Raw genomic sequence first — 144,179 nt, 5'->3', positions numbered from 1 at the left:
TCAGCCAGAGACTGATCACCCCAAAGTGTTCCACAGAGCGCCACAGGAGATCCTTTCTTCCAACGGCCATAAAAGTTTACAACTCTTCTCTGTAACTCATACACACATGTACGTGGACTTTCACTGACTGTTTCAAAACAGGACATTAATACTTATCCGTATTAATAATATGATAAGTGCAATACTACTTCCCAATAAAATATGTAATACAATATTACATACATATACTAGATTACTGTGCAATACTTACGAATGTTCCTGGGTCATATTTTTTTGGTACTTACTTACTTACTGTTTTAAGACCTTTTTTTGTGCTTATTATTATTATTATTATTATTATTATTATTTATTACCTTTATTACCTTTCCTTAAATAACAACTGTGAGCAACTATAACCTTGCATAGGCAGTTTCCCTCTGGGATTAATAAAGTTCTTTGAATCTTGAATCTTGAATTGAATCTTGAAATAAGAATGGACAGATCAAAACGTGTTTACTCTTCCTGTGCGAAATTTAAAACCAATCTCATATGTTTTGAAATCATGTTGTCAATAAAAAGCAGTGATGTAAAGCACCACTATGAGATTAACCATAGGTTGTTTAAGCAAACGTAAGGGCTTGTAAAATACTCAAACTGAGAGCCAGAATGGCAGACTACCACCATGTCGTGCAAATAGATAATCATTAAAGATCAATTCAAGATTTTTTTGTATTCCATACAAATACAAGAAATATATAAGGCCATTAAAGTTCTAACTTTCCACGTGTTTGACATTGTTAATTTGCAATAAATATTTTTCAAATACAAAAGAAAATTTTTAAATAGCTTATTTTTATAGACTTATAATGACTGCAATTATAAAGCTCTGAATTCAAACACAAACATGAAATTTAGACCTTAACTCGAATCATTCTTTTAACAGATCTTCTTAAATTTTAATTCAGTTTTCATCTGCCTGATTTATGCACACCTTTATTATACACCAAAAGAGATTAGGCGCAGTATAATTCTGGTAAAGGTCTGGAGAGAATCACTGTTACTGTGTTCAAACTTGCTGTTACGGGTGAGGTATGGAGAGTCGTACCACGAGTTGTTTTTAATGATAAGAGCCCTGATACAGGGCTTTTAAGGTGGTCAGTGAAATAGGAGTTTTGAGCTTACCCACTAAACATTGGACGTCGGATAGACGTGCAAATCACGTCTATATTGGGTCCGTCAGTCCATGACCAATTCTGGACAGCTATTCGACGTCCAACCTAGGTCCACTATTTGGACGTCCAACCATGACCCAACTTGGACGTCATTTTGACGCTCAACATTTGACCTAATCTGACTTATTTTTTTGGACGTCATTTGGACGTCTATGGCAGTGGCAGTAAATGTGTTTTACAAAGTATCAACATACAATTATACATATGAATACAGATTATTTATAAACAAACAAGATTTATTATCTGTATGACTATTTATTTATTTGGTAGACCATATGTTTTTTTTTTTTTTTACATTTTAACATTTTCCTGTTTCCCTAACAGTTTTTATTTTATTTAAAGTAGCTTATAATCAAGTTATTTAAATTGTTTTTTTATACTGTATTGTGGCGTAGGCGGGGCGGCGGCTGACGACCATCATGCATTGCGGGTGGGTTTCTGTGTGTTCACCATGTTGGGGAAGTTTGTTTGGGCTTGTGGCTTCAGCCAGGGTTGCGTATTAGTGGGTGTGTGTGTGATCTGTAAATATGCACAAGTTCGTGCTAAGGCTGAATTGGGTGTTGATCCCGGGTGAATGTGTTGCTCATGCTATGCAGTGTTGTGAGTTAATTAAACACTCCCAGCCATTTGCATTAAACAGCGAACGAACTGACTTGTTCTCCGATATTTTTCCAGTGGTAAATTGCTGCAGTATTAAAAAAATAATAATAACAAAATATGTAAGTTATATTTTAAACGTCCAAATATAATATGGAAAAGACGTCACTACGACGTCACACTGCACAGTGGATATGATACGAACGGGAAGACCTTTCTGTTTGGAGATAGCGTGGGATTATTAAGAGAACAAAAGGAAACATGTAAACTAAAAACACAAAAAAAACAGATCTCTGCCGTCTACGCGAAAACGGACGGGGCTTTGGAAACTAAAACAAAAACAAATATCCTCGGGCGTTCGCCCTTATCGCCACTTTCGTGCACTTTAACCTGAGAGCACAAGATAAACTGATGCTTGTCGCTCTCCTCGCTTTCACTATCGCTGGCGTTTTATGACAGACATAGGATGGAACTTTGCCTCCGTCTTTGAACAGTTTGTCTGTCTGTCTGTCTGTCTTTCTTTCTTTCTTTCTTTCTTTGCCTTTGCCCTGATACCTTCACCGGTGCTACCTAATGATCACACGAAGTGCCGAGGTATCAGGGCCCTCTATATAAACACGCTGCCACGTGCGGCTCGTTCAGGCTGATTGCCTGACGGCGGCGTTGCCTGGCAACTGCGTGTAATAATGGCCGCGCCGTTGCCTGTTCAGAACTCCTCGTGGTAGCGGATCTGCCCGTTCTGAACAGTTTATGCGCGGCTCCGCCCCTCGCGCGAGCCGCATCGTTACACCTGCCTTAAAGAGTATCTTTTTAAGGAAAGGTGGTCCCTACACTTCAGCATGGAGCTTGAAGATAAGCATTTAAGGGCGTCTCCTTTGCCCCCAGTAGAAGGTATGAACTCCATACAAGGGGTAGCTCAGGGGTTAAGGCTTTGGACTAAAGATCAGAAGGTCCCAGTTTTAAACCCCAGCACCACAAAGTTGCCACTGTAGGGTCCTTGAGCAAGGCCCTTTTCCCTCAACTCCTCAGGTGTAAGATAAGATAAAAATGTAAAAAGCAAAAAATTAAATGCACAAATGTTTGTGCAATATCATGACCAGTATGTACATAGACCAGTCTGCATGAATTGCAAGTTATTTAATGATGGTAACAAAAACAGTTACTTCAATGGTGATTGTGCAATTGGGAAACTGGGAACAGGGAAATGCTTTTTGACACTAGATAGCACTTTAGCCAGTGTCATACATTACACATATACTCTAAACTATGTGTATTGACTAGCGTGGCAGTTGACCATGACAGGACAGTTAACACAGTTCAATCTAATTTACAAGATTAACAAGATAGCTAATTTTCAACTACCACAACTGTTGGATAATTAGCTATTTTTTAGCCATCGGCCTAAAAACCCAAAGGAAAACAGGAAATAGCACTGAAAGAACTTTTATTTGTGTGTTTAATATAGTTTAATAATCGAAATATTTAGTACTTGTAATTTTTAAGAATCCTCTCACTTGTCTTCACCTTTTTACTGTAAGTCACCACCCCAAGTACCCTCATAAACTTCACTCTAATTTGTCACATTTAAGAACTGATTTGACTAGACCCACAGTTGCACTTGGATTTAAATATATCTGAGCTTTGTAGAGTCAGGGGTGGGTTTATAATGAAGCTCTGGTAAGTACATTAAAAGAAAAACACCTTGTGAAAGCACAACATGCTAACATGTATTTAACTCTATGCATTATTTATGCATTTAAGTGTAGAGCTTTGAATGTTTTTTGATGTCGGTGTTTAAGTAGTTTTGCTATGATTGCTAGTACAATCACTACATAATTGACCTGAGCTTTCTAATGGTGTGCAAGTAATTGCAATTAAACCTCTCTGTCAAGGTTTTTTTTTTCAGTCATTTCCAAAGATACACACTCCCACACACCAAACTCTTTTGTGACATAATTACCATAATAAAACTCTAACGGAAGTTAAAAGAGGTCAGCAGCACTGGCCTTTAGCTAATGAGAGCTGGAGTACCTGGGGACCGAGTGCAGGTGGAGATCAGCCACAGTCCCACAAATATAGCACACGCACACACAGGGTTCTGCAGAGTTCAGCCCTAAGCACATGTATAATTCATATAGTGCTGCCTTTAACTTTGATTGACAGGTCCCAGTACCACTAACCAAGCCCATACTCCCACACCCCATACCCCTCATAATTTTTAAATGATTGGTAATAATCTATAGAATAGAACTAGTCTTGTTAAAGGTAGCTGACAGTTCTTTGTTTTTATATCCATATAACAATGGTTGCAAAAGCAATTTAAAATAGAAATTACAGTCAGTATATTCGTTTGCATGATCATTTAAATGAAAGTTGGTCATCTATCCCAGTCAACTCACACACTATGACATGCAAGTCCTGTTGATATAAGCTGCCACTCTGTCATTCAGTTTCATCCATGAATACATAAGAAATTAAAAATTGCAACAGAAAGAAATTTAGAGCCAAGAGGATTAAAAGGTTTGGGATGAGTAGTTGTGTGTTTGTGTATGTTTTTTTCCTTGTGTGTGGGTGTGCATGTGTGTGTGTGTGTGTGCACGCACGCTAAGGGACATGCAGCTGAGACCACAGTGACTGTTTAAGAGGCCACAGGCTAGATTTATATTTAAATTCAGCACCTCATATACACACATAGACACCAGCTGCACTTGGCTGAAACTATCCTTCAACAATTAATAGAGAAAATTTCGCTTAGGGTTTCTTTGAGTCACAAGGGTGTTAAAAGGTACAAAGAATTATCAAAATTGTTTTGTGCATGGTGGTTTAATACTTGCACCTCCAGATTCTGGGCTCGATTACCGCCTCGATTTTCTGTGCACAGAGTTTGCATGTTCTCCCCGTGGTTGTTGTTTTGGACATATCACTGTGATCTTATATCATTTTAAATACTTTAAATAAAAAAGAATGTAATCACAATTTGCAGTGAAACCCATATGTGTGATATGTACACAATTACATGAAATACAAACTACAATAATCATCTTAGTGCCACGGTGGCTTATCTTTGTCGCCTTGCACCATCAAAGTCTGGGTTTGATTCTCACCTCAGGGTCTGTGTGCATGGGGTAGCATGTTCTTTCTGTTCTTGGTGGGATTTCTTTGGGTACCACTTAACACCACCCAGGGTGTACTCCACCTTGTGCCTGAGGTCTCCTGGCAAAGGCTCCAGGCCCCCTGCGATATACAGAATACAGCTGTATAGAGAGTGAGTAAGTGAGTGAACCCTCATCTTACATACTTAGAAATCTATTATCTTAAATAAAATACCAAACATTGCTTAATGCAGTATTAAGCTCTTAAAACCAGAATGACCTTATATAAGGACATGACATTTTCTACCAACTACATTCTCCATACAATACAATTTTCATATGAGGGTTGTTAGATATAATTCTGTTTCTAAACATCTTCCTGTTTAAAGAGACTAAGTTTATAGTTATCAGGCACTAACTTAAGTAAAACAGTGAATAAATTTTCTATGTACACAACTGTAAAGTCTGGGTCCCAGAAGATTAAACTATCGAATACTATCACTCACTAAAAAAAAAATTCTTTATGTCAGTTATACTATTACAGAATACTGTACATTCCCACAGGGTATTACAGCTCTTTGTGTCTGTGTTTATTATTATTATTATTATTATTATTATTTATTTATTTATTTATTTTTATTTTTTCTGTATATTAAAACGTGTACAAGAAGCATTGTAGATTTTGGAGAATTTGGTGTCAGAGCTGACCCCGTGGCAGGAAGTACAGTTTTACAGAATTTCACTTCTCAGTCAAATCATTTTACTTTCATTGTTCATTAGGGAAGAAAAATGCATTTAACTGAACATGGTATATGATTTACTACTGTGGGGAGCAGTATGGAAGGTGGTGAATTGTGGATCTCAATAATGATGTGTCAGGATGATAAGAAACTATCCACACATGGATCATAGTATAAAGGTATACACACACACACACACACACACACACACAGATCCATGTGTGAATTCCAGCACAGGCCTTGGGGCTCAGCAGCTCTTGATGATGGATATTTCATAACTCCATAATGGCCTATTATGTAAAAGACTCATGAATAGAGATGCGACGGGCAGTGAAGAAGCAGGACGGAGGGATGGAGGGAGAAAGAAACTAAGGGAGCTAGGGAGAGTAGGTGAGGGCCAGCGATTTCTGTGCTCATTCAGTCTTTCTGATTTACTTTCTCATTATCAGCCATAATTTAGTCACCATGACGACTGACCGCAGACTGGACTGGTTTAACGTCGACGATACAATTCAAAAGTCACACAAATCACATATGTTAGGGATTTAGTCCTACTGACCACACAGCATTTCATGCAGAGGTGACATCGCTGAGATGGCTGCTCCTCTGAAAACTCATCTATGGATTTTAAGGAAGGTGTGGCCTCTCTACATTGGCGACCAGAGGCAGGGGTGGGATAAATAAGGTGAAATTGTAAAAGGTTGGCTTCATTAAAGTTGGGGGCCCAGTATATTAGATTTTCAAGGTGGCGCTGACCATGGGGACTATATGACTGTCCATGCTCCAGGAATTTACTTCACAGTCTGTACAGGAAGAAAATCCAGATTTGGCAAAATGCATAATAATAATAATAATAATAATAATTATTATTATTATTATTATTATTATTATTATTATTATTATTATATTTTGCATAAAATGCAAAATGCAGAATAATAATATTATGCTCAAAATTTAATGCTGATAATAGGCAGTACTGTAACACCCCTGGGATGTTTAACTATATTTATCACTCCAAGTACCAGGTATTCTAATAACTATTAAATACACAAAATGTTGGTCAGAGCATGGGTGAAAGTAGGTTGGCACGATCCACCAGACTGAGGAGAGAGATCAACTGCCTGACGAAAAACATTAAAAAAACAGTCATAGAAGTACATCGTATAATGTTATTTATCACATGAATAACACCTGAACCATCTGTTTTCTTTTATTTATGGCTAAAAACCTCTTAACACAAGGTTAAATTCAAAATTGCTCTCCAACCCCTGATCAAGAACACTACTTGTTGTGTATGGATTATACACCCTAGAGCACCAGCTTTCCTTTTATTTGTCACATATACAGTCATACATATCCAGTGAAATGCTTATACGACTGCTAATGACATAAAAATTATGAAATAAAAGTAAAAGTATAAAAGTTTAAAAATATACATTATGTACAGATAATAAATTAAAACACAATAAAATAAAATAAAAAATAATAAAAAATAAAATGGAGTAGCAACGAAATTGGAATATAGAAACCATATCCAGTCATGATCAAGACAGTGTGCAATGTGCAGAATATGCAGGATAATGTGCAGTCCAGTGCAATTGGACTAAGTGGAAATATAGAGAGAAACTTACCTGACTGTTCAAAAACCTACATATTTTATTCTTCTCACCCTTTTACTACATAGTACCAGTAAGAATTAAAAATTACTTACAATCTTGTTAATTACACTAACTCTCAGTCTAATTGTCAGTTACCATTGTCACTCTGGCACTTACGCAGAAGCATACTGTATGTGTTGGTGGAGCAAAATAACTGGGTAAATAAGGAAATAAATTACCATCTGTTCATAATAAATGATGTGATGTGGAACTGTTGTATAAAACTTGAGGTCATGCTGTTTTGCTGAATGTCAGCATGACTGTGATGCTACCACTGCATCATATCCATGCTGATTTTTACCCTGATGGCACTCCCTCTCATGTGATATTGCTTAACTATCTGCAGCATAGATCTATAAACTATGAACCTTTACGTTCTCATCATCATGTTACACATTTCTTTTTGTCATAGTATCCTTACAGTATATTTATGAAACTTTCAAATGTTTTTAATTTTAGAGTATTTATATTGCGGGAGACAATGTGGTGTTTTTATACTGAACCACTGGTAGTCAATTTTTCTCAAAAAGTGTTAGCAAAACACATTATTCTAATCAACTTCACTTATTAAGTCAACAAAGACTAGAAACCCAAAAACATTATAATACCCTACCCATCAAATGATTTTCTTATACTCTACCATCCCTTACATAAACATGTTACCTCAAGTTTTGTTATAAGCCTTTCATAAATAATCCATTATACATTTATAAGAGTTATGTGTTCTGTGTTTATAAAAAAAAAAATTTATTGTCCAGTGCAAGCACGACAATGACTGGTAACCAGAATGTTCCTTTGTCAAAGCGGAAAGATTTTATTTATTTTTTTTGATTACTCAGCTGCTCCTGACCTATTACACAAAATGCATATAAGGGAAATGGAAAAATTGTGAAATTATGAAACTTCTGGCTATTTATTTTTGGTAAACAATACAGTCTGGTAAAATAAAAAACCCTTTCAGAACATATGCTTGATAGTAGGCTTCCTTAATAAAAATTAATGGAAAGTAATTTCAAGTCTTATTTACCTTTCATATTTGAACTTTGTTAATGGTCTGAACCTTCGAAAAAGAAAGGAGGGATATACTGAGCACATGCACATCCTAAACAGTAAAGGTACCTAAATACATCTAAATACAGTCTGTGTGTGGGACTGACCTCCTCAATGTACTGTTTATAATCCCTCATATTACAATCCCACAGATTACATTCTTACCAACAGACCAGCAATAGTTCAAAAATACATACAAACATCTCCAGCAATTATATGTCACCAGGTACAACATAAAAACTGTTCACTTTATACCCACAATAATGTTAAGATCATCATGGCATGTGAACATGAAGTGATAAACTGGAGATTGATGAGGCATGCCTGGCATGTGATTCAGTGAAATATGGGTGAGGAACAAGCCCAAACCTCCAAACTCACCTCCTAAATTCACTAATCCTGGGTAATGTACAACTCTTATGTCCATACAGTTACTTTCATAGTCTTTGTAATTAGAAGTGGTTAGATAACCGGGACTGTGTATTTTCACCTTTAACAATTATGTGGTTCATGTTTACCTGCTTAAAAAGTTTTTTTTTTTTTTTTCAAACAAAAATTGTCGGAACTGTTTTTTGCAGTTTGGTTTAACTGACGTCTGTTTAAAGCACTTCTGAATGAAATATTCCCCATATTTTGGCAAATTAAAATTAAGAGCCGGACAAGTTTAGGCCTAGACAATTTATTCATTGCCAACTTGTATCAGTTTTTCATTTTTGTTTGGTACAAATCTGTACGAATCAGTTGTGCTATTTGACAGTTGTGCCCAATGAATGATCAGTATTCAACCCTAATATGAGGCAGCAAATACATGGTGCCTGTTGCCTGAAGTGAAAGAGATAACAGGCGGACGTCTCAAGCTCCGGACGTATGGTTGCCTGTAGCTCTGACCATACAGTAAGCCTCATCATAAGCTGTTAAGCAGACAGCTCCTTATTGAGTACAAGCGCTCTAAAGAATGTTATATATGTTTGTCATTAAGCAATACCTCAGTCTTAACAAACAATACATCAATTATACACCTTTTTCAACAATGGCATTAAATTTGCACACATTAACAGCAATAACAGCATAATTACTTCCATAAATATGTAACAAGTCCTGATTATGACTGATGTTTTAAACAAAGCTGCGTTTAGGTGATAAACAGTATTGAACAGCTCTTTAGTTCAGTTAAAGAGTTGCCCTTGATATCTTCTTGTCCAGCAGAGAAATAATGATGAACTAAAGTAACAGTGACACTTATGACTTATGTAATGGATAAATTGTAATCAGTGGTGGTTCTAACAGATGATTCTCATGGGGAGTGATAAATGTGTTATCCAAGGAGTGGGAAAAATGTGTAAATAACATGGTTGTACACCAGCTGTCCAATTTTACACTATCCAAAAGACTCCCGCACTATCCCAAAAAACTCTTTAACATGTATGCATGCCCATTAACAGTATGTATATTTTGTCTGGTATTTCTCTCTCTCTCTCTCTCTCTCTCTCCCCTTAAGTGATTTTGAATGTTTGGTTATTTTTGCCAGATCAACTGTATTTTTACCTCCCAACCATCTCTAGGGTTTAGCGAGAACTAGCGTTGGTAACACATGACGGGAAAAGAGTTTGAGTAATAGTTAAAAGTTTAAAGCTAAAAAAAAGCTGATCAGTTTTAATGTAATCAGTGCTTTTATTATTTCAGGTTGAAGCACACATGCATGTACACAGCAGAACTCTCCGACTAACTTATTAATACAAAGAAATATATATTTTTTTATTTTTTACAGTTGGGAATCTTGTGCCTTCTTTAAGCTAAGTTGTACTTCTTTCATTGTCAGCTAAATACACTTCCTGTTGGGTAATTGGAGAGTGAATCACAGATAAGAAATTGAAAAAGTAGAGTTGAGTAAATATTAAGTTTTGTCTTGACTCTAACGTGTTAAAAATGCGCTATTATGGCAGCAGTAAAAAATATTAACTTATCCTAGTAAAAATATTCTGTTTAGCTATTCTAATTAATATCTATTGGTGCAGGTGTTTGTTTACATTGAACAGTTAGCTTATTAGTAGTTTTAATTTAGATTAATAAATCTAGCACATAACTGTTCATAACATCAATTTTACTCAACATTTTTGTTTTTGATGTCTCAGTTCAGGTACAGTATTTTACATACCTTCACCTCAAACTGCTGCCAATATATTTACTCTAACAAGCCGTATTTTAACTCATAGTGGAGCTTCACATTACTGTTTGTTATTAGAGCCACATATTGGAACATATGACACAAACTGGTTTTAAAATTCCTCAAGGGAAAATAAACATACATTGATCTGTTCATTCATCTTTGAAGGTTCAGTTTTCATAGTCTACAATTTTTTGGAGTAAGCTGTGTCACGTGTTCATTTCTAGGTCAAATTCAAATTTAAATTTTATTTGTCACACACACAGTCATATACAGTATAATATGCAGTGAAATGCTTAAATGACTGCCCGTGACTTTAAAATAAAAGACTATTAATAGGAAATAAATATGAAAAAGAAAATAGAAGGTAAGTTTAACTAAGAAATAATAAAAATAAACGCACAGTATAAAATATACAATATAAGAAAAATATATAAAAATGTAGAAAAATAAGAAAAAACAGCTGTACAATACAGAAATATAGAATTCATGGAATCTTTTGTGTGGGAATGAGCTACTATAGTGAATGTAAACAGAAATTTCCAGGGGGTGTGCAAATATGCCTAAAAGTGACATATTTAAAGTGACTTGTGTTAGAGTAAGTAACTAATGTCCACGAATGTGCAGGTGTGCAAAGGCCACTAGTGTCGATGAATGTCCGGAATGTCCAGAGTGAGTGCAAGAACCATATGTGTGGATGTGCAAGATGGATCAGTACTGTGTGGTGTACTGATTAAGAGACCGTATCGCCTGTGGGAAAAAGCTCCTCCTCAGTCTCACTGAGTTGGTCTTCAGGGAGCGGAATCGCTTTTCTGATATCAACAGAGAGGAACTGTTGGGTGGCTGAGGTGCAATCCACATGAGATTTTTAGTACTTTTATACTTTTTCCTTTAACATTTACTGGAATATTTACCTAGGTAAAATAGATATCCCTGTTGTTAACAAACAATTAAGCTAAGTAAGAAAATTTTATTTTTGTACTATTGACCAACAGTTGGATATTACAATAACAGGATGATATTTTGAGAAGGAACTAATCACTGGTTTTAAGTAAAATGCATGCTATATTTATCTCCTAATAAATGTTTGATTTAGAAGCACACCCATTAAAGAGAGCTTTATTTAACATTCTGTCAGTTCTTTCACTCAGTGGGGGTCAGAGGTCAGTCTCTCTGCTACAGTAGAAGAATGATCAATGATTGTTAGCCAAATTGGTGCTAAGCCAAGGCTCATTGTGTTGGAAGCCTGACAGCTGAACCAGCCAACATCTAGCGCGCGCGCACACACACACACACACACACACAGACAGACAGACAGACGTACACACACTTGCTCTTATACACTTCTACAAAGACATCATAAAGGTTGAGATGGTGTTTCCCAGTCTTCCTTTACTGATTTACTGAAATGTACATAAACACATTATTTGGTAATGTCACTTTTTTACCATACACAGACAGCATATGTTACATTTAAAGGATATGTGGTTAAGTCTTGATGTGGTCAACATTATTCATGACACAGGTGTGAATGACATTTAATACATACAAAGAAACCAGTTATACAAAACATAATTTATTGAAATACCTAAATAAAATATTAACAGTGCAGTATATAAATTGTGCTACAGCACAAAAACATAATACATGACTAGTAATTCATCAACATCCAAGACATACACTAATAATTCAGATACTGTCCGCATAATCTTTATTTGACATATATTGTCCTCATAATCTTTATTTGACATATAGTTCAAATACATGTTTGATACACACAAGATACAGTCAAACAGGTTACACCACAAAAAGCCCAGTGCTGAACAAAAATCTTCCCAATTACAGAGCATAGAAAGTGTGCCCTTGAGTCCTTATATTGGATTATAAATTAATTTATGAGTCCAGAAAAGCTCCGAGTAGGTATGCTTTAATGGTAATCAGTGAAAAGTTTGCCGTGTATTTGCATTCAGATGTGGATAGACAGTCAGGGTAGAATTTTTGAGAGAATCATATAAATGTTTATAATCTTTACATTTACCACTAGCTGTAGGGATATCACTGGTTCCTGACACAATAAAAGAGAACAATCCAAGACACTCAGGTAAAATAAAAAAATATATAAAATGCATTTATTATTAGGACAATATCATTAAAACTACAACGACCTGATACAATGGCTGAAAAGTGTAGGTGCTTGTATTTTTAATAATTTTGCCATGATACTGAACATGTTTTACATTACATATTTTTTCTTCACCTGAAGGCCTTGGAGTTTTCTCTTTTATTGTGTCAGAAACTGCTTTTGACTGTTGGGTGCCTGCTAGGAAAAGAAAAGAGAATGTAACTCATATTTTAAATTCATACATGAGTTCAATTGACGGCTTTTTAACCCAACACTGTAAATAATTTTAGCAAGTTCTACAATAAAGCTGTATTCAAAACAGAATGGCACTTTAAATGTGCTTTAGAGTTTAAAACTCGATCAAGAAATTATTTTCGGGACTGGTACTTTATAATGTGTTAAATAACCTATTGTATACAGACTATAACTCTGCTGTGGCTATAGGTAATTTGTAAAACATACATTCGTCTCATTAAATCCAATATTAAACTAGCCATCAATAGCAATTGCCAGAAACAGTAAAATAACCTTATCTGGCAGTTTTTTCAGTTGTGATTTGTAAAAAAAAAAAAAAAAGACAAAGGTTAAGTTATTTTAGGGAAGTAACACAAATTAACTAGAGGTAGAGCTATAGGCCACATAGTAGTCCTGTAGTCCTGTAGTGTCCATGTCAGTGACCTATTAATTGTGTCACATTTGACGTCTTATTTTATTCGCAGTGTACTTAAAGACACTCTTCACATTTTGCTATTTTTACACTATTATCTTATCTATCCTTATTCTTCTAGTGTTTTTTGTCTCATACGAACTTGCACAAAAGCTTAAGGTGTTAATTATACACTGGGAATTTTGTTGTGTGCAAAAAAAGATCAACATTAACTCCTTACTTGTATTGTATACTTTATGGTTCAGACTGTAAATAAAATAACATATTCCCACAGATACACAGAAATAAAGCACTAGATTGCACAGGGCTTCAACCTGTGTTTGTCAACTTGGTAAATGATCATTCACTTCAATGTCTATTGTTGTGCTGCAGGTCAGTCTGGGTACAGTATAAAGCCAGAAAAAGTGCTGTATTTGTTGTTGTTTCCACCATGTGCTTTCCCACCATCCAGTTTCACATATATCTCATCCCCTGAGTCCAGATGCAGCACTACACTGTTGCTTGCGTAGTCATAGTTTTGATCTGCATCCTGGGCGATGGCACTCGCTCGGACCTGTGCTCCAACAAAATGTCAAGAGAGATTAGACATATGTATGTATGTATGTAGGCCTATGTATGTAAACGTGCATACATGTATAAGTATATGGTTTATTAATAAAATTAGTAAACCCAAGACCATAGAGAATTGATATGTAAGCCTAGTTGTTAAATTACATTTTGTGACCAGTTGCATGTCAGCAACATACATTTTTACATTAGGTTTAGTTGTATTTTCATTGAAGATACATGTATAGGCTTGGTTTTAAGTTTAATTTTAAATGTTTAGACTCTTGTAATGATAATAATGAATTTGTTAGCTTTTACAGCTTACACAATGAAGTCATTCATTCCTTCATTTTCTAAACCACTGGTACCTCATGGCAAAAGGCTGGGGACACCTCGTATAAGGTGCCAACACAATTCAGGACAGAGAAATTTTTTTATTTCAAAAAAAGTTTACAGGAATAAATGACATTATTTTAGAGATGTATTATAAACATCTACAAAAATCAATGACGTTCAGTAGCCTATATATACTTCTAAGTATGATCGCTGTGTGATTTATGCTGGAGTTTAGTTGTAAGTTTCTTACAATTTAACGCTTCTGATCACTTCTAATAAAAACAGCTTCACCTCCGAACTGGCACGGCTGTGATGCGCGCTTGTGTTTGTTTCATGCATATCTAAAGTATCTGAATATCACTTCCCCAAAATTACTTACCTGAATGAAAATGTATATGCTATTAAAATTAGAGTTTAACAGAAAGTCATTTACCTGTCCGTTTTTACAAAGGTCTGCCCACATGCTGGTCCCGTCTCCTCCGCGCATCAGGACATGATAAGTGAAAAAGTAAATTCCAGACACCTGGCATGTGAACTTGCCAGTAGACGGGTCGTAGTGATTGCCCAGATTAGTTACCACATCATCAAAACGGAGCACCTCATAACCCTCATGTGGGTTTTTAAGACCGACGTAAAACGCGATCTTGACACTCCCAAACGCCGAGCCAATTTCCCCCGTTTCAGTCCGAGCTGTTCCCTGTGCACTCCCGGTCAAGCCGATTTTCCCCGAATCTCCACGCTCACCAGGTGGCCCTCTCGGTCCGGGGGGACCAGGTTCACCTGGAGGACCTCTTGGTCCAGGCTTCCCGGGGCGGCCGGGTTCCCCCTTGTTCCCACGGGAGAAAGACGGGGGAGGCGGCGGAGGGATGGCGCCAAGGTCCTGCATGACTTCCAGCGCCGTTGCGCTCGCTTTCGGGCTGTACGGGTCACAGATCATGCGACAGGTGCCCATCATCTCGTAGTGCGCGGAAATAGTGAAGGTCTGAACCAGTAGAGGAATCGCAACAAGCAGCACCAGGACCATGACGACGAAAACCAGCACTGCACCGACCAGCCGCTTCCTCCGCAGCGCCAGGGACCCTCGCGTTAAAACGCTGTCGTGGGTTTTGGGGGCAATGGTGGACCGCTGCAGCTGCGCAGACAACGTGCACTAAAGGGGAAAAGGAACAGGTGGATGTGGTAGCTATCACTCTTGCTCGGATTGTAAAAAGTGCATGGATGTGTCGTAACCTTTTAGCTCAGATAACCGGAGGCGGATTTTGCGTGGTGCCACTCTCGCTTATACTTCACGGAGTTGACAGACAAACTCTCCGCACTGGCACGGCTGTGATGCGCGCTGCGAGCTCCAGACCGAGCAGAGGAGAGACCAAAGACGCGCTGACGTAACCAACGCAGAGCAAATTGCCCGCTGCCTTTTGGATTAGTGGAGCGGTGATCATATTTACCAGCCTAACGCATGAATAACAGTTGTCACCTGTTCCGGAGATTACACAGATCAAGGAGAATTAAGGACGCGCACGGGTGCTTATTAATACGCAGACAGTAATCCTAAATCTGCACCTTTATCTCCACTTTGTCTAAAAATTTGGCACCCTAAGGCTGATAAGTCTCGTCAGCTCAGAGCTCGATACCCCGAGGATCTGCGTTAAAATCTGCAGATTCATGTTCATGCTGAGCACAAGCTGGAACTGTTCGTTCAAAACCTCCACGTGGCATGAGTGACGACGAAGACCAAAACTCAAACTGTGCAAAGAAAGTACAGGACCCAGCGTGGCTTAGAGCAGCCTCGACATTAGAGTGTCGAAAAAGAATTTAGTCCTGGGTGATACAGACTGAATAAATTGGAGGACATGCCCTTGGTGGTGGGAGTTATAGCCTGGGGATAGGTGCTGTGGGATGCTGCAGGCTCCTCCTGTTTAGTCTTAGAAGCAGATGGACAGACAGACAGACATACTGACTGACAGAAGGCCGATAGATAGATAGATAGATAGATAGATAGATAGATAGATAGATAGATGGATGGATGGATGGATAGATAGATATTTGTCCATCACATTTATAGAGAGGTTCTCATGCAGTAAATGTTCTCCACTTCTCTCATAAAATGTTAAGCATTATCATTATTATTCACCTCCTCTGTGCCCTGTCTGATCCTGGATTTAGGTTTCTCTCTGCACTTTTAATAAACCTATAATAGTGAGAACTATGGTTACTACTGTGAGACATGGTGCAAATTTTTGTCACTGCCTGGCACCAAACATAAAGACATTAATAAAGTCCACGTCATAACAACATGTTCACTCTTTTGCAAAACATGCAATTACATGATTATTATCCCAAATAAACATTTTAACACATTTATAGTGTTACAAGATGAGAAAAGAAAATTAACCTAATTATTATTATATAACTTTGATATATACTGAACATATACAGTGGGGCAACAAAAGTGTTTAGTTAGCCACCAATTGTGCAAGTTCTCCCACTTAAAAAAATGGGAGAGGCCTGTGATTTTCATCATAGGTATACCTGAACTATAGAGACTAAATAAGACCCCCCCCCCCCCCTGCATATACCCTTCGTTAGCATTGACAGAGGTCACATATTTTCTGTAAGTCTTCACAAGGTTTTCACACTTTATTTTTGGTATTTTGGCCAATTCCTTCATGCTGATCTTCTCTAGAGCAGTGATGTTATGGGGCTGTTGCTGGGCAACATGGACATTCAACTCCCTCCAAAGATTTTTGTATAGGGTTAAGATCTGGAGACTGGCTAGGTCACTCCAGAACTTTGAAATGCTTCTTACAAAGCCACTCCTTCATTGCCCGGGCGGTGTTTGGAATCAGTGTCATGCTGAAAGACCCAGCCACATTTCATCTTCAATGCCCTTGCTGATGGAAGGAGGTTTTCATGGCCCCATTCATTCTTTCCTTTACACGGATTAGTCATCCTGGTCCCAGAAAAACAGCCCCAAAGCATGATGTTTCCACCCCCATGCTTCATAGTAGGTAAGGTGTTTTTTGGATGCAACTCAGCATTCTTTCTCCTCCAAACATGACAAGTTAAGTTTGTTTCATCTGACCATATGACATCTTCCCAAACCAAGCTGCTTACCTATTGCAGATTCAGGCTTCCCAGCCTGGTGCAGGTCTACAATAATTTTTTTCTGGTGTTCTTTGACAGCTCTTTGGCCATAGTGGAGTTTGGAGTGTGACTGTATAAGGGTGGGGATAGGTGTCCTTTATACTGATAACAAGTTAAAAAAGATGCCATTAATACAGGTAATGAGTGAAGGACAGAGTAGCCTCTTAAAGAAGAAGTTACAGGTCTTTGAAAGCCAGAAATCATGCTTGTTTGTAGTTGACTAAATACTTATTTTACCGAGGGCTTTACCAATTAATTCATAAAAAATCCTACAATGTAATATTTTTTTTTTTTAATTTTTTTCTTATTTTTTCTCTCATAGTTGAGGTATACCTATAATAAAATTCACAGGCCTCTCTCAAGAACAGAGAGAACAAGCAAACTCTATGCACACATACCTGAGGCCTGAGACATGGCTCATTCCCTCTGTGTTAACCACTACACCACTGTGCTTTCACAGAAAATTTAATAAAAGCCCACAGGTTGTGTGTGAAGGTAAAGTATTCCATTAGTGAAAACCACTAACATAATTTTCGGCCAACTAGCCATCAAAAATAATAGAATCGCTTTAGCAGTTAAAGTGTCACCTGGTCTTAATAGAAAGTTTAGTTACATAATATCCCAGACTCTAGACTCACAAATGGTTCTTTGACTGATCACTGATTTTGGACATATTAAAAGTCAGATCTCTTCACTTTGGTTTTGAAGTTGGACCTGTCAGACAGTCTTCTCCCTTTTTTGATCTAACACCTTTTTCTATTCAAGCTGTTCATTTTCTTTTCACTTTTATTAATTAGTTTGTTACTAATGTTTTTGTATGTTCCTTTCTCTTAAATGTATACTTATCTTAATATCCTTAGAATTTTTAGAAAGTTCTGTACACAGTATGGTCAGTGATAGCTGTTTTTAAATGTGCAAGATAAATACAATTTATTTGATTATTGCCCTTTTTTTAATCGTTGATGTTTAGACAGCTTCCCTGCAGTGGTGCTAAAATTCTTAATATTTGTGGTCTCCAACAGAAACAGTACAAGGTCGACCAACAGGATTGATTTGTTTTGTATAGAATATACAGTACACTTAATGATGACATCATTCAAACCAGCAGCACACACATCATCATAATAAAAGCTAAATTAAAAAGATCTTTGTGAATCGTGGTGCCCTTTAGTAACTACTACTGCTACAAATATGAGTGAACATAAAGAACACTGCCTGACAAAAGAAAATGTTGCTTTTGTCATAGACAGTGTTCTCCTTTTGGCATGGAAAGACAAATTTCATTGTCTTTGACACAAAATGTTAAGGATCTTACAGATATGAGCAGTCACAGCAGTCTTTTCTTTAATTCACATTCAGATTGATTTATATTCACATATTTGCAGATTTTGCAGATGCCTCTTTTGCTGTTAGGAGGACATCAGACAGACAAGGGCATACATGTGTTCTCTCTCCGTCTGTCACCCTTTTCAAATGCATGCATACAAACATACGCAAGCATATTGCATTATACTGAGATAATTTTGTGTGCGTGTGTTTGTGGGTGCGCCTGTAAATGTCAGTTTGCTTCTGGCAGTACCTGGTCCTGGTCCTATGCCACTTCTGCATACATTTACACTCTTGGAGGTCGAGCAAGGTAAACAGCTATCATATAAGGAATGAATTAAAGATTCCAGGCAAATTATAATGAAACAAACTGGTTGAAAAGGCTGGGCTATTTAAAAGTTCAGGCTCTAGCCTTACATTTTGGTAGCAGTGATTATTGCTCTTTTAAAATGGAAGCAGTTCACATTTCTCAGGGACTCCAAAAGTGCTATACAATTTTCTGCATGCTGTTTTGCCACTGTCTGAATATAAATAAAAAAATACAATAAATACTTCTGCAATGTTTAACAATGTCCTATAATGTCCTTAAAGTAGAATAGAATAGAAATAAAAAAATTTCCCCTACTTAAAATATTGTGTCTGTGCATTAGTGTATGGTAACTGTTTAATAGTGTAGAAGCTGAAGAATCAAAGTGTTTTAGTCCAGGTCAGCATGTAGCCTTAAAATAATACTGCTCCCAAAACTATCTACTTCACCACCAGTTCCAATCCCTCTACAGTTTATATGTACAGTATGTATTTATTTTCATAAGTCTGTGCAAACTACAGTGTAGTTGGGTTGAGGCAGCCTGATGCTTGTTTGCTCTTCAAAATATATCAGATGACTTGGCCTTTATTACAATGTGCAGAAATTTGGAAATGTTGGAGTGCTTAGCATATAAAAACACTTATTAGCTTTAATACTAAGCAAGCACTTAATATCTGGGATCCTTCAGCTTCTACAATAATAATCAGTTACCATACCCTAATACACAGACACATTATTAAAAAAAAAAAAAAAAAAAAGACGGGAAATTATTCGATTTCTATTATACCATTTCTCCGTTTCTAATTTAGGAAATTCATTATAAAAGAAAAAAGAAAAAGTCTTAAGTCTAAAACTGAAGTGCTGGTATTTGGACCCAGTAGAGCCTGTGTTGACCCTTTCATAGACACGTAGTCTCTTAAATCATATGTGAAACCAACTGCTAGAAACAAATTAACATTGCTATTAAAGTTAGCTTTTTTCAGCTTAGGCTATTGTCCAGACTCAAGCTATTTTTAGCAAAATGTAAGCAGGAATGCATAACTCCTGTACTGGCATCTCACACTACTGTAGTTCTCTGTGCAGGTCAAGTTTAAGTTCAAGATCTTGTTAATAGCCTACAAAGCCTTAAATAATCTGGCACCATCATATATTGCTGAACTTTTGAAGCCATACAGTCCAGCACGGTCTCTTAGGTCTGGTAGTTAACTTTTTCTTTCAGTTCTGAATTCTAGGTTGGAGATTTGGGATGATTGTGTCTTTTCAGTTGCAGCCCCTAAACTCAGGAATGAGCTGCAGGCACGCCCAAACTCTTCCTATTTTAAAATCTAACCTTAAAGAGTTTTTGGAAATACACCGTGGACATATTCTTTTTCCAGGGTTTTTCTTTTATTCTTTATTTATTTGTTGTTTTTCTGATTCATTCACTTATTTTATGCAATAACGGTAGACTTCTTATTGTTGTTTATTGTATTACTTAGATTTTTTTGCATTTATAATTTTCTTATTTTTGATTGTTTTTATACTCTGTGTCTATGTCTGCAGCTATTTTTGGATTGTACAGCACTTTGGTCAACTGCTTAACGTCCTTGAAAAATTAACAAAAGTCCCACCCTAACCATAACCTTTTAAATTTTTCATTCCCACAATACAAACTAAATTGTGCAAAACCATCAACCATGCAAAAACCATCTGCAAAATATGCTAATTAATAGGACAGCTTACAGAGAACACCGAAAAGATACAGTACATGCATCTCTTCAGCTGTGTAAGGTCACGTGGGCCCAGATCCTATTTCAGGGAACTCAGGCACAAGCATGCAGACTTACATATAAATTTCAGAAGTTTGATAGATGCCCATGTTCAAAGCAACTTAGAGTCTGTATTAATGCATACACCATGATACTGGTTCACTAAGTTACTGGATAAGAGTACCATACCTGTTGGGAAGCTTTCACATAGCTAATCATACATCAATTGGCCATCAATTGGCCAAATGGCAATCATTTTTCATGTCTTTGCACAGAGTGAATAACCTGGAGCAGCCTAATTTGAATGCTAATTTTACTGAGTTAATGCTTAACTGGCATCCAGATTTTACTTTTGGCTTATGTGCCTATTTGCCTGACCTAAGTACCACTGAAATCATTATACCATATCCACTTAAGCAGCTACCTCTGACCTTCTAAACAAAACATTTAAAACTACTCCTGACCAGTCATTGGTCTAGTAAATTCTCATGAAAAACACAGTACTCGAAAACCAGCCACCAGTTCTCACTCTAGAACGTAGAAGTTAGCTCAACTTTTTCAGCTCAAAATGAAGATGAACAGTATAGCTGCTTCACTGCTTATTATGGGATTCTATGGACTGACTTATTGTGTTGTGAGGGAACACTTCTATGTGAACAAATTACTGACTTGGGTAAATGCTCAACAGTTCTGCAGAACGCTATCTTGTGATCTGTCGACTGTAGTGAGCCGTGAGGAGATAAACTCTCTTCCATTTTTTCCAGCTTTGTCTTGTCCCAACAACACAAACTACTATTCAGTATGCCAGTATTGGAAGTGGATTGGAATATATACAGACAGTAATAATCAAACAGAGTGGTCAGGAGGTGACCATGAATCATTTTGCTCATCTTCTGTTCAGACAGCAACATATTCTCCAGAAATGTGCGGTATAGTATGGAATCTATGGGGTCTTTGTCTTCCTGTTCCATGCTCATGGAATCTCAGCTTTTACTGCATGATGAGATTTGATGTGATTCTAGTGAATCTAAGCATGACCTGGAGAGAGGCTGTTGGCTACTGCAGGAATAACTACATCGACTTGGTTGGTCTGACATCCCAGGTGTGGATGAACGAAGCTGTAAAAGTTGGTCAGGCAGCAAATTCAGCATATGTGTGGACTGGACTGCGATTTCTCAATGGACAATGGTTTTGGAGTACTCAAAGTGGCCTGAGTTACCAGGCCTGGTCTAGTCAGAATCAACCCCAATGCCCTGCACCAAACCTGCGATGTGGAGCGTTAGCACAAAATGAAGGGGTTTGGGAAATGAGAGACTGTGAGGAGAAACTGAACTTTCTCTGCTACCGTAAGTCACCCGTCAAACCGTACTAACTATGATATCATTTTTATCAATGGAAATGATGCTCTTCTCCTGCTTTCTGCTCTTCCTCATCCCCTCATCATCCTCCTCCTCATCATCACTACCTTCAAAAATGCATTTACAGACATATTATGAATTCCACTTACCAGACACTATTATTTTTGTTGTGTCTATAATCTATCTATCTTTTTATTTGTTTGTTAAACAATCTGTCATATGTATAAAAAATGTTGGAGAATATTTATTCTACGATTTATGTATGATATTTACTTTTAGTATTTCTGTACAATTTACTTCTGGGTTTTACTAAAGCTTTCACTCTCAAAATAATAAAGCTGTAACATTATTTCTGGTAAACTAAAATATTTAAGCAGTTTGCACATGTCATATAAATTTAAATTTCTGAAATCTGTTACTGTATCTGTAAAACTGAATGTAAAAATTAAACACATTTCATTAATACATTATTAACCAACCAAATAGGTAAATTATTTGTTAAATGTCTCTACCATTCTGCATCTACTTACTGTATAGTACATATTTATTTACTGAACATAATTAGATTAATAAAAAGGCAGGTTTCTAAAACTCACCCAAATATTTTGCATATTTTTCCAAATCCATACAGCTATTTATTCCTTCTTTCTTTATTGTTAACTTCACTAACATTGTCCAGCAATGAAACAGAAGTTGAAGTTGGCTGTAAATGTTAATAAAAATTTAATTTAAAGATTTTGGTTTATCTTTTTAGTAAATATTAATGTTAGAATTTTTATAGACAAAAGTATAAAATTGTATATTATAAATAAAATAACTGCTTTTAAAATTCAAAGTAAAGAATAAAAATGTAACCAAACAGAATTAATTAGTATAACTGAATCATGTAAATTGCTGTTCAGTAGCTGGGGAAATAACCTGTCGCTGAGATCTGTAATGTACAGTAACACATTTTCGCATGGTTTAATTTTACTGCACATATCTTCTTTCAAGATTTTCTTTCTTCTGTTTTACACCATATATTTTTTGTAGCTATGCACTGCTGCGAGGAAAACATGACTTCACGTCAATTTTGTTCCATACAAAATGAATGTAGCAATGCAATGCAACAAATAAAAAACAATTACAGTAGTGGCTGCAAAAAAAAGCATCTTAATTTTAATCGTAAACGATCAAATCATGGATGAAACATTCACCTGCATTCTTCAGCCTGCATCTACACACAGTCAGACCATGGTTCCCAGTACGGCATGGCCCACAATCATGGTTCTTGTTTCATCATGGTCACATCTCATAACTCTGTTTGGCTGTCTTTCTTTATTACCAAAACACATTCTAAGTTTTCATATTATTTCAATTACAATCAGTTGTCAGTGTTTGTGTTTCAATTAACATTAGCAGGTTCCTCCATATTTATGACAATAATTACCACATTCAGCATTATGCATTATACATTTGGAGATATATCTGTGTATCGTTTGGGAAAGCAACTAATCATTTTGTTTAATGTAACACATAAAAAAATTTTCTCTAAAAGGCCAGCACACCTGAAATTGTATACTAATTTAGTGATTATGCAATTAAATCATTTAAGTAATGTCTGAATGTATCAGCATTTGTACAAAACCAATGGTAACTGACATTATAGTATTACTATTTGTAATAAAATTTAGATTATCCTTACAACTGAGGCACTTTTATTGCAACACATGTAAATAATATTTCACTAAGCAATACTCTACAAGACAGAACTCATGGGTCAGCATGAAGATAAGCTTGAATAATTAAAGAGAAAAAAAAAATACTCCTTATTTATTTATTTATTTATTTATACCTATACCAAGAGCCATGTCAACTCATTACAGTCGATGAGCATCTCATGCTATACAATGTAATTAACACAATACTAAACTGTGTTCGTTTTACTTTGGATAAGCCTCTGGACGGCAGGAATGAATTAAAAAATTTTAAGAATATACCAGTTTTCATTGCTAATGCTAGGTTAAACTAGCGTTTAATTCAGTAATTAACATAAACAGGCCTGTACACTTCCAATTTTATTTGAAAGAGATTTTAACTTTTTATCTATACTTTAAGCATAGCTTCTCAGAAACATTTGCACACCTACTCACATCCTGTCTTGTTGGTATTATTTGAATACAGTATTATTTGAATACACCTAGGGCCATATTTGTTTTATTTTCAGACGTCTGTATTTAAGGCAATTTTTTTTTGTCATCCTATGCCTTATTTACTGTGTATTGATTGTTTGTTTGTGTATTGATGATTCCTCACCTATAATTTACCTGCATAGATACAACCCCCACTGTATCTGTAAGAAAGCGCTGGGTTGACCCAGAGGTGCTGAAAGCAGTGTTACCATCTTATAGTTCCAGGGTTCAAGATGTAAGCCTATCAGTTCTATTTATTGTATGACACCCAGTTAGTGTCTATGGTGGCATGTTTCCTCCTTGTCTGTGTAGACTTCCACCACATTCCTACTGATGTTTATACCTTGATTTTAGATGAATTAAAAACTACGATTATTAGAGGTTTTCATCTGCTTTGCTATATATTGAAAGGCTCCCCAAAATGTACATTACCTATTTTTGCAAATGGTGATATTTTTGCCACCCTTTTAGTCAGTGGCGACAAAATAAAGAGCCACTCACTATAAGGCATGGTTGTTGATCCTCACCTCAAATTTAATGCTTTCAGTGCATGTTTCTTACAGATATTGCATTTTTTAATGACAAAAATTTTATTAAAATAGATATTTCTGTAACTATGCATCAAAATAAGATTTTTTTTAATGTTATGTAAGAATAAATAAACTAGCAATGCAATAAAAATAAACAAAAAACATGTAATACTGTATGTATGTAAGACAACACATGCATTCTCCCTCCTAAATGTTGGACTATGGATTTAACCTTGGATTGTCTTATATTTGGCTGCAATCATCATCCTGTTTCTTCCACAGTAAGCCAATGATTTCCAGTCTGCATGGTCCATAATCATGGCTCACACTTTGATACCCGTTTGATTTTCTTTCTCTCATACCACCACACAGTTTTCTTTTATTGACAAGTAGATTGCATTATACTGTAGGGTGCTCCAATTCTAACCCAAATTTCTTGAAACTGGCTCTCATGAAGGCCATCCCAAAGGGGCGAGACCAAAATTCCTCTCATTTAGAGTTATCAGCCTGAAAAATAACCAATTAACAGCACCTCAGATTAGAGGCGTTATGAAGTCTTTACAGAGCATAAGTAGCAGACACATCTTACCATTAACTGTTCAAAAAAGATTAATGTAATTTTTGGACGCCTTCAGCATTCCTTTACAATGTAGAAATAAATAAAAATCAGAAATGATCAGATGGAGTTAGAAAGTGACCCCAAACTTTTGAACGGTAGTGTATGTAGTTTACATTTATTTATTGTTTAGCTTAAGGTGCTTTTTACAAATTCAAAAATTATCCAAACTTTGGCTGCAAAATGTAACTTTTAGAAAAGAAAAAAATATATATATATTTGACACAATCTCCTTGTGTTTCAACACACTTTCCCATCTGTCCATCTGTCAAGTGAATCTTCTTGTAGGGCTGCTTGTAGGGTCACAAACAAGTAAAAGTCTAATGGAGCACGATCTGGAATATAGGGAGTATGCTTTAACACCTCAAAACGCTTGTAGAGTATAAACAGAGTGGGCAGAAGTGTGCGGAGGTTATTGTCATGCAATATCTCAACACCCTTGGATAGCAATCCTCTGTTTTTAATCTTAAGTATGGGCTTCAGCTTTTTAATAAGCGTCTCACTGTAACAAGCACTGTGGATCCTGATAATGTTCCAATACAGGCCCTTAACAATCCCAGAAAACGGTAGGCATCAATTTTCCAGCTAAAGGTTGACTTTGGAACCATTTTTTGGTGCCATTTTCGGTGATTGAGGATGTTTTCACCATTTTCGGTGATTGAGGATGTTTTCATTCCTTACTCTGCCATTTACTCCCAGGCTCATAGTGATGAATTCATGTCTTGTCACCATTAATGATTCTCTTTAAGAAACTTTTATTTTTTAGATTAACACCAAACACTTTATCCATACTGTGCATTAAGTCTTAATTGTTAATGCATAACAGCACCAGGGACATCCTTACATCCACTTTCAACCTTACACACACACACACACACACACACACACACTGAGCCATTAGTCTAATCTGCATGTGTTTGGACTGTGGAAGAAAACTGGAGTACTGTGCTGGAAACTCACTAAGCAAGGGAAGAATATGCAAACTCCACAGACAAACCCAAGGCCGGAATCAAACCATACAACTTATGGTTATGGTAATTAAATATATACAATGTAATTATTAGTGATAAAAAATTAACTGACAGAAATTGCCACTTGCTTCATCTGTATGTTGAGGTAAGTTTACATAATTTTCTATGATTAACTATTTTTATAATGCTATGATGTATCTACTGTATATTTAACTAAATTAACCTGTTTTCATTGCTAATGTCAAGTTATACTAGCATTCGTTCCAGTAGGTAACATAACAGGCCTGGACACTTCCAATTAAATCTGAATGAGATTTTGACATTTTATCTATACTTTTATTTAAGCATAACTTCTCAGGACCTTTTGCACAGCTACTGGGATCCTATTCTGTTGGGTTTTCCCACTATTATTTGAATACACCTGGCCCGTATTTTGTTTATTTTCAGACAGGATTTAAGGCACTTTGTTTTTCAGTCATCCTGTGCCTCATTTACTACGCATTGTGCATGCTCACCCTTAATTGACCCACACAGCTAAAACGCCTTCTGTCTCAGCAAAAAGGAGTAAACGACTTTTTCACGTCTACAATCCTGTCCATATATAATAACTTACACTATTTTTTGTTGTTTTACAAATTTTACATATTGATTTTTTAATTTGAAATTTCATGTTAGAAGTTTTAAATTCCATGTGACTCTAAAAATTAAAAGTGATACTAGTAATAGTCACAATAGAATGTATGTCTTTTAATTAATTTTTTCAGTACATACTGATACTACCAGTTCTACTGACAAAAATAGACAGATTCATAAAAATGCATTTAAAATATACAAACATGTATATGCTTTAAACTTAACAACAACCATCTGTGATCTAGATTTTTTTATGTTGTGTAAGTATCATTGTTTGACCTTCAATTGCCTGTCTTTAAAAACCCTATTGAAAAGACAACGAACAACAATAAAATAAAAATATCAAAATAATTGGATAATTGTGTAGTTTACATTATTTGAAAATGTATGTTTGTGTTATCTTTTAAGCCATCCTTTAGCTTAAGATGGCTCACACAATGATTAAGACCTATATAATTAAGAGTTAACTTACAAATAATGGTGACTAAATGGCCAAAATGCCAGTCTGACATCTTTCCGTGTGCTGGGGTTTCTCAACCACTTAGCCATGGATTACAGATAGGGCAGATAGGCTGTCAATGCCCTCTAGTGGTCAGTAGATCTACATCAGAAGTGGGTAGCTCTAGCCCGAGCAGTGACAGCACGTTGTATCATACTGCTTTTTCACATTGCTCTTGGGTAACTTTATACCACTCTTTTTGAAAAAAAGCAAACAGCTTAGCTTTGCTTTATGGCTTGTGACCATCCATGTTCCTCTAGAAGTTTATTGTAAATTAAGAGTAAATTGCAGTAGTCTCTTATTTTTTTTCCAGACCTGTAAATACATATTATACAAATGTAAGTGGAAAAGTTTTTTAGAACAGAAATATTAATTTAGATGTCATGCGATCACTTTTTCAAGTTTGTGGCTGACAAATAAGTAAAATGCCTGCTGCAGATACTTAGCTAAAGAGGAAAATCTTGTTAAATAAAAGATGAGAGAACTGAAACATGGTGGATAATAATAAACAATCATTTACACACTGTGTGGTAACACCATTCACTGCTTTATTTGGTCAGTACTAGTATTTTATAATCATGCATTTCCAACAAGCGTAAAGTAGTTAAACCATATGATCCCTATATATCTCTAGGGATATATAGGATTCTGTCACATGAAGCTACACCTGAAGCCCATGAGATTGAAATCAATATAGTTTTAAAAATACAGCAATGTGTCAATAAAACATTGTATTTTATAAGTATCACTAGTCATTTTGTCAGTAGTTGAGTTTATGGCTCAAGTTTATTGCTCTAAAAACAGAGACTAGCTTTATTTCAATCTGTAAAATTAGTCCTCAAGACCATTAGTTCAAGATAAATCTTAGCCGATATCAATGATCCATAAGCTGGGACTGTAGAACTTGAGAGATTTCGCTTCTCAAGTCTTCCGTAGGTAACTAAACACAATGAAAGGGCATTATTGGGTCTAGCATGAGAAAGAGTGACATTTATAAGTCCAGTTTAAGTCTTGTGGAGGTGTATTGTGTGCATAAGCGGTCACTAGTGGATTCGGTGAAGCTTGGTGATGAGGATAGACCGCTCCCTTTAAAAAGATAGAGAAAAAAAACACAAAAACAAGAACACTTTATACATTTTTTTTGTCTGTGGGAGAGCAACATCATTGACTGGGACATATCCAGTAACACAGGCATTTCACAATAAAAGTTTCATCACACCTCTCTAATAAAACTTATCTGTACAGTACAATACAATTACAAATACTAATTTAGAACTATTTATACCCTGGTCAAGTACCTGTACAGGTTTTTCTATTACATGTCTTGTCTGTGCAAGTTTCTCTAGCACACCATCCAAGAAGCATGCCTGCCATCCACTATTTTCAGAATAGGCCATGGAGTTTTTGCAATCCTGACCAGGATAAAATAAATTAAATAAATTCAGTTGCTGAAAATAAATAAATTAATCTTTATGAAACTGATGTTTGGGTGTTACACAGTGCTTCTTATAAGACTAAAACAGAGTTTGTTGGCCTGCAATGATCATATCCAAACACAGAAATATGAGTCAAACCTTCTTTGTGGTAGTATCTTAAATGGAATACTGTGTGGAATATATATAGTGTGGAATATAGTACTTTTGAGGGTTATGTTCTTTTTGGCATTATTGATACCTGACAAAAAAGATATAACCAAATGTAGCACAAGTACTTGATTTACAGTATGATTCACCTGCCAACGAAAACAATACATTTTGGGGATATAATTCAGAATTTCATAATTCACTATTCTGTACCACAAGGTCTGATGATAAAGTGCTACAGTAGTAAAGCATCACCAACATTTCATAATTACATTGCTTTCAGCAAAGAGCTAGACACGGTCACTTTGTGTGTTGGTATGTATTCCCTGTTGGTTTCTCCATTTGATCAAATAACTTATTATGAATATTACAATTGAATATTAAAATTGAGTTAAAAACACTGATCATAGTTTCCTGTTTACTTTCAAGCATGCTTTGTAGAGTTTAATTTAGCATTAAGATTATATTTGCATGGTGAAATGACAGGGGGAGAAGCCAAATACATAAAGTTGTAACTTACCTCTCATGAGACTGTACATGTTCAGGTAGTTGCTTCCTGAATCTAATATGGTGTACCAGCTACGCGATGTAGAGTAACCCTGAAGAGTATTTTACAGACATAATTATTTCTGCTGAATTAAGGATAATACAGAATTACTTCTGTTGCATATACACACCTGAATCTTACAGCTGTCAGTGCTTGTGCTGCTGAAGTTGAATATGATGTCATCGATGAGCCTCATTACAGGAGTGGTGCGAATGGCTATGATATCATCACCGATTACAGACACCAGCTACCACGAAAATATGGAATATGTTATTAGTCGAGTGAATTAAGTTTAAACACACTTGACTTGGCTACAACCTGATGAGTCTCTCTCTCTCTCTCTCTCTCACTCGCTCTATCTTGAATAAATACTTACAGAAAACAGACATTTTTGGCTTTTTGGGGGGCAGCTCTCTGTTGTCCACTCTTTTATCTGGTTGACCAGAAGGGAGGAGGCATCAAAGCATGGAATGTCTACACTCCTGTGAATATCAGGATCACATGACATTACATATTTATTTATTAATGAACAGATAATATAATGGCACATATGAGTTTACATAGCTCACAAGAACAAAGCTTCACGTACATACATAGTATAATTTATTTTAATATATTATCCCTGTTCTTGGAGTCCATGTACATATAATAATAATAATAATAATAATAATAATAATAATAAAACAATAATAATATAACAATATTAATAATAATAATAATAATAGTCAGAAGTCATAGTAGTAGTAGTTTCTATTTCTTCCTGTTGGTTGACGAGCAGATGGTTTCAGTAGCTTGTTGTGCAGCAGGTTAGCAGGTTATGAGCTCGTACCTACCACGTGACTGAGCATTGTGCGTGCAGTGGTCCTGCTGCCAGAACGGAGAGCAGCCCTCCAACACCAAGCACTAGCAGTGCCATAACGGACACACACCCTGCCCTGTGCTCAGGCCCTGCTACTGCTGAACCGGCGCTGTCTCCAGCCGTCTCGTCGCATAACAAGTGTTTACATGGACTCCTCATGTCCATCGCCCTTCGCATTCCATCCGCTCCCCTACAGTCTCCTCCTTCTTCTTCTCCTCCAGTACCGCTCATATGGAACGCCACACGGGTCAATTTCCCTGAGAAAAAATAAAATAAAACGCTTTAAGGCGTACCGGAGTACTGAGTTAAAATATAAGAATGTCCGGTCAAAACCGAATTTCCGAATTTCATATTTGCATTAGGATTCAGATCTCTATATATGCAGTCATTGTAAGTATATGAAAAATAACCAATTTAAATTTCCATAGCGTTTCAATAATATTTATTGTCAAAGTTCAGTAACAATGTTAGGATACTTTTAACCGTGTATAGTTTCTTGTGTTTGTGTGAAATTCAAACAACAATTTCTAACCAGTAAATCTTCATTTCCTGTGCAGTACATTAATGTGAAAGGACTCTGGTTGTTTGGAGCTCAGCCCTCACCTTGCATTGATTTGTAAATGTTTGCTCTAATGATGTTACTGTATATGTCATAGTAACTCACATTACTGCTTTTTATAGCACCAAGTTTTGTGAACATATAAGACGAACTAGTTTTAAACTTCCCACAGGAAGATAAACATACACTGATCTGTCCATTCAGCTTTGGACGTTCAGTTTTCATAATCTACTTTCTTTTTCTTGGAGTAAGACATGCTGTTTTGCAAGAGTGTTTCTGTTTCTTCTGCACACTGTCCATACAGTAAACTACGCTAAGTGGCTCTGTTGAGTGACACATAAAACCAAACCCACCTTGAGGGAGAAACAGTAGATTCCTCGTCAATTCATTATTCTCCTTTATCAAAATAGAATAGTCACTCGGTCCGGATCTGGACCATGGTCCGCCATGCTGTAAGGTATAAATAGAGTGTAGTAGTAGTAGTAATATAACTAATTACTTTTGTGAATATTCAACATTTGTAGGCTATTTATTGATTTTTTTTTATAGATTTCTCAGACTGGTTTGGACATTGATGTGTACCAAACCTTTTATTTCCAACTAGTTAACACACAACTTTTGTGGTTGTATACTGCACTAGTGTAGTACTATTTGTTCTATTGCAGTTTATTTAAAAATTATTAAAAACATTTTCTTTGCCACCAAAACAGCTATGACCCATCAAGGCATGGAAGGATTGCTGTATTATCTGGGGCCAAGACATTAGCGGATCATGTATATCCTGCAAGTTATAAAGTGAGGTATCCATGGATTGAAATTGTTTGGCCACCACACATAAGTGCATAAGTGCACATGAACACCTCTTTGTCATTTTTACTTCCCATTCTTAAACAATATTTTAGGGCATATCATAGCCAAAACCACAGCCTTGAAGGGGTGCATTTGGCAACATTATTTAGGTAGGACATGTTAAAGTAACATTTACATAAAGGCATAAAATGCCTTGGGCGCCCATGACCCTGTGACTGGTTCACTGGTTGTCCATCTTTGATTTGATATTTGGGGATAAAATAAAAATGTTATTCCTGTAGTATGACTACTTAACTGACTAATGTAACTATTGGGTCAAAGCGTTAGAATCTTTCATAAGAGGTAATAAAATGGTCACAAATGTAAACATTGACTCCACTCTCTACATAACAGCATGGTCAGAAATACATCAGATATTTTTTTTCTTTTATTAATCAAAATACTTAATTCACAAAACTTGATTTCCTAAGGTCCACAATAAAAGAAGTATGATTTGGTGACAATTTACATAAACTAATGTATCTGTTTTGCAACTTAACCCTTCATTTTGCCAGAAGTTTTGTTTTACTTGCTGAGCCTGATGTTATCTGATAAAGGCTGTTTAGCTTGTTTTATATCACACATGCACAGATGGGCAATGGGGTGGAACTTGGGTTATATAGTATGCACACACCCATTTTCTCTCACTCTCTCTCTCTCTCTCTCTCTCACTCTCACACACACACACACACAGAGTACAGAGGGCAGAGACACGCTGGGGAGCTGCTCAGGACACAAGTGAGTGAAAGAATGCATAACTTCTAATTCTACTCAATCTAGTAAATCAGATGAACTTTCTTCATGTTAATGAATACCATGTTGCAATTTCTGCATCCAGATCTGTCTTTAAACAATTGTACATGCTTGACAAGTGCATTGAATTCTATTCTCATGTTACATGAGAAATGACACTTTACCATATAGGATTTTATTTAATTATTCAAATTCTGTCTAAGAAAATGTTGTGAGGTTCTGGTCATTCTGTTGTGTTGACAAAAATATGTAAATTCATGAAAAAAGGATCAAAGTTAGACACAGTGTTAGGTCATTTGTGCCTTTAATACTTTTGTTTTACTGTGAACAGTGAACATAGTGTCATTAATTTCTAAATTAATAAAGTCACTGACACTAGGGGGCACTTACTGTATGTATCTTGAAGGCATAATGCTAAAATATAATTAAATGTAACATACTGTACATGCACCTTTACAGAAGATTCACCCTTAACCCCAGCAGCTAGTTTATTATATAAATTTTCTGAGAGTCAGTTCTCAAGAGCAATTGTACATTTTTGTACATGATCATAGATTTCTATTTTAATATCCATTTTATATGCAAGCTCATGCTTTTGCTACTAGTGAGCTACAGTATATGCTCAATGGTGAAGCCCGTTTATTTAGTACCAAATTTTTTTTTTAATCTAGAACCTTAGTTTTTCTGGGAGAAATCGTAAAACTTATATATATATATTCAAAGGTATATCCAACAAAATTCTTAACTATCCAGAGCTTAGAGGACTCCCATATGCCTAAGAGTGTCTAAGAATTTCAGTAGCTGATAGCATTTACTGTGGCATGGTATTATATTTTTATGGAACACGTCTTTCAGTAACAGAAAAATATTTTACCTACCAGTTTAAATGCAGGAAATTCTGCTTGTATTTCATACACAGGTACAGTAGTTATGTCGAATGAGATGGCAGCCCCTCTTATCTTGGATGAAGAGGACACAAATGATAATGTGCATATGACTAGTCCTTCCACTGTGGCCATTCTGGGATCTGGTGACTTCTCGCGGTCCTTGGCTATGCGTCTGGTAGCATGTGGGTTTGGTGTGGTGGTGGGGAGTCGTTGTATCAAGCGCATCTCTCCTGGTCTCTTTGTGGATGCAGTGGAGCTGAACAGTCAGGAGGCAGCAGTAGCAAAATCCAAGAGGCTGGTCTTCATGGCCTTGTTCCCTGAATACTATCCATCCCTGCTGGGCCTCAGAAGTGCACTGGCTGGAAAGATTCTCGTGGATGTGAGTAATGCTGTGGCGATGAACAGCAAGGGGCCATCTAATGCAGAGCAGCTTGCTGAGATGTTCCCAGACAGTGTGGTCGTTAAAGGCTTTAACACAATTTCTGCCTGGACTCTACAGACTGGTGCGCATGATGGCAGCCGACAGGTCAGAGATGTTTAAGACATGCGATCCCTAAAATTAGAGAAATATTACAATTTAAAATTTTAATGACATAACAATGGCAGTCAGTATTGAAATATTTAAGGATGTTATAATAGGAGGCGGTATCAAAAAGTTTTGGGACTAGTTTTGTAACACACCAACAGATGGCAGCACAAGGCTGCACACACAGTCACAGAGAGCACTGACCTTCATAAGTCAGTATCCCAAAAGACATCTTGCTGCATACATTGGGAGCTGTACAACTGGTGCTAATCTGACAATGTGCATTGCCAACAGCAAGTTAGGAAAAAGACAGAATGTGAAATTCGACCAAGTACATGCTTATCATCTTTTCAACATTAACTGCATTAAGATTAAGAATTTGTATGAGTTTGTCCACTGGGGTCAGACCTCCCATAGAAAATTCTACCACCAGGTCTTAAGGCATCTGAGCAAGAACATATGGAAAAAGCAACCAGTTCTGTTATGCACAAATCCAAAACTTTTTGTTACCTCTCGTACAACAGTAAAAAAACAAGTAGAAATGCTTTGATTCTGTAGTATCTACATAACAACTACCAATGTATTATTCTTTATTAATGTAACCAGTTTAGTTTCTTTGGATGGAACATTTAAAAATAAAAAATCTGTGATGGCTCTAATTAAAAAAGGTCACACAGTCAAATATTTCTTTTAACAATGTGATGGACAGTGCATATGTGAAAAGTATTCTCTTGCACAATTTAAATCTTGAAATAGGCCTGTGCCATATGAAAAAGAAATAAATAGATTGGCTAACCTGGTCATTCAGTACATTCTGGTAGTGAGCTAACATCATTGTATTGCTACATAAGGTTGCTAAGCCCCGGCCTGTCAAACTGAAGCAACCCCAGAACTTAACACCACTTTCATTCTCATATACATAAGTCACTATGCATGATGTGCGCATAGCTTTATGAGCTTCCCTTCTTACCGCCTCTGACATGCCTACTGGAATAGGGTCATTCTGGACTCATTGGACTGTATGAACTTTTTGCATTGCTCCAAAGTCCAACCTTTATGATCCCTTGCAAAGTAAAGCCTTTTTTTCTGATTATTTTCACTAACAAGTGGTTTTCTTGTGGCCACACAGCTGTTTGTCTTAATTGTGTGAGTTCTCATCAAATTTTGAATGAAGAAATTATTTGACTTTCACTATTAAACATAGCTGTGATTATAACTGATTATAACTGTTTGTCACGATGCAACTTCATCATCTCTAATCACAATAAAATTTTATGTTTTTGCTGCCTGCATTACTTCTTCAAAGTTGACACCTCAGCATTATTTGAGATATTTAGATGTTTGGCTACTTTAGACAACTCAAGAACAAACTCAGGTACAGGATAAGCTAGTTTAAATGAGTTAAGATGTTACTTAAGATCTGATGCAATTTATTGTAGTACATTGTGTTATTGTCCAAAAAGCCTTTGCATGCTATCAATAGTAAAACTATTCTTATGTCCTATAAATTCTCTGACTTTTGACCTAACTCTACTCTAGGTGCTGCTGTGCAGTGACAGTGCAGAAGCAAAACATGAGGTGGCCCAGCTCGCCCGGTGCATGGGCTTCTACCCAGTAGATGTTGGCAGTCTGTGTTTTGCACAGAATCTCGAAAAAAAGCCCTTATACCTCTTCCCCTCCTGGCGTGGCCCTGTATTAGCCACCTTCCTGCTTTTCTTATTCTTTTATTGCTATGGATTTATCCGTGACATTCTTTTGCCATACTTAGCTCATGGACAAAACTCCTTTTACCGCCTAGTCTTTGATCTAGTGAATGAAAGCTTGCCGTGCGTAGCGCTGGTCAGCCTGTCACTGGTGTACTTGCCAGGGCTGTTTGCGGCATGGCTGCAGCTGTGGAGAGGCACCAAGTACCAGCGTTTTCCCTGCTGGTTAGATACCTGGCTTTTATGGAGGAAACAGCTTGGCCTGCTGAGCTTTATGTGTGCTGCTCTGCATGGAGTGTATTGCCTCTGCTTTCAACTCCGTACCATCACACAACGCAGGCTAATCAACACTGCTTACTCACAGGTACTGATTTTTATATTTGGATCTTCTTAAAAAATAGCTTTAACTTTCTTAAATATGATCATGGTCATGTTCAATATATTGCCATTAACCAATATAGCCACCTAGGTTTTGGATTCTCTTTGTGCTACTTAGTGGCTCTGGCCCCATCGGGCATGATTCGTCATGATCTCTGGGGGTGTACTGTAGTGCCTGGCTCCATGACATTGGCAGCGGATCCTTTGGATTTTGTGTGTTGAAGAGTGAGGGCTCTATAAATTGGACTTGTTTGTCCGGAACATCCTATTGGTGATCAATCAGATTGCAGTCTGGGGAATTTGGAGGCCAGGCCAGCCCTGGGCACTTTGCCTGCTGGCCCCTGTGAACAGGCCCTGGCAGGCTGTGGTGCACAGGGTGTACAGGCACCTTTCTATAATGGCCATCATTCTGTCACCAGTTTACTGATATATAATTGATAATCATAGTCAATGCTATGGCTGGTCAATGTAGATTTTCCACTGGCCTGATGCATCTCTTTTCAGACAAGTACTTACTGTACATCTTAAAGAAAGTTTAAAAAAAAAACAGATAAAGCAATTACCTCACAATAATCTTTAGATCTAAAGGGCAACAATTTTTAATGTTTATACTGAATATACTGTGGCTTATTATTTTTGTTTACATTACCTGCCTTTCATTAATCACAAAGCCTCTAATAGACTGGGTCCTGGGAAAGTAAGGCCAGTTTTTGGTGTATAGTAGAGGTAGGTGCTGATATATAATAGACAAAAATGAGAATTGGACTAAAAACTAAAAACATCTATTAGTACTTTTATAGGTATATTTGTAGTTTTCTTGTACTTTCTCAGTATCACGATAAGAATTTTCTTTGCCGAATGAAATGACAATTACAGTTGTAATGATGTATGTGATTAAAAAGTTACCTCATAAATACAACTATAAAATATTAAAACAAAATGATGTTCATTCATTTATTGCTTTAAAAAAAAAATCTATTCATTAGCAAATTCCCATAAAATGGTAAGAATAAACCAAAATGAGCCATGCTGTTTGATGTTTTTGTGTGCATTTCTCAGGTGAACTCAGGTGTGGAGATGCCATGGGATGAACAGAAGGTATGGCGAACTGACCTCTATTTGTCCAGTGGAGTGTTAGGCCTAGGCATTCTCTCCCTGTTGGCCATCACATCTCTTCCCTCAGTGGGCAACATCCTCACATGGAGGGAGTTCACCTTTATTCAGGTAGGAAATACAAATCCTTGTAAGTAGCAAACACTGGTACTTCAAGACTTTAAAGACCTCTTATCTGTTCTTATTTTCTTTTACCAGTCTGGACTTGGTTATGCTGCTTTGACTCTCTCTCTCATGCACACGCTGGTGATCGGCTGGAACTTTGCCTTCTCCTCCAAGGCCTATGCATTCTACATGCCACCAAGTTACATGTTAGCTGTGGCTCTGCCATGTGCCGTCCTGGTGTGCCGCTGTATCCTGCTGCTGCCATGTTTCTCTGCCAGGTTGGCACGCATACGCAGAGGCTGGGAAAGCATGCGCAAATGTCCTGTGTCACACAACAACCGAGTGCGGATAAACAGGACAGATCCAGATGTTTAACTGGCACTTCCATGGATATCACCATGGACATTTTCAAACTGCAACCAGATAGTGGTATTACTTTTTTCCACCTGTTTATAACAGTTAATGGGGAAGAGAAGAACCTGCAATGGCCTTTTTTTCATGATTTTAGAGACCAAGCACACTTGCATTACAAACCTTTACAACCTATTATTGAGCTTTGAACCAGCATTTGTGCGATATGCCAGTACAACCACAAGCAATCATTTGTGTAAGGTACACTATTTCCATACCAGGTTATGACCGTATAATTAACAAACAAGCAGACAAAAACCCTCCAGACATTCATGCATTAATCTTGCCTAGTAAAGGCATTTAAAACTTCCTCAACAATTCAGGAATTTCACTGCCACAAGTATTGCTTTATGAAATTATATTTCCTTGGAAATTGACACGTTGTAAACTAATAGAGATTGCTGTTATTTGTTATATCTTTACATCCACATCAACAGTCAATGTCAGCCATTTTTCAATCCAATATCCTGTCACTAAAAGCTTACCTCTGCTGACCCACAGGAAACATTTTATCAGTAAAGTTATACCATAATCAGTGCTTGTTAATGACTTCCTACAATGTCCATGCTAAGCCTTATTACAGCAATTAAAAAGTATCTAGTGATAGTTAACGATGGTTATATGAGAGGAAATGTCTTGTATATAGCCCCTTAAACTAGCACAGTTCCAACCTGTAGTCATGCTTACATAGGCTGTAAGTACTCATTCTGCCACTAAATTATATTGATCTATTATCAAATTACACCATTTCATAAGGAAAATTCAATTAAAAACACAAGCTTGATATATGCATTTTTTAACTAGTATTGGAATTTGATGGTCACGGTTTTAAATAGTTGATGGTCTGGCATTTTCACTTATATTGAGGTACATAGTTATCTTAAACAACTTGCCTACATATACTAATCATGCTTTCACGTGTGAAGAAATGAAAAAGTCGATTTGAATCTGGCATAATTAAGGACCAAGATATTAAAGCCCAAGCATATATATATATATGCTTATATTGAATACTTGCTGGTGTGTGTTAATGGGGAGGCTTCAAACTTCAAATTGTGTATTTGGTTTTTTGAATATGTCAGGTTGAACAAAAGTTATCATTACTTTAATCATTACCAGAATATGGGAACAATATCACAAAAATGTAGAACTCTCAAAATAAGCACATTATGTTTTTATAATTTTTTAATCATAGACACAACCATAAAACACAAGATCATTTATATATTTGCTATTTTATTGCCTACTGTATGTGACCCAGTTTTATATTTTTTTTAATATATTGGTTAATATGAACTAAAATTCAGTTCATCATATTGCCTTACTTGTGCTGAAAAAAAAAGCAATATTACATTCTACACTACTCAAGCCAGAGCGATATATATTATTATAAATGAATAAAAAAATAACAAAACAAATTATGGATGACATGCTCTGAGCTTTAATGGCTACATGAGATTTGTCCCCTTTACATGATATACACTTCGGTATGGGAGATTTTTGGAGTGATTGTTCCTACTATGGTAAAACAGACGAAATATAATTTTAATGAGATTTATTAAATTAACACAATTTTAATCACATGCACTACTCACAGATAAGTAATTAAAATAAAACAGCTGGTACTACAAATTGACACATTTTGATGCATGTAATCTATTTATTTTTATACTGTTAAATAACGTTAATGCATTTGTCATATGTCCTTTATTAAATTTGTCCAACTTATGAAACCTCAAATTATTATCTGTCTTATTTATTTGTCTAAAATAAACACTGCTGTGTATCCATCTAAAATGAAGGCTGCTGTGTTTTTTTCCCCCAACTTATAAAACCTCTGCTATTCAGAATGTTGCATTGCTTCTTCTAAATAAAACACACCAGGATTCCCTCACAAATGTCATTTTCCTGTGTCTTACCACACGGTCTGGGGATTGTCCTTGAACTTTTCATAGTTACTCATCTTGAAGAGGGCCAGGTCTGTTTTATTGGCTAGAAGAAGAACAGAGACAGAGCAAGCACAATTACATTTTTAACCTTTTAATTACATTTACATTTGTCAGACGCACTTATCTAGAGCGACTTACCTTTTTTAATCTCATTTTTACCTATGAGCAGTTGAGGGTTAAGGGCCTTGTTTAATGGCCTAATATTAGCAACTTAGTGGTGATGAGGTTTAAACCTGGAACCTTCCGAACATAAGTACAAAACCTTAACCACTGAGCTACCTCCTGCCCTATGAGATCAAACTAGATATAAATCTATATTTTTTTACTTTTCACAAACATGGCCAAAAAACTGTAGAACTAATTGCAAATTTACAGTACTGATCATTAATGATATTCACATCATGACCACATTTTATGACATTGTGAAGTGGGGTTTGCATAAATTGAAATTGCATTCCATAAGTGCATGTGACACCTTTAATAACAACTCTTTGTCATGTTTCTTAGACCATTTTTGAACAATTCTTTTACTGTATGTCAGGGCACATTATCCTATTGAAAGAAACTCACTTCAATGGAGCGGTGTAGTTGGCCTGCAACATTGTTTAAGTAGGTAGAACATGTCAAAGTAACATTTACATAGGCACACATGACCCTGTCACTGGTTTACTGGTTGTCTATCTTTGGACAACTTCTGCTGGGGATTTCTAATAATAACATAAACATTTTGTTCCTTAAGTGTGACTTATTAACTGAAAAATGTAACTAATGAGTCAAAGCGTTAAAATATTTCATAAGAGTTTAAAAAACAAAAATTCTGTCACAAATGTTAACACCCACTCTCCCCATAACACTTTATTCAGCAATACATCATTCTATAAAAGTTATATTTACTTTTGGGCCATTTGCAAAAACAGATAAATGCCATTATTCCTACAAGCAAACTGTCCACTGTATGTAATTCTTTATACATGCCACATACTGAACCTTAAATCAGATGAGTTATTTTTACATAATCCAAACAACCACTCACTAATTTGTTTGATATTTCCAGAGGTGCATAAAACAAATTATGATTTGTGACAATTTATAAATGTTTCCAAACAAACCCTTCATTTAAGTTTTGACAGAAGTTTTGTTTTACTTGCTGAGCCTGCAAAAATCTGATAAAGGCCGTTTAGCTGATTAATGTCATGAATGCACAGATGGGCAATGTAGCGGAACTTGGGTAACAGTACACTCACGTCCATTTTCTCTCTCTCTCTCTCTCTCTCTCTCTCTCTCTCTCTCACACACACACACACACACACACACACACACACATATATACATGTGGTACAGAGGGCAGAGACACAGTGGGAGCTGGTCAACACCCAAGTGAGTAAAAGAATGCAGAACTTCTTTTATATTTCTATTCAATTTATGAAATGAGATTGATGTTTTTATATTTATGAATGACAGAAGATACAGATCTGTCTTTCTTTATTTTATGAATGCACTGATCTATATTCTCCAGTTTGTTTTTTTACCTTCAATAGGTTCATTTAACACTGAACTGTAAATAGTGTCACTTTTTAAATGATTAAAGTAACTTTCTATCAGGACCACTGATGTACCTTAAAAGGATTACTCTTAAAATTTAATTAAAGTTAACCTACATGCACCTTCCCACGTAAAAGGTACATAGGAAAGGTATAGAAGATACATACCTGATTGTAACACCCAAGCAAAAACAACAACCAAAAAGAGTTAGTCATTTATTTTTCTGACAGTATGTTCTCACTAGCAGATTTACATTTTTCTACCTGATCATGGAATTTTATTTCAATATCTATTTTGCATGCAAACTCAAGTTTTTGCTGATAGTAAGCGAATATATATGTTTTATGGTGAATATAGTTTTTTTAGAAGCTAATTTGTGTAAATCTAAATCTTTTTCCTTCTGGGGGAAACCTTAAAACTTTGAATATATTCAAATGTATAGCCACCAAAATTCTTAACTATCCTAAGCTTTGAGGACCCGATATATATAAGAATATACCTGATAAATTGAAAGCATTTACTGTGGTATGGTATTATACTTTTATGTGACATTTCTTTCAGTAACAGAAAAAGATTTTAGTTACCAGTCAAAATGCAGCAAAATGTTGTATGTATTTACTTCTATAGCATTTTCTCATACATAGGTAGAGTAGCTATGGCCTATGAGATGGATGCCCCCTTACCTATGGATGAAAAGGACACAATTGATGCTGCACATATGACTACTTCTTCCACTGTGGCCATTCTGGGATCTGGTGACCTCTCGCGGTCCTTGGCTATGCGTCTGGTAGCATGTGGGTTTGGTGTGGTGGTGGGGAGTCGTTGTGTCAAGCGCATCTCTCCTGGTCTCTTTGTGGATGCAGTGGAGCTGAGCAGTCAGGAGGCAGCAGTAGCAAAAGCCAACAGGCTGGTCTTTATGGCCTTGTTCCCTGAGCACTATCCATCCCTGCTGGGCCTCAGGAGTGCACTGGCTGGAAAGATTCTTGTGGATGTGAGTAATGCTGTAGCGATGAACAGCAAGAGGCAATCTAATGCAGAGCAGCTTGCTGAGATGTTCCCAGACAGTGTGGTCGTTAAAGGCTTTAACACAATTTCTGCCTGGGCTCTACAGACTGGTGCGCATGATGGCAGCCGACAGGTCAGTGTTGTTTAAGACATGCGATCCTTAAAATGAGACACTCAATAATATTTTAGTAGTTTTAGGTTAAGATAATCACATGCTAATGGCAAATAGTATTGAAATACTTTGAGATGTTATAAAACAACAATATGATATGTTGTGACTCTGAAGTGTCTATATAAGAAGTATTGATGTCATATCAAAAAATAGCGTAACTGGTTCTGTTTCTGTGGATGGAACACTTAAGAATAAAATATCTTTAATAAAAAAAATACTGATAATAAATCACTTGATCAAATATTTCATTCAGTACCATTCTTCTTTAATTACGGAGTGCAATGTAATGGCCAACTCAAGTGTAAATGATTCCTCATGCCTGTGCCATCAGGAAAGAAAAATGCATAGATGGAATAACCAGGTCATTTAGTACATTGGCTGACTTCATTTTATTGCTACATAAAGTTGCTGAGTGTAGACCTGCCCAACAGAAGCAACCCCAAATCATAACACTGCATTCCGAGGCCTTTTACTATGGGCACTATGCATGCTGAGTGCATCTCTTCATGCACTTTCCTTTTTACTTTGACATGCCTACCTCTTGTATCTCCTGTCTATAAGTTTTATGAATTATACCATAATAAAAGTTATGTGTTCTAAGATTATAAGGTGAATGGAGGATTTTTTTTTTTTTTTACAATGAAAGAGATGTCTAGGCAGCCTTTTTTTTTTTTTTAGATTTTGACTACTTAAGACAACTTAAACTCAGGTAAAAAATAAGCTATTTAAAATGAGTTAAGATGTAGCCTAACTAAAGATTTGTTAGATACAGCTATAACATGTGATTTAACCTACAGATAAAATTTTGTAAATGTTATTAAAACAGGTTATTTCTTTTTAAAGCAGCAGATTATTGGTATTGTGCCTATAATAAATCACATCATAATGTAATATACTTATTTGTCAAAAAGGCTTTGAATGCCAGACTAATAAAACTATAATATGTCTATTCTCATGCCCTTTAAATTCTCTGACCTAACTCTACTACAGGTGCTGCTGTGCAGTGACAGTGCAGGAGCAAAACATGAGGTGGCCCAGCTCGCCCGGCGCATGGGCTTCTACCCAGTAGATGTTGGCAGTCTGTGTTTTGCACAGGATCTTGAAAGAAAGCCCTTACATCTCTTCCCATCCTGGCGTGGCCCTGTATTAGCCACCTTTCTGCTCTTCTTATTTTTCTACTGCTATGGATTTATCCGTGACATTCTTCTGCCATACTTAGTTCATGGAAAAAACTCCTTTTACCGCCTGGTCCTTTCCCTACTGAATGAAAGCTTGCCGTGCGTAGCGCTGGTCAGCCTGTCACTGGTGTACTTGCCAGGGCTGTTTGCGGCATGGCTGCAGCTGTGGAGAGGCACCAAGTACCAGCGTTTTCCCAGCTGGTTAGATACCTGGATGTTGCGAAGGAAACAGCTTGGCTTGCTGAGCTTCCTGTGTGCTGCTCTGCATGGAGTGTATTGCCTCTGCTTTCAACTCCGTGCCATCACACAACGCAGGCTGGTCAACACTGCTTACTCACAGGTACTGATTTTTATATTTGGATACTATTTAAAATATATTCAAATAAATAAGTAAATAAATAAAAAAATAATGACTTAACAAAAATCATGGTCATGATCACTACTACCATTATAACATTATCATAAACAATCATATTGGGCTAGAGAATTTGGAGGACAGGTCAGCAGCCTTTGGCACTAAGTGGTTAAAAGCACTTGCAATCTTTGTTGCTCATGGTAACATGGTGGCACAGACATTTTTTCTACAATTTGTGCTGCATTGGCTTTATGTCTTTGGGATCAGATCAGACAGACTGGCCTTTGGTCTGTGCTGGCATGGTTGAGGCTTGGGTTCCCATGATCCTCTCACCAGTTTATAAGTAAATAATTGATAATAAATGTTAATGTGTTAATGTTATATTAATGACTGATCAGCGTAAATGTCCCATTGGCCTGATCAGTCATTATTATATAATATTATATTCCCATCTCCTCTCAGGCATTAATTATTTTATTGTTAGTCTTCCTTTTGTGAGGTGAAAGTATAAATATGAAAATGTGACAACCGAAATTACCATTTAGTACTTTTATAGGCATAGGTTTAGAACATCCCATTAATATTTATTTAAAGAGTACCAGGTGTCAGCACTTTGTAACAATCACGACTTTTTTTCAGTACAAAAGTCTCTAAGACAGCCGACTTTGCATTTCCTGGTTTCTCTGTATTACAAGCTGCATGATTTTGTTTATTTAAATAACGTCTGAGGGAATGAAATTTACAGCTGAAATAATGTATGTGATAACAGGAAGTAACTTGCTTCATGTATGCAACTATAAACCAGCATGTTTATTCAAATGAATTTTTTTTTTCATTTAAATGTATTTATTGGCAAATTTCTGTAAAATGAGAGCAATAAACCCTATTGGGCCCTATTGTTTTATTTTTTGTGTGTGTACTTCAGGTGAACTTAGGTGTGGAGATGCCGTGGGATGAAGAGAGGGTATGGCGCACTGAACTCTACGTGTCCACTGGAGTGTTAGGTCTGGGCATCCTCTCACTGATGTCTGTCACATCTCTTCCCTCAGTAGGCAACATCCTCACATGGAGGGAGTTCACCTTTGTTCAGGTAGAAAATACAAATCCTATACTGGTAGACTAAAAAAGCAAAGACTTCAAACTATATAACAATCATTCTTATAAAATTATATAATATACAATTAGAGATTAACGCAATCAGACAACAGCACTTTTAAGAAAGTAAAGTACAAATATAGAGGATAGGTACTTGAAATCTTATCTTTTCTTATTTTCTTTCAGTCTGGACTTGGTTATGCTGCTTTGACTCTCTCTGTCATGCACACGCTGGTGATCGGCTGGAATTTTGCCTTCTCCTCCAAAGCCTATGCATTCTACATGCCACCAAGTTACATGCTAGCTGTGGCTCTGCCATGTGCTGTACTGGTGTGCCGCTGTATCCTGCTGCTGCCATGTTTTTCTGCCAGGTTGACACGCATACGCCGAGGCTGGGAAAGCACACGCAAATGTCCTGTGTCACACCACAACCAACTGCAGTATTTACAAACCAGGCTTTGACTATATAATTAAAAACCCTCTGGACCATTATGCATTTATCCTACCCAGTCTAGGTATTAAAAACAAAACATAAGAAAACCTTTCCTCAACAATTCAAGAATTGCACCATGACTAAAGTGTTGCTTTATGAAATTACATCCACTTCAAAATTCGCATGTTGTAAACTGATAGAGATTGCTGTTCTTTTTTTTATATTTTTACATCCATCTCAACAGCCAATGTCAGCCATTCTCCAATCCAATATCCTGTCACTAAAAGCTTACCTCTGCTGACCACAGTAAACATTTTATCAGTAAGGTTATACCATAATCAGTGCTTGTTAAAGACTTCCTACAATGCCCATGCTAAGCCTTATTACAGCAATTAAAAAGTATCTAGTGATAGTTTACAATGGTTATATGAGAGGAAATGTGTTGTACAGTATATAGCCCCTTAAATGATAGTAACATAGTTCCAACCTTTCATCATGCTTACTAAGGCTGTAAGTATTTGTTCTGCTACTTAATTTGAATTATATCAAATTATACCCATTTATAAAGGAAATGCAATTACAAACATGCAATTGATATTTGCATTTGCTACATAGCTTAGGAATTAATGCTTTGAAAATGCTGCATTATTAGCAGGTCACAGCTTAAAATCTTAAATGATCTGGAATTTCTACTTAAAAAAGAACTCACCTACATATACTAATAATGCTTTCACATGTGTAGAAATAAGTTGAAATTCCAAATAAAATGCCAAAACTGGCATACATCAATTTATATTTGTTTTGTTAAGCAAATAATAAGGACAAAGATATTAAGTAAGACTTATCCTCTCTACATACAAGCAAATACACTGTACACACAAAAACAATATGATATACACTTAGGTACATGAATTTTTTTTTTTAAACGAGTGATTGTTCCTGTTATGGTAACACAGACAAAATTTGATTTTAGTGAGATTTATTTAATAAACACAATTCAATCACATGCACCACTCACAGATGGGTAATAAAAATAAAACAGCTGGTTTAAAATTGACACATTTTGATGCATGTACTGTAACTGTTAAATAATGTTAATGTATTTGTCCATTCTCATCTATTAAATTTTTCAACTTATGAAACCTCAAACTATTACCTGTCTTATCTGTCTAAAATAAATGCTACTGATAATGTGAACTTGATAAACTGACTTGAAGAAACTAGAATAAAATTAAAACAGCATTTCTGGTCTGGTTGAGCCTTGAAAATATAAACACAGGTAGACATGAAACCATTCAGGATGTCGCACTGCTTCCTCTGAATAAAACACACCAGGATTCCCTCATAAATGTCAGTTTCCTCTCACCACACAGTCTGGGGATTGGCCTTAAAGTTTTCATAGTCACTCAACTTGAAGAAGGCCAGCTCTGTTTCATTGGCTAGAAGAAACAAAGAGCAAAACAAGATTAAATTGGATATAAAAAAAAACCCTCCACAAAACAATGGGCAAAAAAAGTAATGTGTAAATAATGATATACAACGAGGTCACATGATGATCTTACTTCAATACACTATAGTGACATGATGGTCCAAGGTTGCTGTTTTATATAAAGTGATCAACATTTTGCAAGATGAGTGACAATAAACTATAGTGTCCGATCCAGGTTAAAAAATACTGTAAGAAAGCGGTATACTAATAACAATATATGGGATTATACTGCTAGATACTATGATTTGTCCTAAAACATGTTTAAATAAACTGCTGGTTCTGATGTGTCACACATTAAATAATTAATGTGACACATTAAATAATTATGTTTATATCAGTACATCAGTATGACAGAGCCCAGCAGTTTAAAAGAAGCATAATAAATATATTTTTTCTATATTTTAGATTTCAGTAAAGATATGACAGGAGTATGGGATAAAACAGCATTTACCTATACCACATGCTCGTAAATCGAGGCCATTGTGCAAAATCAGGTTTTCATCATCCTCCAAACTCATCACCAGTTCATTAGTCTGAAATGACAAAAGCCATATTATATGTTTCAGCATATTTAAAAACAGACTATACTAGTAATATTTTTAGCATGTACTTTTGTGGAAGTTTATGTTCAAGAAACTGTGACCACTTTGGATCTTGTACAAGGGGCTTTTAAGTCAGACATAGACAGTAACTGTGCAGAATAACAAAACAGTTATTGCTCTATATAATCCCTTGCTTCCCTAATGTACTTATCCCAGTGTTTTACTAATGCTTGGATACCATCATCTCAAAAAGTTTTCTCAGTATGCCAGAGCCATGATCAGACTGCTTGCTTTGTGTTTGAAACACTGACCTCCCAGGAACCCCTCTAAAGGCCCAAACCTGTTGAAATAGCTTAGAGCGAGGTCATGCACTACCTGGGATGTGGCAATAACTCCCAGTTGAATTCCTGTATGATTGTATGTACAGTTCCCACCGACAGAGGCAATTGTCAAGATTCAGATGCTTAACTCTCATACGACATCATCCTTATCATCTGGTGTGTTGTTAACTAGCCAAGCCGAGTCTCTGCTGTATCTCTCTTAAGTGGTTTATGTGATTGAGGCCATTGTTACATTACTTTTAGGCATTTGGCAGATGCTCTTATCCAAGATGACTTTCAAAAGTACTTTCCGTCATTTGGATAGGTTTTAGTCATTGTTTAAAGATCGCCAGTGACACCTAGAGGAAGTTCATTCCACCACCTAGGAGCCAGGGTAGAAAACAGTCCAGAAGCATGTCTTTTAAATCCATGAAGAATGGTGGGACCAGTCTAGCAGTGCTGAAAGATTGGGGTGAATGTGTTGATTAGAGGTGAGCGATAGTTGGGGCTGGGCCATTTTTAGCTTTGTAGGCAAGCCTCGGTGTTGGTAGCTACAGGAAGCGATTGGAGGAAGCAGAGAAATGGGTGGTCAGGGAAATTTTTCTGGGAAAAAATAGTAAGAAAAGAAGACTTTTTGGGGGGGAGGGGGAATTCAATACTGCAGTAGCTTTTTTGTGTCTGACATCAACATAACTTCTTACAGGAATATAAAAATGAATGCAGCAAATGAGCACAAGACTTACAAAGAACATTGCACATATTTCATTGTAAACTAACTGAATTTGTTTCATGGTGGATTTGTGATCTGAGTCAATCCCAAACCTTTGCTCCATGTGCTTGATGAATGATCTTCATAGTATCTGTAAACATGAGAGGGGGATGTTAGTGTTATAAACATCTCTCCTGAACAGAATGCATTTCACACATGGAACTGGGTAAAGTTAACTTACCATAGCCATATTTCTTAAAAGGTGGGGGCAAACCACCTCTGATGGAAACATCTAAATGAGAAAGACATAAAAGATGTGTAAATTCAGCATGCTAAAGTTATATAATAGCCTGCTGGTTGGTAAGTCACCATCACTTTATCAAGTTTGTAAAAACATGCATTTACCTTTTTTCACAAAAGCAATAAACTCCTCGACTTTCTGATCTAAATCCACACCTCGGAACACTACTGGTCTGAAGTTGCGATGTTCGAAAGAGCGAACCAGGCGCACAGTGAGAACAGTTTCCGATGACATGACTGTCAAAATTAGCGCTCAAACTAAACCGCTAACGAAGCTAATTAAGCTACGATGCTACCCTTTACTAAAGTTTACTCACTCTCGGCTTCTGTCTTTCCTCAGAGATTCGACTCTTCGATTAAGTCACAATACAATGTGGTTATGAATTACGCATTACCATGCACATTTTGTTTCTTTGAGTTTGGGTCATTTCAGACTAAAGTAGCTGCACCCACGAGAAAAAGACTGATGCAGTAGTCTAAAGCAATCGAACACAAGCACACTCGATGCACTAAAGTGGCTAGGCGAATAAATAGCGACGAAAAAAGGTCCTTCAACAGAAGAATGAAGCACATATTATATTGTAATATTAATATATTGTATTGTATTCATTGAGCAAGTTCTTGTTCAACATAGTGCCATTAATCCATTCATCCATCTAGGAACCTCTGTAGTCCAACTAGAGACTGGGAACCCAGTGGTGATCACTACTGTATGTTTTCCTATACAGACAGGAATTCCAGACCCTGGAGGTGCAAGGTGATAGTGCTAATCACTAAGCCACTAAGCTATTAATGATCTCCAAGTCTAATCTAAATCATTTTAAACTACAAGAAATAAGTCTAAAATAAGTATTGCCAATGCAATGTAATACTAATGGCATTATATTGGTAAAAAATAATTTAGAATATGGTTATACATGCAAACAGGATTCCATAAATCCTAGAGCATAAAACGTATGATTTCTGATAATACTGTAGAAAATGCATTTTATACCCCAGTGCTGTTTAATTCTTAAATCTGATTGGTCAGAGGGTCTTGATTAATTTTCTATAACGGTTAAGTTAAGCCTTCAATTGCCATAGTCTTAGGCACATCATATGTAGTACAAAGCTTGTTATTTATGTTTAACTGTCATGTCTGCATTAATATGCACAAAATCATTTACTAGAAATGTTTAGAAATGTTTTACAAAGTCATATTTTATTATGGCATTTTTTTAATGTTCCCAAGACATTTACAACCTACTGCGAAACCCAGGAGCCTACATTATATTTTTTTCCCACTTGAAAACTGGCCTGTCATGTAATATGTTGCCTTCTTTACAGCCATGTAAATATTCTTCTGAAATGTTATGTTTTATTTCTTGATTTTAAAGGTATATTTGGATATGGTGTACTATTTGTACTATAGATAAGATAATCCAATGCCTATGACTAGCACAGTACTGTACATTACTGCACACTGAAGTTCATTTTTCACATATCCCAGTTTGGGGGCTGGGGTCAAAGCAGAGGGTCAGCTATGATACAGTGCCCCTTCAGCAGACAGGGTTAAGAGATTTGTGTAGGAGCCCAACAGTAGCAGCTTGGTGGAGCTGGCACTTGAACTGCCTACCATCTGACCCATCTCAGACTTAACCTGATGAACTACTACTGCCTCCGAACATCATACAGCTGTTTCACAACATTCAAATATATGAAGTCAAGTTTTAAATTTACAGTAAGTATAGGTTTTTCTTAAAAAAAAAAAAAAATATTAGCAAAACTTTGCTTCACACCATCCCACAACCCATACATCCGTCATTAACAACTTCTCCTATCCAAAGTTAGGTAGTGGCGGTAGCAGATCCAGCGGAGAACCCCAAACTTCCCTCTTACCCCACCACTTCAACAAACTCTGTTGGGGGATCCAAGGCGTTCCCAGGCCAGTGTAATTTCTCTTCCTAGTCTTCGGTCTGCTTCGTGGCCTCCTCCCAGCTGGATGTGCCAAAAACATCATCCTAGGGAGGCACCATAACAGGTGCACGAACCACCTCAGGTGACTTAGGTGCAGTCTTTGTTTATTTTTTCATAAGTCAATGTCAAAAGTCAAAGTCTTTTTATTCAAAGACAAGTTTATTGTCGATTCTGCTACGTGTACAGTACATACTGTACATATAGAGAATTTAAATTACGTTACTTTTAGTCCTTTACAAACATTTCAATGTAAAAGAACAAAAAATAAATAAATAAAAAATTGCAAGCTCTGTCATGTAATAACTGCAAGCTCTGTCATGTTTTATTTCTTATTTCCCATTCAGGTGCATAATGATGTTACATCATATAATACTTTCTCATTTTGACATAATCCAGGCTTAGATTCTTCTTCTTATTATTATTATTATTATTATTATATATTCACGTGGTGGTCACTTAAAATGTATCCAATGTTGTGTCAGGCTAAATGTGTTAGTGTTGCCTACTGCAACATTAGACACTAATGTAACACTGACTTGTGCTTATGTTTTTATAGTTAATAAACATGTTGAAGTTAAGTCTTTAGACTAAGTGGGTCTGAGTGCCCTCTGCCCTAGTTAGCAGACTTCCAACATGTGGTGAGCTAACGCCACTTGTGTCTTCACACAGGTCATTGTTAAACTGGACAAACCTGATTGGTCATATATGATCATACATGCTAAACAGCCAATGGAATGAAAGTGGGCGGGGCATACAGTACCCACTGAAGCGTGCTTGTGAACTTGTCTAAGACACGACTGCGGTGTGCATTGTGACCGGTGTGGGTAACAGATACAGCCATCATGACCGAGGTTAGTGCTGTGACTGACTGCTATAGTTATGTTTTTTTCTTTCCCTCGAACACTTTGAATAGGTCACTTAAGAGACAGCTAGCCAGCTGCAGACAGAAAGCTCTGGCCTCAGGTCATGGTCTATTGAAATATTTTCAAAAATTTTTGTAACAATGAATAGCCACGGCGCTATCTAATGATTCAGTCAAACCAAATATTATGAATAGGTTGTTTAATTTTGCGTGTAAGACGTTTATAAGGCGTGAAATTGGATTTAGGACATAGCTAAAGTTGCTAGCAAGCTAGCTGACTAACGGCACTGAAATGGCACGTGCTAATTCACGGTATAATATAAGTAAACAGCATATTTATGCGAAAGCTTGCGTTTTGCAAATCTACACAGACTTCTTTATTTACAGATTTAAGAGTACAAATTATTAGTTAAAGAAACAGATAGGTATAGAACCGGGGCGTGGCTTCCTGTCTTATTGTAGTTTTTTTTTGTGCAATCGAAAAATAAAAAAATAATCAATGCATTGTTGGAAATTTCGGGTATTTGGGGCATTAATCAGGGTATAACCTGCTCTGGACAGGTACGGCCTGAGCACCAGGTTTGGTTTATGGTGGATATGAGTAAGATAATAGTCCGGTGATTTGATCGTGGAGTCCAATGTTCAGACGTGGTGTATATTGATAAGGAGGAAGGTTTCTCAACGCATGAAAGGATAACAGACTGCCCTGACTGACCGGGTCATACATAGAGTGTCAGCGTGAAATCGTGCAACAGGTACTACTGTACTCCATCAACTCCCTATTGTATTGTCTTGATTTATTTTAATTTGGTTTAACACAGTTTTTAAGTCCCAGAAATGTTAACATTATACCCCTGCTTGTGTAAGAACATGTGTGTGTTTGCACCATTTTGCGCAATTCCTTTGTTGCACACAGCCTTCCCCAAAGCCTACGTCTTACTAAGCTAATACTGTGTAATTCTTGTGTGCAAGTTCAGCTCTGTTTTAAAGCTCTGTTTTAGAAGTTATTGCTAGCGTATTCTTTAACTAGGTGTTGCCTCTCCCATCCTATTGTGGATGCTTGATTTTTAGCCGGACAGCTGCAGAAAACACACTGCTGTTATATGCGCTATGCGGGTCTGGGGGTGGTAGAATGAAATAAATAGATTATACACGTGATAAATAATTTGGTGAAAAGTTGATGTAGTTTGGCATTTATTTACAGTATTTATATGAAAATCTGTCAGGATAATAAGCAGCATTCAGAATTTATCCAGAACAATGGATGAAGAATCTAGTGCTCCAGTAGCTTGCAGTGTTAAAGGCTGACCTAAACCTCATTTGTGCTTCCACTGAAACAGACTTAGTTGGGATAAATATACTTTTTAAAAATAAATTCTTATTTATAATACAGTGTAATTACATATTTAAATATATTGCATATTCAATTTTATAGCATAATGTGGGGCAATTTGGCGGAAAGTTGTACAAGTATAATGCTTTCATTTAAATGACTTTAATTTAAATGACTTTATTTTTCACAATCATGGAAATTAAAAAAATTAGAAATAATCAAAAAAAGAAAATTTTACGCAGTTAAAATCTTAAATAATTACTAGCAATATGGGTTAATCAATTCGCTGTAATCTAGGCAGTAGTGAAAAAATGACTATAACTTAAGATAATTGTTAACTTTACAAACAGTATTATGAATATTTGCAGATATATACTCTGCCTAAAAAGGGTGTAAAGGTATCTCTTCTCTTCACACAGGAGGCGTTTAAAAAGGCAGCGGAGGAGGTAAAACAGCTGAAGTCAAAACCAGCTGATGCAGAGATGCTGGAGATTTACAGTCTGTTCAAACAGGCCACTGTAGGAGACGTCAACACCGGTGTGCCTATACACTGTTTTATTCCATAATTCTGTAATACAAAGTGTTGCTAAAAATTATTTGCACCAAGTTTTAAAACATAATACAGATGTATTTCTGTTACAATGCCATATAGTTCAGATATTTATAAAAACTTTTTTTGTTTTGGAAGAAAAATTCACTGATTGTTATATAAATGGTTATGAACATGAATACTGCATATACAGTATAGAAATGTTCATCATGACTGTATTGAATCTCAGTGATAAGTTAAACTTGCCTTTTTCCAGCTCGGCCTGGCATGTTAGACTTTACTGGTAAAGCCAAGTGGGATGCCTGGGATGCAAAGAAAGGTTAGTTCTTTTTGCTTGTCGCTATATGGTAATAAAGACAAGGTTTTTTTTAATAAAGCTAAAATTATTCATTATGCATTTGTCGAACTCTGAACCCACAGGGAGTCAGTTAGAAGTTGAGCAGTGACCCCTTTTTTGACAATATTCATTTATTGTGGGTCCCAGTACATTTACTTCTGTTTTTATTTATTGGTATAGTAAATAACATGCAACTTGACTGGACTGTCAAATTTTTATAAACTTAATCTGATGGTTTAAAATTGACTCCTAAACTTTCTGACCATTATATTATTGTTATAATATAATAATGATATATTATATTATAATCTAATTGGATGAGAGGCCTTCCATGTGTAATGATAACAGATATTTTACTGTATGTAACTTTCCCCATCCCAGGTGTTCTAATAAGTACAGTCCATAGTACTGCGGACAGAGCAGCTACCTGCCAAAATCCACATTCAAAGCCGGACATGGAAGCACTTTCAACAAGAAAACGCAGAAAGTTGTCATCTTAAACAACACTGTGTCCCCTTCATAATTGCTTCTAAGTCATTCTAAATGGCCTTTATGTTTTTCAAAGCTAACTAGCTTCTGACACAAAGCTGAATACCAAATCACTCTCTAACTCCTAATCAAGGGCACCACTTGGTGTGATTGCACATTGTAGAACATTACATTTCCCTTTAAATCTATTTGGGATTTTACCCCAGAACCTGGGAGTAAACTTAGCTGAAATTTTAAAGCAGAATAAGTGAAAATATAAAGAGAAGATTGAGATTTACATGTCACCTCCATGGTTTATTCTCCTTACTCTTTGGCTTCATAGTACTAGTAAGAATTTAAAACTACTTTCACCTCTGTTAATTTACACCAAATGTTGGTTATCAGCTCTTCCAGTCGTGCTTGGTTAGTTCGGCTAGTCACAAAAGGATACGTTTTGGAGCAGAAAAATAACTGGTTAAATAAAGAAACAAATCACAAGTTGTTAATAATAAATGGTGTTTATAGAACTGTTGTATAACAGCAATGTCACATTGAGGTTGTGCTGGATATAAGGATGGCTGTGATGCCTTCACCGCGCAAGCTATGTCCTGCCGCATCACTGCCATGCTGATATTCAGCACAACAGCACTTATTTGTGTGATATTGCTTAATTATAGAATATTTACAAAAATAACACTCAATTTAGCGACACACTCACGGAATTAGTGCTGTGTAGTAAAAATAAAACAAATTAATCTGCACGTTACCTTTGAAAAAAAATCATGACAGAGCAGTGTTCCTGTGTAGAGCAAAGAGAAAGAGTATGTGTCTGTGTCTGTGAAGGCGAAAGTAGGAGGGGTCCGTGTGTATGTTTGTTTGTGTATGTGTGTCCAATGATGCACGCACACAGATACAAAGAGCAGGCTGATACAGAGAGAGAAAATGGAACTTTACCCTCTCTAATGAGACTTGCTTTTGCTTTTCACGCGCGTTGTACACACACGCATACAGACACAAAATAAAATATGTTTTACCAACACACACATGGTCACAGTATTATGGTAAACAGTACACGCATGCACAGATGTTGATTATACCAGTAAGAGACATGCACTAAGACCCAACAGTGGAGACAATTGCCCACAATTCTACATCGCAAAAGAGAGAAAAAACGTTGGCTCAGTTGTGATCACAAAACAAGAAGCGTATGCGTGATGCATGATACACGGTACTCATAAAACAAGAGTTGTTTGTTTTTCAAGTCAAAAAACAAACAATAGAAAATTTATTTATTTTTTAATAAATCTTTGCTCATCTTGCGGAATGCTCGCAAACCGCGTTACTCGCAATGCAAGGTTTCACTGTATTGAAATTAAATTCACACACAGCTGACATTTATTAAAGGTGTCACTGTTTTTTCACTTTTCCAGATCATTATTTCTCTATATATGTTTTGTTAAATATATAACTGGCAAATGCATTTAAATGCATTGCATAAAACTAAATGTGAATTCTTTTGCAATGGTTTTAATATTTTCTCTTTCATTCTAGGCATGAGTAAAGAAGATGCAATGAAGGCTTATATCAGCAAGGTGGAAGAGCTGAAAGAAAAATATGGAATCTAAAAGTGTACCTGTGTGACTCACTAATTACTCCTTATGACATGTCTGTCAACACCACCGGTCCTGTGTAAAGCCTTATGCATCCTGGTATCTCCATGTTTGTGTGTAACATCTCAGTCACATAAAGAAAGAATACAAAGCACAAATTGATGTTGGGATTACAGATACCTTTCAATAGAAGTTGTGTAGTCTGAATTTTGTACATGTTTCTAAGGCCATAAAGTCTGTCTTTTTCTGAATCTTTGTGTGGCTCTTGTTTTTATTTATTTTTTTGTTGAGACGTTAATAGCTGCTTGGCAGTCAATATTGCACAGGATTTTAAACAGCTTGCAGTGCTTTTGAGCTGCATAAAATAATACAAATGCTTTTTTCAGACCATTGATTTGAATAGATGTATTAAAAATAAATGAATAAAGCATAATTAAATAGAGAAAAGAAAATAGAGAAAAAGCATTTGACATCTTTTCAGAATCTCTCGTGTGTTTTGTACCACCAGTATGTGTAATATTGCCTAACCACCTCAAAGCTCTTATACATAAGTAGAGGATATCAGTAGAGCTTAATGCTATCAAAACTCACTTTGTAATTAACTTGAGAACAGCTTAAAGAGGGGCAAGCTATAACTTATACCTATAAGTCTTGATCTCTATTAAGTCTTAAAAAGTTGGAAGCGTTTACTGTAAATCTCATTCTTTACAGAGAGTATTGGTGAATTTCAGTAGAGTTTTTCCTATTCTTTTTTCATCAGTTACATCCAGGATGCAGAAGAAATATAATGCATACCTGTTGTGTCGGCATCAAGTTTAAATATATTTTGCATTACATCCTGAGTTTTGTATCAAGTAGCTTTCATTTCAGCTCTTGTTTGTAAACTGGTACTGGACTTTATTCTATATTTTTGTTTTCAAAGAGCAAGTGGTATAATTAATAACCATTTAATATAATATTGAATTAAGTTGCATTAAAGGGTCAGCCTACTACACTTTGCTAATCTTTGTTTTATGTCTTTCTGCTGTTGCTGAAAAGTAAGGAGATTAGGAGTTTAACCACACAATGCCTCCTCACTGACTGTGGTTGGATAATTAACAGTGAACTGCTGATTCTTGTCCGTGACAGTTAATGTTATAGACAGAAATTACACTTAGACCGTTGCACTTTCGACTGGTGTCACAGGTAGTGTGTGGGTGTGTGTGTGAGAGATACCTTTAAGACTGGGCAAAGTTTGGAGTTGATCACAGTGACAGCGCTAGGAGTTATGGTATGGTATCTTTTTTCCTTTTTCTACGTTTCTAAAATGTTAGTTTTGACTAAAGAAGTTTATGGAGATGTATGTGAATAACATTAACTGCTTTTAGAAATTCATAAGAGCATTACTTTCTAGTGATATTTAACAATAGCATAGTGCACTGTTTATAACTGGTCAACATGAGCACTATTAATAAATGGTGAAGAGTGTATGTGGAAAGCAAAGTGCATTCTGAAATCACCTGAACACCTGGCCTAGGCAAACACTTACTGTTGTTGACACTTGTAGATGTTGCTTTTAAAAAAACGATATACTGTATTTTAAATGAGTCTTTTCTCTTTATACAATATTTAAATTTTCCAAACAATTCTGGATGGATTTTATTTTAATGCACGATGTTTGTTAAAACCAAAAACATCTGCACTTCTTACTTTTGACCACCAGATGTCACTAGCTAGTCACTGTACTTTCATGCATCTTCTATACCACTTATACTTTACAAGGGTTGTAGGGGGTCGGGGCCTATTCTAGGAGACTTTGGGATGGACAGGGTGATTCAACTAACAAAATGTGCATCTCATTGGTCTGTGGGAGGAAACCATGGTACCCAGAGAAAATCCACCAAGCAAGGGGAGAACATGCAAACCCCATACATAGACATGAGGCAGGAATCGAACCCTTAACTGTGTAGGTGCAAGGCCACAGTGCTAAACATTACTCCAATTTGCCGCCACCTTTTAAGTATTAACATAAGTAATTAGTAAATAGTAGTCTTCTCTACTTCATAGATAAATTTCATAGATACATATACATGTACAAGCTTACTTTCTATTTAGATGCACAATTATCTTGTAGCTATCAAAACCAACTAGGAGGGTGTATATGTACTATATATACTGTATATATATATATATATATATATATATATATATAGCTATATTAATATGAACTGTACTATATCAAAACCATCAAGGAGAATATACAGTATATAATTATATCCTCCTCTACCTCCTTTATCAGTAACAAAGGGACCACCTTTGATCAGATATGTGTTGGGTGTTTATTGTTTTAATTTTTTTATCAGGATGGCATCTAGGGTATTTTTGTACTATGAAAAATGAAAAACCTGTATCTCCTTTACTGTGTCTTTCCCTAACAACATCATTCACAGGCTATGGCTCCTGCTACTCAGGAGAAGTCTCGTCCTTGTTTCCTGGAAGTACTGTGTAGCACTCTTATCATCTTGTGTGTGGCTCTTTCTATCGTCCTGTCCTCCATTGCAGTCTGTGATGGACTCTGGCTGCTAAAGGAGCACCGCAGGTTTGGCCTTTGGTTCTTCTGTGAAGTGGACACAGAGAACTCTGGTGCACCCCCTATTTGCAGTAGGCATATTGCAGAGGAAGTAGGACAGCTCCTGGATCACGGAATTGGACTGTGTCGCTGCCTTGTCTGTCTGGCTGTAGTGAGTGCCATCTTTGGCCTGGAGCTGCTGGTATTATCACAGGTGACCGAGGGACGGTCATCTCGACGGCGGTGGCATCTAGGGGCGTGGCTTGTGCTGCTGGCATCAGGATTGGCTGCTGCAGGGGTCATGGCCTTTCTGTTTTTATTATGGGATTATGCTACACCTCTAAGGCTCACACTCACTTTCTGGTGCCAGATCACTGCAACATTCCTCTTTTTCCTCAATGGCATGGCAGCACGCCAAATCCAAAATATGGCCTATTTTCTGCCCTCCAGTGGAGTTGTGGGGAAACTGAATGAGCCATTGTTGACTAACCACTGCTGAGTTATGAGCAATGTTTAAATTTATAAAACAATTTATTGAAGTTAATAAACTTAACAGTTTATCTGTAAAAATATCTTTGCAGGTAAACAGAATGTTTTAAAATTGCACTTATAAATTTAAGTTGGTTTTATTGGCTTTTTTAAAAACTCAATAAAGATTTTTCATAACCTCACAAATTTTACATCATGTATATAAAAAAAAACAAAGCATGTGTGTCTCACACCATACACAAATTTCGACTTTAATCATGTTTATAATCTATTGTACTAACCAGCAGCAAAAAATACTACACCATTGGCCTTTAGCAAGTAACAACAAACATCTTCAGTGCTTTATTATGTGCATGTAGACAACACAACAAGCTGAACGGTATTGAAACTGGAGAATATGGGCTTAATTTTCCCAGGATAAGTGCTTTGAGAAAATGATTTTCTGCAAACGAGCCCTTGGCTATGAATATATCATTTAAACTATAGTAAACAAAGACAGTGGAACATAATCCAAGATCATTCAAACAATATATTATTTGGAGTGTTTGGTTTAGTCTTAAAGTATTTGATTCAGTTTGCAAAAATGTCGAAAATTTATAACATCACATAAAACAAACATAAAAATGACTAAGCTACTGCTTATTTAGACAGTTAGGCAGTTTGTGGCCTTAAAGCCACTATATGGTATCATATCAATACAACATGAAACCTTGTTCTTATACTGCAGTGTTTTAAATAGCTTGACAAAATGATTTTTAGTAAACTCAGATTCTATTAACAGCAGAATAATGCGCCTAAATCCTGGCAACTGAGACTTTGCATGTCTGTATGCGTGTGCGTATGTGTGCGTGTGTGTGTGTGTGTGTGTGTGTCACTGTTAAGGTTTATAATTTGTAAATAGTAAAAGCTAATGTTTTTTTCTATAGTTGATTGTGTGTATAATATTTTATTGAGTTTGACTGTGTTATAGTCTGCTGTGTGTTTGTTAGGACATATTATTATGTCTGCCTAAGAGAGAGATCTGTGTGAGTGGTAGGCCACTTTGGCTGAGGGAACCATTGTGCAATCTGGTGTCGCCATGGACACTCTGCTTGAGGCGCCACCGTCGCCAGCGGCGTGTAATCTCATGCTGAACCTGTCAGAGGTCAGAGGTTAGAAAGAATTGTTAAGGTTTATATACAAGAAAGGTCCATGTCAGTATGGGCTCAAAAATGGAAAAGAGCAAAGGCAGCAAAATGCAATATTCCTAAATACTGTTATTACACAGCTAAAAATATGTAAAAATACATTTGTTGTTATTTAAAGTATAATGTTTTAATGCTAAGTTGCTGAGTTTGCGTCCTTAATTTATCCACTTAATTATTTTTGCTAGGAGACCTCCAATATTTCTCTAAGTTCAACTTCCAGATAAAAATCTGTAATGAGTGAAGTAAGCATGAGTAAGAATGAGTCACAGACATTTACCTCTCCATTCAGGAAGCAGTATAGAAGTGCAACTGTAAAGCCCTGTACAACAGACAAGACACACACAAGGTTTAGTGCAAGGTGTATAACAAAAAAATGACATAAAAATTATGATAAAGGTAATAGTGAGGCATGCTTATATAGGAAAATAAACAATGATGTGATGCCCAGTCGAATTTAAGAATATACTGTAAAAGCAGTGTGGTATTAACATATTTAATTACCTTTTTGTTGTAAATTTCTACTGCATGTGTTAGCAAGACTGCATTGTTGAATTCACATTTCTAATTTGCTAATTAAAAAATGCTCTGACAGTCATGTCAGCATCAAAGAAAATGACATGTTGATGTTAATGTGTTGATTTAATATATAATTATTAAATTATATTTATATTAATAAATCATTCAAAGAACCATTACATAAGTAACATTAACTGTATATTATAAAGCAAAGGAAATAAATGTGTAGTCAGTGCTATGGTGAAGATTTCAGTAAAATTGTATTTATTTATTTATTTATTTATTTATTTGTTAGCTTGCTTGTATGCTCATTTATGGATGAAACATTTGTGGTTGCCAGTGCTTTGTAACAATTAGCTGCAAAAGCACTTTTCTGCCATGGGAAGGTTTGTGCCATCAGGTTGTAGGATGTTGCACTTTCTGGTAATATGATAAGCTCCATTTCTACTTATTCAAGGCAGAATAGCTGTTTTTATCTGCTATAACAATCACTCACAAAGCACTTTATTAAAAACACATGTACACCTACTCAATCCTGTATTTAACTAATTAATCCATCATGTCGCAGCAATGCAATGCAAAACTCATGCAGATCGGACCAGCAGATTTTGATCATGTTTCCATCAACCATAAGAGTCTGGAAAAATGCGATCTTAGTTATTTTGGCTGTGGCATGAATGTTGCTGCCAGAAAGGCTGAGTTTCAGAAACTGCTGATCTTATGGGATTTACACAGACACACAGACAACAGCCTATGCATATTTCTCAGAAAAAGAAAAAGTGTCTTTAATATAAATAAAATAAACAACTTCCTCTGTTTACCAGTTCTGTGGATGTAAATGCCATGTTGATGAGAGAAGTCAACAGAGATTGACCAGACTGGCCACTCAGATAACCACATCACAATCGTGGTAAGCAGAAAAGCATCTCAGAATGCACAACATGTCTTATCCTGAGGTTCATGTGCTACAAAATATCAAGATATCATGAAGTTACACAGCCAAAAACATAATGCTGAGTCTGCAACAGGCACAGATTTACCAAAACTGGACATTTAAAGACTGTAAAAATTCAGCTTGGTCTAATGATTTTGGATTTCTGCTGAGACACACAGATGGCAGTGTCATAATTTGGGGCCAATAGCATAAATCTATCGACCCAAACTACATTATGTCAACAGTCCAGGCTGGTGGAGATGTGGTGATGGTGTGGGGAATATTTTTTTTGGCACACATCTATAATATAAGTACAGTTACTGACCCCATGCATCCCTTCAGGCCACAATTTACCTAAGCCTAAGATGGCTACCATACATTGATTGCTATTGTAAAATAATTTCGGGATAGTGGCTTTGCTTTATGTCAGGCCACATTACAGCACCACATTGATGATTATTTTCCTATAACAGCACACCTACTGTAGTTTATAGCTCACGTATAACTGTAAGCATCACCTGTGTGGAGGCCAGGGCGAGCTCAATGGCATTGCAGATCTGGAAAGTGAGGAGGTTGACTCCATCGGGAAAGAAGGTGAAGAGGCCATACTGCACACCAAACAGTGACACTAGCAGCAGTGTGGACTTGGCCAGCTTCCTTTATACAACACAGCAAACGAACAGCATCACATAAGTAGGTTACAATAAAACACAGAATTGTTCCATCTGTTTTGTGTCTCTACACGCTTTCCTGTTCCAACATCCTGGAACATCACATTTTTGTGTAGTGCTAAGCGTTGACTGTTTTGACTTTTACTTACTTGTGCTGTTTAAACTCATTTCCAATCATGTCCGGACCTCTCATCTTGCTTACTATTGTTTGCATGATTCTCAGGAAAAACAGGAGGTTCACCTGAAGATGAATGTGAAATCACATTTGTAAGTTAAGTTAAGATGAATGTGAAATTACATAGGAAAAATCAGATATAAATCTGATTATATAATAATAATAATAATAATAATAATAATATGCTATAAATATCAAATATAAATTTTATTTAATTATGATGTGCCATTATCATAATAGATAGTATATACTGCATAAAATGTTACAGATGAGAGATAACTGCTTTCTGATGACAGATAAATGTCTTCTGACTTTAGAAAAATGTGTCTGTATTTTGGCGGCACACTGTCGCCTTGCACCTCCAGAGTTCGGGTTCGATTCCTGGCCAAGCATGATTCCTGTCTCTCTGTGCATGGAGTTTGCATGTTCTCCCCGTGCTTGGTGGGTTTTCTCCGGGTACTCCGGCTTCCTCCCACAGTCCAAAGATATGCAGGTTAGGCTAATTGGTGTTCGCAAATTGCCTGTGGTGTGTGTGTGTGTGTGTGTGCGCTGCGATGGATAGACACCCTGTCCAGTGTGTACCCTGCCTCGTGCCCTAAGGCTCCAGGCCCCTTCGTGAACCTGAATACAGGATAAAGCGGTCTACAAGATGAGTGAGTGAGTGAGTGTCTGTATTTTGCTTACGGTAATGAACAGGATTACAGGAACTCTCAGAATCCACCAGATCCAGCCTCTGCTTCTTGTCTCCCAACACCTGCACACACCCAAATAAACATGTAACCAAATATCACTAAGATGAGTTCATTAAATTTTATTAAACATTTATTTTTGAGGTTTAGAGGAAGGTCAAGTGAAGGGTATTTGAATTTACAGCATGTGCATCTGCTTTATGTTCATATCAGTCATTAGTTCTAATTGCAAACAATGGAACAAATTTTGTTCTGTGTGAACACACCCCTCATCCTCCTGCAGATATTTGGCAACACTCCACGCAATGATGATGAGCATAGGAGCGCCTGAGTAAAAGAAACAGAGCCAATGCTTAATTCAGCAGTACAAGTTGGAACTTTTACCATTTCATCATTCACAAGTGTATAAGATATCACAGCATGTTGATAATAGGAATATGAGAGACATTTTTGTTAGAAAAACGTTTACATATCTAGGCATACATAACTGTGTATGTATTTAAGAGATATTAATGTGTGTTAGTATGATTGAGAAAAATGTGTTGGAAAAAAGAGATTCTGGAGTCCACTGTGAATTATTGTACTTCTTAAAAATGAACAAAAATGTAATAATATTAATTTGAGCATAACTCTAATGGGTTAGTTTTATTTATTTTTAATACAAAATGAAATATAAAAAAACTGTGCAACCTCATATTTGGCATTATGGTGCATGTAGCATTGCTATCTCACTGTGGTCGGTTTTCTCAGTTTGTATTATTGTCTGGCTCAAGTTTGGCACATTCTTGCTGTTTTTGTGTGAAATTCTTTTGGGTTGTCTAATTTGTTTTTGGGTATGGTAGGAAATCAGACTCCATTATAGGTGGATTACCTACTCCTTATTGACTTTCGATGCGTTTATGTGTGCATGGTAAAATGTGATGGACTGTCATCTAATCCAGTGTGTATTTCTGTTTCATACCCAGTGTTAACAGGCTGGGTCCTACATGCACTATGACTAGCATAAAGCAGATGAATTAATAAAGAGTAAATGAACATCATTGTCTTGAAGAGTGTCAATAATTCTGGTGTTAGCTAATGTTATGTGTGTGTGTGTGTGTGTGTGTGTGTGTGTGAGAGAGAGAGAGAGAGATCAAGAGAGAGCGAGAGATGGAGGGAAAGAGAGAGAGAGAGAGACATACCCCACCCAAAGCTGATGTACCAGTGGAAGCGTTTTCTTGGGGAACGTAGAGACAGATGAATGAGGCTGTGCAGGTAATGACCCTCGACCAGCAGCCAGCTGTAGTTGGCCAATATTCCATAGTTAGAAAAAATCAGTGCCACTTTACATCCAATCTAAAGAAAATACAAAGACATATTTTACACAGAGAATAAATAGGTATTTATGTAAACTATTAAGAGAGATTATATTTAACTAATACTATCTGCATATTACTAATGAACGTGTGCAAAAAGGACAAGTGTGTGTGAGTACCGGGTGAGAGTCACAGTGGTAATAATCCTGTGAGTCGTGTAACACTGCATCTCTGATGAAAATTAAAACAGCCCGCAAAATGAAGGACAAAAAGAGCTGCATGTGGATGAAATTCCGAGTGCAATGGAGCTTTCTGACAAAAGAGAACAATTAACAATGTATTTATTTTAAAGACAGAATCATTAGGTTTAAATAAAAGAATTGTATACATACTGCAAAGGCTGTACCTGAATACACACAGCAGCATGAAAGCAATGGTGAGAGAGATGAGGGAGATGCTGTAACCCACTGAGTACATGATCTTTACCCACAGAAAGTACTCATGTGACACCAGTGTCTATACACACACACACACACACACACACACACACACACACACACACAGATCCCATGAAATCACAAGATTTTTACAGTAACTGTACCGCAAAGCAAGACTAAATCAAGCTTAGGATTATCCCTAAAATGAAGGAATACTTCAACATTTTTCAACCTGACGTGTATCACATCTTAAGCAAACCATGATTACTATGCATGTTTTTTTTTCCTTTTCTTACTCTTTATTTTAACTCTTTTAGATAGGTAGCAACCACAGATTGCGAGACTGTACATTATTAAGAAGATTACAATTTACAATTTATCCTAAACATCACGGTTGAAAATTTAATGAAGGTAGATGGGAGCTGGTGTTTTAGCTGTTTAAGCAAGTCTGCCACTTAAGGAAGAATACAAATGTTTATAATGTATGTCTTCTAACTAAAATATTTAAAATGAAATTCATGTGAGAAGGTGTTTCCCAAAACGTGGATCTCAACATATCATAAGATGGCCAGAAACAGATGGTTGATTAAATGTGTGAAACATCTGCCAACATCTTATTGGAACAATGACATCAACTAGTGTTTTGGAATAATATATTTCTGACACTACCCATATGGGTCTCCAGAAAATACCACTGACACCAAAACTGGAGTAAAGTGCTCCGTTTGTTTACTTGTTTCTGACACGATCCAGACAAGCCAGTGCTCTATAACTAAGTCAAGTAAGCACAGAATTGCAGTAGTCTGGACATGAGGACAAATATTGTACATGAATGATCCTTTTTATATTGGGAAATGATCAAATATCAAAGCAACATTCGCAGCAAACAAGTATGAACACTTTTTTTCTTAAAACCAGTTTAAACGGAAGTCTTAGAGCAGTTTTAAGTTTTATCATTTAGTTTAATTTGTCTTACAATTTCATTTATTTCATATTATTGAAAACCTTATGTAGGATTATCCATGTACTGTAGCTTTCTAACATTTGAACGATGCAGGTACAGTTATTTAAGTTCTCTCTACATTTTTGCATTATCTAAATACCATCAGATCCACATCCTTATCCTACATAAGTGACAATACATACAGTAAGCAATACATCTGTCTTTATGAAAAATGATTCCTCTGAATTATATCTCTGAAATGATTCATACAGGATCAATTTGCCTAGAGAATTAATGAAAGTATCTTGCATTTTCAGAAATAATTGAATGTGTGTATGCGTGGTGACACTCTGACAAGGATATAGGGGTTCCAGAAGATTTATAACAAATGTGGCTTATTGGTGGACTTTATTGGTGAAAAAAATACACCTTAGACTTCCCATTATTTTTTATTTTCTTTTAGTAAAGAAATGATGGAATATTCCTTCAAACCATTATGTTTAAGGTTGTGCTAATCATACCATATCTGAGGGAGGGTTCACCATGACATTCGAGTATCTGCAGGCCAGCACATACGGTGGGAACGGATCTGACCACCCATTCTCTGTACAGTTTCTCCTTACAATTCCTATTCAGATGCATAAATTCATACCATATCTGTTATACTATAAAAAGGCTGTGCTGAAAGACTAGTTTAAAGCCATGACCAAACCAACCTTTGACCATGAGGAACGTTGGGCACTGTTGAGAGATCACATCTCCAACTTCTGCAGGAGGCCAACAGTTCACATCATCCCATAATCCACTGCATCCTGCAGGGGTTATATAAAGTGAAATGATGTTGGCATTAGTATTATTTTACTTATACGCATTATTTACACAGAACGGTTCCCATTTGGCAGATGAACTTTGCTTCTCTTCGAGATCTAAGTTCAGAGGTCAAGGATGAGAAATAAACAACATCTTCCTTCATAATGATGAGAGATAAACAAAATGTTTTTGTCCATAATGTTAACAGGAAATATAATAATCTCTACATCAGCCAAAAATATCTTACAACTGGGTCTCCAAAACTCCTCTGCACCTCTTCCGTTCACTTTAATAGTTAGCCCTAAACATGCACATCATGTACAATAATGTGATAATAGATAATATGATCTAAATGGTCTCCTCATTTGTAGTTGCTGTAATTGAGTAAGCCAGTCAGGAGATATAATCAGTCAGAAGGAATCAGGAACTGCAAACACAAACACACACATACACAGGGTATCAATCACCAGAGAGGAGCCATTCCCATGCTGATTAATGTTTTCATTTGAAGACAGCAGACATTAAGGATTCAGCCCTTCTCTTTTGTGCTGTAACATCTTGGTCTGCTGATGAATGTCAACATAGGCCACATGTTATTGTAAGTGCGTTTCACACAGGTTGAAACAAATGTGGATCTCACTGTCTTAGATAATATATTTTATGATTGAGTATACCAGAGAGTCCTGTATTGCATTTCAGTGTTATCTTAATGTCAATGTACTGACAGGATGGAATTTATGGTGCGTGTGCAAGCCTGCTGTTACTGACAGTCTTAGTACAGTAAAGTCATACAGGTCTAAATGTTAAGCATCACATTATGCAGATCATAATCTAAAAATATCCACTGGTAACATTAAAGATAAAGTGAACTAACAAAATAAATGTCCTTGGTTAAGGAGGTACGTAATTCAGGGCTGTTTCTAATGTTTTGTACGAGAACTGGTCGAGATGGACGAGGTTACATGTTTAATGTGATAACAAGCCACGCTGCATTTTTGTGGTTCATGTTATTCATTATATTCGCTATTACTGTATGTCAGTTTAAATATTCCAACGATTATTCTAAAATACAATGTTTGTTTACTGATATGTACACTCAAACAAAAGCAAATGAATATGAAAATATATTAAGTGCACCATTGTGGACGGTAATATGTACTGTATAGCCCCATGTACTGTAGTTTGACCATCCTCTGTGCCAAACATTTTGGGTAATATTAGGAGCAATTAAACAGTAAAAATAGGTGACATACGTGAATATGAATTACCTGTGGAGTTAGCATGTGTAATGTTGTCTTGGTGGATAATGTTTTTGCAGTTCTCCTCTTCCTGAAGCCATAGGTACTCCGGATCACACTCCAAGGGGATTGATTTTACCTGCACGCTCAAAAACAATAATTTGTGTTAGACTACTATAAACCCAGCATTTTAAAACAAATTAGCACTGGACCATAACATATTTAAAATATTTTGTACATGTTTCTTGTGGCTGTCGGATTGCATATATCTTAGATGTCACCATGGTGCATATACAGTACCACAGGGTTAGTTTTAATTACAAACATTGCTCTTTCAAAATCAAGGTCAAAAACATACCAGCCCGCAGGGGAAAAAAATCACAATCAAACTACAGTAATAGACAAAACAGTAGAAATAAGGTAAATAACAAATATAAGAATTAATTATGTTAACTTATTCAGTAAGAAAGTGCAGTGTTGAAGTTAAACAATGAACAATGCTATCAAAATATACTTTTACATTTTTTAAAAAAATATATACTTTTACAATTTTTCAAAAAAATTTATGATAATAATGATATTAAAACAAGATGTTTAAATCGAGTCAGGCTGTATGTATGTTCCTTAAGTGTCACCTGGATATCAGCAATGAAATAATCACAATTATAGTGATACACAGCAAATATGGACCTTCTTCTAAATTAGTTTACTCCGCCAGTATCTCATGGTTTGTTTCAGGAATGTTTTCGGATGCTGTCTTTGGATATTTTTTAATTTGGTCCTTTTACTTTTATTTTCTATTTGGGTCAAAAATATCCTGTTGTAATTTTTTAAAACAGTGTAAAAAAAAAGAAGTGGTACCATGCTAAACAGGTGGACCTGGTCAAGATCAGAATAAGACTTCATAACCTAAACGTGCTTCTTTGAGGCATTAGACACTTGGATCACACTAAATTACAATATTAATAGATGTTAATAATGTTACATAATAAATATTATCCAAAGAATATTTGGTTTAATCTTAAAACCTGCTGACTATTTTGTTATTGTAATATATATTATAATAACTGAATAGTTAATAATAGCGCGTGTGTGTGTGTTTACAGTAACTCTACCAAACATTTGAATAAATAACTCACGTGTGAGGATGAGAAAGTGATGAGAGCCGCTAGTGCAGCTTGGTGGATCTCCGAGAGCTTCATTGCGCTGCAGTTGAAGTCACGCGCTCTCCTGCACCTGGCGCACAGGCGTTAAACTTCCCGCCTGTTAACAGCACGCGCCTCACCTCAAAGACGCATTTGCACATTTCTAGGCTTGTAACACGCATGGCTCCGCATGGATCCGGGGAAAAAAAAATCACAGCTTTACACTAACAGAATTCACTCGATTGTGCTAAAGTTTCTATCCCAACTATCCCTTTAAAGCAGCAACATGAACCGTGATCACTCGGGTAGGACGTCGACCCAAGTCCTGTATTATATGACTGATTGGAGGATCGCGTTACATGCAGTACACGAAGTCATGTGAAAATAGTATATTCCCGAGCTGCTTCCCATTTCTTAGTACCTTTCTAAGCACTCCCTCGCCCCCTCCCATTAACGAAAAAAAAAAACCCAGTTGGCCACACTGCTTCATATTAGTTTTCAGACTTCCCCAAAACATCCTTCATCATTTATGTAAGCTTGCAAGACCAGAAAAGCAATCACCCTTAATAAATCTATTATTGCTAACCTTGTATTGTGTTCTGCAAGGCGACATAAAAGTAATGCTCTTCACTATGGATTAAATCATCCTCTGTGTCTCTAAACAGCTTCTCTCTGAACTGAGATTGTGGGAGAGTGTTCAGGTTTAACGTTTAAAGCTCAGACATTTGTTACTGTTACTGTTCATAACATTCATTCATTCATTCATTCATTCAGTCATTCATAACTGGGGTGAGGTTTGGCATTGGAACAGCTTTATTTACAACCTGAAGGTCTGAAATGATGCAAGTCATGTTGATGTGGAAAGACAAACAAGTGCACACACAGACACACACTGCATACACACCATTTTCTTTATTATCCTGCTCTGATGACGATCTTAGTTCCACATTGCTTTTTGTTGTATAAATCGGGTCAAGGTTACAGGCAGCCAGTGAGTGGAAGGCAGAACAGGAACCCCATATGAGTAACAGATAACAGGAGGCTTCTGTCTATAACTCCATAAGGAAGAGAAAGAAGAGATGACTGTTGGTTTCCAGTCGTCTATACTATCATCAATAGTATTGCTAGCTCTGTTAGGCAAAACAGTTTTTATTAAATTATTTAATCCAAGCATATGAATAATAGTTAGTGTTCCATTTAGCAGCTCTAACATTCATTCATTCATTCATTTACTTATTCACTTAGTCATCTTTATCAAGCATGACACAAAAACATTCATGGTTTTTGAACACTTAGCACATGGTATGGGATGGGAGGTTGAAGAGATCCCAGTCCTTAGGAATAGGGAATATTTTCACCCTGCAGCCCAGATCGGGGAAATTTACTCTTATTCATCAATAAAACAGTGACCAGACTGCATTCTGTTTACTTGACTCATTCATTTCCCAGCCACACGTACCTAGCCTTCTCAGGAGGCAGTAGCATCAATCAAAAAATTACAAGTAATTACAGTTTGCATGTATTTTATGATTACAATTGAAAGCCGAAGCTATATCATACAGTATAAGCCTTATGTTGGTGACATATACTTGGTGATAATAGTTGTTCTGTGACACAGCAATAGAAAAACTAATTAAATATTTTGGGTTATTTTCATGTAATAATTTTTTAACTCATTAACTTTTTATAATCAAACTTATTACTTAATTCAAGTTAATTAAGTATTTACTCTCAGAAATTAGTTTGAAATACTTAGTATTAATATATTAGTATTAGATACTTTGTATTAATATATTATCTTTACTCATGGTATCTACGCTACAGCAGAGGAAGTTCTCTTTTTGTCATTTTTCCATCTCGCTCTGTAAACAGTATAGGGATTAACAGATAAAGCTTATTGCTGTTCAGGCTCCTCCCCACTAACCAATGAACACATGAAACTGATTGCATACATGTGTGTTACGCATAAGAGGTATGTGAAAGACAGAAAGATGAGGTGCTTTATCAAATAACACATCTGATGTAATTCCGTTTCTGTCATGAATTTTGGTATAGCTATTGCAGCTTTTGTGTGGAATAAAAACAGGACACGCATCTAGGATCCGTCTGTATCTCAATCATACTGATGTAGTAGAGCGACTGTGTACCTATGAACCTAATAATAGAAATTTTTCAACAAATAAATGTGTGTGTGTGTATGTGTGTGTGGTAAATTTTAGGACTCAATGCCACTAATCACCAGGAAAAAGTCATTGCTCAATGAAGATCTATCTCTCTTTCTCTTGCTTTCACAGGCACTCTCTGATGGATGGTTGATTAGTGTGTGCACTATAAACTGCTCTATTTATAGTTGAGACGAACAAAACACACCACCCATGTGCCCGAACTGGTTCGTGTGATAATGAACATGTTTAAAAAAATTTATCACAGTGCAAGAAAATTTTGACAAATTTGAATGAACCATTGTTATAACAGCACCGCTCTAGGATGGAACAGAGGTTACTTGCTTACAACAATGAGTCTTAATTGTTTAGCATACACACTATGAAAAAAAAAACACTTTGTGTGCCATAATAAGGGAACCAAATGTCAAACGATATGACGTAAGTAGCTGGGGTAAATGCTTTTATCATTAGGCAGCACTGACTAAATGGCTTTTCCCATATCAGTAAAACAGTTCTCATATCAGTAAAACAGCAACATTAAATGGTGTCTTTGTTTAAGTGTTATTCGGCAAAGCCCTGCATCAATGCAGATTCTGTAGTGGTATCTATGCCCCAGGTGAAAGAACCATAAAGACACTGAGAAACAAAAAATTATTCAGTTACCACATGCTTATAACAAAACACAGTTTAATCTTTCAAAATGCTGTATGGCATACAGTACAGTACATGTGTGGCACGTGGCACGTGGCACTGACAGTTGATGATATTATAACCAGGTACAACTTAACAGATGTTACATAAAGTTTAGATATAAGCCATGGACTTTTAGAAAATTATGAATATGGAATCTAAGATATTATTATTATTATTATTATTATTATAAGTTCTCTCTCTTTCACACACACACACACACACACACACAATAACATACGATAAATGTTTTTGCTTTAACTCAAATGCTATGTCATATTTTCATACATGTAGTCTTTACACAAATATGCACTAATTTGATCCAAGCATTTCTTCTGCAATCTGTTGAAAAGCTAAAAGAATAATGAATTCAGTATAAGAATGCCTGTATGGGGTATGCTATAATAGAAAACTAAACAAAGCCAGGGTGAGATGATGCTTTTAATACCATACATGTAATCTATTACAGCATGCCCTGAAGTGCTTTATTTTTTTAATGCTACTGTAAACATATTTTATTAAAATATACTTGTGTATGCAGCAATGTAACAATAAGATTTTAATTAACATAATATTTAAATTAGTGAAATAATAAAATAAATACGTAGAGAGTATGACAAGTCATAAAACATAATGGGTTCACTTAGAGGTGAGATAAGAAAAGCAGACAAAGTATGACAGGTCATAAAACATAATGGGTTCACTCACAGGTGAGACAAGAAAAGCAGATGACTATAAGACAGGTAATTAAACGTAAAAAGTAAGGGGATGGGTAGTGATATTCAGTGTACAGTGTGTACCCAAAGTACATGGGAAAAAATCCTAGAGTGATTCAGACATGAACTGTACTTATTTTATAATTAGCTGTAATGTGTATGATAAATAGACAAGATAAGGCGCCAGGTGCCGGACCCGAACTAGACACGAGCATAAGATAAGGCGCCAGATACTGGACAAGGACACTTAACAAAGGATTGAAACATGTGTTGGATACACATGCTACACGAGCACCTGCAGTCGCGCACACATGTCTAAGCAAAATATAGCAGTATAAATATAGCAGGTGGGTTCGTGAGGCGTTGGTGAAGGTGTGTGATGAGAAGAGACGAGAAGCAAAGCCGCCAGCGAGGGTGTCAAGCCAAAACAAGGGCGAAGCAGAGTCGTAGTCGAGGAAAGAGAGCTGGAGTTCAAAGCCATGTAATCCATCAGCGGGGGCGTCGAGACAAAACAAGGGTGAAGCGGAGCCGTAGTCGAGAAACGAAAGCGAAAATTCAAAGCCGTTAAATCCGAGCGTAGTGACAAATCCAAAACCTGAGATGAGAGGTGAAAAAACAAGAAACAAAGCGAGATCGGCAACGTGAAAAATGAACTGAAACGCAAGAAAACTGCGGCAAAAACACACGCCTCCCTATAAGCCGGATGAAATCAGCGCCAGATAAGAAGCCGATCTTAGAGAAAAATTCACGGTACATCGTAGCTGGGACACGTGGAAGGTGGTGTGAATGCATCACATGGACTAAGGGAAGTAAAAGTCAGTCGGCCCACAGGTTAATTAACTTGGTTATTGTAAATGGCCATGTGCTTGCATGAAAGTGTCTTTAGGGGGATGTCTCTGGTGGCAAGCATGACTCTCATACGTGAGACCTGGGGGTCTTGGAGCGATGACGGTCCGCCTGTCTCTTGTACGACCTGGATGCTTGCAGCAGGGATCGTCTGGCTTGTAACCATGTTCGTCTGCAGCAATGGACAAAATGTTGCCCCGGGGGAACCTCTACCTCCTCCTCTTGAGTTGAAAACAGCGGTGGTTGGTAGCCCAGACAGCACTGGAATGGAGATAGCCCTGTGGAGGCAGAAGGCAGAGAAATGTGAGCATACTCGACCCACGGGAGGAACTTGCTCCAAGTAGTAACATCCTGAGTGGTCATACACAGGAGGGCGACTTCCAATTCTTGTTTTTTTCGGACCGTCTGACTGTTGGATTGGGGGTAGGAGACAAACTGGAAGTGGCCCTGATGAGTTTACAAAAGGCCTTCCAGAAGCGTGAGGTGAACTGAGGGCGACGATCTGAAACTATGTCAGTGGGGTGACTGTGGAGACGAAAAACATGGAGGATCAAGTGCTTTGCAGTGTCTTTGGCGGAGGGAAGCTTGGAGAGCGGAACCAGGTGGACGGACTTGAAGAAATGGTCATGATACAAGTATTCCCATCAGATGAGGGAAGACCTGTTACGAAATTCAGCGAAATGTGCGACCAGGGACGGTGAGGTACAGGTAAAGGTCTGAGGAGGCCAGCCAGAGGGCGGTTGTTGGATTTACAGCGGGTGCAGATGTCGCAGGCTGCCATAAAGCAGGAAACATCCCTCCCCATCGGGCAGGGCCTGGGTGACAGGACAGCTTGGATCCATACATGGCCCCATTCCAGGACCTGTGAGCACAGACAGAGGGGAACGAAAAGACGACCTGAAGGGACGTTGAATGGTCTGGGCTCCTGAGTCAATGCCTGCTTAACTTAAGCTTCAATATCTAATTCCATGGCTGCTATTAGACAACGTGAGGGCAGGATAGTGTCACATGACGTGGAGTCTTGTGGAAAAGAGAACTGGCGTGAAAGAGCATCAGGCTTGGTGTTTTTAGAGACTGGCCGGTAGGACAGGAAAATGTTAAACCAGGAAAAGAATAGGGACCAATGAGCCTGTCAGGCATTGAGCTTCTTGGCCGTATGCAGCTATTCGAGGTTCGTGTGACAGTCCACACTAGAAATGGAAGCTTGGTTCCCTCCAGCCAGTTTCTCCACTCCTCTAGTGCTAACTTGATGGCCATTAGCTCTCGTTCGCCCATGTCGTAGTTTCTCTTCGCTGGGGACAGACGATGGGGAAAAAAAACAGGGGTTATCCTGTGGCGACCTTTGGGACAGGATCCCTTCGACGCCGGTGTTGGATGCATCCACCTCCACCACAAACGGGTGGGAAGGGTCGGGGATGATCAGTATAGTAGCTGAGGTGAACCTTTTCTTGAGATCGGCAATGGCTTTCTCTGCCTCCTTGTTCCAACTGAAGCGAGTCTTGGAGGAAGTCAGAGAGGTTAACCCGGGCGGCGACAGAGCTCGAATGAACCGGCGGTAGAAACTGGCAAAGACCAGGAATCGTTGGAGATCTCGTCATGAGACTTGGGTTGGCCAATTGGAGACTGCCTGGACCTTGGCCAGTTCCATCTCCAGCCGCGAGGGGGAGATGACAAAACCTAGAAAGGTGGTAGCCCTTGTGTAAAACTCATACTTCTCTGCCTTGACATACAAGTTGTTCTCTAGTAGCCTCTGTAACACTTGGGGAACGTGATGCCGGTGCTTCTCCAGGTCAGGAGAAAAATTTAAGATGTCATCTAGGTAAACGAGTACATAACAGTTCAAGAAGTCTCTGAAAACTTCATTGATCAGGCTACCAAATATTCATAATGACCGGTCAGGGTATTGAAGGCGGTCTTTTACTCGTCGCCCTACCTAATTCGGACAAGATGATATGCATTGCGCAGGTCGGATTTTGTGAAGATGGTTCCTCCTTGGAGAAGCTTGAAGGTTGTAGACATGAGCGGTAAGGGGTAACGGTTCCTGACTGTTATTTCAGTAAGCCCTCTGTAAGAGGTGTGCTCTTGATAATGCTGGGATTTGGAGGGGCAAAAAAGTTGTTTTTGGATTTTGATTTTTCTGACAGGCTATACTAATAAAATTAATAATAAGAATAAATAAAAGCATATAATTGATACATGTAATATTTATAGTATTAAATGATACGTGTGGTTATAGTATACGCATAATAAATAAATATATTTAATATTCAATAAATATAACAGAGATGAGATCAGATGATTTAGAGAGATTAACTGGGATAAGCCAAAAATAGAAGAAGGAGTTTTAGTGAAATGATCCGAGAGGGCATCGGGCTTAGTGTTCTTAGAACCTGGGCGGTAGGACAGGGTAAAATTGAACCTAGAGAAAAACAACGACCACCGAGCTTGACAGGCATTGAGTCTTTTGGCGGTGCGCAGGTACTCTAAGTTTCTGTGATCGGTCCACACTATGAAGGAGAGCTCGGTTCTCTCCATCCAATGTCTCCACTCCTCCAGCGCTACCTTGATGGGCAGGATCTCTCAGTCGCCTACATCGATATTCCTCTCAGCCGGCGATAGAAGTTTGCAAACCACAGGAACCGTTGGAGGTCACATCAAGAGGCTGGCGTGGGCCAGTTGGAGACGGCTTGAACCTTGGTGGGCTTCATTTCCAGTCGGAAGAGATTGTTGGAGGAAGAGATTGTGGAATGTTGTGGAAGTTGTATGGAACTCACACTTTTCGGCTTTAACAAAGAGATTGTTCTCTAAGAGCCTCTGCAGAACTTGGCGAACGTGGTGCCGGTGCTCCTCCAGACCTCGAGAAAAAAAATTTAAATGTCGTCCAAGTACACAAACACGAAAGAGTCCAAGAAGTCACGGAGGATGTCATTAATGAGGGCCCGGGAATACGGTAGGGGCGTTGGACAGTCCGAACAGAACCACCAAATATTGGTATTGCCTGGTGGGTGTGTTGAAGGCGGTTCTCCACTCGTCGCCCTCTCGGATGCGGACGAGGTGATAAGCATTTCGTAGGTCGAGTTTGGTGAAGATGTCCGCTCCCTGGAGAAGTTCAAAGGCGGTGGCCATGAGGGGTAATGGGTAGCGGTTTCCTGATGGTTATCTTGTTAAGCCCTCTGTAATCAATGCATGGACAAAGGGACCTGTCTTTTTTCTTGACGAAGAAGCATCTTCTTGTCAGAGATGCGGGTCCTGCCAAGCTGCATGGGCTCCTCCCGATCCGTCTGCTGCAGAGTAGGAGGCGCGTGCCCTAGTCTGGGTTGGGGTAAATTCGGGAGGTACACTTCTGGATGACCGTCTTAAATGGAGACGTGAGTCGACTTGCCCCGCGAGATCCATGAGCTCGTGGAGGTCCGTGGAAGGTTCATGAGAGATGAACTCATCCTTAAGAGCTTCTGATAGCCCTTCCAGAAAAACATATGCTAGGGCTCTGTCGTTCCATCCACTAGAAGCGGCTAGGGTACAGAACTCAATGGCATAGTCATAAGCAGAGCGGGATCCCTGACAAAGTCTTAATAACCTAGTTCCAGCCTCCCTGCCGACAAATGAGCGATCAAAGACCCTCCTCATCTCCTAGGAGAAATCATCGAGATTCTCACAGCATGGGTCGCAAGCTTCCCAGACAGGCTGTGCTCCACTCCCTGGCTCTACCGGTTAGTAGCGTGATTACGTAGGCCACCCCGGAACGTTCTGATGAGAAGGAGAAAGCTTGTAGCTCAAAAATCAGTGAGCATTGTGAGAGAAATAACCTACAAGTTCCTGGTTCTCCCCCATACGTGGGAGGGGCTGGTAGGCGTGGCTCTCGTGGGGTTCCAAAGTTTGAGGTCTGAGCTGTAGGCACCTGGAGAAGCTGGACTTGGGAGATGATGTCAGCTAGAGTCCGTCTTGTGGCAATGAGTTCCTCTTGGTTCTTCCTAAAGAGAACGCCTTGGCTCTCCAGTGCCCGTCTCATCCCGTTTAACCATGCTGGGTCCATAGTGATGGCTGGATTATTCTGTAGCGAGCGCGCAGGTCGTGGGCTGTGAAGATGGACCGAGGTGCAGGTGGAGGTGCGGGTCATGAGCCTCCCTGTTCTGAGATGCGAGATCCGTAGTGTCACATTGCTGCCGGGACATGAGACAGAGCCGTGGTCGTGAAGGCGGAAGTGTTAGATCGGAGCCGTAAAGTCCGTCCGCAATGTCGTAGTGCCAAAACGCTGAGCCGTAGTCGAGGAGGTGAGAGCGAGAGTTCAAAGCCGTGTGATCAGTCAGCGAGGGCGTCGAGCTAAAACAAACATGAAGCAAGGCCGTGGTCAAGAAACGAAAGCGAAAGTTTAAAGCCGTTAAATCCAAGCGTGGCGATAAATCTAAATCGTGAGACGAGAAACAAAGCGAAATTGGCAACATGAAAAACCATGAACGGAAATTGCGGCAAAAACAGAAACAGAAATTTACGAGAAAACTGCGGCAAATCAACAGACAATTCAGCGGCGAGACAGCGCGCTGCGCTTCCTTATAAGCTGGATGAAATCAGCGTCAGATGAGAAACCGGTGTGCCGGCAAGGCGGTCCGGGAGGGACGATGACAGCGTGGGAAAGGAAATGTCAAAAGGTCTTTGATCAGTGCGAAGGCACTGAGAGCGTGACACATTCATACACTACAGGCAACTTGGAAATGCCAATTAGCCTTGTCTGTATGTCTATGGACTGTGGAAGATAACTGGAGTATGCGAAGGAAACCCATCAAGCACATGGAGAACATGCAAACTATATGCACACAGGCCCAAGGCAGTAATTGAACCCGGAACCTGGAGGTGCAAGGCGACAGTGATAACCACTAATTCATCATGCTGCCTACATAATATATTTATATAATTACATTTAATGCTATGGAATGTTAAAAAGTTAAGTAAAAACATATTAATGGCATTATAGAATATTAATTACATTAAGGTCTTTAAGGTTTGAGAAAGTTTTATTTTGGTGGGATGGTGGTTTACACTGTAGCCTTGCACCTCCAGGGCTGTATACTGTATAGAGTATATAAAAGGGTGTATTGTAAAATGGTGAAAGGGTAAAATGGTCCAGAGTACACTAGTCTGTGGAGATATATTCGTCGTTTCTGTAGTATTTACTTATGGGGTTAGGTTGCCAGCTTGACACCTGATTGGATCTGAGCATTCGGGGGTAAAGGACCTTTTCAAGGGTCTAACAGTGGCAGCCCAGCGGCCCTCCCTGTTAGCATGCAGTCAAGCCACCCCGTCCTTATAATAAAAAGTAGAAGAAGAAGGAGAAAAAGAAGAAAAAGAATATCCATGTAGACTGGTTGCCTTTTTTTTTTCTTTTAAGGAAGTAAGTCTTTTAAGTAAAAGTAAATCCATTATGTCTATATCACCTAAACTACATTGCAAACTAAGGGGCACTAAAAACCTCCCATTTAAGTAATCTTAGTTTAAAACATTATTCATCAAAAGTAATTTTGACCATATCATATTGACCATACAAAAGTGCAGTATCTGTGTTTCATTACTGGCTCAGCTTAAAGTATATCCTAATAAATTTCAATAGTCCCCGATCTGTATAGTAGGACAATATATATATACAGTATATATATATATATATATATATATATATATATATATATATATATATATATATAAAATGCCTGAAGTCCAGTGTCAAGTACCCACAGTCAGTGATGGTCTGGGGTGCCATGTCAGCTGCTGGTGTTGGTCCACTGTGTTTTATCAAGGGCAGGGTCAATGCAGCTAGCTATCAGGAGATTTTGGAGCACTTCATGCTTCCATCTGCTGAAAAGCTTTATGGAGATTTCATTTTTCAGTATGACCTGGTACCTGCTCACAGTGCCAAAACCACTGGTAAATGGTTTACTGACCATGGTATTACTGTGCTCAATTGGCCTGCCAACTCTCCTGACCTGAACCCCATAGAGAATCTGTGGGATATTGCGAAGAGAAAGGTGAGAGACGCAAGACCCAACACTCTGGATGAGCTTAAGGCCGCTATCGAAGCATCCAGGGCCTCCATAACACCTCAGCAGTGCCACAGGCTGATTGTCTCCATGCCACGCCGCATTGAAGCAGTCATTTCTGCAAAAGGATTCCCGACCAAGTATTGAGTACATAACTGAACATAATTATTTGAAGGTTATCTTTTTTTGTATTAAAAACACATTTCTTTTATTGGTCGGATGAAATATGCTAATTTTTTGAGATAGGAATTCCAAAATCCAAATCCAAAATCATCAATATTAAAACAATAAAAGGCTTGAACTACTTCCGTTGTGTGTAATGAATCTAAAATATATGAAAGTCTAATGTTTATCAGTACATTACAGAAAATAATGAACTTTATCACAATATGCTAATTTTTTTAAAAGGACCTTTATATATATATATATATATATATATATATATTATAGCCATATATATTATAGCTAAAGGACGATAATATTTGTTTCTCTGCAAACCAGTTTAATTAGTTGGATTGTTTGATAGCTTGACCCATTTTTACCACTTCATTGAGTATCATTCTTATTTTTATCTGCATGGGTTTATATATTTTCATATATTTTTTCTTTTTTTTAGTGACACAGACCTATCAGGTTTTTGATGTCAAATGTCTCTTGGATACCTAATCTTTTGATTAAAAAACTTTTCAAGCATTTTGTCTGTCAACATATAAAGCAAGACCTTTGTGATCAGAGAGAAGTATACAGTACTGCCTATTCATGTTTCTTCTTTAGTTTGTTAAAAGTATGCAAGGCTATGAAATAAACATTATGGTTAATAACAATGATAATAAGTAATTCTGCAAGATGAACAGTTCCTGGGAGATAGCATATTTTGATTTGGTTTCAGACAAGGACTGGACATTAGAATTAAGTTATTAAACAAAAAGAGATTCAGGGGACAGCCCCAAAAACTCTGTACCATAAAACTAACAATAGTACAGTGATTGACATAAAACAGTGTGGGAAGAAATGTGTGAGAAGAAATTGGGAAATGCCCCTTACGTGTGTATTAATCTACCACAAAAGCATTAATCAAGTGCTCCTTATCAGATGTATGACAGGTGAAACCTAGGACCCACACACATCGATGGGAAAGAGTAGATCTACCATGTTTCTTATTTCCTCATTCCTGAGCTGCACTGATTAGTTTATACTCTTTTTAGTTCCTGCATAAATTAATGAATTACTTCTCTGCAGACTAGTTAGTGTGCTATTTATTTTAAACATATCACTGGTTTCACAGTAAAATAGGGTGGGCTAAAATTCTCACATATAAACTGTAATATTATTAGGCTAACACACACACACACACACACACACACACACACACACACACACACAAAGTACTGTATATGCTGATCAGCCAAAACAATGGGTAGGTCCCTCCTGTGTCCACAAGATTTCTGAAACTGTGCTGTGTTGTTTGGCACCAACATGTTAGTAGCAAATCCTTTAGGTGCTGTAAGTTGCAAAGTGGGTCAGATCAGATTTGTAAATCCAGCACATCCCACAGATGCTCAATCAGAGTGAGATTGATCAACACCTTAAACTCTCTGTTGTGTTCCTCAAACCATTTATAAAATATTTTGCAGTGCATTATTAAAAGTATTATTCTGCTGAAAGAGGCCACTAGCATCAGGTAATACTTGGTCTGCAACAACACTTCCATAATTTTTTTATTTTATTTTATTTTTATTTTTGTGAAGCTGCCTTGAGACAATGACCATTGTTAAAAGCGCTATATAAATAAAATTGAATTGAATTGAATTGAATGTGTCAAAGTAACATCCACACCCAGTTTTTCACCCAGAGCATCACACTGTATTCACTGACATGATTTCTACCAATAGCCCATCCTGGAATCATTTAAAATAAAAATCAGCTGGGGTCACCTTTTTTTCCCACTGCTTCATGGTCCAGTTCTAATATCCATGTGACCATTGTTGGAGCTTTCAGCAGTGGACTGATCCTTACGGTTGCCCATTTTTCACACTTCTCACACATACAGTAGACTTCAAGAACAGGTGTCAATATAAGAAGATACTTAATGCTATTCACTTCACCTGTCAGTGACTTTTTTAAAATCTATTCACTTATTAATTTATTTATACTTTCACACAGTTTTTAAAGGACTTTGCCATTAGGTACATTTTGGAGAACCAACCTCAAATCTTCTGTGGATTTAGGCTGCCTTAAATCTTTGTTTCTTCAGTTAATCCCAGACAGACTAAAAATCTTGCAAGGAGGGCTGTGTGGGGCATTTAGCATTTTTCTGCAAGCCAGTTCTTATGTTTTTCATCTTAGCCAATAAATTGCTTAGCCTTGTTTCCACGTCACCTTTTGGGGGGATATTCTCCAATGAAGACCACATCTAGCCAGACTTGTCCAAACAGTAGATGGGTATACTTGGGACCCACTGTACATATACAGTACATATACAGTATATACAAACATTTCTGTCACACAAAAAAATCCGAACCATGATCAAGGCATGGACTTCTGAAGATGTCCGAAGGTGTGATGTGTTATGTGGCCCCAATGTTTTTATGAATTATATACTTGTACATACAGTAGATAATCCACACACAAAAACTACATTGCCTCAATTTTTACAATAAGAAAAATTTAGGCTATAATTAAAGCTTATTTATTGCTGTTTAACATGGTGGGCATGGTGTACAGTACATTCAATTCATGTACAGGTACAGAATATTATTTTGAAAGGTTTCTTTACTGCCTGGATGCATTTTGCTCTTAAATGACTAGAAGGGTTAAATGTAACAGGTTTATTTTTGAAGCATGCCTTTATTAAATTAACATGTGGCTAGCTAGCATGTGTAAAGATGAATGACATTCGAATAGAATAGAATAGAATAGAATAGAATAGTTGTAAATGCTCACCGGTTGGGATTGCATGTATATATTTTTTATATATGACTGTAGTTCCCATACTGACTCTTAGTAGTGGCAGGGTATCAGCACTAAGAGTAAGTGCTTACAACAAATTACAACTGATTTTTAAGAATGGTTACTATTATTCAATAGCTTATATGGTTGTTTCCAGGCCATTTGGCAAGCCGTTTCTTGACACAACCGTTTTTTTGTTGTTGTTTGTTTGTTTAAATTTTTTCACCCTCGTACACATTTTTGAAGCCATTCCTGAAATGGATCAACAGTGCTAAAGAAAAAAAAATATATAAAATATACTGTAGACATCGAGTTTCCAAGAACTGAAGCTTTGCTCTCATGCTGTACAGAATTTGTGCCACAGGATGTCACTGTTGTGCAAGAAATTCCCCAGAGCTTCGCTTCTGAGCAATTGGGCAGTCAAACCATGAAGCTCTAACAAAATTTTTTTTTAAACCCGTATTTAGTATTACAGTGTGTTTGGTGTTTTGTTTTTATTATATTACACTATGGTGGGTGCACTATCAGTGACTTTATTCAATAATAAATGTCTCAAATAAATAAACAAAAATAAATGTCTCAGGAGCAGTGAGAAGCAGTGAAAAAATGGCACAGGAGCAGTGACTTTATTTAGAGGATATCAAAAACAGTAAAAAAAAAAAAGGTTTAGAAGCAGTGACAAAATGACACAGAAACAGCGGCTTTTTTGTGACAAGATCAAAAGCAGTGAAAAAATGGCACAAAAGTGTTTTATTTAAAGATCAAAAGCAGTAAAAAAAAAATGTCAGGAGCAGTGACAAGCAGTGAAAAAAGGCACTCGAGCAGTGACTTTATTCAGAGAAGTTCAAAAGCCAAAAAAATAATAATTATTATAATGTTAGAACATTAGCATTGATAAAGATCAAAAGAAATAAAATAAAAAAAACACAGAAGCAGTGACTTAATTCAAAGAACAATCCAAAAGCAGTGACAAATAGACACAAGAGAAGTTTTTCAGACAAGCAGTGACATTACTGTGCCACATTAACTGTTTCTCTTTGTGTCCTGCATATTGTGCCTATTGTGTGTGGGCTTTAGGCACAGCACATTATTCACTCTTCATTTTTGCTGGGGCGGAAAGTACGAGCCCTGTGCAGCGTGGACGCGTTGAGAAAGCTGCGCAGTGTGTGAAAGAGGAGCGCAGGGGGCGCTTATTGGCACTGACTCGGCCCATCGTGTCATGACTGGAATATGTAGTCTCTCTGCTGTCTTCCACTGCAGAGCTAAAGAGCAAGTGTGTCCAGGCGGGGATCCGGAACAGAGGAGCGACTGTTGAGTGCAGCAGGACAGCTAGAGAGAAAAGGGGGGGAAATGGTAGGAGTCGCAAGATTTTGAGTTTCAAAACAAAGCGGGACACAAGCAGCTTGCCTGGGTGGGAAACGATGTGGAAGGCAGAGGGACAGGGATGTGTTTTAAGGTTCGAGAAAGTGACGTTTTAACGGAGTGCGACTGATGAGAGTTGAGAACCGTGCTGAGGATCAAGGACAAGCCGGGTGAGTTCGTCACAGATTATCTTTATTAATCACAAAGCCCGGTTGTGCTCATTAGAATAATTTATTTCCCCATCAGTAACAGGGTAGCTTTGTTACAGGACTGTAGACTGCGCGCTGAACTGAGCTCACTCTTCCTGCCAGGTGGCTTCAGTGAGCTTGGAAGGTGCGCAGTCAGGAAGTGTGTGTGTGTGTGTGTGTGTGTGCGCGCGCGCGCGCGCTTGCTTTTGGTTTTAGATTTACAGTATTTTTGTTTTGCAGTCCAGGGGTTTGTGTAATAGGCATACAGCCGAGCAGAGGAATGGATGGAGATGTTCTTCAGGACGCACATCACAGCAGAACATCTCACAAACGGTAGGCTACAGAATTCATTACTAAATGTTATGTTATGTTTTTACTCTCATTGTCTGTCAGGGCATTTTAGTCTAATACACAGCCTTCCAATCCGGTCCTCAGAGACTCCCAGCCAGAATATTTCGTTTCAGTTCTAAGCACACCTGAGCCAGGTAATCAGCAGTCTACAGCCACACAGTTTACATTGGTGTGACCAAGTTATGCCCAGTGACCTTCCTGGAGTGGCATTAAAGGATGTGGCAACGTCTTTACTGTATGTGTACAGTATGGTCAGAATAGGCATATGATATGTAAGCAACAGTTGTTTGTCTTCTATCAAACTGCAAATAAGTTATACCTACATGTTTTAATGAAAGAATCGAATGCTATGTTTTCAAATAAGGGCAGAAAATTATGCCGCATTGGTTAGCATGGTTACCATTCGCCTCCGTGGTTGAGGTCATGGTTCTCTGGTTGCATGTTCTCTGGTTTTCCTCCAAGTACCCTCTCACAGGTCAAAGACATGCATTGTAGGATGACTGGTGTATAGCATATTATTGGGCATGTGAATGTTATTGTGCCTGTGCTTAGCACTGTCACCCTGCACCTCCAGAGTCCGGGTTCGATTCCTGCCTAATGAGGGATATTGTGGCGGTACGGTGGCTTAGTGGTCAGGAATGTCGCCTTGCACCACCAGGGTTCGGGTTCGATTCCCACCTCGTCATCTGTGTGCACATAAGTTTATACACATGAGTTTTCATGTTCTTCCTGTGACTCCAGTTTCCTCCCACAGTCCAAAGACATGCATATTAGTCATATAATTGGCTTTCCCAAATTGCTTGTAGTGTGTGAATGCATGTGTGAATGCTAACCGGAGGTCCTACCATGTCTTAATTGGGAATTAATACAATGGTAATCACCATTGGCCTTTACGGTCCCTAGTTGGACTACAGAGGTTCCTAGATGGATAGATGGATGCTGTAAAAATGTGCTTGTGCCCTTATGTACTGTAGGGTGTCCCCTGCGCTGTGCCCTAAATTCTGTGTGATAGAATCCGGCTCCCTATGACCCTATACAGCAGTATGGAAAATGAAAGAGGGAATGAATGTTTCCAAGTAATGAATATTGTGTCTGACATTGAGTCTGACAAGTTTGCTTACATGTTTGTTCATCGGGCTCTATGATGACAGGCAATAGAGTGCTTCTGTGTTAGATGCTGTGTACTGTCTTTCTGGCCAATCACTCTGCAGATCTTCATCCTAGTCATATGGATCAGAAAAAAATAAACTTTAATAGGGAATGTGAGCCAAATAATTTTTACATATTGTGGTTCACAATATTGGTCTTTACAATATAGATTTTAGCAGTGATTCTGGGGTGTTTAGATGATTCAGTTTTAAAATTACCCCCTAAATTCAGGGCAACCTTCAGTGAATCTAAGCTTGCATTTTTCACTCTCATTGTAGGTAACAAATAATTAATGGTATATAACTAAATATTATGATAAATAAGTAACCTATAAACTGGGATTTAAGTTGTTGATACACATCCATCAATAGACAAGATGCAGCCATGATTCACTATTGCAAAGCATATTACACATTGCAGTCACATGTCAAGTGCGGTTTCTCTGCTGTGAGGAAATTGCATATCAATGACATAAGTCAGATATTGAAATAGTAGTCATAAAGAAAATTAAGCAGTGAGGTAATTACACCATCATATAATCTGTAAATTTATGTCCCTTGTCGGCTAGTCTGTTACCACCATTACCAAGTCTTTTCGTCTTTTTGTTTCACACACACACACACACACACACACACACACACACACACACACACACACACAAAACATGTCAGTGGGGTCATTAGAGTTCACAGATTATGCTTTAAAGTGGTGTGCATGTTTGTTTTACAACATTTATCTGGTGGTGTTGCTGTTTGTGACTTTTTAGCCCTAATTAACATCCTGGTTTGTGCAGGCTTTTACACAACCTTTGACTTTCCCCCATTTCCTGCCCCAAAGCAGAGCAAAGACGGTTCGTGGGAAACAGACCATATGGAAAAGAGGCAGAAATCATGTTATTGCATCAAGTAAAGTTCTTGTAATTTTGTACTGTAGATTCAGGAAATTAAGCTTTAATTAAGCTTTTAAGGCACAAATCTCATCTAATCAAGAATTCTTTCTTTAAAGCTGGTTGGAAATTGCACCACTGCATGTTTATTCAAGTGAATCACATAAGACAGATAATATCTTTAGCATTCCAACTGACTCATTAAAGCCCGGGATGCTTTAGCTATATGGAGAAGAAATTAATTTGGAAGCATGGAGCTGAAGTTGGCTGAATATAGGCTTAATTATAAGCCAAAAGGTTTGAAATTAGTGCTCAGGTTCAACTTGCTGAAAATGAAATAAGCTGTAAGCAGTCCAGTAGCTGGAAGCGTCTTCTCTGGGAGTGGCTGTCAAACGGCTGTCTTCATGAAGTTTATCCAGAAATACCAGAAATGCTATTTTAGTTTTGCTATTAGGCATATGAATTGGTAATTATATGTGGTGTCAGATATGGTTTACTTTTTTTAGTGCAACCTATCCTTGTATGCTTTGTCTGTCATTTTCAATTTGTGTTCTGTCCACTTTAATTCAAGTACGTTGCAGTGTTTGAATGTTTTTGTAAGAGCATACTTTTGCTTCTAGAAATATCTGATGTTCATTATCAGGGGACTTCTTTTGGGAGAAAGGCATTTTGAAATACAACATGAGCCCTAACAGCAGTGGAATGATTGTGAAATATGGGCACAAAAGCATTGGTGACTCTGGAACTGCTATCCAGTGCTGACTGTGGTGAAACTGTGTGGAAATCCAAACAAGCCATAGTCATTCAGCTGTATCTGTGCTGCACTACCCTACTTACACTACTTTCAGTGCTGCTTCCAGGGTAATGCCTTTTGATGACTGGGGTTTCTAAAACCGAGAAAGATTAACTACCATACCGTCACTTATATAAGTCCAGCGTGTGAAATTTCAGGTGTTGGAGTGGAGTCTGGGAATGAAATGTATTTTGCACTGCTGGAGTTGGCAGGCTATCCCTTCCCGACAGCTGGTCTTGGAATTTGCCGATGAGAAAGCCAGAATTGTGGGTTATTGTTCACCTATGATGTCATTTATGCTTTTACTCAGTACCAAAAGATCACCATGGACACAGTTATTTGTAAACGACTGCACTGGGCATTGGGTTACTGTGAATTCTGGACAGTGTTTTCATTCTTTTCATTTTTTTGCTATTTTTTTTCTCCAGTCTTTTACACATTATCTCTAATTCAGTAACAATACATATCCTAATTACTGTGAATGTGCACTATATGCAATTATTGTCAATTATTTTTGACAGTAATAGATAAGACAGCTGACGCCTACTCTCTTCTGCTTTTTGAATAGGTGTCATGCAATGTAAATAGATTTGCTCAGTGTTAAGGTAAAAGATAATTAAAGACAATTACTACGTCTTGCTTACGTCATCAATCAGCATGAATTAGGGCATTGCCACTTCCGTGTTTCTAGTTTCACATTAGGGCTTCTGTCATTCTATTGGTAGATTTTAAATGAATGTTGTAGCAGTGGCCAGATCGGTTGACTGTTTCTGGTTGCAGTGGCACTACTGTAACTCAGCCACTCCAATCTACATTGTGAGAGCACTGATATTAATTTATAACTAAATAATTATTTTAGCATTTTGTTAAGAATCAAGAAATTTAAACCCAGCTTTACTGAATACTTTTATTCTGCTCCACCTTTCTGGAAATAGGTGGAACCGTTGTGTGTATATATATTGTTTGTCTTAAGTGCCTGCAGGTCTTTATTGTGTACCAAAATAATTGAGTATTGTGGAAAATTCATTTTCCGATCATAAAATATCCCCAGGAGTTCTGCATAATGCTCACTCTGTCTGCACGTGCCATACATCTACAGTACATACCACATGTCATGACTCCTCCACATACCACGCAGACATGCACATGCACTTTTCCCCTCCCATCCCTCTCTCTCTCTCTTACTCAATAGCCCTATTTAACACCACTAGGTCTGGTACTGTTTTGCTGAGGTCTAAAGGAAAACATTTCCATGAACCCAAATGGAGCTTAAAAGAGCGTAAGTGCATATGTATTCTTCTGTCCTGCTCAAGATGTTAAGACTCAATATGTTTTTAAATTGTTGTCCGGTCTGTGCAGAACTACAAAGTTCTATATAGTGAATGATTTACGGGGATTAATGAAGCTATACTATATAAAGTTAATGGGATATTTTCAGGCGATCATAGATGGTTATTAGGGAATATAAGGTTGTAATAAGGGAGAAAATTAGATTACAGTGCAAATTGGACTGGTTGGTTTTTGTTTCACCATTGGAGGCGGAATATTGAACATAAATCTAAAGAGCACTGCCAATGGCCTGGATGGAAATTATAGGGGTTCAGAGAGACACATAGCTAATAACTACATTTTTGAAGGTGCCATGTGTGATATTAGCATGTGTGTGAATTCCTGTGTGTGTGACATGTGTTTTCCTCCAACAGTGCTAAAGGCCGTGATTTATCTCTGTTGTATCTGTAAAACCGGCCTAGGAGGAAACACACACATGCCTAGACACACATGTTCTCTCAACACATGGAGACCGGGTTCTGACACACACTCAATGCTTTAACAATTATACACACCCATTAAAACAAACAAACATGCAGGCATGAAATGATTCATCAGTTAAACATGTTTGGAATGGCTACAGTACAAGAGCCTGAGATGAACCTGAAAAAGAAAACAAGGTCTCTGGTGAATACATACAGTAGTTATGTATATTATTCTACAGTACATTGCATTGTTCTGCTGCCTCATGACTGGCTGATTTAAATATCTCAGGAGTACAGTTACTGTATTCTGTTAATGTGGGCCAAGAGTGTATATATAATAAATATACCGTTTTCATTACAGTATGCCAGTAAAATAGTAGTGTCACATTAAAATCACCTATAAAATTTTAAATTATAGTTTAATTAAATGTTTATTAAAATAATCGTCTTAGAATCGTAAAAAAAAAACAATTGAATATGCAAATCTAGTTAATAGGATAATTAACTAAGCAATTAAGGAAATGAGGCTAGAATGGAAAGTGGTATGCCATTCCATCACAGGGCAGGATGCACACACATTTACACACTCCTTTACACATAGAGGAATTCCAGCATAGATATTTGACCTACCTGAATGTTTTGGGAGGTGAGAGCAAACCTAGAGCGTGGATAAACCCTATGTTGATACAAGTTGCTACATAATTCCGTACGTATTCATTACATGGGATGCCAATATATAGAAAAGTACAGAGTGTACCACCTGTAGGATTCTAAAGAAACTGCAACATTTTACCGCTTTTTATTTTATACAGTAGTAATGCAGTGGTGAAGGAATCCAAAATATCCAATAATCCCCTTTAAACAGGGGATATTAAGATGTGTCTGCCACTTATGCTCTGTAAAGCTTTTATAATTCGGTGTTTTTTGAGGCAGGTAACTCTAAATTACCTTTTTACCCGGGGTTAGTTTTGATCTTCCTTTCCTGCCATGGTCTTCATGAGAACCAGTTACATTATTGTGTTTGATGGGTTTTGTAAATGCACTTGACAATACTTGCACAATAAGTGCAAGAACTGTTCCAGAACTGCTGACCTTTGTGTTTTAAAACAACCACCGACTGTTGTTGTTGTTGTTACTTAATTACCTGATGCCATATGTGTCATTTCAAAGTATTGAAAAAAATTCAGTATTGTACTAGAATGTAGAAAAAAAAATCCAAACTTTTGATCTATAATGTACTATGTTAAATAACACAGAAGATTATTTATATTTTAATTTCTTCAAAGTAGTCAACTTTTGCTGTAGCTCCTTTACTCATCAGTCTAACTTGTCCCAATCAACTCTACTTAATTTAGATTGGGTGATTGTGGAGGCCAGATCATCTAAAGCAGCACCTCATCACTCTCCTTCTTGGACAAATAACACTTACATAACCTAACGGTGTATTTGGGGATATTGTCCGGTTGGAAAACAAATTATGGTCCCACTGCTGACAAAAAGAAATGTCATGGCGATGCAAAATACTGTGGTAGCCATGCTGGTTAAGCATGCCCTCAATTTTGACTAAGTCTCCAGGATTGTGCGGCAATTCGTCCATAAATTCCTATCTTACTTATTTTCCTTTGAACAGTGGGTGTTGAAATAAGCCTGCCACTTGAACTCAAGAGCATTTACTGTATGTGAGCCCTAATCTAAGGTGCTGTAAATTGCCATTAGTTTCTGAGGCTGATCATTCTACCAAACTATAGATTTTTTGGATTAACTGACCATCATTTCTTAAAGAAATTATGGACGGTCTTTTCTCTTTACTCAACTGAGTGTTTCTTGTCGTAATATGCGTTTGTGCAGTAGTTGTAATAGCACTAATATGGCTATTGACTCTATACCCACCCTTCCTCTGCACAGGGCAACTGATGGTCTAAAGCACATTAAGAAGGCAAGAATTGCCTCACAAATTAACTCTTGACAAGGCACACCTGTGAACTGAAAACTGTTCCAGTTGACTACCTTATGAATCTGATGAGAGAATGCAATGTGTGTGCCAACCAGTCATTAAAGCTAAATGTAGCTATTTTGGACAAATCTAAAATATAAAACATATTCTGGGCTGTTTGTTTACTAGATAATTACATCTATATTATTTTCTAGTTTAGATATGTTTAGTATTATTGTAACATCCTAAAAAAAAGTTAAGTACTAGTAAGGGGTCATTTTATTTCTATTTTTTATTCTTTTTTTTAAGCAACTAAGCATGTGATCTGCTACTAGCTTCTGTTTTTTGGCACATATCTCCACTCAGACAATGCATCTTTGTCTTTAAAGAAAGCATGCTGTGTAATGGCTATAATTATGACTCCAGAAAAAAAAATCCTTTTTCTATATTTATGTAATTGTTGGCTCTTTAGTAACATTTATTTCCACATGTTTACACACATTAGTGACCGGCACACAGTTGGAGTTATCCATGTGCTTGTTAGGAGCCTGAAACTCCTAATCGCAGCCGGCTTATCTTATAAACAGTACATGATATTCGAGTACATTTCTAATTTGAACCAGATCCTTGCAGCTACATTATCTTAAAGCCTTGTCAAAACCTCTGACTAGCATCTAGAGAGAAAGAGATTTTAAATTCATGTTTGTGTTTGTGTGTGAAAGAGAGAGAGAGAGAGAGAGAGACCGGCCTTGGCTTGTTGTATCTGTGTCTGTGCATGTGCTGGGAACTTTGTGTTCAGGACATATTGGGCCCAGGAGAAGCCATGGGTGAATGACAGGGTGGCTGTCCCATCAGGGAGAGACCTTTTTTTAACCTTTTGCCGGATGCTACATGGAAATTTTAAATTCATAGAAACTTCCTGTTAAAATGAACATGAACAGAGCTCTCTGGAGTAGCAATGTTAAAGTTTGATATTGTATTCATAGCCAACAAATGAAAGCCTTAATGTAAGGCTTACACTACAAAATATATTACATACATGACTTCAGAATCAGAGTGTAAAGTCCTCTGCATGCACTTTTGTCAAGTGAATGTCTGTTTAAAATTATATTATAATTTTTTTCACAGATGCCAGTTTCTCTGCATAACACACTTGCTCTTTCAGTGACCTCTACTGTATTTGCAACTTTAGATGTACTGTAAATTCCATGTATTGCTTTGAAAATTCCAACCACCTTAGATCTCTGCCCTTATTGCCCTAATTTTTGTTGCATTGTTCACTGGGTGGAATGGTGGAATGGGGTGATTTATATCGCAGAGCTGTTTTAGGTTAGGATCATGGCTAAAAATGTGTGCATTTTGTAATCTGTCTAAGATGGTTATCTTCTTCTGTGAGCAAGTAAGAGTGCTAGTGGGGTTTGAGTGGGGCAGCAGAGGGGTGCAGTGTGGGAAAAACATTTTGTTGTTGTTTTAATCAGGGACGGATGCACAGAGGACATAGTGCTCTCTCTCCCTCTCTCTCTCTCTCTCTCTCTCTCTCATTCTCCCCCACTACACACACAAACACACACCGAGTTATTGGAGGAATAGTCTTCCCAGACCTTTCCTAAGAAGCCTCTGTTTACTGTTAGTGACCTCTCTAGCAATATTACCAGCTGTGGCCCTGGCTCTGGGCTTTGTCTTTCCATTGGGAATAACTCTCGTTCTCTGTCTTCATTGCGCATACTTGGCTGTCTTGCCTCCTGTCAACTATCCTGCCTTATAACAATAATTCTAAAGGCCTCAAAGCACACCTGTTTTAAACTCAAATCAACTGAAACCTGCCCTACCAACTGACACTTCTCTGGCACTCATGAAAGGTAAGACTTCACTTGAATCCGAACAAGTATTATAATTCTTTTATTTGTGGTCAGAATACCTTTCAGGCAGTTTTTGTCAGCACAGTGTGTTTTTAACATTGTGGGCATTTTTAAAAGGAGACAGGAAAACTGGCAAGATCCACATTGTACTGTAGACTCGGACAAGGGGGCCTCGAAATTGACGAACAACAATAAGACAAACCCCTCTCACCATGTAGCCGTGCTTTACTCAAACGCTGTATAAAAGAGCTCCCACTGTGATCCCGAGGTCACGTCTTCCTGCCTTTATGCTTTCCCGTTCTCTTTGCAGCTCGCTGAATAAAACTTTCCACACTGCAAACAATGATTCAGAAGTCTAAGGAACCTGCTTTCTGAAGTACGCTAGACAGCCTGAGAGTTATTTTTTGTGTAAACGTCAATGAGATTATGGGTCATGTTTGAACATGCGGGTGTAATCTCTTCTTAAAGGATAAGAGTGTTAAGAGGATAAGAATTTTCTAGGCCTCTCCCTTTTTGGTTAATTGATTATTTCAGTAACATTTCTCCTGTGCTTGTATTGTTCTTATTACAGCACATTCTCAACCAAAATTACATATGTATTTACAGAAAATTAAGGTTTCATTCGAAAAACCAAGGTCCATATTACAATATATACAAAGTGAACAAAGGAAACAGATACTTAATTGTTACACTCTCAGAGAGACAGGGACATTAGGGGAATTAGGGTCCTCTGTGTGTAGTCGTACTGTATACAGTATTAGGTAAATCCCATTGTTGACTGTGCATTTGACGAAGGTTACAGTATACAGATATGGCTGTAACTTTTTTTTTCTTGTTTGCAGTATATGGAATAAAGCAAAGTGGGCGTTGCTGACTGCTGCAGACATTAGCTCATTTGGCCAAACTCTGGATGCTTTCGGTTTTACAAAATATAATGAATGCTAACAGCAGCTGAGTGAACCGAAGATGATGCGGCTGGCTGTTTATACTCTCTCACAGTTTCTCTCTGCCTGATTGCTTTTGTGATCAATGTGTCAACAGACCATCTGTCTACAGGTTTAAAGTGCTACAGCTGGCTTGGCTAAAGTCTCAGCATCATCTTGTCATCTAGAACACATCACAAATGCTGCTATTTACTGAACATGCTTAAAACAGACCTATTGTTCTGTGGAGATTTGTGACACTAATGGAAAGCCATTCTGGAAATCAAAACCAAAAGGTTCCAAACTTGTAATTTAGCAATATATTTCCCAAATAACCAGGATAAGACAACACCACCCCCCTTACACACACAGCCAGTTCTTCAACTTTTTTGAGCACCAGTATGGGTCAGATAGTTTATTATGCCATTAGATTATAATTACAGCATATTGAAACAAGAATTATGGTTTTCTGAAACTGCTAAACAAACTAAGTCCCGGTTATTTGTAGCTCCATGTAATACTTATGAAAATATGTTTTTGCAAAGTATTTTATGCAAATGCTGGATCTTTTGTCATGTAACAAACCTCAAAAAAAGTTTTTAAACAAGGGCCCTGATTAGGCCCGTCCCTTAAGGTGTCCTGATCCCACAGAAAAGCCCTACAGCACAAATTGCTGAAGAAAAAGACAATACTGATAGAAAGGTAACAGAAAACTTAGTGCATCTCAGCCTAATGCATATTGGGGCTTAGCAGACAAAGAGTTTAAGGTTGTCGATCCAGCTGCCAAATTTCCCAGATCTTATGTTGACGAAAGCACCCATGGGATGTACCAGACAAACAAGTCCACTCCATAGAGGCCCGACTGGACGACCCACATCACCCAGAAGATCGACCCCTAACATCCTGGTGCCAGAGACCACAACACACCCACAGCACAAAGCCCAGACTGTCTGGTTCAATCCAACGAAAAAGAAAATGTAGCACAAATTGTTATAGAAAAGGTAATGCTGGGCATGATTGAAAGTTCATCACAGCCTGCCATGTACAGTATGGAGCTTAGCAGGCAAACCGTTTAAGGTTGTTGATCCTCCAAATTTCCCAGAATTTCAATCTGACTGAGCATCCATGGTATACACCAAACAAGTCTCATCTTCAAAGTCCCTGTGCCAGACACCACAGCGTACCCCAAGAGGACCTGTGAAGTCATGCTCTGAGAGGTCAGGAGAGGAAGATTTTAACATTATGGTTGGGAGATATAATTCCATTTGATTTGCAAAGTGTTTCTATTACTAGACATTGTCAAAAAGCAGCTTTTCAGAAATTCAGACATAGCTGTAGATTCATAATGAGCAACCCAGAAACATCAGTTGTTGAGACAGCATAAGGAAGACATGTATTGTAAGGGATACATTGGAACCGGATGCAAGTGGGAACCTATCCTTTCTGGGTTGCATCAGATAGTGGAATCATGAATAATTACGGTATACAGTTGTATAAAAGTACAGACAAACAGTATTCTTTGGGTGTTGAAAGGATGTTTAGTATCATATTGTGATCAAGTGGCCTGGGAGAAGTACAGGAAAGTCTTTATGATTACAGCAGTAGTTCTTAACAGGCACAAATTTACAGTACGCTGATTATATTATTTATAAAAGAAAGGGTAAAGTGAAAATGAAAAATGTTTCTAAGCAGAGTACAAATCTTCCATGTGTGATGAGCCACAGCATCTGTATCGAAATACAGAGAAGAGTGACTGACTATAACAACTATTTGGCTTATATGTTGGCAGTCTTGTCTTGTGTTAATGATAATGACTACAGTAAATCAGTCAGTGATACTGGAGGAAATTAATCTAATCAGCAGCTGTTGTGTGTTGATGAGCTATTGTTTCAGATATGAAGCTTTCTTATCACAGGTATTTTAGGCTTACTTCATGCTTTAAGGTTTGGCAAATTCAGCTTTTTGTCACATGATTTAATTACTCCACTAGGCCAACATGCCTGTACAGGAATGTGAGTACATACATCATGCTCTTGCCGTGCAGTGAACATTGTAGATTTTAAGTTAGATAAAATTAAAATGAACACTTTTGCTTTATTACATGTTTCTTGTGTTTGGGTGTATCATGTCAATTTGATAGTTAGAGTATATAATATTTAATAAATTAGCAAATTAAGTATTGGTTTCAATTTATTTTGCATGTCATAGGTCTGCTAGTGAAAAACTGAATGAAATGAATGAATTAAATAATCCAATGTTGTTTAAAAAAAATTACATAACAAATAGTTGTTTTCTATTATGTGGCTTTGCAAGATTTATTGATGTATTCTTAATATGTTTATTAACTGTAAATGCAGATAGAATTGTTTTCCATTTTTTCTTTTCGTAATAATTTTATCCCACATGTAAAGTTTCCCATAAGTATTTGTGTGCTAGGTGAAGTATATTATTTAAAACCTAATATGGCTAGAACTGATACTGTATTTCAGTTTGCATAGTGCTAAATGGATAGCAGTAAACTTTCCCCACTTCTTAACAACATCAGCCTTATAGCTTTAGTGCAAACAAAAAAAAACAGACTTGAGAAAAAAAAAAAAAACTAAACATGCCTTGGCTGATCAACTACATTTGAGGTAAGGGGGGGTATTGTGTACATGTCAGTTGCAAGAATACACTTGCCCACGCTGATAAAGATAAAGCCTGATTGAATTAGTGCAAGTCCCTCCTCATAGGTTCAGACACAGTATAATGGATAAGTATGTTAATGCTCGAAGGGCCACACCACAGTCATTTATCTGCCGTCCAAAGAGTCAAAAGTGATTACTAGTCTGCTTACGATTGCCTAAGGCTGAACCAGTAGTATCAGCTACTCTTACACGCTCACACTCACTCACATACGCATAGCTCTTCAGCATTGAAGGAGTTCTCTATGACAGCTGGCTGGAGTGAGAGAGGTATGCGAAGCGAAGCTTTCTGATGTCACGAGCAAAGGCGTGGCATTAAGGTAGTTCGTGTGTACAGGCAGTTTGAAGCTGACTCTGTGTGAACTTCTGTCTGGATTTGTGAACTATGACAGCTTTGTAAACAGGGGAACCTAATCAAGTGCATCAGGAGGTAAGAGAGCAATTAGTTGTGAAAATGTGTCCAAATGAAATAGGTTCTTTTACTAGGTTTAATTTTGTAGGCAGCATTTATAACTTTTAACGTTTTGAAAATTATTAACTCTCTATTTTGTTTTTGGCTCTTATACAAGTATGCAGATTATTTTCTTTACATGCCATGAAGAATTTTTTTATTGTGTTGTGTTTATATTGAATAGAATATTTTAATTCCCATTGGATTGCTTAGCAGCGGTAAACTGTTCCTAAAATACTCTGGGTGTAGTCCAGTAGGTAGCAGGATAGTTTTGGTGCATTGTTCAAAGCTCACAATATAAACCCACCTTTCCTCAGTAGAGCAATTGCTTGCACACTTTCCAGAAGCACTTTAATAGCCAGCTGTATTACAGCATTTTTTTGCCCAGAGTATTGCACAAATTCTTGGTCACGACCTTGGCTAGCTCGGAATTTAGATACTTTTGTTGTTGATGGTCTAAGCATATTTTTGAATCAATCTTTCTCCTTATAATGTTTCCTACAGTGGCATTTATTTATTTCTGTAATAATGAGAACTGGAATGCATGGAATCTAAACAAAATGTAACTCTATATAGCATGACATTCCTTTTTGTCACCTCCATGTATTGAGCTCAATTCAATGCGGTTAAAATAATATGTAATTACATAAGATTCGAAAGGCCAAGTCACCTTTGCTGAGTAAGCAATAAAAACATTAATCAAGCTCATGAGACTCCTCAGCCTCCCTCAGTCCTCACCCACTATATTACCACTGCTGAAAATGGGCACGCTGCCCTGTTACGCATGGCTAGTCTAAAATCAGATTTACTGGTTGCACGCTTTGGTTTATGAACAGAAAAAGTAATGAACCTGATAAATGTAATGTACGTTTTTTCCCCCTTCATGGTGAATGAAATCATTATCAGGGATTTTAAGAACTAGTGAAAAAATTATTGTCCATATTATTATTTCTACCATTCATGTGTGATTAGCAAACCCTACTCCAGATAAAAATGCAGAAACAGTAGTACAAGCTTTAGAACTTCATTAAATAGTCAAGCATGCATTCTGCACTGCATTCTGACCCCAACTGCTGTTTGTGTAATTTATTATCTTGACTGCTACTGTATGTCCTAGAGCTCAGTGTTCATTCATTCTGATCTATGAGATTAAATTTCTGCCTCGTCACATGATATTTGCTATGCAAATATCACACATCCCTATAGTGATGGCCGAAGGTATTAAGACAACATATGCCATGTATTACAGTTCTCACTGTGCACAAAACAGATCATGTCACTAATTAGTTCTTGCCTATCCGAACGAAGAGTTGTGCTTATTAGAATCAGCTAGTTTAGTTAACAGATGGAACAAATATGGGGCAGCACACTTACTTTCTAAAGCAGCAGAGTCCATCTCTGGACGAAAAATGTCTGAAACTCTGGAATTCTCAAGTAAATTGTAATTTTCTGGCAAATTTATGTACATTATCAGAAATTAAGCTAGCATGGATTAAGCAAAACATCCCAGAGTACTGCAGACGTCTTTTTGACTCTATGCCCAGTCAGATCCAGCTAGGTTTGTAAAAGAAAAGACTTCATGCTAAGTATTAATTGTTATATAGCTATTTTATTGCAGAAAATTAATTATTCTTATCTTGATTGGCATTATAAAAAAAAGATGCTGGATTTCACACTTGTTTCTGGTAACCAATGTATACTGTATAGCTCTATATCTCCATAATCTTCAACCTGAGCATTGAACCTGTGCCCCTTCTAAAAGAATGGGGTAACATTTCACAACTCATTTATATTATTTATTGTATGTGTCAATCCGTAAAAGTTTTACATCCTGCTAAGTTAGTGTTCTGTTGGAAAACTCCTTTTCCAGTGCAATTTAAGTTCACTGAGTTCTAATAAATAAAGCAATTATTTAATAGTTTGTTCCCCAATATTTTGGGGTATCCTCTAGTGTCATTTTACTTTATGACTGCTAAGATTGTTAAATCAAAAGTAGAATCATCACCACCCTAAAACTTCAGAATCAGCACTTGTTTATTGGGGTTTGTTGCTATCTGAATACAGTACCATGTGCTCTTTGCAATTTTCTGCCTGCTGTCTGGGCTCTTGAGCCCTTCTTTTTAGGGCATGCAAACCATCTGCAGCTGTACTGCATACTTCTCCTAGCACCAGGTGTTCTTGAAACGAAGCAGGCCAAATGCCCACTGAACATCTGTTCCCATATGTTGCTGTGGCACTGGTCGACTTGCTGAGTTGGCACTCATACAGTCTTTTAACACCATTAAGTAGTCAGACACTCCTGGGCAGAGGGAAATGTCAGCAACCTGATTTTACTTTGTCAGTATCACAGCTAAATGTACAATTGCTCTTCACATTGATCTGAAGTATAGATTAGTGTACTGTGAAAAACTTATTTGTCACGGTGGCATGTTTTTTCCCCCCCAGTAGGGTGTTTGTGCCAATTTTCGGTTAGGAGTACTGTGAAATTAGGTGTGTCTTTGATGAATGAGTATGGAGTGATCGAATCTTGGTGTTAGCCAGTTGAAGCAGGAGGAGGCCTCTGGCAGGTCAGGCTAGAACATGTTAGGTGTTGAAAAAGCACAATGCCACTGTGTGCAAATAGGGCTTTGTGTGAGGCACCCCGTCACATGCGTATTGCGCTTACATGCCTGTCTGAATATTAGAGCCAGAGGGGTAAACAGAGCTCTTTCACCAAACAACCTGAACTCATTTACCAAACACTACCGGGAAGCTTCCATGTCTTTCAGGAGCATTTTTTAAAAGTAAACATTTGCCATTCAAAGTCTAGATCACTTTTCTTCAGTTCTTCAGTGTTTCTTTCACTCACATGGAAGCAAATATTTCTGCTCTTTGATAGTTACCATTTATTAATAAGGATAGCTGTGTGTACGTGTCTGGGGGAGACACGAGTGATTATGAGATCAGGCTTTCGAATGACGTAAAACAACAGAGTACTTCATTATACAGTAGTTTAATGCCGGTTCTGCAATGAAGAGGGTGATGACTGGGGGGAAAACATTGTTGGACTTTGGAACTGTTTGTCTAAACCTGTGTTTGCATTGTGTCTATCTACATTTGCTTGTGTACATTTGTGTTTAGCCAATTAGCTATAGAGTTTACGATATTGTAGCCTCTTTTTACAATCATTATTAAGATATCTTAGAATCTGTATTTATGTACTTTCATTATTTTGTACATGCACCGTCAACTTATTAATATTTATAATTATATTATAATTACTAACTAACTGATAGATATTGCTTCTTTGGTGACTTTAACGCCTATTGCAAAGATAGAAGAGAACTATGGTAAGGCTCTTTATTGGTGTTAAGTCATAAATGCCACAGTAGATAATATGCAAAGCTTATTTAAAATAACTGTCTCACAATAATTTCAATTAATATTAATCGAATAAACAGAAAATTGCAATGAGTATTACAATGAGTATTGCAATGTGACTGAGTGCAATATTTGGCTTTAGACTAAATGATTATTCAGTCTTCAGAGCATCAAAGGGTGATAATGAATATGTACTTTCAAAAGATTTGTTGTGCAGCAACTGGATAGAATTAAAACCTCTAGAGAAAAAGTGAGAAATAATTCACAATTTGAAAAAGATCTTGTCTATTACCATGCTCTATAGAAATCTAATCATAAAAGTTAAATCTGGCAGGTTTTGGCAAGATTCTCCCACACTCCAAAGCATCTTTTCTCTACCACTTAAACAGCCTCTGTTTTTTTTTTTGTTTTGTTTTTTAGCGCTATGTGACTGCTACGGCCACCTTTTTTGATAAAATTTAAAAGAAAATCTTCCGGTACTTAACTCCTACCCCACCTCCTACATTACACACTCAGGATTCAATTTCTCTTTCACTGGCACATTTTTCCAACAAATCAACAGAAAATATCCTCTAAGTCATCTTGTTCTAAAATCCTACCCCTGTTTATTAGATATAATCTATAATTCTCCAGGCCATCTCACCAGACCTCCACCTCTTTATCATTAATGACTCCCTAAATATGGTAAGGTGCCAACTGTTTTAAAGGGTTATTCCCATTCCCTAAAACACTCAGACATCAGCAACTACTAACCGGTATCACTTCTCTTATTTCTTTCTAATATCCTCATACCGTCTACAATCAACTGTCTCTATACTGTATCTTACAGAACAGCCTTCAAGATCATATCAAGTCTGGCTTTAAAACAGAACATTCCATCTTTTGGCAATCACTGAGAAGCTACATACTGCTTGATTAGCCAAAATGTCATCTGATCTCCTCCCCCTCCATTTTTCAGCTGTGTTTGATACAGTCAACCAGACTCATACGTCTTAGAGCTAGTGGCAGAGCATGGCAAAGGCTTGTTGGTCATATCACATCTCATAGAGAGGGTCCACATCTGCCACACTCAGACTTTCTACTGGCTTACGGTTGTTTTCTGCATCAGATTTAGAACACTTGCCTACAGTGCCAAAAAATGGACAAGCAGCAGATTAGCTACAAAATTTAAAATGTGATATGAACAACAAGCCTTTGCCATGTTCTGACACATCACACTGTCCTTAATGATTCCTCAAACCCACAACCACTGTTCGACTGGTCCCACCATCACTCAGGGTCCATGGAATGCATCCATCAAAACTTCTGGCAGATGACATACTGTACCATAGATGTCTTTACTGCTGTTTAACTAGCAGTCTTCAAACGACACCTAAAGCCCTACACTCTTCCTGAAGTGCTAAATTTAATTACTTAAAATAAGTACTTAACTCTTTTAGGTGTGTGTGTTTGCTTTTCTTACTACAGTATAGCACTGTAAGCAGTTCTGTACATCTCTTTGAATGTGGGCATCTGTCAAGGGCCATTAATGTAATGTAACTGCTTAAGGTGAAATTTTAGATACTTAAAGTTGCCAAACCAAAAGAGTAATGCAGCTATTCAAAATGCTATCAGTGCATTGGTAGACGTTTGTGAACATCTCAAGTTTCTTGAGTCACCATCTACCACTGGACCAGTCGAATTAGCTCGAATCAGCTACTCTCTTTACCCCAAGTTCAAAAGAAAATTTGCTAGAATTTATATTATTTTATAGCTTGATATATAGACCAATTTAACGTAGTATTTTTTTTTAGTTATTACTGTACTAATGAGTGATCAGAGTCTGCATGAAAATTGAGATTGTTTATAAAGTGATGGCACAATGGGTTAGTGGTAGCTCCAGGATAGGATGGGTTTAAATCTCGCCTCTTGTCTGTATGTGTAAAGATTGCATGTTGTCTGGTCAGTTCCCCCAGTTTCTGTGGTTTCCTCCCACAGTGCAAAGACCTGCAGTATAGGCTGACTGGTGTTTCCAAGGCACCTTGCCTTGTTCCCTGGGATACGAAGATTGATATTTTCTAAAAAACTGTAAAAGGTTGGCAAGCTGTTTATTTATTTATTCCTTTTTTCTTCTTTTTTTTTTGCTTAATTATTTTAAATTTTATTTATTTTCACTGGGAACAAGATGAATTCTGAAAAGGATTTCATGATTCTTCTGGTAAAATCTCAAAATGTAATAAAAAATGAGTTTCAATGAAAAAACTTACAGCCATTATGGTTAATAACTCTCCTGCCACAGTTTAATACTAGGCAGTGTACAAAGCCAATTTTAATAAATTTTATTAAAACAAGTGTTCACCTACTGTAAGTTTGCTGTTTCATGAGGGTATTTTTTTTATTCACTAGAACTGTATACAAAATACACATAGTGACTCACAACTTGTGTAAAAGCAAAACAATTGTGGAAACCTTGCTTTGTCATTCCTACGTGCTTTTCTAGCGCTAGAACTGTTCCTAACTTGTTTACTATACATTGCCAGGGAGATGCCGCTGTCAGATACTATGTGATCTGACACACTCAGTTCTGATCAGTTGAAGAAAAATATGTTTTTGTACCTTTTAATAAGTAAAAAATAGGAGTCATGTGGATATGGTATGTTTCCAATATATATTATATTTAAGTCCTTGTTAAATGGCTTGTTAACACAACAATTGTTTTTTAAACAAAGGCCATTCAAGTCAGTCCAGGACTTTTGATTGCACAGGATAACAGAACCAGGTTATCAAAATAAAAACCTAACTTTATTTCTCTATATATTTCTCTATGTGCAATTGTGCTGTTTGGAAATGATTGCATGTACAATTCCCACTGACAGATGCGTCTGTTCTGAAAGTTGGCGACATGTTCAGCATCAGGTGTTCCACTTGCTAAATGTTCACAGGAACGACTGCACTGGGCTCCGAGCCACCTCGTCCGGGATTGTCATTCACACCTTCTTTAAAACGTTTGCACCATTTAAATGTTTTACTGCGGCTAAGAGTTTCATCACTGCACTGTACTAAATCCCATTGGTTTTCCGCCCTAATTTTTGAGTAATTTCATTACAAGTCTTGAACGCCCCTTGTAGATACTTGTATTTAAATCTGTGTTGCCATGGACTTTAACAACTTTGGTACATGCCCTTAGAAAAAAGGGTTCTTCTAAGGTAGTTCAGGGAATTTCTTTTCTCACTTCTCTTTAGCACTCTCAGAGAGTACTGTAGGGATCTACAAAAAAACCCTTTAAGGGCTCTCTGAGCAGGACAAATATAGTAAACCTAGATCAGAATTCTTCACCGTAACAACTTCCAAACACATAAAGTTAACCAACCATAACTTTCAAAGCTGCTGCTGATGCTGTGTCACATGGCAGTGTAACAAACTTAGAAGGAAGCTATATCTGCACGCCTTTTCTTATATCAGCTCACAGCTTTTGTCAGTGTGATGGACAGAGGAGAATGGGCTTGGCATACCTCCATCCAGACAGCATGCTCAGTTTTGCCCACTGAAGATAATGTGAAACTCTTAAAAGCTTCCTGTGTGTTTGTTTAATAATTGAGGGTTCTATACTATCTGAAAGTATGCTAGATGGATAGATTAGCATTTATCAAATGTGTTCTTCCTTTATAGAATTTAGAACAATACCATCATTATTTCTCCTAGTTTTGTGTAACTTAAGTTTAAACTTTAAGGTTTAAGTTTTGGTTACCACTGTTTTGACATCGCTAGCATATTTCAGGCTGGTATAATTTCAGCACTGATCAAATCTGACTAGTGGAATTTAACACGAAAAACACCTGTGAAAGATTTATCTCAGAAAATCTCAATTGATTAAATATTTATTCGGATAAAGTTGAGGCGGCACGGTGGTTTAGTAGTTAGCAATGTTGTCCCGCACCTTCATGGTCTGTGTTCAATCTCCGCCTCGGGTTCTGTGTGCATGTACTGTAGTTTGCATGTTCTTCCTGTGCTTATTGGGTTTCCTCTGGGTACTTCGGTTTTCTCCCACAGTCCAAAGATTAGGCTAATTGCCCATAATGTGTAAAGGAGAGTGTGACTGTGTGTATGTTTGTGCTCTGCAATGGATTGACACCCTGTCCTGTGTAAAGACGCGCCCGCGACCCTGTACACAGGATAAAGCTGTATAGATGTGACCGAGTAAACGGTGACAAACTTGACCATGTATCTTAATTCATTAAGTACAAGAAGGTTTTATTAAAAAGAAAGCAAAACTTACTGTATAACAGCAACTTAATCATGGTGTTGACCATAATGCGGTACATGCAAAGAGCTATTCATAGGAAGTCATGTGTAAGAGGATCAACCAGTTTTTCTTCCTACATTTAAAACAGTGTTGTTGTTATTATTTTTACTGTGAGTAGCTGCTTAAGACTTCCATCATGCTTAATTTTATATGGGTTTGTATACTGAGCTTCCTAAAATAGATCTGTGGAAATGAAACAGATGTGCAGCACTATGTGTCTCCATGACCTGAACACTGCAAGTCTGCTTGTTTTAGGCCTTGCGAGTCTGAAGGTCAATTTGAAACCTAATGGTATGCTGATTTGCCCTTACCTAAACAAATGCCTGTTTGCTTTGGCTTACTTCTTTTCTCAGCTTTAGTTAAATTAAAGATAACATGAAGACTAAACGTATACATGTTCTGGAGATTTCTGTCCCCAGCAGGAGGATATTTACTTCTCAGTGAAGGACTCTACAGAGAGTTCACTAAATCAAATCACAGTCATGTCATTAAAATAATATACAGTATGCTAGACAAAAGTGTGCTCTGCAGCAGATCAGCAGATGGTTCTGTGGTATTTGAATTATATCTGTATACTATCTATCTTTTTTTGTTGTCGTTGTGGTCGAATAATTGTCAAGCTTAGATTATTTAGGCATTTAAACCAACTTTTCTGTTCCCCACTGACTGATAAAATCTGAAATGTTTAACCCTTAATCTACATATTATTGCAGTATCACATAGTGTACTGTCATCTATCGTTGTGTTACATTACTAAATCTTGTCTAAATCTAAGTCTTAAAGAGGTTTGCATGGATCTTGTTTGTTGTGCTTTCATCTATTGCTTCCCCCCTTTATCCTTCATCTCCGTGAATAAAGCATTTCATTCAAATGTCTTGTGACTTGCGTGTAAAGTGAATCCAGGCTCCCAAATTTAATAGCGGTTTGCTTTGAGTCTTAAATAAAGGATCACTTACAGTCCATTTCCCACAGAGTTTACTCTGATTAGGCTGGTGTTCATGATAGCCTTGTTTTAATACCTTAAGGCTCCACAGAAACAGGAGTCAAGATCTGCAAGATAAGATTTGTGTTTATTATGTATACCAAGGTATGCCAATGTAAAAATAATATTTTTGTTTTCTGGAATTAAATTATATACCTAAAAACAGGTCCTCTATGGTCTCTTTGTCTCTTTACACTATATATACAGTAAGTTAGTATTCTATTTGTATAATGCATAGAGCCCAGATATAGTCGCCTACAGTAAGGCTGATACTAAAGTTTTAAAAATGACGAGTACCTGTACTTCCCTTAACTGAATTAGATCCCTGTTTATTTTTGGAAGCAGAATGATCGAATGTATTGTTTGATATACACTCTCCTTTTCTCCAAATGACAGCTCAGTGGTGGAGTCCAGGCCAGCACTCGATGCTTGATTACTATCATTCGCTTGAAGTGGACACTAACAGAGGCCAGACCTCTGCATAAGTTTAGTTCCATATGACGTAATAGTTTAAACACACTTAATCATAGCTGTGAGCCAAGACACAAGAAATCCTTAGGAAGTGTGTATCTAAATAATCAGATCAGTGTGTCCATACTCTTGTCTATCTCTGGCCTAAATCTCATTGTTTGCTCTTTATCTTTTGTAGGAGGTCATCTAAAAACAAGGCCCCCCTGCCTCCAGCAGTGGTGCATGGTCCATTTGTGTCATCTCATGTGCCTGCATTAACACACACCACCATGGAACAGAAGGAGAATCTTTTGGAGCAAGAGCTGCTACTGACAGTGGTGCTACCTGAAGGAGTGGAAAAGACCACAATGGTGCACGGCAGGTGAGTGAATCCAACAGTCCGGTATTTTAAGTTGTCATTGCTGAACGACGTTGTCAGGTCATTGATGAGCCACGAGCCCAATGCAGCAACCCCACGTAGCATCTGCATACCACTTGGTGAAGTGCAAATTTTGTGAGACATATAACTATTGGGTAGTTTCTCCCTAGACCTTCTGTTAGTGCTGTAAGATAGGTGAAGTTCTCAAGGCTAAGATTTAACTCAGACAAAGTAATCATATGACAACAGGATGGTTGTGCAAATGTCACTTTAAGTGGGGTTGAGCTGCTTAAGTTCTGCTTAAGATTAAGTTCCCTTCATTATAGCTTTGAATGGTTTGTGACCATGAGTGGAGGGATTTCTGCACACAGTTGTCATAGTGTAGATGTTGAGTCAGGTCCTGTTCAAAGTGCATTCTGCATAACGTATTCCTGTACTTGGCTTGAGTGATACTGGTTTTCCCTTTTTGGTTGAATCATCTGATTAATGATTAAGTCTTCAAGATTATACCAATCAATAATAAATCAATTGTGTTTTGAAGCAACGATTTTATTAATCATTTTATAGCCTATTTACAACTATATAAAAATTTTTATAATCTTAATAAAAAAAACGTAAATATCACTTCTATGGTCTTACAAAAAAAAAACCCATATAAGTTAATTAAATTTAATTCAATTTAATTTGTATAGCGCTTTTAACAGTTGTCATTGTCGCAAAGCAGCTTTACACAATCAAAATAATTATTTAAGTTTGTATGGAATGTGAATGTGTATGAATTAAAATGGTCATATAGTGGCAAGGAAAAACTCTTTGAGATGGAAATAGGAACCAAGAGAGGAACCAGACTCACCAGGGAACCCATTCTCATTTGGGTGAAACAGAGAGCAGAGAGCTGCATTCATACTGTGTGTTAGGTGGCAGGCAATTCTGCCATAACACTTGATGTTAATTGATGTTAATATGGAGTCCAGGTAGTTATTGGAGGCTCAGGGAGACTCGTAGGAAATTCCAGTTCTGAACTATCGAGCAACTGCAGCCAAGTTAAGGAATACATAGCTTATAAAATGTTTCTGACCTAATGTTTCACAATAAGATACAAGATTGTGTTAATGGACTTTAATAACAATCAATAAAAAATCTTCTACAAGTATGCAGTAACTTTAGCCATGACACTCCTTTATAGATTTTAGCATCAACATGCTGTCTTTAGATTCTCACAATTATGTTTGAAATTATTTAAAAAAGCTTATATTTTGCAACAATAACAGAAGGAAAATTGATTATTAATATAATTTATAGCACGGCAAACTATGGCAGGGCTAGACAACATTGCAAAGTGCTGCACTGAGGCTAAGATAAAAAATTAAAATGGTTTTCAAACATCATGGAGTCAGTATGATCTTCCACTATAGAAAATTCATATAGTAGATTGGAGAAATAGTCTCCAGTCTGCCTTTTAAAAGCTCTCCAGTGATCAAACTTCTTTAGCAATGTGTAGCTTTCTCCTTTGCAAACTGATGGTGCTGTTGTTTTAGTTCAGTTGTAAGCACTGTGGCAACTGCAGAAAATCTAATTAGATTAGAAAATCTAAACACTTAAACGGTTTTTATAAAAACAAATTAACTAGCATGCTGAGGGATCTTGCCAGGCTCAAACTAATCCAGGTTCAATTGAGAAGTATTACATATCAAATTCCTCCCAATCTTTTCTGCTGGGACACAAATCGTGTCACCAACTTTTCCTTCCTCAGCATTTAACTGTAGCGGCTGGATATTTCCAAAGACTTCTCATATTCTGGCATTCCAGAAGCAGTTGGAAAGCATCACATAGCTCATTCTGTGTCACTAAAGGATTTTCCACACTCACTATGCTCCTGTATGACAGAAACATTCCTCCGCTCCTAGCAGTATACAGTATCTGGCATGCATATACTGGATATTAGCCTTTTCTCCTGAAATTCTTGAGTTCAACTTTGCTCAAATGCTAACTGTTTAATCCTTTAAAAATCCCAGCTAATCACTGGGTAAATGATCTTTAAGTATGGTATGGTAGTATGGAAGTGGTATGTATTATTTTAAGAAAGCCATATATCCGTGAGAGTGAGGAATGAAACTGTGGGAGTTTGAGGGGTTTAGGACTGTTCATGAAACTTCAACCTGAGATAAACAGGATAATATTTTGTTTAAAACCCCAAGGCTTCATAGCATTTGGTTATTTCTACTAGTATGATATTATTCATGCAAATTACTACACTTTATTGTGTGCTAAACATATACTCTGCTTGTTTTTACTCTCATATGCTTAATGCCACATTTATTTTATTTATGCTCTTAAATATAGCAGTTATGTTTGCCACATTGACTTCAAAACTATATTTTTACATTTTATTGGAAAATGTGACTCAGGCATAGTGTGCAAGAACAGTTTTATTGTTAGCCAAAGACTGACTAAGTTCTACCACATCCTCTTTTTTCTGTATTCAGTTTCTGGTGTTTTGTCCGTTGTTTTATTTGGTATAGTATGTTTTACATCTAAGTAGCATGGCCATGGTCAATGATACTGTTTTTCACATAAAAAAAAATAAATGTTCTATAATTTAAGCTTATTTTTTTAATAAGTAGTAATAGTGGTGCTTCATATCATCTTAAAGAATAGAAAGACTTTCTGAAATTAGCCTCCACAACAGCTCCATCTAGTGGAGACAATGTATTTAGAGCAAAGATTTATCTTGTAAGGTTCAATTACATCTTGTAAGGCGGCAAAGTGTAAGTGTGTGTAAAATTCTAAAATGTATGTGTTAACAGTAAGCCCATGATTGACCTACTTGTGATGCTGTGTGCAAAGTACCACCTCAACCCATCAGGCCACACCATTGAGCTAATCTCCACCAATAAGAACCACATTAAATTCAAACCCAATGCTCTTATCGGAGATCTGGAAGCTGAGAAAGTTCTGCTTAAGCCCAAAGGCATGGAGGACAAGAACAAGAAGTCTGGATCACTAATGCCAGAGGTGAAGTTCTGGTTTAATTACGTCTTTAAATAAAAACAATTTTTCATTTGCAAATATTATTATAAAAATTCTAACCATATCCAGACTTTATTTCCTTCCTAATACTGTGTTTAGCCTTTTTGAATTATTAAATGTCCCGTCTTGTTTAATGAAAATACCCATAGGCTCTGTTTCTTCTTCTCATCGTATTTATTTTATTAATTTGATTACATCTGTTTCCCTCAGGCTACTGTGCGTCTGGTAATAAACTATAAAAGGACCCAGAAGACAATTTTGCGAGTAAACCCTAAGCTTGCTCTGCAGGAGCTGCTGCCTGCTATTTGTGAGAAATGTGAATTTGATGTGCAAAGCACCGTGCTGCTGCAGAACGTGCACTCACAGGAGCCTTTGGACCTGATGAACTGTCTCAATGACCTTGGCCTCAGGGAGCTCTACGCAAGAGACACACGGGGTAAAGACAATAACAAATAAAGTAATAAAAAAGTCTTATTTGAAATCCAGTTGGCTCCAGCTCCACAGTGGTATATTCACTTGGTCAGAAGTACTGTACAGTATGTCCTCTACAGAAACTGACTGTCACTGCCATTTTAATAACTTTCATTTATGTAATCTCTAAACAGTTATCAGTCCAACAGACCTCCCTCCATCACCAACTCCTTCAGGTAACAATCACTTTAAAGGCTGTATAATATAACATACACAATCTAAGCTTCCATATTCCTGTTAGAGCCGCTTAATATTGTTTGGCTGAACTGCAATATGCAAATAGAACATTTGATCAAAACAGATGTAATGCACAGAAATACTAATCATGAGGATCTGAGACTAAATCACAACATGCACTGAAAGTTTGAACCTCAAATTATGTATTAGAAGTTTTTTTTCACTGTAAACTTACTGTATACAGTATAGTTCTAATCCAATTATTAATATCTTGTGAATTTGTTTAACAGATGTTACTCAACCTGGCAAGGACAAACTTCAGAAAGAAAAAGAAAACAAGGGACTGTTTGGCAGGTTCAGAAGAGGAAGTAAAAAGAAACCTGAACAGGTGCGTGTTGATTTAAAACAGTTTCACATTAGAAGGTGAAATTGTAGAAATTGTTTAGCAGGCAAATGGTTTAATACAGTGTCCTGGTTATTTTTTTGGCTAGGAATCTGTTGAGGGAGAAAGTAGCTTTTCCAATAAGTCTCTGACCCATGCGATTTGTTTGCCGTAGTACAGGCGGTTCAGGACTGATGCAATAAATGTTTATTTTGAGTGCTCTTTAAACTTTGCATGGGCAAGCCCTGAGCTTTTCCATTGGTCAGTGGTCATGCTTGTCCTTGTACCCAAATTCAGACTTTTGCTGAGTAAAGACTGCTTTCAAGAGTTCCTGCCGTTGAAGAATGTTTCGTGCGTGATTATCTGTAAGTCTGTGAAAGTAACGAAATTGTTTGTTATTTTGTTTATCTTTTTAAAGGCATCGACTGTGAGTGCACCAGCATCTCCAATCAACAGGAAATCAAGACCTGCGAGCATGAGTTCACTCAGCATGCATTCCGCCACATACGACTCGAACACTATACCGTCTGACACGCCAAAGAAGAGACGGGCCCCTCTACCCCCTCAGATGAAGTCCTTTGACCTTAACAACTCTCAAACAAGCAGTCATCCTGATGACAACCAGGTATGCAATGCTTATTCTACTCTTCTCTGTACAATAGATTTACATTTAACATCAAATCAAATTCTGAGCTATTACTTTATCAACATTTTCTTTCATTTTTATGTACTACATTAAAGTATTTATATTATATACATAAAACTGAATTAATTTAACATACATGTATTTAAAATGTCCAGCAAATTCAGATCATTTTAGCTTATATTATGTTGGGTGAAAGCAGTCAGATTGCGATGTAACTTTTCTGGATTGTGAAGGTCACTGCATCTCTGAGTCGAAGTTTATCTACTGAATCATCCCTTAAGAGGAGTAAGAGGAAGGCCCCACCACCCCCTACCTCCCCCGGCAGCTCTATGGTGACCCATGATGAAAAAACGCAGGATACAACTCTAACAGGTCGGTGTGCAGCTTGTGGCACCTTTTAAACATTGTAAACATTTATTAGGGGCCTTAAGGATTAACACAGTCCTTCAGCAGTAGTGTTTCTCCAGCTGTTGCCATACAATGGTTGGTGATCTTTAGGAGTGTATTCTTTAAGTCGAAATTATGGATAATCTTTAAAAAAGTTAAAAAAAATAAAAAAGCATTCATGTTGTTGTTATATAAATCTTACATTTGTCAGTTAATCAGGTTTTTGATGGTATCTAACTAGTCTGTAAGCAATTTTGGGGTTCTTGCTTGGACAGAGATAAACAGTCATACTTTGTCCTGCATTTAAACACAGCTTGACATAAAGCAGTGAATGAGATTGTAGCAGTGCAGGCGTGCTTAGGCTCAATTTTGTACACATTCTGCCTCCTAGTGGTACATTTGGGAAAGTTCACTTCATTCAGACTGTTAATTATATTTTTGGTGTGTTTCTTGGTGTATATCTGTAAACTCTGATCCTCTATTAAAATATCAGATTTTAAAAGTTAAAGCTATAGCTATAAAGTTGTGGGAGTGTAATTTGGCTGTATTAGAATAACTCTTGCCCTAGATTTAAATGTGTGCATCTGCAGTGTTTGACAAACGCACATGCGCGCGCACACACACACACATACACACACTTATTCAAAACAGGTTCAGCAACTGGGTCAAGGTGAAGATTTTTAAAAGTAAATGCCATTTCTCCTGGAGCACTGGCTTGTATGCCTATAGTGACCTGGCTATTTTAGGCAGGTCCGTGTACTGTGGCTGCAGTGAACTTTGGTGATGCTAGTCAAAAAAAGGTAAATTTAAAGTGTATTAGCTAAATTATAGTGCTTTAGTGAATAAATGTGAATAACCGATGATTATAATTCAACTGGCAGTGGTGCTAATGTTATAACTGATCGTTGTCAAAAATACTTACAATAATACCTAAACATAATTACTCATGTAATTTTATACTATACTCTGAAATATACTACTTATATATATTATTAAATTTATAATTTTGCATATAAGATGAAAGTGTAAAGTAATTTTTCCAATACTGTATTAAGCAGTTATAAGACTTGACTATGCAGAAAGTGGGTATTTTTCCATGATGCTTGCTGTTGCTCCTCAACCTCATGTGGTGATGTTGTCTTCTTCTCTCATTTAACTAGAGTCTAATTACAGTATACGTGCATATCTTTGTATTTTTTCCAGACAATTTTTTTTTCATTATTTTTATGTGTGAAAACTCTTTGTTGATTGCTTTTATAATTTATAGGGTGGTTATAAGGTTGGGTAAGGAGTGGGGTTCATAGTCAAATATTAGAAACAACAAACTATACAACTCCCATTATAAAATAAGTTATAATTATAAGCAGAGGTGAGGGTTCTCTCTCTCTTGCTCTTTTCTCTCTCTCTCTCTCTCTCTCTCTCTCTCTAATGCATAATATGCAGTAGGTGTTGATATTAGCCCTTGAATGCTACACACAAGAGAACTTGAAGTAACTTGATGTAGTGAAGTAATATAATTATATATAATAAAACTGCTCAATTAAATTACTGATACATGATATATTTACTTAAGCAGCTAATATTTACCTAGTTATCCTCCACCTATTTTTATAAGGGTGTCTATGTTAGAAAATACAATATGGCTCACATATTTTTTTTTTTGTAATATAATGAAATCAGTTTTCAAGCTTCATTAAAATTCTTGAAACCTGCAATTCCTGAACTTACAGCTTCTCCAGTTTCCTTCAGTCAAAAATGTAATTAAACAAGCTTTTACTTACATTATGTTTGGAAAGATTTTTATTCTACCCAAAAAAATGACAGCAAAGAAACTACAGTACTTGTTAAAATTTAAAATTATACATTCCCTTAATCATGATATAGTATACGTGAATTTGTTAATATATCTGCATAGTCTCTTGAGTGTAGAACAGTTTAAGGTGTTACCAAAAAAACAAAAAAAAAAGATTAGCATGTATTTACAGATTGCATTTTGCTGTTTCAGAATGCCGTGTGTGACTCCATTTGTTTCACACACCAAAATTGTCTTTATTGGTGATGGCCAGGCACTTGTATTTCACAAGCTGACTGCTTATATAATTAGAATTTAATAATACATTTACATTTTTTAATTAGATGAGCCTTATTGGAGGCTTATCAGTATCCATACATGCACTGACCAACCTGTGAGAAAAAATGCACCCTGTCTTTTAATTGACTATTAATATGATTTTTTTCCCTTTATCTTTAAAAAAAAACACAAAACTGTGTGTCTAGAGAGAAACACACAACTCTGTGTCTAAGAGCCCTGGTTTTGCTCACAACTTCTGGGTCTAACAAGTGCTCTTATTGTAACCATAAATGTTTTACTTTTCAAAATGTCTTGATTTTCCAGAGCCCCAGTGGCAAAGATTTCTTGTAAAAATTGCATTGTTTTGCTTAAGTGTAATAACAAGCCTTTCAGCAAAAAGTATCTACATGGGGCAAGGGTTTAGCTTTTAGGGAGTAATTGCACCTTAATCAGGGATTTACAGGCAGACTCAGCTCATCATTTATAACCACAAAAAGGCAGCTACTTGAGACATGAGAGATGCTTCTCTGGGTTTGCTTTCATCTATAAACAGTTGCAAAGGGTTAAACAAAAACCTTGTTAAAAATGATCAATGTTATAGACATTTGAATTATTTTGAGAACATACATTGACTTAACTTAGTCATATAAAATTTTTTATTTATTTCACAATAGCTACAATTTACCATTTAACCTACAATTTCAGTACTTTTCAATAAGCTTGCTTATTTATTTATTTATTTATTTAAGGGCTGGGGGGTGACAAGCTTCTGGTACTTCTCCATTGGAATCTTACCTCGAAGTTCACATGCAAACGTCTCTATTTCATTGATGTTTGATGGCTTATTTGCAATCTTTGGTTGATTTAGGAAGTGTGAGTCTAGTCATCACTAATGTTCAATTTCTCAACAAAAGGCATCATGTTATTCTTTAAAATGGCCTGGAATTTCTGGCAATTCATGATTTCTGCAGCAGAAAAACATCCCAATATCATCAGTGACCCACCAACATGCTTGATTATAGGGATTGTACTCTTCTGGGCATGAGCTTAGCCTTTGTCATGTAGGGTCCATTTGTCAAAAAAGTTCCAGAGTTCCAGTTTAGCTTCGTCAGTTCATAGAACTGATTCCCCAAACTCTGCAGAAATATTTGGAATAATCTTTCGGCTTTTGGCATATTCTACCTAATCTTTGATGGTTTTCATAGTAAAAAAAAGAGTTTATCTTGGATTCTGGCCATGAAGTACTTGTTTTTTCATTGTTTGTCTTATGTTTGGCACTGAAACCCCCAGTCTGAGCATTCTTCATGTCATCCTGCAGGTGGTTTGTAGTACAACTGTTTTTTTTTTGTTTTTTTTTGTCCTAGTTAAGTTTTAACAGCTCTTGAAGAAATTTTGGAAATTGTCAACTGGCCAGGCAGGTTTATGGCTGTTAGGTCCCATATTTCACTGTCTGTTTAACAAGTTAACATACTGTAGGTCTCAGAGCTCCAGAAAAACTTTAATTGAATATTACTGATTGTTACAGTCTTTGTCTTTAAAATGCTATTGATTTGTTTTTCTGCAGTACAATCTTTTACCCCTCAATTTGTACTTCTTCTGTATGTGTGCTACATTTTCATATCCTTTCTACATTGTACAGTATTAGAGTATGATTTATCTTCTAGGAGTTCAGCAGTAGATTTTAAGGGCCCAATAATAACGTATTGGCAGAGTTTGCAGTCTCTGATCACTTGTGTCTCCAGTGCTGTCTTATTCTCTGCTGATAGAAATTATTAGCTTCAAAGAATAGGAGAGGGAGGCATGGACTAAGGCAAAGAAAAATTAAGGGAGATGGACCGGAAAAGAATGAGATTGATCACAAAAAAATTTATTAAAATGGTAAATAAAAAGCAAAAGCATGGAATGAATTAAATAAAAAAGAGTAAGAAACAAAAACAAGAAAAGAAAGTAAAGCCTAGATTCTGGTTGCAGCTATCTATTTCCATGGCAATCCACAACTCCAAAGAGAGAGAGAGAGCGAGAGAGATCACAGAGCACTCTGCAGAGAGAAGCTCTCTCTATGAATACTGCACTCCAGTCCCCAGCGACAGCCCTTGAAGTGCTGAATGCAACGGCTGGCGCAGGCAAGTGAGATGTCTTAATTAAGAGCGATCCACTCACTCTGAAGAACAGTGTGGCACAGCAGCACTGTGTCCTGGCTGCTCCACTCTCACACTAATACTACTCCCATCAGCCCATTATGTAAGCTGTTCCAAGACACCGCTGAGGAGCAGAATACATATCTCTTTATTAACCCATGCTGAAAATGGCCACTGAGCCTACTGTGAGAGAAAATGAAAATCAAAGTAAAGGCAGCCCTTGCCTCAGTATTAAGTGAAAGAAGCTCCTCATACTATTTTAATAATCAGATCAAGTGCCTAGAACCGTGAGGGGGGGAAAAAACCTCTATTGCTAGAGGATCTAATAATTTATAACACTAGAAAAGGTTTACCAGTAGCAGTACTTTCATAAGAGGCGACATTTGACTGACATTGCAGACACCCACCCATGTTTACTCATTCTGTTTACTCAAGCAAAACTCTAATAACTTTTAAAGACGCTAGGGCTGTATCTATACATTATTCAAAAGAGCTCATTGTGTCAGTGTTCAAATGTTTGTTTTCTCTTCACAACCTGGTGTACAGAGGTGCAAATACCCAAGAACCAATCAGACTGCACCTACAATACAAGGCTCTGAAGCATGTGGTGAGGAAAGGGAACAAAAGACCTCATGTTCTGTGAACATGTCTGAGAACGTGGCTACATTTTATTATGTGTGATAGTGTGGATCACACGTAATAAAATGAAAGGAAGTTGAGCATGTGGCAGGTTTTAGGAGGAGGTAGTGATGGTGTACTGAGTTGTCTTGAGTGTATTTATTTGGGAGCTTGGTATCAGCTTGTATTTAGGCTGTACAATGCTATAATTATCTTAACCCTTATTTTCAGGTATCATTTGGATTTGAACATGTCTTAGGGAATTATGTCATAATAATATTTACCGCAATGTTGCAGGATTGCCAACGACCCCTGAGGAGATCCAAGAAAATCAAGAGTCTTTAATGGTTCCTGACAACACTGTTGTCCATGTAAACTCCAGTCCTGAGAGCTTAAGTCCTCTGCCAGAGCTTCTAGAGGACGACAGCAGTGTCAACCTCTCTGTTGATGTCTCTCTGGATTCAGGCAGAGCAGAAACTGCTTCCCTGACTCAGGATACAGAAATGGAAAGTGTAGCTCCCTCTAGGGAGAACCCAGAAGAAGTATCACCTGATCAGACCACAGATGGCAAGTACGACAGTTTTGAGCATAAGACTATTAAAATTTTTGTCTGTATATCTGGTGCTTGGGTTTCTAAACCTTTACATAATATTTTGTCCTGACAGACTAGCTGCAGACTCTGAGGTGAAAAGTAAGCAGCCAGAGGATGATTGCGATGTCCAATTACAGTCAACAAACAATGGTGTGTTGTGTTTCCATTTTCTTAAAAAAATAATCTTGGGTTTTATTTTTACCAGCTCACATACAGACACATAGATGTTCAAAAAATTAACGTAAAAAAGTAATTTTATTGTCTGACTGCTAAAGTTTCTTCATTTCTTTACTCTTATACAGCCAGCGTTGAGAAGACTGAAATGGCATGTTTAACTGCTGAAGGTTCCACAGCAATGAAGGAAAAGAGCACTTCACCAATGGTTGCAGCTCAGGATTCCATAAACATAGTTATACACACCCAGCAAGCAGAGCCACAGGCTCCTCCTAAGCCCAGTTATGCAGCAGCTGCAGTACAAACAACACCAAACATTTCTTTTACTGGAACCAATGCAAGTCAGACACAGACGGAAATTCAAACTAAGATAAACAGCTGTAATGGGTCTACCCCTACCCCAGAGTCAAATGTATGTACGCCTGTAACCTTAGGAAGCCCAAAAAGAGACATAGCCACATCTACAGAAGAGACTCAAGCTCAAAAGATTTACCCAAACTCTACTCAAAGCATTGATAAACAGGCATTCACATATACTCACCTATCTGAAAGGCCAAAATCCACGCAGACCCCCAGTTCTGAAAATCAAAAATCTATGCAGATTTCCTCAGGAACTAAACATGGAAGCTTACAGTACCTTCCTGCTTCTGACTCCAAGCCTAAACCCTCAAATGAACTCACTCGCGAATACATCCCCAAAGTAGGTATGACCACCTACACTATTGTGCCTCCAAGGTCCTTGGACAATCTACGCTTCTTTGAAGTAGAGCTGACGCTTGAGTCTCCCAGTGTGCCTGGAATCCAGGAAGTGAATGTGGAGTCTTTAAATAAAAAACCAACATCACCAGCAGCAGCATCTCCCACCAGGGTTGAGTGCAGGTCTGGCAGTGCCAGTGATCTCCCTCCATCCACTTCCCCAACTGTAAGCTCTCCTTCAGACTCCTCTTATATCCCTCAGCCCAAGGAGAAGAAAATTCCACCTGCGACCAGGCCCAAACCAGCTTCTTTCCGTATACCACAGAATAAAAGAACTCCTGGAGGTTACGTCAGCTCGGCAGTAGTGCGCAGTAGGAGTTTGAGTGAGGAAAAGGAGCCTCTAGGTAGCCCACAAAGGGAAAATTTCAATGGGCCTACGGAAGATGTCTTCCCCCTTCCTCCACCACCTATCCAGTGGGAGGAGGAGAAAAAGACTACAAAGGAGCAGCACAAGACTCCACCAATATCTCCACTAAAGCAAGAGAGAATGTTACAGTCTAGTCTAGCTTCTTCCCCAAGTGAGACTGAAGTGTTTAGTGGCACCGCACATTCAGGTTTGCCCCGCCAAATGAGTTTACCACCCCCTGGCCTGACTCTGGAAAAGCTCCGGACTTTTTCAGCACCAAAGCCATACACCTCATCTACACCATCACGATTTGCCCAGGCTGTCAATTCTGCAGTCAAGAGATCTCAGTCGCTTACCCACAATCCTGTTGTGTGTGGCCGCAAGTTGCCTTTGGCGATGACTAAACGGTGTACAATCAGAGAGACAGATGAGCTTGTTGAAATACCCTCTTTCAGGGTGAGTATGATTTTCTCTTTGGGTTTTTGTTTGTGCAGACACCAATAAGGTTAAAAAGGCTTTTAGTTAAAACGATAGATTGGTGATGAAAGCAACACAGAGCAATTTTAGCTAATTTTTGTTACACTTTTGTTGCACTTCATATACAATACATGACTCCAAGCCATGATTCCAGCAATGATTGTTGCTGGAATCGTGGATATCTCTTGAGATTTTGTGACAGAGGTCATCTATGCAAAAAAGCACTGTTCTTTTCTTTCTGTCTGCGCAATGTGCCATTTTTTTCCTATTTGGCATCACTACACAACATGTCTAAGAAAAGCTTTTGTTAGATGACATGATAGAATGTGCATGCCACTGTGTTGGTTTCTCTCTGCTTTCTTGCGATATGTCCGTGCATGTGAGGTATGTGAGGTGTGTCGCGGGGGGTAACTCAATGCCGCTATCTGCATTGGTATGCATCTGGAACATTTCATTATGAGTATTTGCATTCATACGTTATATAACACCCCTATTTATATCTGTATCTGGAATTTATGTTTTCTTTTCATTTATAATAATGGATATTTGATTACATCCCCAGCATACTATAAGTGTATATAAGCATGACAGGAATGGGTGTTCTTTCATGCACTCATATTTTGTGTGTGCACACTTGTATATACACCGATCAGTATAACACTAACACCACCGCCAAGTGACTTGAATAACATTGACTATCAGTTATATACCAGTAAAATGGTGACAGGATCATGGGCACCCATGGCTCATCTAAACATTTGAGGACCAAAGCCTAGCTTGTCTGGCCCGATCCCACAGAAAAGCCAATGTAGCATAAATTGCTAAAAAAAAGTCAATGCTGGCTTTGATAAAAAGATATCAGATAAATCAGTGCATCACCGCCTGATGCATACATGTATGGGGCTTAGCACGCAAAGAGGTCGAGGTTGTTGTTCTGGCTTCAAAATTTCCCAGATCGAAATCAAATAGAGCACCCATAGGACGTCCACCGCTCCGTGGGTGCACCACAGTGCAACCCACATCACCCAAAGGATCTGCCATTAACATCCTGGTACCATACACTGCAGCACAACCCCAGAGCTCCTGTGGAGTCCTCCGAGTGCCTTGAGGGATCAGATCCATATTGGTAGCACAAGGGGAACCTACACAATACTGGACATAATTGTTTGTGTTTGTACCCGAGGAACAGAACAAAAAGGTATGTTAGTCCACATCTTGTTAAGCATGTATGTGTGTGTATACTGTATAGGATGTGGACGGTGAGCATGGACAGAGGAAGAGCAGCAGTGACTCCTATGTTTCTCCAGTTGAAGAGTCCGAGGAGGTGTGGAAAAAAAGAACGCCTGATCTTTCTTCAAATAGTGGGTCTACTGCTCACTGCCTCTGAGTAAGTATAATAGTATTTACTATTCAAATTTGTTTAAAAAATAATGCAGACTCAAAGTCAAAGAATGATGTACAGATTCATTTACATCTGAAGGAATATCTGAATCAACAAAAGCCCTCCCATGTGTGCTTTATTTACATATATGCATATAACCCTATATTTTATAGTTTAGGTGCATTTAAATATAATTTATATTGAACACACATTTATGTATGCAGGTAATATAACAGTGAGGCATACAAAAGAATTTGGCAAGCTATAGTTATCAAGATAGAGGAAAAAAGAAGAAATGGAAAAGAGGAAGAAATTTATTTTTTATTTAAACGTTAATGAGCACAAATTGAAAATGCAAATCGGCTATTAACACAGTTTAATACAGCACTTCATTGCTGACCTAAAGTAGGTGTGCAATATATAGAAGTGTTTTGTTGTTTTATGAAGATGTTAAAATCACTTGGGATTAAACCCTACTGTATGTAAAAAAAAAATCAGTAATACCAGTAAATGTAAATGATATTTGATTATATCATATCATAAAATAATTCATTTTAGATAAAATTTTATTACTATAATCTTTAAACCTTTTTTATTTTAGTTGTTGCAACGGTCCACTCACTAGTTTATTTATTCCATTTACCAATAATTTCAAGATGAATTCTGTTTGTGCAGTCCTAATTGACATTTATGTTTATTACATTGCAGGCATATATTGTTGTCTCCAGTGAAGTTTCCAGTCCTGAAGGCTTTTTCTGGCACAGTTTCAGAGTATTTAAACACTTCTTTACTGTAGCTTTAAACTTCATTCCACCTTAGTGCCTTAATGAGCACTTTTTTCAGCTCAGCGCCTTTATACCTTGTCCTTACCTTTTGTCCACTGTGAGGACACTCCAGCTCAGTGCACCTGAACTAGGAAGTGTACAGGACGACAACAGCACTGTAAATTCATTTAAGTCTGTTTTAATCCTCTATGTTTTCCGCTTTCTATTGCTTGGCAACATTTCTCTTCAGGAAATCACAGATTTTGAGAAACACTTAAAGAACTATTGCTATTTCGTGCAATGCAGTGACCACTACTATAAAAGAGAGAAAAGAAATTTCGCAACTAGCTTACTGCTTGATTAGCAAACATTCTACCTGACAGTGGAAAGGGATAGTGGCCACTTTGTTCTATTATATTGTAATTTAATTTTTAATTCATCAACTCTCACTGCTCTCAGATAATTTACAGTGTTAAACCTGACATATCCCAGCATGACATTATGGGAATACATTGAAAAATATTGGTTAGATGCATTGATTATTTTCAGAGAATGTTTCATGTACTTTAGTGTTTGGGACATTTATAGTATTTCAGTAAAAACACGGTCTGGACCTTAATGCTTCTGGCAGTGTGTGAGTGTTAGTCAGGGTCTTGATAAGATCAGTTTAAGCAGGTGTGCTAGCACACAGAACTAAAATGAAATGTGCCCTGTACTGTTTAAAATGTCCATACACCCTCTTAAGGGTACATTTGCCTTCTTTTTCTATCTCCAGCAAGTCAACATTTGAGTAAGTGTAAAATTGTGCTTAGCAGTTGATACAGTGATACAGTAGTTAATACAAGCTCTGTACTCCAAGCAAATATGTAATGCTCCTACAGGAGAATAAGGTCACTGGGTTTAAATCATTATCTCGCAGGTAATTCACAACGCATGCCATTTTTCGAGCTTGATCACACTTGATGCATTTATTGTAACCATCTTAGTTGCATAATATGATAATCCTTACTATGTCTAATGTTCTATTGATTTTGAACATGATATTTTATAGTTTTTTTTTCTTCAATTACAAATATGTTCAGGTTTATGGAAGATGGGTAGTTTTATTTGTGTGTGCTTCTCTTTAACTTATTAGATGTAGTGTGTAGAGTACTGTGTTTATCAGTTCATGTGCATAAGGTACTCAAATACTGTATGCCAGCCTGGTGTTGCCTTAAACCTGTGTGCATGTATACTGAATGCATACCTTTAGTGCAGCTATACATTACTGGTGGACATTACATACCTGTAAATTACATAGATCACAATGAAGTAAGCAGAATGTAATGGTATGTAACTGCACCCATATAATAATGCATTAAACAAGTAGTAGTCATGTGTAACAAACAGGTCTGATGGCTGCAAATGGAAAAAAAAACAAGCTTTTTTAACAAAGCTGAGCACAAAGAGAAACACACTGGTCTGCTCATACAGTAGTTGATCAATCGGAATGGTTATTACCGTCGCGCTCACCGCCGCGTAAAAACGTCAGCGGCCAAAATAAATTAGTTGCATTTCAAAGTCATTCGTAAAATGGCCGCCAGGTGGCGCAAAGTGACATTTTCGCTCGTTGCCGTAAATACAACAGTGACCGTTATACAGCGTATCTCTGTATCTGTTTATTGTTATTTAAGTTCTGGATTATTTCAGGTACTTTAAACACATTGTTGGGTTGCTCATGTTGGCTCATATGAGATGTAGTTTATGAATGAACACCTGGTTGGGTTATTTTGACCCAACAACTGGTTTATTCATTATTCTTTCCTTTCTCCAAATATCAGCCTGCAGAATGTTTGAAATATTACTGTTTATTGTGTTACAGGTGTAGTTTTAAGAGTTGTTTAGGCAGGAATGCGTGTGTATACAGCTCAAAACCTCCATAAGTTATTAAAGATAGCGGCTATTTAGAAAAAATGCCCAGTGATTTCTGAGCTTCAGGAAATCTCCCGGCGCTCTGCGCATAACACCGGGCCAACTCATGTCGGAAAGAATTTATAAACGGTTTCTAAACGTGGGCTATTTTTTTTAATTTACTTATAGTATTAGTTAATTTAATTTAAATGAGGTTTGGGCTCAGGACTTCAGAATCGTGATTCTACTCTTTAATTTACTCCATAGTTTTAATTAGCGCTCAGCCGCATGCATTAAGTTTTCCAGAGTGCACCGGCAGAAGTAGAATAATGATTATGAACGCGTCGGGAAAACAGCAAGCAGACTTTAAATAAACGTTTGCGTTCATTTTCTGACGCGCTCAAGGTTACCAAAAACAATACAGAGCAGCACAGCTTACAACACTTACAAAATCACAACGTTTTTTCGTTATTGTGAGTGCGCTTAAATAAAAGTTAAGTCTTATAAAGGCATGTAGTCTTATATAGTTTTATTATATAGTTTTTGCACATTAATCTGACACAGTTTTTTCAGCCTGTCACGGCGTGCGCCCAAATCAACATCGCTCCTCGCTCACTAGTTAGGCGGCCTCCCCTTCAGACATGCGAAGCAGCGGGACCGCAGAATTACACATGACTGGTGAGCTATCGTTACCATCGTTGCCCGGGCTTGCACCCCGCGCTATACAATACTCGGGGTTTGTTGGGCTACAGTGGATTTTACTACGCGCTGTGTATGCAGCGCGCGTGCAACAACGCGGAAGTGCGGCATGCAAGCAGGGCAAATGGAACGCGCCCCAGTACTTCAAAGGAGCGAGAGGTGGGAGGGGGGAGCAGAGTCAGCGCGAGCAGACGGATGGCCATTGCACTCACACCGTGTAGTAAAATCCACTGTAACCCAACAAACCCCAATCATCACCAGCCGTGCCTTATTCCGTCATGTCATGTGGGCATTATAAGCTTTGTATTGAAAACTTCTAACTAAAAAGTGGCAGCTGGCACGCCTTATTTTGTTAATAGTCTAAATAAAAACCCTCCGATTTAATTTCCTATAGTCTAACCAGCGCTCAACCGCACGCATAGTTTTCCCAAACGCGAGGAAGTTTTTGGTGCTAAATAATGTTTATGCAGTATAAGAATTCCCATTAATCCTGGGTTGTTCTTTTAGTGTCACTATAGTGCTTTACAATGCCAGACAACATTCAAATACAAATGATTCACCCTCCCCAGGTGTGAATCGGCTGTTCTCACCTATACATTCAGAGGAACTGAAATGCATTTCTCCCCACTTTAAAAACCTCTTGAATCTGAGGCTCTTCTGGAGACTTTCAGTGATTTCAATTTGTGTAATTTTAATCTCCTGGATTCTAGATTCTAAAGTTGACATTGTTACCTTTTTTAATCATTGGAATGGAAGAACTTATTTTCCTTATGATAGCATAAATTGCATTGTTTTTAATCAGTCTATACACAATAATATTATTTGTTTTTTTTTTTGTTTTTTTTAAACGGGTATGGGGGCTATCTTGGTTTATTAATCTCCGTGCCTGGTTTAGGTTTAGTATTCAGTGCGCATCTGTTATATTACAACTATCATAACACTCAAATACCTTTTATTGGGGGTTAAGTGACTGATGTGCCTAACATTTTTCAGCTGAGCCTTTGTTTCACTGAAAACGACCGCGACACCCCCCTCTCTCTCACACACACACACACACACACAAAGCCGACCAAATCATTAGCACGTCCCTCCCCCAAACAGCACAGACATTTACTTACACCTGAACTGAGTTGTTTGAGTAACATGGGTCGAACCCGTTACAAATCATAACAGTCTACTGCATTTCATTCTTATAATAACGCAAAAACACAAGCGGGGCTGAAAGACCGACATCTGCTGACGCAGTAGAACGTCCTAACACTGTTTTAATTTTATGGTCATTTATTTCAGTTAATAAATCTACTATAAATTTAAAGAACACAAGAAATAAGATGACACAAATCCATACACGCTTTTTTTCTAATTACAAGTGATAAAATCAAAAGGCTCACTGCCTCACTGGCTCACACATTTATTGTGCTTAAATTTGATCCTAATAAGATTTGATTTAATTTGAATTTTAGAACAGTGGCAGCTGGAACACCTAAAACAGATGCAGGATTATTTTTTTATAATCTAAATAAAAATGCTTTTTTAAACGTGGGCTATTGTTATTTACATGCAATATTTGTTAATTTAATTTAAATGGGGTTTGGTCTCCGGAATGTTGAGCATCAGGATCCTCTTCTTTACTTTCCTATGTAGAATCAGCGCTTAATCGCACGCATTAAGTTTTGTAAATTCGTTTAATGTTTAATAGTAAATAATGACCCCCGTTGCGCTGTACCACCGCTCGGAAAACCTTATGAAATACAAGTTTAGGACAATTATGATGATCTGCCACGGCGTGCGCGTGTGATGGGTGTACGCCCAAATCTACTATAACTACTCCCTCACTCCGTAGGCTCCCTGAATAGGCACCAAAGGGACGGGGCCGCTTATTTGTGCCGGCTGGCGATAATTAACGTTAATATGATCTCGGGCTTGCTCCGCATTATAAAAGCAAGGCGCGGAGGTTTGTCTGAGGTCTGGGAAGTACGTGATGTAATGGAGAATATGAAAGAAGCATGTCAGTGGGGAGATGTGACGCGGCCAGGCACTTTAAACAAGGACACTAGAATTCCGCCCTTTGATCTCCGCGCTGAGGACAGCGCGAGAAAGAGCTGCGCGAGCTCCCGCGGCATCTTCACTCCCGCACCGTGCCCGCCCTCGCAGCCCCGCTGCCGAAGAGGAAAAGGCTGCGAGGACGTTTGTGTTAAGTTTTTTTTACGTCAGCGAGGACTCGCGCCGGCCATCGACAGCGGGAGAAGCGCTGCCTCCGCGTGCTCAGTTCTGCCACTCCGCGCACCAACACTTATTGTCAGCTGTGTGCCCGCATGCCAGTGTGGCACAGCCCCCGGAACTGCACATGCACAATCTTTATCTCTTTCTTTCCTTTCTCCCTCCTTCAACACTTTCCTTCCCCATTTTACCTAAATAAATGACCCTTTTCCCGTAAGACCTCGCCTCGTGTCCGTGCTTTATGGTGCCGCCCGTGCAACATGGGTCGAATCCGTTACAGATCATATCAGTCTACTGCATTTCATTCTTATAATAAACGCAAAAACACAAGCGGGGCTGAATGACCAACATCAGCTGACGCAGTAGAACGTCCTGACAATGTTATAATTTTTATGGTCATTTATTTTAGTTAATAAATCTACTATAAATTTAAAGAACACAAGATATAAGACGACACAAAACCCTACACGCGTCTTTTCTAATTACACGTGATAAAATTTAAAGGCTCACTGTGTTAACATTTATTTTGTTTACATTTGATCCTAATAAGATTTAATTTAATTTGAATTTTACATTTGTACTGTGATTTTAGTTCTGTGATTATAAATTTGTTTAACTACAATGTTTTACTTGATTTTATCCGCTACTACGTGCAGTTCTAAAACTCTGTGTCTCATTAATCCAGCAGAGAATGAACTAAGGCACGAGGCGTCAGTCTGTAGTTATATAGCGCCACTCAACGGTAAAAGCCAGCAAACGCACAAAGCCAAACGGTACCGCCGAGCGCGGCGACGGTAGGACCTACAGTCCGATTGATTAACCACTGTATTTGTTTCAATGACAGTTCTGCTGTAATATATTTCCAAACTGTGCATTAAAGTGCAATGCATAAATCTTTCATGGCTGTGTTTTTTGTTGTATTTTACAAAGGTATATCAGTTTGTGTTAAGCTTTCAGAAGTAAGTACTGTAACATAGTAGAGCATGGCATGCCTTTTTAACTAGATTCATATCTGTAGTGAATCGTTTATAAACAAATGTCAATAAGATATGTACAGTATAGAAAACATGATATACAATATTATTCTTATACAGTATTTAACCCATATCAAACACAAAACCACCACTTTTTATTTGTGCCAATGCAGTGTGTTTTTAAGAGGGCTCAAAATAGTTCATAAGGCCCAGCCTTAAGACCCTGGATATATATTTTTTTAAGTACAGTACTTAAAATATCTGAACAGATGATAATGAAAACAATATAGACTTTGTTAAAACTGTAATGGATTTCCTGATTACACTTTTTGATTATAAAGCACACAGTTATGAAAGGGAATTGCCTACTTGTAATCACACTTAAATGTCACCTAAACAAAGGTTTCTTCCTCATGCAGTCACAGGGAATTTTTATCTTGTCACTGTCACCTCTGGCTTGCTTATTATGGATAAATTCATAAGTACAAAAATTAATATTGCTTTGTGGCAATGTTCATTATTGACAGTGCTATAAAAATTCAATTTAATTGAACTTTATAGCCCGTTTGTTTAAATTGTTTAAAATTATGGATCTGGACCTAGGGTGTGTTATTAATTGGAAGTTCAGGAATAAAATGAGATTAATTTTTGCAGACATTTTAAATATGAACGTATTGTTTGAATAGCTGGATTGGCTACAGAATGTTTATAAATTTAGCCCCCAATCTGTGCTAATGTGATGTGTGGATCTTTAGATTGTACTAGAGCATCACAAGAATGCAGCAGCACTGTTGCCCTGCAACTCCAGGGTCTGTGTTTGATTCCCACCTCGAAGTCTGTGTACATGGAGTTTACATGGTCTTCTTGTGCTTGGTTTGTGGCTTCCTCCGGGTATACCAGTTTCCTCCCAAAGTTCAAATACAGTACATGCAAATTAGGCTATTTGGCGTTCCTAAATTGCTAGTAGTGAGTGAATTTTGACTGGGGGTCCCTCAGTAGGCCAACTGTCCCTTGTTGGCCTACTGAGATCCCCTAGATTGATGGATTCATTATTATATCCTATATACCGCTTATCCTGTGTAGTGGGTCTCAGGGAGACTAGAGCCTATACCAGGACCTAGACCAGGGTGCCAATCCTTTGCAGGACACACGCACACACACACTGCATCCTTTTGGACTGGGGAGGAAACCGGAGGACCCGGAGTAAGCCCACCAAGCATGGAGAGAACTCGCAAACTCCACGTACATCAACCCGAGCGACCATGAAGGTGCTGGAAGACTGTGCTAACGACTAAGCCGCCGTGCCACCTATACACAGTATATGAGATAAAACTTCATTAAAAGTTCATTAAAATCTTTACGCCCAGATCCAGCCTTGTGGATTTGTGTCCTTTACACTATATTTATTCGACGTATTTTTTGCATGTATGCTGATGCTGCAGAAATTTTGTTAAATGTACGTGAAATAAGTGGTTGCGGTATTTCTTGGCGTCCCCACAGGACTTCACACTGGTCTTTACACTGTTTCTTTCCAGACACACACACAAAAACACAGATCAGCATTTCCATGCACAGCTCTTTATTTACGGCTGAACGTCACCGCGACGTGTCGTAACGCATGTGCACGACTAATAACAGGCGGCCCTTTAACCCAGCGCGAGCGCGTGAATTGAAAAAAAAAAAAAAAATGGGGAAAAAAAGCGCCGCCGTTTACCGGGTAGTGATGGGTGCACGAGGGAAAGAGAGCCGGTGGGAGACGAGCAGCAGGTACGATACCTCCATCACACGTTTACACTCTGGTGGTGTCAAGCAGATTTTTTTGTAGCGTGTTGACTGTGTACGCTGGGTGTTTCTGAGCTTTTGCCCCCTACAGCGTGTTGGTAATGTAACCCAAGCGCTTATGTAATAATGTGCTTCACGGCTGCTGTCCATAACGAAAGATTGCCGCTCCGCGCGCACTATGCATGCGTCAGCAAAAAAGTGCGCGAGACACATTTATTCCAGGCGTTAGAAGGAGACGACAGGACGCCGGTACCGAGGTTATATTTATCCTTTTTTTCTTGTCTTTTCTTTATCTGACACTTCGAGCGCATTCTCCCTGATGTGAGATTAAAGACTAAGAACGGATCATACAGTACGAACAGGTATGATTACACAACAGGTAGGCTTTTATTTTCGTTACGCCAGATCACCACATCATCACTACTGTACAATAGATTTCATTCTAAAGATTATTATTATACTGTATTGATATTTCAAAGTGAGAGCACCTCACCACCTCCCCTGTATTAACCTCTGTGTTATAGTTTTTTGATGTTCTTGCAACTCTTTGTTGAAGAATTTTGCACGTTCGTGGTTCATCTGTGGTTTAATTTAGGCAAAGTTAGGATTTTCTGAGGCATCTGACTCTCACTGTATACAGCTGACTGGTTTAAAATCATGGCTCTTCCTATACGTGGTTTAAATTACAGCAAAGTGTGTTTTCCCATATATCTTTGAAATTAAGGTACCAAACTGCACTTTTTTCTTGTTGTTCAAATATGCAACTTTTTTACCATTAGTGTGCATGTTTAATACTTTAAAATGTGAAGTGTAAAGAGATTATCTATTTTGATAGTTTTGCTGCAGTTGGCTAATTTATGCATATTTAAAGTCATTCAAATTACTTATGAGTAATGCCTTTTATTATGTGCCCTGTGATATAAAAATTTAATTGTGCCAATGGATTCAGCTTGACTAAAGCCAAAAGGCTCCTGCATCCTTACACTGCTTAGGGAGACAAAGGGTAGGTATGTTTCGATAACAACCCAAGCAAATTTTTCCCGCCTTGCTGTGCATATGAAGGCGGGAATCTATGTGGTACTTTGTGTTCTAGCTGAGCCCTGCCTTTGCTGACTGTTCTGTTTGTCTGGGTGCTAGACAAGCAAAGTGTGTTTGTGTGTGTGTGTAGGTGTGTGTGTTTGCTTGCAAGTGATTGCATGTTAATGCCACATTACAGTTAACAGGGTGAATGTAGAGATTGTAGTGCTGCAAGTAGTGGGCTGTGTGTTTTAGCTGGGAGCATGCTTCAGGCTATAATTACCTACTTTTTTGCATTACCTGCTTCATGCACTGAAATGAAAAGGCATGTAAGTCTACAACCGGTTCCATGCACGACATTCACCATAAACTGGTTTCACAGATTGTTAGTTTATTTTATAAAAGTCCCCTTTTTATAAGTATCACACAATAAGGACAATGCCATGTAAAGGAGGGAATTTATCACTTGACATTCACAATTTGGAGTCATTGTTTGCTCTTTTTGAAGTGAAGCTATTTTAGCACACGTGGATTAATCATTTTAAAAGGAGGATTAGTGTATAAAGAAAGCATGTTCTATAAGCTTCCTTTCGGTAGTTTTGCTTTATCAAGCAGAACTGATCCTCACATGGTTTTAAGAATGCAGTCAGCAGTGGTCTGCTTTAGCTGTATAGGATTGTGGTTAACCCAGTGGTTCCTAGCCCTGGACCTGCATTATGCTTACTTTGCTTATTTTGCACGTTACCTAATAATTCCTTAGAAATTAAAAGGACAGGTGTTCTTAAGGGATAGGAGCATCACTGGGCCTATCATTAATGTAAAGATGCTTAATTGAAATTATTATAAAAAGCAATGCTCAAGATTTGTTTTGGATGGAATTACACAATCATTTACGTTCCAAAACCAAATCCTGTATGTGGGAACATGTACTGTAGAAGTTCAGAATTTTGGTTTAATAGAATTTGACAACCTGTTCTCTTTCTCCTCTCACCTACTAAAAGGCCTTCAGTATGAGCTAGAAATATATTCAGCCATAAGCGTCTAAGCAAAACTACTGGAATTTAGGTTTGTAATTATTAGCACAAATCCTTGGTAAAGCCTCCAGCTGTAAAAGTCTAATCCTCCCTGTTCAGGAGTTCAGCGGCATAGGTTTTTTTGCCGTGCTTATGAATGACCTCATCTCAAAACTCCACTCTCCTGCAGAGAGACTCAGGGGAAATCAGAGCAAACCTAACCCACAGGATGAAGTATAGCGTAGGTTTCTTGATTAATCATTAGTTAATGATTAGAAAATGCAGACTGTAAGCTTTTTCCTTATGTTCAGGCTTCACTCTGTATCAGATAAACGCATGCAAATGCTGTTTTGGCTTATCATATTACTTGCTGGTTATATATAGGGCAAGCATGAAGCATAAATATATACGTATTTTATTAATTGGTCTATATAATGCCAGTATCATTTATATTTTTATCCAGCACTTTATGCTTACCCTGTAGGTTAAGCTATATTCAGGATATTTTTGGCACACAATGCTGAATTTGAGGTTTGTATTATATGTGATGCAGATGTTTTGACAAAAATACAGCTTTTGTCAAAACTACTTTTTAAAAAGAACATTAATATAGTAAACAATCATATTGTCATTATTAAAAAATCTTAATAATAATTATCATTGTGTGCATAATTAAGTGCTAGTGACTTTACCAAGAAGTCTTGTAGCAGTGGTCAATACATTTACTATTTCTTACATTTTACTCTGTATGATGCTTAGTTCATTTTTGACATTTATTCATATTGTTTATAGATTAATTTGGCTAAAATATCGAACAAATGAGTTTCCTCATATTAACTGCAATATTACTTTTCTTTCATTTTATAAAGAAAAAAAGTTTGTAATTAAGCAATATCACATCAGAAAGAGTAATGTTTTTCTGGTTATAAGCAAAACTCTGGTGCAGTCATAGGGTTTAAGATATTATAGCCATGCTGATAACCACCACAACAGCATGACCTCGAGTGTACAGATTGCTTTTATGCAGCAGTTCCACAAAAAGCATTTATTATAAACAGATTATTATTTGTTGGTTAATTTAGCCACTAATTATTATTTTTGTACAATGTATAATCTCTTGTTCAACACACAGAGTAGTGTCCTTGATTAGGAGTTACAAAGGAACTTATAAAACCATTTTTAAAACTAAATAAAACCATACGCTGGCAATTCATAATAACATATCAGATATGTTTTACCATCCATAATCACCATCCTGGGAATGCTTCTCATCCAATCAGTTTGGTCAGTGGGAACTCTTATATAATTATTATTAGGTATTAAAGTATACAGTGTTATTGTGTAATGAAGAGGAATTGTATTGTAATCTACTTAATGATCTCGACACCTAAGAAAGTACAGAGGCAGAAACAACAGATAAATGTTAAGGAATAAAGATGAATACACACAAAATATTTAAGCTAGGTTATTGTCTGGAAGAGCAAACAAGGGGTTTCGCTTATTTTAGCGATGACACTGTGTTCCCTAAATCAGGAGATTACTTACCTCAGCATCAGAATGGCAACGTCTAAACATGTTGCTATGAAAAAGACAGGTAATATTGTTTATTAGTTAAATATACCAACAACTTATAATTCCAGTGATTAATAATTACACTTCACATAAGATCCACATTTCTAACAGTCAATAAAGAGTTTCAAATTCTGATTGTGATTCAAGATAAATGTAGTTTACTGCAACTAATAAAGTACTTCAATGCAAAACTGTATTCTATTTATTTCATGGGGGTGAGCCCTCTGTACCACATTTATCCTGTTACAGAGAAATGCCTACACATATACTTTCACTCCACTTGTATCTCAGAGCACCCTCTGAAATGGCCTCATTTAATTCGATCCCAAATAATTTGCAGGTTATGCGTAAAATGTTTGCTCGGAGTGAGTGTGATTTCAATGTTCTAGTTGTTCTTTTTACTGTAGCTGTATCTGATTTAGATCTTTACAGCTTGCAGAAGTGTCAAAGCAAAACTAAACGTAGCTAGGCACTAGACTTGGTATAGGTCTAGTCCACACTAACACAGGCCATTAAGAAAACACTGTTGTAGTGTGAATGGAAAGCGAAAAAGGTTTTAGGATTATGTATCTTAGTATGTGCTCAGTAACTACTAGATCATTATGACAGTGTGCTTCTGTTTGTTGGCCAGAATCTTATATTAAGCCACTTCCAATCTGTTGGAGAGCTTGTTTCAAAATTTCTTCTTGGGTGATAATATGCGGGGCGTTCAAGTCAAACCGTGACTTGTGATGAAATTTGTCATGAATTAAGATATAAAACTAATTGATGTTTAACGACTTTAAACACAGTACGGTGACTCTATGCCACACAATGGTGCAAATGTTTTAAAGAAGGTTTACATCCATGAATGACGATCCTTCCTGAGGTGGCTGGGGAGCTCACTGCAGTTATTCCCATGAACATTCAGAAAGCAGAAAACCAATGGATAACTTATCAACTTGCAGGAGTGACCCATCTGTCTGTGAGAATGGGTTTCAATGGCCGAGCAGCTGCATCCAAGCCTTAGATCACCTAATGCAATGCAAAACATTGGATGCGGTGGTCTTCCTATTGTTCCTATTCATAAAAACAAAATATCTCTTAGCTCAACGATTATTGACAGTGTCGATTGATTGACTAGTCAAAACACACATTCGCTTCACCCTCCCTGACACCCTAGACCTAATCCAGTTTGCATAGAGAACAAAGAGTGCCACAGCCGACGCTTTTGCCTTATCCACACACACTGCTCTCACCCATCTGGACAGTGGGAACACACACGTGTGAATGCTTTGCGTCAACACCATCATCCCCTCCAAACTGGTTAAGAAACTTGCTGATCTGGGTCTGGATATCTCCATATATTGCAACTGGATCTTTGACTTCTGACCAGCAGGTCACTGGTGGTGAAAATCAGTAGCCAGATCTCATCATCACTAACCCTTCAGTATAGGTGCACCACTGGGGTGCATTCTCAGCTCTCTCCTGTACTCTCTGTTCACATACTGTATGATTGCATTGCTAAACATAGCTCAAACGACTTCATGTTTGCGGACGACACGATCATTATACAGTAGGTCTCAGCACAGATGAGGATGAGACTGCCTATAGAGAAGAGGTCAGGGCACTAGGCAGCTGGTTCAAGGACAAAAACCTTCTACTGAATGTCACCAGGACAAAGATGATAGTGATAGTGAAAGATGATAGACTATAGGATGGCGCCGAGGTTGAGAGGGTAAACAACTTTATATTCCTTGGCGCTCATATCTCAATTGACTTTTCCTGGACATTACACAATGACACCGTGGTAAAGAAAGCTTGCCAGGGGCTTCATTTCCTGAAGAGGCTGAAGAGGTTCGGCATGAAGACCAGCACTATCACACATTTCTATAGGGTCACCTGTACGGGACGGGATGTATCAAAGTGTGGTACTGTACTGTATGAGTACTGTTCCAGCCGAAGCCAGATAGCACTGAAAAAAGCGGTAGAAAAGTGGCCAAAATATCACTGGAAGCACGCTCCCGTTCATCTGAAATATATATTACAGACGATGCCTGCAGAGAGCACATAGCATAATCCAAAACCACAACCATCCCGCACACAGACTTTTCTCTCTTCTGCCATCTGGCAGGCGGTACAGGAGCCTGTCCACACACACCAAGACAGTTTCTATCTGAGACAGAAAGACAGTTTCTATCACCAGGCTATGAGGATTCTTAACTCGAATTGATAGGCTCAGTAATATAATAATTACATAACACCATGTTTCAGACAGTAAAAACTGTCACAGTATAAAAGACAGTATTCTTGTTTTAAAAGAATGGCTGCACCAGGACACTTTTAAATGTATTACACATACACGTTGACTGGCTCGTTTCGTCCTGAGCACTGTTGGCCCCGTGTTGACTTGCATATGACAAATAAACTAAAGTTAAAGCACGCCGCCACTGGACTCTAGAGCAGTAGAGACGTGTTCTCTAGATTGACAAATCACTCTTCTTTGTCTGGCCATTCGATGGATGAGTCTGCGTTTGGTGGTTGCCAGGAGAACTTGTACTTGTGCCAAGTGTTAAGTTTGATGGATAGGGGATTACAGGTATAACATCTGGTGTGGCATCGTTTTTCTTAGTTTCTGTGAATGGAACTCTTGATGCTTCAGCATACCAAGATATTCTGGACAATTTCTTGCCATTTGTGGGAACAGGTTGGGAATGGCCCCTTTCTGTTCCAACATGACAGTGCACTAGTGCCCCAGTGCAAAGCAAAGTCTATAAAGACATGGATGAGTAAGTTGGGTGTGAAAAAATTGAGTGGCCTGCACAAAGTCAATTTGGACGTTACTCAAGTTCATATGCATGCAAAGCCAGACAGGCGAATACTTTTGCCAATTTAATGTATGTTTAAAGGTATTTACATTTTATTTCCCCACATTTGTTCCATCCATTTCTAAAACTCCTCAACCAGATAGCAGAGAACTGATTAATGACATTACCTGTTTTGTGCGCAGGTAAAACTATAATACATGGCATATGTTGTCTTAATGTTTTTGGTATTTTTTTTCCTGTTAGGCTTTTTTTTCCTTTCTGTAAAACTTATTGGCATAGGTATTACACTGGGTTCCCTTCCTGTTGCAACTTATCTATTTCTCCAGGCTTTGGACTAACATTAAGGATGACCAGAATGTCAGTGGCTGGGTATTATACATGGGTAGAGGTCTGAGTCCCTTGCCCAAAGGCCCTACAGTGTCAGCGTCAGTGGTGCTTGATTCCTGCAATCAGCAACCCAGAGCCTTAGCCAGCTGAACGACTACTGCCTACCACATGAAAAAGTCATTAAGCAACAGAAAATGGTTAAGACACACACAATGCCTTTAAGTATCATCAAGCAATTTCCTGAAGTACACATAATGCCTGCCCTAAATGCGCTTATTTCCCTCTCTTATTTCTTTTATGTCAGTTTTAGCTTGCCTATGTCTGCAAATTGGATCAAGATAAGCTTTTTTACAACTCTAAAACATCTGCTTATCATATGATCATTATTAAACCTGTCTTCAGCCACCATAAACACCATCTCCCTGTGCGTAAAGTTTCTTCGGGTGCTCCTGGTATCCTCCCACAGTCCAAAAACATACAGATTAGGTTAATTGGCATTCCCAAAAACCCTGGAGTGTGTGTATGTGGGTGTGCCCAGCATGACCCTTCCATCCCATGCCCAGCAACCCAGCACCCGGTTGTACCCCACCTTGCGCCCCAAGTCTCCTGGGATAGGCACCAGACCCCTGACGACCCTGTATACAGGATAGACAATGAGTGAGTGAGTAAGTACTGTATACATTTTATTTATGAATGTCATGAGTTTACAGATCAGTTACTCAGTCCTCGTTAATAATTTGCACAAAATTTGATTGAAATACTAAATTTCATTAATGTATCTTAAACTGCTTATCACCCAATACTCCTTTCAGACCCATCTGTATGTGTCTGTGTATAAACATTTGTGCTAGTGTTTCTGCTGTCATGTAGCCAGTGTGATGATGGCTCCTGGCTTGGCTGTGCTCTCCAGCTAATGTAATTAGAAGGCATTTGCATTGACTGATTACAGAAGAATGTGACTTGGGTGAGTGTTATTTTTGGAGTCAACTTGGCTACTTGTCCTGGTCTTAGACATGGTAGGCTGTACTGTACACACATGTTCATCCTCAGTACAGGCTGCTTTATGTTAAGCTATGCATTTTTTTTTTCTGCTTTTACACTACAGGCTGCTTTTTGCAGTTTATGTTTATGGCTGGTCTCTAAAATTGATCATGTGGTATGGAGATTTCAAAATGATGTCTAATCCTTATCATTAATGTGAGAAATGCCAAACTGGAATACACATGCATTAAAAAAAAAAAAATAATAATTTCACTTTAAATATTTCTCTTTAAATCTGAACATTCAACAGGTTCAGACTTACTTTCTAACTAAATCTCTACAAATCTACAGATTTGTAGTTAATGTTCTTGAAAGATATGTCTAAAATGAATAACTAAATAATAAGGGCTTAAAACTGACTTCTGTGTCTTACTGCATCAAATTATATTGGTACTAGGCTGTTGTCTTTTCAGCTGATAACATATCTCTTTTTCTTTCTGACTGCCAAAGTCTGGTGTTGTCATCATTAGCTGTTTTTGTATAGAAGACAGTGACACACACACACACACACACATACACACTGCCCTCAGAACTTTGGATGCAGCTGATCCAAAGCTGTCCTTGTCCTAACGGACAAGAGGAATAGAGAAGAAGAGGGGTGGAGGGGCAAAATGCAAAGTCTGCGACAAAGGAGCAGTAGGTTTTACTGTCTGGCTGACCTCCAGGGCTCATTATTACACTAAGCCACATATACTGTGCTAATAAAGGAGAAGCCTTTTTGTAGGAAAGAGAAGATTCTGAGCAGAAATGCAAAATTAATGTTGCCTAAAAGTAAGAAAGAAAAACAAGAAAGAAGATGAGTAGTAATGCTCTTTGAAGCAGAACTAAGTGGAAGGAATGAAGCAGTGGAGGGGATTTTGAGCTGGGAGGCAGTGTGCGAGTGTGAGCAGTGTTCGTTCGAGAGTCATCGAGTTAAAAATAACTTTATTGTGGTAGATCATGTTTTGGTAGGAGGGACCTGCTTTCCATGCTAGGACAGCCCGTTGGGCAAGGGAGCAGTTTGCATGTGTGTTTGTGCGTGCGGGTGTGTGCACGCTGACAGAAGAGGAGTGAATGCTGTGCTCCGCTTAACACACACATCCACACACCCCTTTGTGCAGTTTCTCTACTACCCTGACGCTGTGTGTCCTGTGCTTTAGATGATGCGGTGGATATAAAGCTGGGCTCCATGAGTGCTATGAGTGACTCTCTGGGTGAGCTAGACACTCCAGGCAGCCTCGGCGAGAAAGCGGCCATATTTCGTGAAGGGAAGGGCAATGTAAGCACACTCAGTGGCACCGACCATGCCCTAATCGCTCTGCACTCACCCTACCAGCCGCCCAGTGCTGTGCACAACAGGACTGCCGCCGCTGCAGCAGCTCTCTGCAGGGCGAATAGGTAGGACTTTCCTCCCTCCATCCTACAGAATTCTCTTCTTGTACCTGTAATCATGTCTTTTCCATTAATGGGCTCTGTTTGACTTATTGATTATGATGTTTAAACAAGTCCTGCCTTGTGGAAATGAATGTGGGACAAGTGCGGATCTATAAGTGTGACTGAGCGTATACATAAGTGTATGTGTGCAAATAAGCAACCCTTATTTGCACACTGTTTTCCTTTTTTTTGTACAGATGTGTGTCTGTCTATGTAACTCACTTTTCAGCAGTTAATCTTTAACATATGTAATCGGTAAGAACGTCCCAACGAGACACAGAGCAGCCTTTGTGCTCTCGCACAAATTTGGCTGAAAAGTGCAGTAGACTTTGTCCCTGTAAACATCGTCTCAATGTTCAGGCTGCACTTCAAAACCAGACAGCGAACTGGACTCAAATCAAGCACCTGCTACTTTCCAGGCTGTGCTCAGTAACTCAGTAAGAGTGGTGTTAACAGAAGTTAAGAGATGGCCTGAACTGGGAATGCAAGGCCTCTGTGTAAAGTGTGTTTAAATTCCAAATTTGCAGCCTCGCCCCATGCCATTTTTCCATAGACACGCCAATTTTTGTTTGCTTTTTCTGGACACTACAGGATTATACAGTTACACAAACATGTTCTGCTTGTTTGTGGCATAAACAGCAACCAAAACAACCAAAATGGCTGACATGCTTTTTCATATCATAGACACACCCCAGCAAGAAACATGCCAGGGTTACCATACAAACACACAGCTTTGCAGTCTATGTTAATACCTTGTTGCTATGACATGTTGACATCTGTAAAACTTTCTTAAAGGTGTTAGAGAAGAGCTGGAAGCTGTTTGAGAACCAATTATGTGTTCAGACCAGTTCTCCTCCTTTATTGCACTTCTTCTACCCGCTTTCTCTTTCTTCATTTACCCTATTTCTTTCTCTTTTGCTTCCTGGGATATATATTTTTTAAAATATATTTTACCCTACATACAGTATGCAGTTTTACTGATTCATTTGAGCCCATGCATTCATTTCATTCATCATTACCAATAAAATTGCTTGAGGTTTATCGACAACATGCGGCCCGTTATTAAGGATGAGCTCACCACTCCAGCCCACTGCTCTCCAAGCTGCATGAGAAATTAGATGTCTCAGGTAGACACGGTGATGTCATCCCTGGCTTAGGAGAGCGTGTCTCCAGGGAGACAGCGTTTCACTCAGCTGGCCCACCATCAAAATGACCTCACCTCTGCCTCCTGCCCTGCAGCATAGCCTCTCAACAGCTCTGTGAATGCATTAAGAAAAACAAACTGTCTTAAGATGATTTGTTTTTAATAGTTCATATGATATGACGGCTTATCATGTAATAATGCCTTAAAAAATGTCTGGTTTTCTTTTTTTCTTGCTAGGAAATGTCAACAGGCAGAGGAGATGCAGCTTAATATGGTCCAAAACACCTTCTCAGACCTGCTTCCCTCAGAGTGTTTGTTACCCTGGACCAAAAACAGTTCAACTCAGGTAAATTAAGGCTCCCCATGTCTAAAATGTTATGGTTAAAATCATCAGTTCGACCTTAATAAAACAAACTGTATTTAATTAGTTTTAAATGAGCAGAAAAAAACAAATGGGGGCCATTATTACTTAACTTTACCCCAATGGCTTAGGTTTTATTTTAGCTTTAATGGTACAGTAGACACTGTTCATAGATCATAATGTTTTCAACTTTTCATGGTGGTCATAGTAGTTTCAAAGTTTTCAACTAAACATTATGTACGTGTAGTGGCGTTTTCAGCTTATTTCACAAATTTTCTAATTTAAGAGATAAATAGATATTTCAGACAAAGCTTCAACATTAGCTGGGTAAATACAGGCACATACCGTACGTTACCTAGTGATTACATATGCTATCCCCATGGTTCTTAAACTGGGGTCTGGACCCTCAAAACATAGCCAGAGCATTTTGCTTTATACTGGCGTCAATCAATCAGAAATACACAGCATGTGGACGCCTACTGTAACTACTACATCAAATGTGAGCCTTCCCCAAACTTTTGCCACAAACGTTGAAGCACAGTTAACACAATTATTGAGAATTTCTCTGGAACTAAGGAGATCATGCCTGTTCCAGCTTGACAATACCACTCTGTACAAAGCAAGTCCACAAAGACAAGGTTTGCCAAGTTTGGAATGGAAAAACTCAAATAGCCTAAACAGAGTCCTCACCTCATTGAGTGTGTTTCTACAGTATACACATTTTAAAATGTGACTAATACTAGAATAGTTTGATAAAGTTTGCAAAATAAATATCTAATGAGGGGAGCTAAAGTTACAGTTAAAGGCATATCTGGCTACAATAGGTTTTGGCATAATTTTAACTAAGGTGCTTGTTTTTTTTTTCTCCTTTTGATCCCATACTATGATTTGCATAACTTTTTGGCCAAAAGTGAGCAACTGTATTTGTGAAAAGGGATACTGGGAAATTGGCTGCAATGGTTTATTAGCCTTATTGCATGGGAGAGAGGAATGTGAGGCTTTAGATCACACCAGATCAAAACAGAATTTTCTAGAGAGCACTGCAGTTCTTTACAATACAAAGTGAATATCTGCTCCATTGGGAAACAATTAGATTACAAACAAAATATTCTATTTTGACTCACAGGCAGCAAAAAAAGCATGTTCGTTATCAGTCATTTTCTGAATTTCACTATGGTTATGGTCAGAATAGGCTAGCACAAGGTTTTTGGTCCTGTCGCAAATGGTGACCCATACCCTGTGGCCTAGCTCAAGTCCACACTTTTGTGATGTAATGTTTAGTGTAAAACTTCAAGGTGCATTTATTAAGTAAACAAACACAACATTTGCTTACATATAAATACAGTACATAGTTCCAGTAACATTATAATACTTTCAGTTACTCTCACTGTCATTAATAAGTATGTCTATTAACTCTAAGCACTGACTATATGAAGTTAGTAACTAGCTAACTTTGCTAAAAAAAAAAAAACATAGAAGTATTAACTTTTAAAATAAAAGCAAACATATATCTGATAGTTTAAATATGTTTAAATGAGAAAAGTTACCTTCAACAGCTAACAAAATCATATCTTAAAGCAACACCATTGTGTGCTGTAGAATTGTGAAAGGTAAAATTTCACTCTCCTGCAAAGGCAAGATTTGAGAAGGTCAGAAATTTTCTTTACAGTATAATTAAACATACCCTTAGCCAATAATATAAAAGATCTTATGCTACAATAAAGCTAAAGAGGCAGACTGACAATATGGTTAACCCTCTGGCTATACTGATAATGGTATTAAGACACCCCCCTCCCCTTTCTCCAACACACACATACTGTACACTCTCCACAAGCAGCCACGGTAGGCTATCAGTAAAAAGTAAACATGGTCAGTATGTCAACTTATCTCTCTACTGTTTACACTGTTTTAATGCCATGGCAACCATTTTTCAATGTATTAAGTTTTGTTTGCTTGTTAAACAAGCTGGTTAGCACTCCTATGCCATATACACTTATCACATACTGTACACTGTGCTGATGAACAAGATTCTGACCATATCCATTTATTTACACTACCGTTTAAAAGTTTGGGGTCACTTGCAAATTTCTTTGTTTTTGTATAGTGATTTATTTTCTACATTCTACAACAATACTGGAGATTTCAAAACTATAAAATAAGACATATGGAATTAGGTAATTATGTAACAACAACAAAAACAACATTTAGTTGTTATTTAAAGACACAGGTTTCTGTAATAGTTCTTGCAAGAACAGTATTGTCAAATGCATTTGCAAAATCCGTCAAGCACCATAATGAAACTGGCTCTCATAAAGACCATCCCAGGAGGGCGAGACCAAAACCTACCTCTGCTGCAGACAAGAAGCTTATTTAGAGTTATCAGCCTGAAAAATGACCAATTAACAGCACCTCAGATTAGAGGCGTTATGAAGTCTTTACAGAGCATAAGTAGCAGATACATCTCAATATCAACTGTTCAAAGGAGATTAATGCATTTTTTGGATGCCTTCAGCATTCCTTTACAATGTAGAAAGAAATAAAAATCAGAAACCATCATGGAGTTAGAAAGTGACCCCAAACTTTTTAACGGTAGTGTACACTGCTTCTGTGAATATCAAATAAAAATTATGGTAGATAAGCAATAATTAATTCTTCTGATAATCCAGAAGTTTGCTTGTTGTCATTGTAATTTGTCACTTAGATGAAGGGTGGTAAAAATGCTGACCCAAGCTTGTGTGTGTGCTTGTGTGTGTCAGAAAAAGCAGTGTTACTATAGGTTAGTATTGTTATTGTGGATATGCAATTAAACTTGCTTTAGTCATGATCACTATTTTCATTGCATTTATATATATAAGATACTGATATATTATGAGTTTCCTTTTGCAATGTTTTAACTGTTTAAATAGTCTTTGATAATGCTGTAACAATTCAGTGGTCTCTAATTCCCAAACAAGGCCACTTAATTTAAACTACCTTGAGTATTGTGTATTACAGTATGCGTTATTGTTTTATATAATGCCGAAATTTTAAAAAGTTCATAAAATTAAATAATTAAAGCAGCTAATAACATCAGCATACATGGCTCAGCTGAAATAATGATTCAAACACTAAGTATGTAACACAGAGACCTGCGTTTCTCAACAGAGCTGTTCTTACATCTCCATGGTCAGTCATCCATTTCAGCTGCACCTGGGAGGTTCCTCCAGCTGATAATGACTTAGCAGTTAAGTTTCTGTGTTTAGCTCGTCCATTTTCAGCAGTGTCTGGCCAGGGATGGGTTGTCCATGCATATTCAAATGCAGCAAACTTTAAAGATGATTGTTGTACAACATCAAATGCACCTTTCATTGGGATGCCAAAGTTTGCAATGCCACACTAACTAATGTTGCAGACATTAACCATTTTGTAAAGGTCAATATTTCACTTCTTATTGGTGGGGAACCTGGACCAGAATAGGGGTCTGCTGTCAAAGCATGCCTTATTGTAGATAAGAAAGTTAGAGGTTTCAGAAATATGCCAGAAAATGCTGGACTTTTCTTTTCCTGTCTCCAGCATGCCTGTTTGTCCTGCACGGGATTTGAGTAGTGGGACTTACCCTGATGCTTTGAAAGGTTTTTGAGTATACCTTATCTACTCTACAGAGAGAGAGAGAGAACCCTTAACTGAGTTGTAAACATTTTATCTTATTCAACTAGAGAGTCCTACTTTTGGCCCCAAGATGGTCAACAAGTAAAGTAAGTTAATTAAAGACCTTAGTCAGAACTTCCAGGTAGCTTCCTCCATAAACAAATCTACTGTTACAGATTTATGGTAAGATTTGGCAGCCTCGGTCTATGCCTGAGTGTCTAACCCCTTGTACTACATTACTCAGTGAAGACTATAATCTAGCAGGTCACGAAACACATCTCAATTTAAGAGCCTCAACCTCACAGGCCATGCATGTTGTGTCTTATTGTTCCATGGTTGAAATTTAATGATAGTGCCATATGTAACTGTGTTTCTATGACCCCCATATAACCACCAGATAGTCTTGTCTTTTAATATGAGAAGGTTTTAGAGAAGTATTGCTGTCTAGTGTTAAGTTATTTTAGGTGAATCTACGTGACCTTATTAAACAATCTTGATACAAGAAATTATTCAGGTGGTTTGTACCACACCTGGCCTATATCCTGGATTAAAATAATTACAGTTACATAAGTATGTAAACATATATAAAGTAGTTATAATTTACTATACTGGAATCCTTATACCCTTCAGCAAACATGGCACATGAAGAACTTGTGATTTTTCAGTACTAATGTGCTCATTTTTAATGTATCATTTGAATATGAATAGAGTGCTATGGAGATTGATTACTTTGGATCGTGTATTTAGCCCTAGCTATGCCAATTATGGCATTTACATTAAACATGGTGTGACCTCACCTTCAGGAAGGAAGTAAAGTGAGTTAATAAATGGCTAATGTTGCAGACATTAACCACTTTGTAAAGGTCAGTATTTTACTTCTAATGGTGGGGAACCTGGACCAGAACAGGGGTCTGCTGTCAAAGCATGCCTAGATGAGAAAGTCTGAGGTTTCAGAAATATGGAGCCAGCGTTGCCAAATGGTGCCTTTAAGCCAGAACATGCTGGACCTGTCTCTGGAGTGCCTGTCTGTCCTGCACGGCCTTCAAGAAGTGGGACTTACCCTTATGCTTTTGATAGGTTTTTGAGTATACCTTATTTACTCTGCAGAGAGAGAGAGAGAACCCTTAACTGAGTTGTACACATTTTATCTTATTCAACAACTAGAGAGTCCTACTTCTGGCCCCAAGATGGTCAAAAAGTAAAGTAAGTTAATTGAAGACCTTAGTCAGAACTTCCAGGTAGCTTCCTCCATAAACAAATCTACTGTTACAGATTCATGGTAAGATTTGGCAGCCTCAATCTGTGCCTGTGTGTCTGACCCCTTGTACCTCATTACTCAGTGAAGACTGTAATCTAGAAGTTCACGAAACACATTTCAATTAAAGAGCCCCAACCACACAGGCCATACATACTCTTAATTGTGTCTTATTGTCCCATGGTTCCCATACACAATCAGAGTCCTTGCAACTTACCGCATAAAAATTATGGCGATGTTCTACAGCACTGTGGATGACATTTCCTTAGGGTGAGGTACCTTCTTAATCCATGATCCCCTAGGAGCCCTGTGAGGAATGTCCACTTTGTATAGAAGTCCCTTAAAGATCCTCTATATGAGCCTTGTATGTAAAGGCACCACTGGGCAAAGAATGTCGTCAGCTTGACT

General features: G+C 37.6%; 9 protein-coding genes across 13 annotated transcripts in view; 6 read left to right on the top strand and 3 right to left on the bottom strand.

Annotated features, from left to right (window-relative positions):
• Positions 1-12,110: 12,110 nt before the first annotated feature.
• Positions 12,111-15,659, bottom strand: c1ql2 (complement component 1, q subcomponent-like 2). The gene is made up of 2 exons (XM_053496618.1): positions 14,617-15,659; positions 12,111-13,854 (listed from the first exon to the last, which is right to left on the bottom strand). The coding sequence occupies exons 1-2, from the start codon at positions 15,205-15,207 to the stop codon at positions 13,675-13,677; spliced, it is 771 nt and encodes a 256-aa protein (XP_053352593.1). The 5' UTR covers positions 15,208-15,659; the 3' UTR covers positions 12,111-13,674.
• A 16,905-nt stretch (positions 15,660-32,564) lies between these two features.
• LOC128524622 (metalloreductase STEAP3-like) lies at positions 32,565-38,961 on the top strand. Its single transcript, XM_053497280.1, has 5 exons — positions 32,565-32,621; positions 33,556-34,049; positions 35,589-36,116; positions 37,190-37,354; positions 37,442-38,961. The coding sequence occupies exons 2-5, from the start codon at positions 33,567-33,569 to the stop codon at positions 37,721-37,723; spliced, it is 1,458 nt and encodes a 485-aa protein (XP_053353255.1). The 5' UTR covers positions 32,565-32,621; positions 33,556-33,566; the 3' UTR covers positions 37,724-38,961.
• Positions 38,962-41,076: 2,115 nt separating this feature from the next.
• Positions 41,077-46,324, top strand: steap3 (STEAP family member 3, metalloreductase). The gene is made up of 5 exons (XM_053496498.1): positions 41,077-41,085; positions 41,895-42,388; positions 43,418-43,945; positions 44,886-45,050; positions 45,242-46,324. Exons 2-5 carry the CDS (start codon positions 41,906-41,908, stop codon positions 45,515-45,517), a joined length of 1,452 nt encoding a protein of 483 aa, XP_053352473.1. The 5' UTR covers positions 41,077-41,085; positions 41,895-41,905; the 3' UTR covers positions 45,518-46,324.
• A 126-nt stretch (positions 46,325-46,450) lies between these two features.
• c5h2orf76 (chromosome 5 C2orf76 homolog) lies at positions 46,451-49,290 on the bottom strand. The gene is made up of 5 exons (XM_053496499.1): positions 48,954-49,290; positions 48,790-48,840; positions 48,662-48,699; positions 47,429-47,510; positions 46,451-46,927 (listed from the first exon to the last, which is right to left on the bottom strand). Exons 1-5 carry the CDS (start codon positions 49,081-49,083, stop codon positions 46,851-46,853), a joined length of 378 nt encoding a protein of 125 aa, XP_053352474.1. The 5' UTR covers positions 49,084-49,290; the 3' UTR covers positions 46,451-46,850.
• Positions 49,291-51,525: 2,235 nt separating this feature from the next.
• Positions 51,526-56,215, top strand: dbi (diazepam binding inhibitor (GABA receptor modulator, acyl-CoA binding protein)). Its single transcript, XM_053496500.1, has 4 exons — positions 51,526-51,655; positions 53,419-53,536; positions 53,806-53,868; positions 55,906-56,215. Exons 1-4 carry the CDS (start codon positions 51,647-51,649, stop codon positions 55,977-55,979), a joined length of 264 nt encoding a protein of 87 aa, XP_053352475.1. The 5' UTR covers positions 51,526-51,646; the 3' UTR covers positions 55,980-56,215.
• Positions 56,216-57,187: 972 nt separating this feature from the next.
• Positions 57,188-59,112, top strand: tmem37 (transmembrane protein 37). Its single transcript, XM_053496827.1, has 2 exons — positions 57,188-57,234; positions 58,394-59,112. Exons 1-2 carry the CDS (start codon positions 57,232-57,234, stop codon positions 59,009-59,011), a joined length of 621 nt encoding a protein of 206 aa, XP_053352802.1. The 5' UTR covers positions 57,188-57,231; the 3' UTR covers positions 59,012-59,112.
• Positions 59,113-59,173: 61 nt separating this feature from the next.
• On the bottom strand, positions 59,174-69,354 carry LOC128524309 (secretin receptor). The gene is made up of 13 exons (XM_053496826.1): positions 69,036-69,354; positions 67,927-68,035; positions 66,565-66,660; positions 66,370-66,476; positions 64,875-64,984; positions 64,648-64,780; positions 64,355-64,508; positions 63,440-63,500; positions 63,169-63,238; positions 62,459-62,550; positions 62,157-62,295; positions 60,466-60,507; positions 59,174-60,136 (listed from the first exon to the last, which is right to left on the bottom strand). Exons 1-13 carry the CDS (start codon positions 69,096-69,098, stop codon positions 59,987-59,989), a joined length of 1,326 nt encoding a protein of 441 aa, XP_053352801.1. The 5' UTR covers positions 69,099-69,354; the 3' UTR covers positions 59,174-59,986.
• Positions 69,355-83,667: 14,313 nt separating this feature from the next.
• cobll1b (cordon-bleu WH2 repeat protein-like 1b) lies at positions 83,668-122,093 on the top strand. 2 transcript variants are annotated; one of them, XM_053497019.1, is made up of 14 exons: positions 83,668-83,965; positions 84,224-84,316; positions 106,040-106,222; positions 109,027-109,234; positions 109,460-109,685; positions 109,855-109,896; positions 110,188-110,285; positions 110,698-110,904; positions 111,159-111,297; positions 116,437-116,710; positions 116,805-116,881; positions 117,034-118,463; positions 119,734-119,871; positions 120,574-122,093. In XM_053497019.1, the coding sequence occupies exons 1-13, from the start codon at positions 83,925-83,927 to the stop codon at positions 119,869-119,871; spliced, it is 3,156 nt and encodes a 1,051-aa protein (XP_053352994.1). In that variant the 5' UTR covers positions 83,668-83,924; the 3' UTR covers positions 120,574-122,093. The 2 variants fall into 2 exon arrangements, with proteins under 2 accessions (XP_053352994.1, XP_053352995.1); XM_053497020.1 differs by lacking the exons at positions 83,668-83,965; positions 84,224-84,316 and adding an exon at positions 96,618-96,745.
• Positions 122,094-128,126: 6,033 nt separating this feature from the next.
• Positions 128,127-144,179, top strand: part of grb14 (growth factor receptor-bound protein 14) — a 60,467-nt gene continuing 44,414 nt past the window's right edge. The window contains exons 1-3 of one of the 4 annotated variants that reach the window (XM_053496386.1): positions 128,394-128,556; positions 137,111-137,348; positions 138,766-138,874. In XM_053496386.1, coding sequence (XP_053352361.1) covers positions 137,140-137,348; positions 138,766-138,874 — 318 coding nt within the window. In that variant the 5' untranslated portion in view covers positions 128,394-128,556; positions 137,111-137,139. Of the gene's footprint in view, positions 128,180-128,393; positions 128,557-137,001; positions 137,349-138,765; positions 138,875-144,179 lie in introns of those variants that run through there. The other 3 variants (XM_053496387.1, XM_053496388.1, XM_053496385.1) reach the window with 3 other exon arrangements.

The sequence above is a fragment of the Clarias gariepinus genome, chromosome 5, assembly GCF_024256425.1.
Source record: "Clarias gariepinus isolate MV-2021 ecotype Netherlands chromosome 5, CGAR_prim_01v2, whole genome shotgun sequence".
NCBI lineage: Eukaryota > Metazoa > Chordata > Actinopteri > Siluriformes > Clariidae > Clarias > Clarias gariepinus.
The sequence above is the reverse complement of the archived record's forward strand: the minus strand, read 5'-3'. Positions and strand labels throughout refer to the sequence as shown.

Bases quoted from the DNA above. Each gene is read 5' to 3' on its own strand.
- c1ql2 (XM_053496618.1), bottom strand. From the start codon at position 15,207: ATGGTCCTGGTGCTGCTTGTTGCGATTCCTCTACTGGTTCAGACCTTC. The intron at 13,855-14,616 runs GTAAATGACTTT...GTTGGAGCACAG, and splicing joins ACCTTTGTAAAAACGGACAG to GTCCGAGCGAGTGCCATCGC.
- LOC128524622 (XM_053497280.1), top strand. From the start codon at position 33,567: ATGTCGAATGAGATGGCAGCCCCTCTTATCTTGGATGAAGAGGACACA. The intron at 34,050-35,588 runs GTCAGAGATGTT...ACTCTACTCTAG, and splicing joins CGCATGATGGCAGCCGACAG to GTGCTGCTGTGCAGTGACAG. The intron at 36,117-37,189 runs GTACTGATTTTT...TGCATTTCTCAG, and splicing joins TCAACACTGCTTACTCACAG to GTGAACTCAGGTGTGGAGAT.
- steap3 (XM_053496498.1), top strand. From the start codon at position 41,906: ATGGCCTATGAGATGGATGCCCCCTTACCTATGGATGAAAAGGACACA. The intron at 43,946-44,885 runs GTACTGATTTTT...TGTGTACTTCAG, and splicing joins TCAACACTGCTTACTCACAG to GTGAACTTAGGTGTGGAGAT. The intron at 45,051-45,241 runs GTAGAAAATACA...ATTTTCTTTCAG, and splicing joins GGGAGTTCACCTTTGTTCAG to TCTGGACTTGGTTATGCTGC.
- c5h2orf76 (XM_053496499.1), bottom strand. From the start codon at position 49,083: ATGTCATCGGAAACTGTTCTCACTGTGCGCCTGGTTCGCTCTTTCGAA. The intron at 48,841-48,953 runs GTAAATGCATGT...TTTCTCATTTAG, and splicing joins TATTGCTTTTGTGAAAAAAG to ATGTTTCCATCAGAGGTGGT. The intron at 47,511-48,661 runs GTTTGGGATTGA...TTGTCATTTCAG, and splicing joins ATCAAGCACATGGAGCAAAG to ACTAATGAACTGGTGATGAG.
- dbi (XM_053496500.1), top strand. The intron at 53,537-53,805 runs GTGTGCCTATAC...GCCTTTTTCCAG, and splicing joins TGTAGGAGACGTCAACACCG to CTCGGCCTGGCATGTTAGAC. The intron at 53,869-55,905 runs GTTAGTTCTTTT...CTTTCATTCTAG, and splicing joins TGCCTGGGATGCAAAGAAAG to GCATGAGTAAAGAAGATGCA.
- LOC128524309 (XM_053496826.1), bottom strand. From the start codon at position 69,098: ATGAAGCTCTCGGAGATCCACCAAGCTGCACTAGCGGCTCTCATCACT. The intron at 68,036-69,035 runs GTGAGTTATTTA...TTGAGCGTGCAG, and splicing joins TCACTTTCTCATCCTCACAC to GTAAAATCAATCCCCTTGGA. The intron at 66,661-67,926 runs GTAATTCATATT...TAACCCCTGCAG, and splicing joins TACACATGCTAACTCCACAG to GATGCAGTGGATTATGGGAT.
- cobll1b (XM_053497019.1), top strand. From the start codon at position 83,925: ATGAGAGTTGAGAACCGTGCTGAGGATCAAGGACAAGCCGG. The intron at 84,317-106,039 runs GTAGGCTACAGA...TATCTTTTGTAG, and splicing joins AGCAGAACATCTCACAAACG to GAGGTCATCTAAAAACAAGG. The intron at 109,235-109,459 runs GTGAAGTTCTGG...TGTTTCCCTCAG, and splicing joins CTGGATCACTAATGCCAGAG to GCTACTGTGCGTCTGGTAAT.